Source organism: Canis lupus, chromosome 8 (assembly GCF_011100685.1).
Source record: "Canis lupus familiaris isolate Mischka breed German Shepherd chromosome 8, alternate assembly UU_Cfam_GSD_1.0, whole genome shotgun sequence".
Classification (NCBI taxonomy): domain Eukaryota; kingdom Metazoa; phylum Chordata; class Mammalia; order Carnivora; family Canidae; genus Canis; species Canis lupus.
Genome location: NC_049229.1, coordinates 39,327,874 through 39,443,755, shown reverse-complemented (window position 1 = coordinate 39,443,755; position 115,882 = coordinate 39,327,874). Strand labels below are relative to the sequence as shown.

The following is a 115,882-nucleotide window of genomic DNA, read 5'->3' as shown; positions in this document are numbered from 1 at the left end:
CTTGCCGGCCCCAGCCCCGTCCTCCCCAGGTGCGCGTGTCACACAGGGACTGCAGTGCCCTGCCACGGCAGGCTCTTCCTCAAGCACATCACTGTCCAATGCATTGCCTTCCTCACACCTTCCCACATTAGAGCATGTTCTGATAAAAAACAAAAACAACAACCACCACAAAAAAACAATCTATTCACACAGGTAAGTATGTAAGTATGTGAGAGGCCAAGCAGAAAAAACAAGATATCACAAAAGCCAAAACTTCTGGAGTGGAAGTCAGGACGTTGGGTTCTAGTCCTTAATTCTGCTGGAAGCTTCCTGCATGATTTTAAACAAACCACCTAATCCTCCTGGGGTTCCTCACCCTTATAAAGCCCCCTTTTAGGGATTACAGAAAGTCCAGAACTTTCCTGTATGTCAACAATGTACCTAAATAAAGGGAGAGGCTGGGAGAGGCGGCTTTCCCCCGCTTTCCTCTGGTCTCATCCTTAGTTTTAAGGAGCCTGTTCGCTTGTCAGGTACTAGTTGGTGTGAGACTGGAGATGGGAAAGAAGAGGTAAAGGGCTGAGGTGTTTGCCTTTGTCCTTGTTTGGGGAAGACCGGCAGGGTTGGGCCTTGGCTCCTGCCAGGGTCTGTACCCTGAAGATGGTTGGGCCCCGGGCACTGGATGGGGGCCTGGATGCTGGCTGAGCCATTCCTCTTCTTCTTTAGTGCCTGGTCCAGTGGCACCCTAATACTCCCTACAGGGGTTGAGGGTGTCCTTAAGCATTCTCACCTTCCAGGCCCAGAATCCCTGGTGTAACCTCTGTGGTGAGATGTTGTGAGTGCTTTCACAGAGGAAAAATGGTATTGCAGAGGATCCAAGTCACCCCAGGCATCAGGGTCCCTGGCCAACAGTGCTGGGATGTCTTCTGTGCACTGCATCTGTTTCTTGGCTTTGGGATGGGAATCGGGGCCCACTAAGGAGCTCTCCCAACAGGAGGCAGCTGGGTCAATGGGAGTGAAATCCCTGGAAAGGACTGGTGTTCCTAGGGGCCGTGGCAAGAGTCAGTCTTCAGGGTTGCCACTATGGGTAGTCCTGCCCTGCCTGCCTTGGGGATGTGAGGCTCCTCCAGAAAGCAGCTGCTGGGTGGTATTCATTATCAGGCCCACCTTCATCAGGGGGTCGGAGGAAACTCCTACCCAAGTACAGCCCACAGATGTCACTCTTCCCCGGGACCTTCCAAGACTGCCTGCAGCTGGCTGTCCCAGAGAGGACTGGGCATCTCAGGGAAGAAGGTGGAGAGTGAGGCGCCTAGGTGCCTTCCTTTCCTCGGTCTCAGAAGTTGCTGTGGCTTCAGGGAAGTCACCGGCACTTATAAATGTGAGGGACATGGCCCAGGCACCCAGCAGGCACTGGGTCACCGCCAGAATACCTTTCAGCCGGTGCCTGGCTGGCTCCAGCTGCTGTCCCCGGTCGGCAGCCTCCCTGGTAGGCAGCCTGAAGTTTTACGCGGCGACCAGAGGCCGGGCTCCGCGGTCCGACGGACGGGACGTGGGTGTGTGTGGAGCAGCTGTGTTGCTTCTTGCCCAGGCAAGCTTTCCCCGTCCTTCCTCCCCACCCCATGAGGCCCGACGGAGCTGCTGCTTCAGGCATTTTTCAACGGATGCGAATCATGTTTGTTCATAATGAGCAGAAGGGGCCTGGGAAGGACTCAGGTTTTCCCCTACACCTGGGTGTGGCCCTGTCTCCCCAGGATGCCTGAATCAGCGTTGGGGAGCGGGGCTCTGCCTGCAGCCTGGCACTGCACCCTGATGCACCAGGCAACTTCTGGACCCCTGTCCACTGCTGGATGTGCTCAGCCCTCTGTGCTGACCTTCCTGGCTCCAAAGGCTGCCCCTGAATTCTTTCTCCCCAGCTGTGTTTCAGAGCATCCCAAATAGACTCAGAACGGAACCCAATTAACATTGGAGGCATCTCATAAATGGGGTTTGAAGCTGCCAACTTAAGCACTGGGGGTCGGATCTCGATGGGGGAGGAGACATCTAACTCTTTTTAGCCTTTCTGAGCGGCTGGCTCAGAGTCACCACAGGATGAAGCAGCCACCAGCTTCTCCAGGGCAGGGATTGGAAGAGCCCACATTGGTGGCAGGAAGAGTGAAGACTGCTCCCAAGGAAGCCCCACTGTCCTCCCGCCTGTGATGGCAGTGAACCAGGTCTCCCCATCCTGGTCTGAGACCTTGCACACTCCTCTCACTTCACCTGGTTCCCACCCCCACCCCCCCGCCCCATCATCTTCCCTGGTGTCCCAGTTGTCATCTCAGATGGCTGTCCCCTGGGGTCCCATGTTGAGCCACTTTGCTCCCTCATGCCACCTTCTGTGAAAGCCCTCCACCCCAGCTGCTCCTGCCTGCCTTCTCTGGAGGTACTTGTCTCTGCTCACCCTAAGTTGCCATCTCTTCATTTCTCCGGCTGCTTTCAACCCAACAAAACTAACTCTTTTTCTTCTCTTGTAAACAACTGTCTTCTGAACTGTCTTCCCAAGCTGATGGTGCACAATCCGCCCCACCCCTCTTCCAGAGGACAAGCGCCCAGACAGCAGACACTGGGGGAGTTCCATACAGTTCTTTGCTGTGGAAGCGGCTGGCTCCCCACACTATCTGAGTGCCTGAGGCATCGGTGATAGGTCTTGTATGGCCCCAAGCCCCTCCTCTGGCCCCTTCAGGTTTTCTCTGCCTCATCTTGTCTCCTTTAAACTGAGAACTGCATTGGGTAAGTGCTTTCCTCTGGAGCAGTAAGTATCTGCAGCAGGATTTTGTAGGAAGAACACAGAGTTTGGGACCAAACAAATCTGCTTCCTCTCTGGATGTGTGGCTGAGCAAGCTGCTCAATCTTCCTAACCCTCACTTCCCTGAATCCATGAAAGTGGTGCTGAGACCTGCCTCACAGGTGTAAGTACTGAGAGAGAGACTATAGGTAGAACTTCTGGCATCTACTAGATAACTTGTCTTCATTTTTCCCTTCATTTTTGCTCTGTCCATCACTGCAGTCCTTCATCTCTTAAAAGAAGCATTCTCCATGTGAATTCTAGCATCGCCAAAGCCCTCCCAAACCAACCTTCCCGGAGCACCTCCCCCTTAGTCCCCTTGAATACACACTCTGAGCTCAGTCCTTGCTGTGAGATCAGTGGGCATGACTATCACATCACAGGTGGGATCGCTCTTCCTGAGGTGCATCCTCCTCCCCTTGTTCTCGCTTATCAACCTCTCCTTTAGAGAGAAGGCCCCTCACTTGTGTTTCCTTGCTTGGGCTCACTGAGCATCTTCTAGAACCTCCAAAACACCCCATGGTCCCAGGCCAGGTTATTTTTCTCCTGAGAGCTGGGAGAGTTGGTCATCTGTGTGCTGTCTTCTACGCCACCAGCTGGCTGGGGCTGGAAGTACACCTTCAACTCCTTTAGTCCAGAGCAGAAATGTACCCATCTTGTCCCCCCTTCTCTCCCCTTCTTGAACCTCCTTTGTGGAGAAGACCTCCGACCCTCTGCCTACTTCCCCTGCAAGCCAGCCTCCTAGCAAGCCAGGACCCTTAAAAGTCAAGCTTATAAGATTCTGAGAAGAGGTGGCCATGCTCTGTCCGTTAGGAACTGAGGCCTCTCCCCGTCTGACTACAATCCTGTGAGATCCCCAAAGCCTCTCCTCTCTGTGCCTCTTCCTCCCAATGTCCCCCAACTGGCAGCCAATGCTGCCTGTCCCCTGCCCTCCTCTGAAATCGTGATCCCAGCAGCCAGCTCACCCACCCTCCTCTCAGACGCCCCCACTTCACCCACCTGTTCCCCAAGCCAGAGAATCTGGCTCCACACTGCAGGCAGCCCCTCCCCTTATTCCAGCCCTCACCTCAGTCCATTCTCCCTCGTGCTGTCACTCCCATTTATAGTCTAGATTTCTCAACTGCTCCAGCCTGACCCCTAGAATTTCCTCCAGTCCCCCTCTTTCAGCCCCTCGCAGTGGTATCTGCAGGCGAGGTACTCTCAACAGTACAGGTGTGATCTGTGCACCGTCCTCATGAGCTAGGGACTGAAGCAGCCGACTACCTTACAACACGGAGGAGAGAAGGGAATCTTAGATCATCTCCCCTCTCCAGGGCCCTTTGGCAGGACGTGCCTGTCTCTACAGCACGCATGTAGCAGCTCTGGGCCCCAGCTCCTCACCTACCATCCCCTCTTGGTGCTCTTTTGTCCACAGATCCCTCCCTTGTAGGCCAAGGTGGTCTCTTCATATCCGAGCACAGCATAGTTCCAGGGGCAGCAGGAAAATGCTCACCTCCTCCTCGCCCTTCCCTAGCTTTAAGAAGACAGCACAAAGCTGTCTTCCCCCTGGGGCCTGGGAAAGAAGGTCCTTCTGGCCACCATGCCCCATCTTTCTCATCAGTGGCTCCTCCCTTGGCCCAGAAGAGCAGCTCTGCTGGCCCTAGACCTGGGAGGGGGGCATCAACTGCCAAACACTTCCACCTCTTGCCCTCATTCTTGGCTCCTCCTCAAGCCCTAGCCACGGAGGGGACAGACTGGCTTTTAAATGATCTCCACATGAACAGTCAAGAGCACAAAAAAAAAAAAAATCTTTGCATACATTGGAAAACCCTGTTTTCTCAAACCCATGACATGGCCATGCAACTTTTGATCATGCAGGCCATGGCCTCCAAATATCCCTGCTAGGGAATGTGGGTCAGGCGCTTATTAGGTGGAAGAAGAAGAAAGGTTAGGATTAAGTTGGGAGGCAGTACTGGAAAAAGCTGCCTTTATTTCAGAGAAAGGAAAGAGAACAGAAGCATGGGAAGAATATGTGGATACAGTCCCTAATAAAACCAGTCCCAGGAGGGCAGGAGCTGAGTGAGGAAAGGCAAACGTGGCAGTGACACCCCACAGCAGGTGCAGGGAAAGCTCTGGCCCATAACCAAGAGGAGCATGCAGCCAGATGGAGAGGCAGGGGATGAAAAGAGGCTCCACTTTCTGCATTCATGATCCACCCTCCACCCCCACCACCACCAAGCTTTATACCCAATCAGAGGGGTGGCCTGAATGAGGCCCCAGCAAAAGCCCAAACCCAGGCTCCCAGGCTCCCAGGATCATCCCTGCCAATCCTGCCCTCCCTTCCTGCTAGAGGATGATCCAGGCAGGGCTTTGGGGCCTCTAGATCCTTGTGGCCAATGCTAGCTCACTACAGACACTTGAAGATACAAGTATGCTACAGATACTTAAAGATGAGTATGAGCCAGCCACAGCTCTCATGGGGCTCTAAGACAGGAAAAGACAAAAGACCTAAAGACATAATTAAAAAGACAAAACAAAACAAATCCCTGGCCTAATTCTAGAGTGCATGCTGTCACTTCTGATACTTATTAGCTGTGTGGCCTTGGGTAGGTCACTTAACTTCTCTGAGCATAGATTTCCTCGTAGATTGAAGGTGTTAAACTAGGTTAGTGGTTTTCTAACTTTGCAGTCATATTATCCTTTCTTTAAAGGAGATCTTACTGGAATCCCAACTCAAAACTATATACTGGTCAGTCCTAATTCAATGGGATACTACCTTTCTTCCAACCACTGCGTCAGACATCTGCATTGAGTCCGTCCATTGCTTTACTACCATCTTAGGCAGTCTTTGGTCACTTCGAGCTGTTAAAAAGCATACCCAGTGTGTTTCGGTGTAAAGCTTCAATCTGCTATCCAATGTAGTGTCCACATTCTCCCATCCACTACTTCTCTATTTCAGGTGGGATACATGGTCTGAAGGACCCACAATGGGGAGCACAGGGTCCCTGCTCTACTCTGGCTCCTCCAGGCCTCCACCTTGTCAGGCAAGAAGCAAATAGCAAAGGGGATGGTCTCTCCTGCCTGGGGGTGGCTCTGGGCCTCCTCGGCTGAGGCCCTTGTTCTTTCACGGGTCTGGACGTAACTTGCTCAAGGACCTGATGCTTGATGCTGTAAGGTCTCTAGAAGTCAGGCCTTTGAGGCAGGTCTCTGACCAGATGGCTCAAGCTAGGCTGCCTTCACTCATGCTCACTTGGCACACAGAATCTACCCATAGGTGCCCTTCCTGGTTGCCCCCACTGCGGCCATCAGTCCTACCCTCTTCTTCTGAAGATCACAAAGGCCTCTGCATATGGGGAATGGGAGGTCTGCTCCCCTCCTTGTGGATGTCTGATGTACACCCCTCACTTGGCAGGGGGCAGAGCACCCCACCACCCACAGGGAAGTACAGGGAACTAAAAGCGACAGCTTTCCCCCAAAGCAATGACTTCTTCTGTGGTGACTCTCGACTTCAGCTGCTCTTTACAGAGTGTGAAGCTTATTCAGAAACACCAACGTGCTGACCCCACTCCAGGGTGTATTTTACTAAAGTTCCCAAGGTGATTGTAAAAGGCAGCCAGGGTTAGGAACCACTGCCCTACTCCAACAACTCCCTGTGCAAGGACGGGAGCAGGACCAGTTAGTCCAGCACTGTGACCAGGGAGGATCCAGGTTCTCCTTTATAAGGTGATAGGCAAGACTTACAGCTGGGTCTCCTTGGCTCCAGGGCCTTAGACACAAGCAGGTACCAGCGGTTTCTATTCAACATCCATGAACATGTTTTTCACACCTGTGTCAGCAGCGGAAGCCTTCATATGAAATCTTGCTGGTGCCTGCGTGTAACTCAGTTGCAGGAGCAGGGGTAGGGGCCTGGAGCCACGCAGTGATCCAGGGCTCTGCCAGTAGCACCGGAAAGCCCCAGCATTGAAGTCATCACCCAGGCCCCTCCGCTTACTCAAAGAATCTCCTGTCACTATGTTAGAGGCCAGGAAGGAGTGGGGATGGAGCCAGAGGCATGGGCAGAGTCTAGGGAAGCAGAACCAGAGAGGAACCAGGCTGGGGAGGGCGGGGGGGGGGGGGGGGGGGGGGGGGCTCATACTTCCCGGTCCTGCGGAGTAGCCGCCCCTGGGTCTGAACCCCTAGCAAGGTGTGCTCCTCCCATATGCCCCTGAGCAGGGGGAAGAAGAGAGGCAGTGGCCTCAGGACCTGCAGCCGCCCCTCCCTCCAGGGCCGCAGGAGAAATCCAGTGGGGATGAGAGGCCCGCCACAGAGCCTCTCTTTAAGGTCCTGGACACGCCTCTGAGCGAGGGTGATGAGCCTACAACGCTGCCAGCCCAGCGGGACCACGGGTACAGCGTGCAGATGGAGGGCTACCTGGGACGCAAGCATGACCTGGAGGGGCCCAACAAGAAGGCATCCAACAGGTGTGTGAGGGAGGGGCCCCCGGTGGGTGGGGCGGGCGGCTCCCAGGGGCTTCTCCACCTGCAGAGCCTGTGCAACACCACAGCCATGTGGTAGGGGAGAGAATGCTTTTTTTTTTTTTTTTTAAGATTTTATTTATTCATGAGACGCAAAGAGAGAGAGAGAGAGAGGCAGAGACACAGGCAGAGGGAGAAGCAGGCTCCATGCAGGGAGCCTGATGTGGGACTTGATCCCGAGACTCCAGGATCACACCCTGGGTTCAAGGCAGGTGCTAAATTGCTGAGCTACCCAGGGATCCCCGAGAGAATGGCTTCTGAGAACTCCCGGGCCCCCCTTTGGGCCAGCATGATGGGAAGAGCATATCTTCAGTTTGAATGATGAGTTCAAACCCTATGCCCCTGTAGAAGTTACTCCACCTTCGTTTCCCCATGATGAGGAGAACCTGCCACCTTGGTACAGATTCCCAAGCCTGGCACAGAGTAGGTTCTCAGTGAATACTAGCTACTATTCTTATCCCAGGGCTGGGTAACAGGTAAGGTCTTGACAGTAACAATAGATCCTTGACCAAGTCCCACTTTTTAACCAATCTGGGCCGGTTTCCCCAGCTGTCAAATAGGAGAATGGGGTTGGCATACATGGCTTCCAGAGGTCCCTCCCAGTGCTGTCATACAGCAACTCTGTGACCCTGAGGAACTCATTCGAAGGCTGTGTCCTTTCCTGGCTCTGAGGCAATTATGTCCTTGAGTTCAGTCTGTCCAGGGCTTTCTACCCAAGGTCCCTGGGGGCCTCTGTTTTCAGGCAGCATGCCAGGGCCTCATGGACACAGAGCAGCATCACGAGGTTGAAGCCAGCCATGTTCCCAGGGCCAAGTGGCAGCATACAGAGTCTGGGCAGGGCAGGGGGACATACTAAAGCTCAAATTCCAAAAATGAACCTGGGGACCCAACCACCCTGAAGTTTATTATTGATACAGAATCCACCAGAAATGGGGAAACCAGCATTTACTGAGCACCTACTATGTGCCAGGCTTTGTGAAGACCAATTACATCTTCACAACCACCTTGTGATATCAAGGTTTCTATTTTGCAGATAGAGAAACAATTTCAGAGAAGGCATTTGTTCAAGGCAGGATTTTACTCCAGGATACAGCTCCTCCTTAGCAACGGCCTTCCTTGGGCTACAAGCTCAAAGAAGGTAGTAAGAGCTACAGGAAAGATGTATCTTTCCTGGAGGATCTTCTCTGGGTGTCAGAATCCTGGGCTCCATGAAAGGGCTCTGCTGCCAGCTTGTCCAGTACAGGTCAAGTTCTCTCTTTGAACTTGCTATCCTTCCTCCCTCTGTGCCCTGCATGCCTCCACCTTCCTGCCCCCTATAGGGGGGGAGGGAGGAGGACGAAAAGCTTACTGTTGCTCTGTTCCCCAGCATTCATTCCTATGAAAAGTGAAGTCACCGCATGTCCCATTGGTCAGTGAAGGGGCTGAGGTTAGCCCACACATGAGCTTCTAAGCTTGTCACCAAACATCAGTTGAGTCTTGATTTGCACAAAAGTGTTTCTTTAAAAAATGCTAGGACAGGAATCCCTGGGTGGCGCAACGGTTTGGCGCCTGCCTTTGGCCCGGGGCGCGATCCTGGAGACCCGGGATCGAATCCCACGTCGGGCTCCCGGTGCATGGAGCCTGCTTCTCCCTCTGCCTGTGTCTCTGCCTCTCTCTATCATAAATAAATTTTTAAAAATTAAAAAGAAATAAAAATAAAAAATGCTAGGACAGTATACTGGGCATATCTCAATAAAGCAAAAACTAACAACCAGAACAAAATGCTACTCTATTCACAGTTCAGTGGTGAGAGTCACATATACTCATGGATGCAGAAAGGCTTTGAAAGTTAAGTTTACACAGTTGTTCTTAGATGCAATAATTCTACTTCTTAGAAATGTATTTCAAGGTAAGATCAGGGTTATAGCAAAGATTTATGCATGAATGTTTATCACAGTGCTGTTTAAATTGCACTGTTTAAATTTCCAGTAATTACAAGGCCCATCACTAAAGGGATTATTTATATACAGAATGGGGTACCATATAGCAACTCAAAATTATTTTTAGGAAAGATTTGAAGGATATGTAAAAATATTCATATGTTTTTTGTTTTAGATTTATTTTTAGAGACAGAGTAAGAGTGGGCATGAGTGGGAGGGGCAGAAGGAGAGGGGGAGAGAATTTCCAGCAGACTCCCTGCTAAGTAAGCATGGTGCCCAACTCCCTGATGAGCATGGATCATGACCTGAGCTGAAACCAAGAATTGGGAATTGGATGCTCAACTGACTGAGCCACCCGTTATATATATGTGAATAGAAGAAAATATATAAAATGTTGATAGCTAGTTTTTGGTAGTGGAATTACATGCAGATGATTTTTATTGCCTTTTTTAACTGTAAAATGTGTTATTACTTATTGGGGCAAAAATGGTATAATAAAGAAAAAATTGGTTAAGCTGTAAGAATGGATTCCAGAACTGTTGTACCCTGTATTTTCGCAGGTCCTGGAACAATCTGTACTGTGTGCTCCGGAACAGTGAGCTGACCTTCTACAAGGATGCCAAAAACCTGGCTCTGGGGGTCCCCTACCATGGGGAGGAGCCCCTGGCCCTGAGACACGCCATCTGTGAGATTGCTGCCAACTACAAGAAGAAGAAGCATGTCTTCAAGCTGAGGTGAGGCCCCTCCTGTCCCTGGCTGTCCCTGGCCACTTAGTTCAGCATTCGTGGCTGGATAGGAGCTCCCTGTATGAGACCAGCTCCACGCCTAAAGTTGCCCCTCAGGGATTTTTTGAGTCAAAGGTGCTGTGCTGCCTGGGAGGCTCCAGGTCATGGGGAGGCTCCAGGCTCCAGCAGGAAACCCTTTTTTGTCTTAGGCTGAGCAACGGCAGTGAGTGGCTCTTCCACGGCAAGGATGAGGTGAGTGCTCGGCGGCCTAGCCCAGGCCTAGCCCGGACCCCTGCCGACAAAGGAGCAGTCGTCTCCCTGACAACCTAAGTCCCAGGGGCACCCCCTCCCTTGTGGCCCATGACCCTCTCGGCCTGCAGGAGGAGATGCTGTCCTGGCTGCAGGGCGTGAGCACCGCCATCAACGAGTCCCAGAGCATCCGCGTCAAGGCACAGAGCTTGCCCCTGCCCTCCGTCGCGGGCCCGGACGCCAGCCTCGGCAAGAAAGACAAGGAGAAGAGATTCAGCTTCTTCCCCAAAAAGAAGTAGCCTCTCTGGCGCCCCACCGGCGGGCCGGGAGGGACTGGCGGGCGCGCGGCCTGGGCCTGGGCCTGGGCCTGGGTCTGGTCCTGGTCCCGGTCCCGGTCCCGGTCCCCCCGCGGCCCGCGCCGGCCGCCGCCTGCGCCTGCCTGCTCCGACTGCGATGACGGCGGCGGCCTGGCCCACTGCGCTGCCCTCCCTGCCTCCGCCCCGTGCAGCCCCGGCTCCCCGCCAAGGGCCAGGGCCCCTGGGGCGCAAAACGGTTTCCCGGGCACCCGCCCTCCTCAACCACCCTGCTGCCCCTGCCTCCCCACCCCCCGAGCCCCACAAAAGCTGGAGAAGATGAAGGAGGTTCCTCAGACGCTGCCCACTCCCAAAGCAGGTCTTGCTTGGGGCCACCTCCCACTTGGGGATGGGGGAAGGGGACACTGGAGATGCCTGACCTGCCCCTTAAGGGCATGAGGAAGGAGCTTCAGGTAGGCGCACAGGGCTCTAGCTCTAGCCAAGGGGCTGCTGGAACTCAAGGGGCCTCTTCTCCACTGGGCTTACTCAGAACTGGACTCTCACCTCAGGGGCCACCACATCCCTTCGCCGTCTTCCTCTCACCAAAAAAAAAAAAAAAAAAAAAAAGAAAAAAAGGTGGGGGGCACCTCCCAAGGTTGGTGGGTCCTAAATGCAAGGGCCTCCTGCTGCCTCCGGTGCCCTCTGCTACCAGCCCAGGTGGTAAAAGGGAGTAAAAGCTCTCAAGCTGGTCCTCTTAACACAGAGCTGCAGAGCGCTCAAGAGGCCAAGGCGGCCGACAGACCTTGACGCGGCCCACGGTTCTGCCCCTCCACGCTGGGATCCTCCCCGACTCCCGAACCAGCACTATCCAGCTCAGACCCAAGGTCCCTTAGGGATAGTACAGGTCCCCAGAGAGAGAAGACGGGTGCCCAGCACCTGCAGTAAAGCATCCCAAAGCCAAAGGCCCAAGGTGTCTTAGCCACAGCTGGCACCACCTGAGGGTCCTGGCTGGACAGACAGCAAATCTCATGACCTATCACTCTGGGGTGGCAAACAGAACCACATCTGGGTATTACCCATGTGACACAAGCCCCGGCCAACTGGAACAAATGCTGTATGGCACCCCTTGCTCAGCTTCTCCTGAAGGTCCTGGTCTTGTGGAAGTCACCAAAGGTCACCAAACATCTAACACCCCCTTCCTCAAGCACAGCCAAAACGAGCCCTGGACCCTATTTTCCCAGAGACAGCCTTCCCCATGCTGTTTGGATCAGACTTCTGGAGGGAAGAGGGCACTCGTTTCAACAAGTATCTCCCCCACCTCTCTGAAAGCAATACAGCTCCAGCCCAGCATCGTATCTGGGTTTAGGTTCAAAAGAGGGGTCAAATTGGGGGCAGCAGGTGTTTCCTGCTGAAGAGACCATAAACATCCCTGGGGCCTACAGCTGCTATTCCATCACCTTCCTTATGAGGAGCCTTAGACACACTGAGATGATTCCTCTGGAAGGGGGTGAGGTTCAGGTAGCAAATACAGAGGTACATATGCACTGTTACTAGGCCTTCCCAGGCAGGAGCCCCTAGTTCAGGCACAACTTAGAGATCAATACCTCCCTGTCAAGGGGAAGCTAAGTTCTTCAGTGGAGCTTGACACCCCCGGATCAGATGGTCCCACCTTTGTAGCCAGGGTCTTCATTTGGCCTCTATGCATCTAATCCTACAGCCCTCTTTGCTTCTACAGGGAAGCTAGTATATACCATTCACCAGCCTCCTCCTCCATCTGGGGAAACCAAGGCAGGAGGCAGTGAGGTGACTATAATCACCTGGCAAGGAAGGAGGCCTCTGATGCATCTGAGGGGATGTCCTGCTCCAGGGCAAATAGCACGTTCCTTACTGAAGAGCAGGTAGTGGCAAGAGTCTTCCTCAATTCTTTCCCCAGTCCAGTCTTTAGGGAGACAAGGGACCCCCTCCCCCACCCCTCCATTTGTGCCAAAGTAGCAACTGACGTGAGAAATTTCCCGCAAGTAACTCCATGGTCCAAAGAATGAAAGGGCCCCAAAGGATGAGGTAGGATTTCACCACCCCAGGTCCCCCAGACTGGGCAGTGGCAGCCAGCTGCATGTGACCCACCATCTATTGCCAGTGCCCCACACATCCCTCTCATATCACACAGGCCCCAAGACAACCCACAGGACTGAAGCTACAGGAGCCCAGCTTTGGGAGATTGTGCCACATGGGACTAAGCTCCTGGTGCCCTGGCAAGGGTTTTCCCCTCCTTACATTTTCTACTTTGCAGTCTCTTAACAGTATTCCCAAACTAGGTCAACACAGCTCCAGTCCACACCAGCATAATAGGCTTCCTCCCCAGGGCAGCTTAGAGGAAGCTCCTTCTGGGCATGGTCAGGTGGTCCTTCTTCCCTCTCTCCATCCCCTTCATCCCCTGGCCTCAACTGATTGGCTGAGGGGGTGTGTGGAGGGCCTTTAGGCTTCCCCTCCAGCCCCCACAACTAGCATCCATAACAGGAAACTTGTGGAAGGCTCAGTGTCCCCACCACATCACTTCTCTCTCCTGCCTATCGGAGGGCTACCAGGGTCCCCAAGGTTGCTCCTGGATCTCTCTCCCCTCCCTCTAGTGGGAGGGGGCAAGGATCCAGAGGACCATATGGCTTGGTCCCTTGGACAAGCAAGCTCAGGGAGGACATAAGGGAGGAGGCAGCTACACAAGACTGCACCCCTGTTGGGCACAGACCACACAATCTGGCGCCGACCCTGGGGCCAGCTGGGCCTTGTCCTCCACCTGCTCAAATGTGCTTCCACCAACCAGAGAAAACCCATTTACTAGTTTTTCTAATAAATCAATAATGCTCCATCTTTCTCTCAGTTACTTATTTGACTAGTTTTGTTTCCCTTTGAATTGGACCACAGAGAGGTAGCTGAGTGTGCAAAAGGGTGGGGCGGGGGGAACCACCATGGAGACAGAGGGAGAGCCAGAGTCTCTGGCTTGTCCCTGGGGACCTGGGGAGTCTTATGCCCATACGCAGCTGCTGTGCCTTGCCTGAGACCTTGCAAGAAGCTTGCTCATTCATGCATTCGACCATCTTGAGGGTCTGCTGCAAGCCCGTCCCCACAGAGCTCTGGACAGAGATCTTGGCTGTCACTGGACATCAGAATCACTAGAAGTGCCACGCCCGAGATTCATCTCCAGGGGGGTGATTTCTTTTGATCTACGTGGATGAAACTGGCATCACCATTTTTCAAAAGGCTCCACTGATGACGCTCATTGGTAGTGAGAACCAGTGAACTAGTTCAAGGTTCCAAGTCAAATCTAGATGGCTAAGGATCACCTGGGGAAAGTGTTCGCTACAACTGAAAAGGCTGAGTCAGGGAGTTCAAGAAGCAGTACATTATCCATTTTCTTCAATTCACAGATGAATTGGGTGACGTGGCTAGACTCTCACTCCAGTAGCTTTATGGCTACTGAGAGCATCATACCCCAAGCCTGGTAGGAGCTAACTATCCTCATCAACAGTGGAGGTGGCCACAGAACATTCAGGGTAGAAGGTAGGCTACTTCTGCCCTGTTTGCTTCTGCCTGGGAGAGGCCTCCCCTGGCCTCCACTCTTCTCTTAACCTCTTTAGGGACTCTGCACAACCGCCTTCAGGTTGAGTCTCTCCTCCAAGATCAGAAGCTCACACAGCCCTGATCCAGCAGACCTGTGGGAACACTTGCCTGTAGGAAAAGGATCAACAAGGCTGGTCCACCACAGAGATAGGGCAGAAAGCCCAATTAGAAATAGGCAGGTGGGACACTTGGGTGGCTCAACAGTTGAGCATCTTCCTTTGGCTCAGGGAGTGATCCTGGCATCTTGGGAGCAAGTCCTACATCGGGTTCCCCCACAGGGAGCCTGCTTCTCCCTGCCTTTCTCTGTGTGTCTCTCATGAATAAACAAAATCTAAAAAAAAAAAAAAAAAAAAGGAATAGGCAGGCATCCCAGCCCTTTTGAGGAAAGACACATTGAGAATAGAAAGAAAAAATGCATTTGCTCTCCTCACACCATGTTGCAAGCCACCTTAAGATATGTCTAGGCTCTAAGTTTAGAATCCTGGCCTCCTACAGTGTCTCCTGAGAAGTAGCGAGAGAGAAAACACAGAAGACGTTGGAAATTTCTGAATGTCCCATTCATTTTCCTCACCTGTTTTAGTCCAACTTTGGTCCTTGAGGAAGAGAGCTCAAGGCTAGCACAGTGCCTGCCCCTGCCAACAGGACACCAGGCAAGGGTGGACAGAGAACAAGTTCCCTCCTGCACATCCCACGGCCCCCACCTCCCCTGCAAGCACCCTAGTGCCTTAGGCTTCATGAGCATGGACGATGGAGGAGAAAATGTGGATGCAGCCACCACCATCCCTAGCCCGCCTCCCAAAGACACCCTGACCTCGGTCAGCTCTCCCCATCCCAGCAAGGCCCAATGAGGAGCCACACATGGGTGGTTGGTCAGCAGCGGTTATTGCACCATTGGCAAATAATGAAATGTATATACGTTAGCGACAACCACAGAGTCAGCAAGACAATCTACAAAAGTACCTGAACCAAGTCCATTACATTCTTCACAGGAGAGGAATCAACAACGGGAGAACACACACTCAGGAACACGTGTGCACACAAATACACCACAGAATGGAAAGCAATAAATTATGGGTCTTGTTCCTGCCTGGATCCTAAGAAAAGGCACAATTAAAGAGCAAAGCCTCCCCAGGCCACCTTCCCCCTTCTCCTCAGCCCGGCAGTGGTCAGCCCAGCCCTGGAGGCCTGAGCATGGCTTGCTCTCACCAGGAAGAGGAGAGCTTAAATATCTGGCTTCTTACCAGAGAAGAACTATATATGAGGGAAGTGCCCACACTGGCCCCGGTGGGAAGAAGGGCCTGCAGAAGTCGCCATGAGCCCAGGGAAGCGCCAGGGCATTCCCAGCAGGTGAAGACACTTGCTGAGTACCCCAGAGCATCCTCTCAGGGGCTCACGTGGGCAGGGGGAGCGCAGGCTTGTGGGCAAGCACTCCAAGGTTCCTCGGAGTTCCCCTGCCACACGGCTCCTCCCAGGACTCAGAGTCATCCTATGGAGTTCAAGGCCTGGAACTTCTCCCTCAAGTTTCTCACTCTGCCCTGCTGGCCTGGGTCCGCCGGGTCCCTGGGACCCTCTTCCTTTGGCCAATACTCCGGGCTCCTGGAAACTCCAGTCTCCTGGAAATCCAGGCCCCGTCTCATTGTGGCTGCTGGTGAGCTTGGTCCCTGCCCACTGCGCTCCTCCAGCCCCGCAGCGGGGCAGGGCAGGGGCCCCTTCTCCAGGACGATCACCCGCTGGTTGTTCTCCAGGGTGAGGTCTGCGGTGACATACAGGGCTTCGTCTTCCACCGGCCTGCTTTGGGGCAGCATCCCGGGCAGCTGGGGCTGGGCGGCCTCCGGGCCCGGCCGGCCCCTCCTGGCGCCCACACTGCAGCAGCGGCCCACCCTGCCCGCCGGAGGCGGCTCCACCATGTTCTCGGGCACCGAGCGGCTCCGGTTGACGGGCGGGCCGCGGGGCCGGCTGCCCTCAGCCTGGAAGGCCTCGTCGTGGGAGGCGTACTTGGAGCAGAGCTCTCGGACATCGGGCCAGCTGAAGGGCTCGGCGTCAAAGGGGCTGAGGGGGCTCCGAGAGGAGGGCCGGGGCGCCGCTGAGCTGGCCTTCGGGCTGGCAGCAGTGGGGCTGAAGGCGAAAAGCCGAGGCGAGCCGGGCCTGGGCGGGCTGTGCTCCTGGGCCGCCGTCTGCTCGTGGTTGAGGAGGGGCAGCACCGGCTTCCTCTTCCCTGTGAGGAGAGAGCGAGCGGACTGAATCCTGAGCAGGAGCGGGCAGGGCAAGTGAGGACGCTGCACGGCCTTGGGCTCACGTTCCAGGCACGGCTGCTCGCGGGGCTTTGGTTGGGAAGGGAGAAAGCACGTTCACCTTCCACAGCCCCTTTTGTTAAAGGGCAATGACGGGAGGTGCCCGGAAGGGCTCAGTTGGTTGAGCATCTGCCTTCGGCCCGGGTCATGATCCTGGGGTCCTGGGATAGAGCCCCGCATCAGGCTCCCTGCTCAGTGGAGAGACTGCTTCTCCCTCTGCCTCTACCCCTCCCCCTGCTTGTGCTCGCTCTCTCTCTGTCAGGTAATAAATATACTCTTTAGAAGGAGAGGGCAGGGATCCCTGGGTGGCTCAGCGGTTTAGTGCCTGCCTTCAGCCCAGGGCGTGATCCTGGAGTCCGGGGATCGAGTCTCACATTGGGCTCCCTGCATGGAGCCTGCTTCTCCCTCTGCCTGTGTCTCTGCTTCTCTCTCTCTCTGTGTCTCTCATGAATAAATAAACTCTTTAAAAAAAATTTTTTTAATAAAAAAATAAAAAAAAATAAAGAGAGAGAGCAATGGGAAGAATGAAGAAAAGGCAGTGAACAAGGAGGAGTCAAAGGAAAAGACGAGAGCCTCTGCTCTTCTGGTAGAGAGGGCCTATAGCCACATTCTTCCCAAGCCTCTGCTCTAGAGGAAGGGCTCAGGGGGGACAGGGATGGGGCTCAACCAAAGCCACACGCTTGGCCTTGGGCATCAGGCCAACCACCAGGGCTCATGCCACATGTGTGTGGAGACCGGCCCTCTCCTTGGTCATGGTTCTACATGGGTCTCTTTGCCCCAGGGGCCAACGTGTTCCTAAGAGGCTCTTCCACCCCAGATTTGCGGGAAGGGCCCACTCCCCATCCCCATCGTCATACCTGTGCCGCCCGAGGGTGCTCCAGCCTCCTCCTGAAGGCAGGGAACGGTAGGAGCCACCTTTCCCCACTGTAGGGGCGGCCTGGCCGTCACAGATTTGCTTTTGATCCGGAGGCTGTACTGGCGGGCCAGCTGGTAGACCTTATTCTTGACTCGCTCACTCACGTGGCCATCCATGACATGGGAGAGCTGTACGATGCGGGGGTGCAGCGGGGCCACCAGCTCCCCCTGGACCCCACTGCTCAGCTCCTTGACCAGCTCCTTCAGCTCCCGGGCCAGGTGGGCCGGGCTGGGCCGCTCCGTCGGGGAGGCACTCTCAGGGGAAGCAGTGGCCGACTCCTCAGTGATGGCCCCCAGCTCGTGCTCCTCCAGGATGAAGAGCGGCTCGTGTAGGTCGAAGCCATTGGCCTGGCCTTGGCCAGGCCCCTTCCTAGAGCTCTCCCCGGCAGACTCCATCCCCTCCCAGATCTTTACAATTTCTGAAGACGGCCGGAACTCAGCATCTGTGATAGGAGCTGGCTCCCCAGCACTCGCCTGGCTGGGTCCTGGGAGGTCAAACAGAGCCCATGAAGGCGGCCGGGAGCCCACTGGCCTCTTGTGCCCCAGCGGAGCCATGGGCTCCGGGTCTGGCCTGGGAAGGCTGTTGAATCTTGAAACAGAGTTTCTCACCAGCCCTTTAGGAATGTAGGAGAGGCTCTCCCGGCGTCGGATGCTAAAGCCCGCATCGTGGTGCTCTGCATTTTCATAGTAGCTCTTGATTTTATCCAACAATAGCCGGTCTCGGGTGGAGAGTGTCGATTCCTTCTTCTTGCAGGAAGACCTGTCGGGCTCTGCTAGACAGCCTGGGCTTGGGGGCTCTGTCCCGTTGACCGGAGGGCCACTTTCCATGGCCACGCCCACAGTGGCATCCACCTCTGGGGGCAGCTGCGAGCCAAGGGAATCCGTGGTGCTACCGTGCCAGGCTGGGCCCTTCTCGCTGCCCTCTAGGCTGAGCACACTGCTGCTCCGGCTTATCAGCCTCGGGCTCCCAAAGCCACTGGCCTTGCCGTCCTCTAGCGCCAGGCTGCTCCGCCGGGAGAAGCTGCTGACGAACCGCTCTGCAATGATGCTGGCCTGGTCCAGCACAGAGGGCGGCAGGAGGCTCTCGGTCTCCTGTGCAGCCCTCACATCCTCATCCTCCTCCTCACTGCTCAAAGCCTTAAGATCCTCGGTGCTCTCCACCACCACAAAGTCCCCCATGTCACCTGGGGGGGCCAGCCCCAGCAGGTCCTGGTGGGCATCAAGCTGTGTTTCCAGGACTTCTGGAGACTCTGTGTCTGAGGGCACCTCCTCGATGCTGGGACCTTCCATGGCAGCAAATACTTCCTGCTCCATCTCGGGGTCAGGAACTGGCTCAACCTGGGATAACAGAACTCCTGTGAGCCAAAGCCCTGCCTCATGAGACCCAAGGATGAGGAGACAGCATGACCTGCTCAAAGCCTAGTGGGAGGTCATGAAGTTTAGGACCAAAGGCAATCAGAATGTGCACAACTCAGAGTGGGGAAACAGGTCCTGAGGGAGAGGAATGTGGTGATGCCCCGCAGTCATCATGCAGCTAGGAAGATTCTAGGAACACAGATCGGGTACAGTGGTGGCACCTCTCAGTGACATCCTGCCTAGGAGCCCCAGGGACAAGGTGGGAGATACAACACAGGGTATGCCTGACGGAGAGGCAGCTTCCTACAGCCCTACAGGCCACACAGGCATTGTTCTGGTTTCAAACCCAACTTCCCCAAGCAGCCGGGACCTCCTGTTGTGGAGGAGGGTCCAGGAGGCAATAGGACCACATGCTAGAGTCCTGTCAGACTTGGTGAAGACAGGGATTTGGCTCCTACCAGCCAGCCTCTAGCCCTATGCACAACTCTGCACATGCCCAGCAGACAGGTAAGGAAGGAAGCAAATTAAAGAACCTCCCCCTGGCCAACTTGAAGGTCATCCAAACCATGAAACCAGCCAGTACAGGCAGCTTTCCAGAGGGACCTTTAGGAAGAAGAGCAAACAGGCAGCCCGGGTGGCTCAGCGGTTTAGCGCCGCCTTCAGCCCAGGGCCTGACCCTGGAGTCCTGGAATTGAGTCCCACATCAGGATCCCTGCATGGAGCCTGCTTCTCCCTCTGCCTCTCTCTCTCTGTGTGTCTCTCATGAATAAATAAAATCAATCTTAAAAAAAAAACTCACTAAAAAAAAAAAAAGAAAATACACACCAGACTGCAAAAACTCCATATAATGTATAAAATGTCATTAATAGCTCTTTCTATTGATTCCGTGCTACATAATAGCTGGTGTTAAATAATTTGTTAACGTGGTTGCTAGAAAATGTAAAGTTATCCGTGTAGCTTGCTTCCTATGATGGCTGGATAGCACCACTCCAGACTCCCACCCAATGTCACCGAGGTTCCTCAGGCCTGCGCTGGTGGTTGAGGCCCCCCCTGGAGTCTAGGCCTCATATGCTTTTTCTTGTAACTTTGGGAAAACAAAGGTTATAGGTTCTGCAAAACACACAGACCACATGAGGTGGCAGGAAGTGGAGTGTGGGCTTGAGTCACAGTCTCTGGTCTGACCTCAGCTCTGCCCCTCAGAAGCTGCCCAATGCCAGGCACGTCACTCACCTCCTCTGAACCTCTTTCTACCTGAGCTATTGCAGGGAATAGAAGAAAGGAATAAGACATTGGACCTATAGGAAGTGCCCAGCAGATGTCAGTACCCAGGCGGGTACAGGCGTAATTTCAATGTCTGGCAGGCTGGTGGGGACAGGGCCTTATGCCCTATACAATGAAGCCTGGCTGACGGGTCCTAAAATCTGGCCGCTTCTGCTAATATAGCCCTTGACAAAGAGACCGCATCTTGTCAAAAAGGAGCTTCTTTTTCTAATTCATAGAAAGGGGTTGCCTGTTCCCCCCACCATACACCTAGAGGCTAGACAGGCTTCCCAAAGGGCCGAGAATCTGGGAAGGGTGGAGGAGGATGGGGGCGGAATTCTTAGTCCCATGGGCCCAACGGGAGAGCCCCTGCCTGAAGGCCCCACCCGCTCTGGCCCCTTCTGCCCGCCGGCCACTCACCTCTGGCAGGGAAGAGGTGGACTCGAAGCTCATGCGCTTCTCAGCACTAGTCGGAGACCGGCCGCTGGACCTTCTGCGGCTCTTGGGGCCTTCTGACTCCTTGCGCCCCTTCTCCTACAGCAAGTGGAGGGGCCATGGTCAGCTCCTGAGATAACTGCGAGCTCATCCCTTCCACAGCCCAAAACAGGCAAACCTCCTGAGCCCCAGGGGGGCCGGGCTGTACTGAGAGCCAGCCTGAGACCTGATACTGAACTGCCAGGTCTGGGGATGCAGAAACCCCAGCCAGGTGTGCAGCCTCAGGACAGCCCATCCTGCTTGCCCCTTCCACCCCTGCTGGCTTCTCCCCTTTCCCCACCGCCCCCACCCTATTAGTCATGCTCACTGGGCAGTATACTAGCTCACGCCCCTTACTGGAACAGCACATGCCAAGGGCTCACCAGGGCGTGACAGCGGGCAAGGGGTTAGGTGCTGATGGCAGGAGTGAGGGAACAGGACAGAGGGGTGGGGGGGGCAGGGGAGAGAACTTCCAGATGGGCATGCACTCGCCAGGGAACATGCAAGGAGGAGGGGAGATCAAAGAGACACCTCACCATAGCGCCCCGGGAGAAAAGTAAAGCGTTGGCCCGATAGTGCCAGCAGTGGAGGGCGGCCAGCAGGGAGCTGGCAAAGTCGGCTACCTGCTCCGCCACTGCCAGGCTCTCCTCCTCCTCCTCCTCCTCCTCCGAGCCTGGGGGCTCCAGTCTGGCCCCCTTCTCGCTGCCTTCAGGCCCTGCCAAGTCCTCCAGAGACACCTGAAAGGCCTTCTCCTCCTCCTCCTCCACCACCACCTCCTCCTCCTCCTCCTCCTCCTCCTCTTCCTCCTCCTCCTCCTCCTCCTCCTCCTGTTCCTCCTGGGCAGCCCCTTCGGTCTCTGGCTGCACGCCCTGAGCACAAGGAGGCTGCCCAAAGTCCAGGAGAGCGCCGGCACTGCCTGCATGCTGTTCAGAGCATAAGACCCCCTCGTGACCAGCCTCTCTGCAAGCCCCCTCCTCCTGCCAGTGGCTGGGGGTAGGGAGGCTCTACACAGAGAAAGCCACACTGAAACACAACCCCTGATCTCCACCAGGGCCCAGGGAGGATGGGGTGGGGGCTCTCAAGGTGGGAAAGCTGGGACCTGGGAAGGCTGGGGCTGGAGCCTGGTCAGGAGCTCAAGACCCAGAGAGGCCTGCCTGCCCTAGACAGAGAAAATGGAGAAGATCCAGGCTAGGCCATCACCAGGGTACCATTCTAGGAAATGGGTACAGGAGGGTCCCCAGGGGAAGGACCATGGCTTATTCATCTCTGTGACTTTTGTGACAGAGCCTAGCACAGAGTAGGTACCTAACAGGTATTTGTCAAATGCATGAATGAATGCACAATGAGAGCCAAAGCCAGGCGTTGACCTGGCTGTCCCACCCCCTTGTCAAGCCAGTCCTCTCTACCCACTGGCCTTACCTTCATTCCTGCTGCTCTGGCTGCTATCACCATGGCCAGGTCCCAGCACACAGGCAAAGGGGGTTTGTGGGGAGAAGAGATCGGTAAGCAGGAGAAGGAGCCTCTTTACGGAGACCACGAGGCACCTGGGTAATAAGGCTTCACTGGGGCCCCTTATTCCCAGAACCCTTGCCCGGTCTCCTGGGCTTTCCAAGGAATGACCGATAGAGCAGAGGCTCTTGAGGCCACAGAGCAGCACAGGTTGGTGTGTGTCACTCACGGCAGCTGTTATCCGAGGACAGGGCAAGGGAGTGTGTGCGAGGGAGAGCTCAAGCCCCATCGCCAGACAGCCAAGGGGTGAGGCCCACCTCCAGAGAGGAAGAGAGGCAGAGTTCCCTCCAAACTGTCCTCAACACCCGGAAGGTTACCTCTGTCACCTCCCTGCCCCTACCCTAGAGCTGGCCAGGAATGGCAGGCCATGCTCACACTCACCTTTCTCACTGAGTTGCCTGAGCAGGTGTCTGGTTGGCTCTGAGAAAGAAAGTGAATGAACAGTCAGTGCAGGCCTGGAAACAGCTGTGTCTGGCCCTGGTTCCATGCTCACAGTGCCACTGCCACCACCAGCTCAAAGTCCACTCCAGCAAAAAAAAAAAAAGTCCACTCCAGCTTGGACCCCCTCAGTCTTAGGGCCTGAGGAAGGCTGCCCTCACACCTACCCCACAGGGAGGCAGGGCCTGGGTCACCTCCATCTAGCACCAGGGACCTCCAGGAACAGCTCTGCCCACAATCCCTGCATTGGTGCACCTCGCACCACACCTCCGGAGATCCTCAGCTCTACACCTCAAGCCCCTCCCTCCCTGCAATAAGCACATCAGCGCATTGGCTACACCCATGCCAAGCCCCCTTGCAGCACCCCAGCTGGGAAGCAGAGGTCGCACCCGACTTCCTACGGCCCTTAAGGCCTGACTCCGTGAAGCCTCGCTGCCTGCTGGGGAGTGTTGCCCGGAGGAACAGGGGCTGACCAGGCTCTGGGAACAAGATACAAAACACATCCATAAGGCTGATGGTGTCATCATCCTGGGGCCCAGCCTTTCTGGGAACAGACCTGAGATAGGCAGGTAGGGATAAGAGGACCATTGTCCACGGACTTCTCCACAGAGTCTTGACCTTCACCCACAATGTTCTTGCCCAACTGGTGGTAACTGGGAAGCCCACAATTAACTTGGAGGCAAGAAGAAAATCTCCTGAGGTCTCTTAGTTGTTCCCGAGCAGGGGAGCATACCAAAGGAGTTTCTCCTGAGATGCGTGTGCGCATATACATAATCTGCACATCATAAGTACGTTGTGAATCCAATTGTTTTTAAAATGAGAAATACAAAATGCCCTAGTCTTTCATCTTAAAACTATAATCAAGAGGGGCACCTGGGGGGCTCAGTCAGTTAAACATCTGCCTTCGGCTTGGGTCATGATCCCAGGGTTCTGGGATTGAGCCCTGCGTTGGGCTCCCTGCTCACCAGGGAGCCTACCTCTCTCTCTCCCCCTGCAGCTCCTCCTGCCTGTGCTCTCTCTCCCCCTCCAATAAATAAATAAAATCCTTAAAAAAAAAAAAAAAAAAAAAAAAAAACCTATAGTCAAGAATATTTAACAAGTGGCAGGTAGTGACAGCAGCACCTTACTTATCTAGAACATACCTCTCTGTGCGTCTCAGCTCCCTGGGAGGAGGCCCACAGGCAGCGTAGGTGACTCCAAGCCATCACTGTGGCACTTGCTTGCGGCCTCTATCTCCCTCTCAGCAACTTGCTGGCCCTTTATTTTTTTTACTTTTTTTTTTTTTTAAAGTAATCTTTACACCCAACGTGAAGCTTGAACTCATGACCCCAAGGTCAAGAGTCACAAGTTCAACCAAGTGAGCCAGCTAGGGTGCCTGCCTGTCTTTACCCACACTTCTCAGAAGTTCAATCAACCGATTTCAAACAACAGAAGCAGGGAGAAGAGCCGCTACAGGCAAGGACACTATGACAGAGGAGAACCAACCCTTCGGGGTAAGGGTGGACAGGACACCTCAGGTGGCAACCCACAGCTCCGAGCAGTTCACACGCCAAAGGGATGCTGTTACACTGACGTGAGAAAAGGAAAAGTCTAACGGCGGTCAGCATCCTCTTCCTTAAGAGTTAAGAGGCTCATGAGGACGAAGCAGGTTTTAAAAGAGGTTTGTTTCATAATGGTTAAAACTAAAGTACGAAAACAAGCAAACAGAACACCATTCTGTCAGGGTTCACAGGCTAACATCTCAGTCCTGTGGAAACTGAGCTCTGAAACGACTCACTGCCTGAGGGCTACAACAGCTACGGTTTGGAGGTTTGGACGCTGACATTATGACAGGCAGTGCTGCTGTCAGCACCATCGCTTCCATTGCCAGAAGCTTCCAATTCACAGCAATTGGCAGGTTAAAGGGGGAATGCTAAGAGGACAGGAAGAGTGTTACCGAAGAAAGGAAAACAGAGGGCCAGAAACTTATAAAGTAATACCCCCAATTTGGGGTTTTTAACATAGGGTGTCATAAAACTTTTGCAACCATCACAAATTTCCCTCGGGTTCAAGATCCACTGGGAGTAATACCAAACAAAACAAAATACGAAAGCTTTCCAGAGACCTCTTGGCTCCATCCTTCCAGAAGACCAAAGCCTACATGTCAATCACCACAGTTGTTCAGGGGAAAGGCTGTTGTCATAGCCAAAGCGCAGTGCACCATGGAGATCCGTGCCCGGATAATGCCCCCAGTCACTCCCGAATCTTCTCTCTAGGGGTCTCTGAGACACTTCTCACTCCCATTCTCTTCTCATCTATGTTTGGCAGATACCCAGTTGAAGCTAAATCTGTCCCTGGGCCTTGGACTAAAGAGCAGAGTACAAATGAACAGATGAACAGACAGAGAAACACCCTTATTACCCCCGGCGCTAAGAATAAAAGCAAGGTTTTCTCTTTTTCAACAGACGATTCATTCCAATATCCAAGTATACTGTAGCAAGCCCAGTCATGGAAGAAAACTTAGCAGAGGAGGGCAGCCCCAGTGGCGCAGCGGTTTAGCGCTGCCTGCAGCCCAGGGCATGATTCTGGAGACCCAGGATCGAGTCCCACATCGGGCTCCCTGCATGGGGCCTGCTTCTCCCTCTGCCTGTGTCTCTGCCTGCCTCTCTCTCTCTCTGAATGAATAAATAAATAAATCTTTAAAAAAAAAAAAGAAAGAAAAGAAAAGAAAAGAAAACCTAGCAGAGGAAAATGGAACTTTTTCCTGAGACCCAAAGTAAATATTTCCTGTCTGAATTTGGTGCCACTTGAGGTCTAACTCGTTTTCCCTAAGTCCTGCCTCTGCTCTGCTCTAGAACTGGGCTGGGCATCACCCATGATGTCTGAGCGTCACTCCTGGCTGAGTCCCAGGATTCTGAGTGGCAAAGGTGCGAGGTTTTGGTCACAGTAAAGCTAAGGAGCACCAAGCCCTAGTGACAAGCATTCTCAGGGCCCTGGAGAAGGTGGTCTGCCAAAAACCTGGTGGGCAAGAAGGGCCCGAAGGTGCCAAGCACTGGGAGGGCACCTGGTGACCCTCCCCCTGCCCCTTCCCAGCATGTCTGGAGAGGTGAGATCCGTCCCCAAATGCTGCTGCAGACAGTCTCCCTCCTCGGTCAAGAGCCCAATGAGGAAGGCTTTCTGCCCACACAGCCCTTCCCTTACCAGACTGCCGGCGCCCCTGGCGCACATGGGTGGACACCTCGTCCTGGGAGGACCAAGCTTTCTTCAGGCGCTCCGGGCTGCAGCGGTACCGACTGGGATCTGCACACAAGGTTGACAATCAGCCTGGGCCTGGACTCTGACCATACCTGACCACATCTCTGCTTCCTGCCCCAGCATCAGGGGCCAGAAGGCTCCAGAGGCTCCCTCCTCTTCCATCTTCCATCCAAAAATGTTAGGCACTGGGAATCCCACCTGCCAGCAGGACCAAGCCCCTGATCTTGCAATAGACCTCGAACCCCTGGCAGGTAGAGCATCCCCATTCTCCCTGCTCCTTGGAATATAAATATCAGCAGAGCTTCCCCAAGATGCAACATGACCTAGAGATGTGCCCAATTAGGGACAAAGCAGGCAGAAAGGGTACACTTACAGTAGGAGTCCATTTCCAAGATGGCTTCCTTGGCCTGGAAGGAAAGGAAATGCACCCAGTAACTACCTTTCTACGTACGTGGCTCCCTCAGCCCACCAACTTGCTCTTGCTGCACTGGGACACCCCACAGTCTGTGCCAAAGCCCATGGCATCTGCTGAACTGACGCCCGCTGTCAAGCGAAGCCAATGTCCAAAGGCACTGGTGGGACCCTGGAGCTGGCTGAAGAACACCCTTTCCTTGCGCCCCATCAAGGCATAGGTGGGGCACCTCAGGAACTCACCTTCTGGGGGATGGTGGTGTGGTGGTTCTCCAGGATAAGCCTCTTAATGTGGTGAGTCCAGCTCCGTTTCTCCTCCGCTGTTTTGGCCTGGAAGGACCCAAGGGAGAAGGAGCCAGGGTTATTATCACAAGGCTAAAGCCATCTGCTATGGGCCATGCTTCCGTCATGGGGGGCAGAGGCAAAAAGATGGCCTGTCCTGGGACCTCTGAGAGGTGACCACAATGATCCCTGCCTTCCAGGGGGAGACCGTGAGGCTGAGTACAGCTAAGCGAGCCGAAGGAGGTAAGTCCATCCCCAGCCCGAGCACCCGGACCCAACGCTCACCTGGATGTTGTACTGCTGCTTGCTGTGCTTGTAGTGGGTGACAGTGAAGCACAGAGAGTCTCTGGTGCTTTCAATCAGCATCAGGGAGGAGCACTAGGGCAGAAGAAGAGTGTAGTCAAGCATGGGAAGGGGCAGGGTGGGGGGTGGCTGACCTAGAGCCCAGTCCCTTGAGACCAACTAGGGAGGCAGGAAGAGTAACTCAGAAGGATGGAGCTGCAACCTCACCAACCTGGGGGCCCATGAAGAGGTCAAGAATTGGAGCTTGGGGCACCTGGCTGGCTCAGATGTTACAGCCTAAGACTCTTAATCTCAGGGTTTTAAGTTTGAGCCCCACATTGGGTGGAAAGATTACTTAAAAATAAAATCTTAAAAAGGGAGATGGGGAGAAGGGAATGGAGCCTGGCACACTGCAAGGCAGGGGAGAGGGCAAGGGGGCAAAGAGGCAGAGGACATGACAGCAGCCTGGTTACCGGGATGTGGCCCTTGTAGACAAAGTGATCGCCTCGCTTCTTGGTGATGAGTAGCGCTTTGTCAAATAGAAAGAAGGTCCTCTCGTTGCGTACACGGTGCACTCGGAACGTGCCCTCTAGGACGAGTTCTCCATAGATGGTCAGGTCTGGCCCTTTCCAGTTAATGAGCAGCGACTGAATCTCCTACAATAGAGAAGCCCCAACACCCAGAGTCAGGCTACTCGTGACCTTCTGGGGACTCCATGGAAGCCCAGAAACTCCTACAGACATAGCCACTGCCTGCATCCACCAGACACATACTGCCACAGAGAAGCCGCCCACAGGGAAACCAGCTCTCAGCTCACCCCAGCAGGGCAGCCACATGCCCTCTTCCAAGCACGGCCCCAGCCTGCCCACCATCCCTGCCTGTCCCTCCAACGACCAGCCCCGGAGCACCTGGAGCCGGACTGCATGCTCATGCCTCCTCTTCATGTCATTGATGTACCAGGCCACACAGGTCATGGTGTCAATAGCATCTTCCACCACCTCGAAGCCGTCCTCTTCTTCATCAAAATGTTTGGCAATTTCCTGTGTGGGAGACAGGCGCTTAGGCAGCCCAGACTCAGCCCTCCCCTGCCCCCAGCCCCCCACACCCCCAGGAAGACAGCTGGGTTACCTGGAGCAGCAGGTGGTACTTGAGGATGCGCTGGACAGGCTTTAGCAAGTAGGAGCCCAAGGGCAGAGAGTGCTGTAGTAGCTCCTGCCGGTCCCGAAAGAACTTGGCCTGTTGTTTGTCCCGCATGCACTCAGTCAGGGCGGCCACTGAGCTGGGAGGCAGGGAGAAGGAGCCGTCACCACCTGGGAAGGCCTAGATGGGGATGTGGGTGCTCCAGGCCCACAAAATAATTCTATCTCCCCTCTCCACCCCAATTACTCACTTAGGGTAGTTGTTGCAATACTGGGTGTAGATATCAAACTCTTGACTCTAAGAGGAGACCAAACAAAGATGGTGATTTCCGGGAGACTCCCATTTGACTATAAACCTGCCTATACCAAAGACATTGCCCTGACCCCCATAGCTCACTCTGCCCCTCTCTCCCTGAACACCTACAGATCCATCTTAGTACCCATCTGTCCGGGATATCCCATCCATCTAGCAGCCCCTGGCTCTATCCCAGAATGCCCTTCCCATTTAAGGCAGGGCACCTGGCACTTCCCCTGGACAGAAGCCTCCAGGACTCCCTCATCCTCTTAAGCTGGGCACGCCTGTGCCTCTGTGGCTCCAGCAAGGCGGGACAAGAGACAAGGACCCAGCAGCCCTACTTACCCTTTCCACGAAGCAGCTGGCCACAGCCACGGGGTCACTGTTGCAGCTGTCCAGGTCTCGGAGTAGCTGGCTGGGGGAGGGGAGAGTGGTCATCAGACCCCACCAGGCAGTGCACAGCCTCCACAGCTACCAACACGCCCCCTCCCCAGCCTCCTGGTACTCAGATACACAGCCTGCCCCCGTGTCATGCCAAAGAGTCGGGGCTTCCATCTTCAGAGTGAGTTCCACCCAGACCAGCAACCACAGAAAGTAATCAACACTGCCACAAAGAGGGGGAGCAAAGGACACCCACATGCTCAGCAAGCAAGAGAGAGAGGGGACACCAGTACCCACCTCGGGAGGGGAGACAGCTCCTCTGCAGGCAGAAGGAGTCAAACACACAAAGGCAGAGATTAAAGGGGGAAGATGAAGAGGATGGGGGGGACTCCCTAAGGAACCAAAAGCCTCCACTTCACAAGATTACAGGAAAGGGAGAGAAACAGGGTGAGTCCCAGTATACCCTTTGAACCTGATGGGGCCCTATGGGAAACCCTACAAACAGTGTTCCCTGGACCCCTCCTCCTGTGCACCTCTTTTCCCAACCCCACCACCACCCAGCCCAAGTCACCCTGTGTCTGCCCTCCCGGACTTCTGCAGCGTTCACAGCACAAAGTCCCTCTCGCCCGTGTTATAGGACCCACAGTAAGGATCCTCCTGTCCTAGTGATGCTGTCCCCTCAAACACTGCTCTTCCTAATCAGTGTCCCTTCCCTGAGGACTCTGGGGGACCAGGCAGCACATGCCAGCTCCTTGAGGAGCCCTTCTGCCCTCACCAGGCCTTGCTCAGCCTGCCGCATCACATTTTGCCTGGCCTGATCATTCTCTTAGTAGGTGAGATCACCTCCAGAGAGACCTGACTTCCCATGGGGTCAGTGGGAAGGTGACAAAGAAATTAAGAGAGGTGCAAGTAGGGGATGAAGATAGGAGAGACAAAGGGCCACAAAGGTACAGAGGGATGAGCATCACGGGCCAGAGTCGAGCGGTTCCCTGAGGCGGTTCTGGCCCAAGCTGGACCCAACATGCAGATGGCCTCAAATGATCTAGCACGTCCACCCTAGAGCACCTGGTGCCACATCCCCTCTCTCCTGCAGGGAGCTAACTACATCTGTACAGGGATGGGCCACCATTACCCACCCTCTGCAATCAGGCCCTGGGCCCACGTGTCACAGCCCAGGAGACTAGGGACATCCAGGGCTCCCCACCCAGGCCCTGAGATGGGTCTCACAGGCTGAACACGGTGTGTGTTAGGCCTGCTCCATACCTGTTCAGTGCATAGATGTTTTCTATGTTCCCAAAGAGGGCGCTGACTTGTTCTGGCTTCAGCAGCCCAGGCGTGTCGATGATCTTCAAGAGGTAGTCCTGTGTGGAGGGAGGCATCAGGACCCAGCCCCTCTTGGCCCCACTCCCTCCAGCCACATCTCTTCCTTTACTGCATTGACAGCTGCGATGGGACTTCACAGACCTCGCCTACTGTGTTGGGCTGGATAGCTGCCCCCTCAAAGTCAGTATCTGCTCAGAACCTCAGAAGGTGACCTGTTTTGGAAATAGGGTCTTTGCAGACGTAATCAGTCAAGGATCCCAGGACAATAGCATACTGGATCTAGGGTGGGCCCTAAGTCCCATGACTGGTGTCCTTATAAGAGGAAAGGACACAGAGTGACACAGAGAAGGCAGCCATGGAAGATGGAGGCCGGGGTCGGGATAGTACATGTACAGGCCAAGGACACCGAGAATTGCAGCAACCACCTCCCAGCAGAAGCTGGGAGAGACGCATGGAATGCATTCTCCCTCAGACCTTCCAGAAGGAGCCAATTCTACCAATATCTTGATTTCTGACTTCAGGCTTCCTAAATCAACACAAAAGAAATTTCTGCCTTTTAGCCACCAGCTCGTTGTAATTTGTTACAGCAGCCCCAGGAAACAAACAAGTCTGTCTCTGCGGCGAGCAGAGGGCTTCCTCGGTGGCAGCCATCCAGCCACCTCCCCGAGTGTCCTGCAGGGTGAAGCATTTCACACTGGCCCTGCAAGGGGGTGTGTCTTCATCTCCCAGAGAGGAACCTGAGGCTCAAGGACTCAGGCAGGCGCCTGAGATCTGCGGCCAGGAAACAACGGAGCAAGGATCTGGGCACTGACAGGCAACATCCAGGCCATTTCCTCACCGTGTTCAGCCTCTGCGGGCGCGGCAGTCCCCGGCCTCCCCACCAACCGTGCCTACTCCCCAAGGGTCTGCAGCCCCAGCGACTGCTCTGACCCAGAGTATGAGCGGTCTGGGGCTCCCCACCGCCCCTGGAAGCGGTGTTCTGTCAGGGAGGACGCTCCTTCCAGGGGTGGAGGGGAGTTTACGAGAGCAGGGCCACCCGGAGCCAGAGGCCAGCCCACGGCGGCCTCACCTCCACGATGCTGCGCAGGTCCTGCACGTACATCCGCTCCGTCTCCACGATCTCCCGCACCACGCGGCCCAGGTAGCTGAGCTTGAGCGCTGGGGCTGCAGGGGCCCGGCTGCTGAACGGGGACAGCGGCCCCCTCACGCTCAGCCAGCCGCTGGGGCCACTGTCGCCGTTGGCGGGGTGCCGGCCGCGCGGGGAGCCCGCCCCGTTCTCGGCCGAGGCCTCGGGGCCGCTGGGCTCCTCCATGGCACCGCGGCTGTCACGGGAGGAACCCGACGAGGATGTGGTCGACGTAAGGCTCACCGGCCGCTCCTGGCTGCCGTCCTGGCGGAGGGAGGCAGAGACGGGCATCCTGGCATCGCTGCCTGGCGAGGGCACTCCGGGGAGATTCTGCCCAGACAGACCAAGAATTAAATCTCAGAATCGTCACAGAAACAGAAAGTAAGAGGGAGGCTGCCGAGGGATGAGAGAATGAGGAGTCAGTATTTGATGGGCACAGAGTTTCCACTCTGCAAGATATAACAAGTCCTGGGGATGGTTGGTGGTGACAGATGAGCAACAACGTGAAGGTACGCAATGCCTCTGATCCATCATACACTTAGAAATGGTTAAAATGAGGGTGCCTGGGTGGCTCAGTTGGTGGTCTGCCTTCGGCTCAGATCATGATCCTGGAGTCCCTGCTCAGTGGGGAGTCAGCTTCTCTCTGTGCCCCTCACCCCACTCATGCTTGCTCTCTTGCTCTCTCAAATAAAATGTTTAAAAAATGTAAAAAAATTTTTAAAAAAGGTTAAAATGGAGATTTTACGCTTGTGTATTTCACCATAATTTTAAAAACAGTAACTCTGAATGTTGAGAAGATCCCTTCCTTCAGACTCCACAAGCACAAGGAAGCCCAACATCCCTTCCTAACTCCAACAGTGCCAGCTTTCCCAGGAGGAAAGGCTGATCACATCCAAGGGACAATAAAGTGCTCAGAAACCTGAGCCCCAAGAAAACAGAGAGAACATCTCCACCAGAGCAGCAGTCAAGTGTCTTCCAACGGAACCCCAAGCCCAGCCCTGCCACTCCAGCAAGGAACCCAGCCTCTCAGAACCTCCCCCAGGGCTGTGTCCTTGAGGATGCAGCGACCCCCTGCACGGACAGGTCTGAGTGTCATGCCTGGCACAGGGCAAGGGCTCCATAAACCATCAAAACAGTGATGATAATAGCAATTGCCAAAAAACCCTTCCCAAATGCCCACTTGTCGGGGCCTGTGCTGGGGTCACCAGCAAGCACAGGTGAGGATCTTGCTCTTACAATCTAAGACAACACACATGCCAAGAAGGTAAGATTACATCTCTGGGGGTACCAGCAGCGGAACCATGAACCATGAATGTGAAACTTTCTGGATACTGACAGGAGAGGCAGAGGAGATAGTACAACGGCTCCCCAACCCCCAGCACCTGGTACAGGCCCGGACTCACCTCAGCTCCCAGCACACAGGAAATGCCGCAGGGCTGAGCCACCCATGAGTCTCCCTACGCTACCTTTAGCACAGCTAGGTCAGGCAGCCCAGCAGACAGGAAACTACTCCCAGGTAAAGCAAACACAGCCTCAGGTGGACTTTATTCCCAGAGCAGGTGGTGCTGTTCACAGGTAGGCCCACCTGAAAAACCTGGGGCAATAACTGCCTCGGAGAGGCTACGGCCTCTGGGAAGGACAGGGACACTCCACCCCAACCCCAGAAGGCCACAGCTCACCAACAACCACTTTCCAAAATGTGCATCTCATTGCTGTTTGTACAGGAACAAAGTTCTAGAGTATCACTCTCACTTTCACTGACCCAGAGCCTTCCACCCCTAGTTTTAGGGCTCAGAAATCAGTAGAGCACAGGCTAGAACTCCAAGGAGGATCTAGTAGGTACCATCACTCTGGCAGCCTTGAGTTTCCCCCCTGCTTTTTTGTGCTTCTGCCCCAACCTGGAACATGTGCCTCTGGCTGTGCCAGCACCCCTGGACTCTGGCTTTTGCAAATGTTCTCTCTGCCTGGACATTATTTCTTACCTGTCTGCCCCAAGCCATATCATCCCCCAGCCGGTGTCACTTATACCCAATCCTCAATTTTCAGATTAAAATCTAGCCCCCTTCTAGAAACCTCCCCAGAAAACAAACCTGGATGCTCCCTTCCACATACTCTTACAGGACCCCAGGATTATCCCACCCACCCCCTGTGCGATTGTGACTAGTTGAAGATCTGCTTCCCTAAACTGTAAGGTGACCTAAGCTCAGGGGATTTGAGGGTGATCTGGCAAATGAATGATGGCGAATAAACTGGTGCCTCTACAGAGCTGATAGTCAAGAGCCCAGCAAGGACCCCCTCCAGCACAGCACTTGGCCACTGCAGGGCTCTGCTTGGGCAGAGGGAGGGGTGTCACCTCCTTGGTGATCTACAGGAGCCTCTTGCTTTGCAGATAAGGACACAGTGGCAGCGCTAAGGCCATTCCTGCCTTCTCCCTCCCTTCCAGGTGCAACAGAGGAGGATTAATTAACAAGCTCATCTTGGTGAAACTCTGAGCATCTCAGAGAGAGCCCCTTGGGAAATGCAGCACTGCCACTTTTTCCTCCTTCCTCAAAAGAGCCTTTAAAATTAACCAGCTAGGCCTTTCCACAGAACCAGTCCATGGGGTAATGCTGTGTCATTTGAGCACAAAGAAAGACAAAGATCCAAACTCCGCCCTAGTCCTTAACCCCCAGCCATAAGGGACTCGGGTGTCCTTCAAAGCCCACTGCACTCAGGCACAACCCTCCCACCCCCGCTGTCAGTCCCAGCTGGAACAATGGGGCAGAAACTTATGACCTAAGACCTTTCCCAGATCAGACCTGGGGTCAACCAGCCCCTGTGGGGATGCTAAATGGCAAAGGCCCAAGTCCCAGATGGATTTCACAGCTGGCCAGGTCAGTTTTAAAGTAGAAGATTAGCCACAGCTCCACTCCACCCCCACACACACTCCCTCAGGGGGGCCTTCCGAGGGTTACTCTTCGGGGACCCCTGGCCATATGAACCCAGAAATGAAAGCATCTTTTCTCCTCTGGTTGAACTGAACGCACCGGTCTCCCTGCAAAGCAAGTTCACGCTCTCAAGGTAGTAGCGCCCATGCCCCGCACCCCTCCTGAGGCTGAGATGAAGCATACCAGCCAACAGCTGAAGCGTTCTAAGTGCTGCAGACGCAGCAAGCCTCTTTGACCTAACACGGCTCTGAACACAGCACCATTATTACCCCGATTTTACAGACACAGAAACTTGAGGCCACAGAAATAGCATGTGGCAGAGCCTGGATGTGAACTTAGGCTCTAGTGTTGCCTCTCCCTTGCCCCTGCCCGCCCGCCGTCTCCCTAATGGATTTCACACAAGCCAGGCCCACAGGCAAGCGATTAGTCACACACCTGGATGCTACCCGTGGGGGACTTATTAAGGCTTGAAAGATCAGGGCTTTTAACAAGACACTTCATTTACCGTACAAAGGCCATGCAGGGGGAAAAAAAAAAAAAAGGCCATGCAGGTAAAGGAATGAAAGTTAAGATTCTTTACAGCTACTTCTAGACTTGCTACTCTGTGAGCTCTGGCCACTTACCCTCCTTTTGGAACAATATGGTAAAATACAAATTCCAAGTCAAAGGATGGCAGGTCACAGAAAAGGAAAAAAGCATGAGGTCATTGAGGTCCCCAGGATGTGACTATAATTCCTCGCATGAGACAAGCTCTGCAGGGACCAGGAGACCTAGGGTCAGAAAGCTCTCTAGGACAGGAGGCTTGCTGGAAAAGAACACAAAGACCCAGAAAAGGAGGGGGACAAGCATGTGGGGCAGTGAGAGCAAACAAGGCAGAGCACAGGAGTGGGTTTTAATAGAGTCATCACACCCAATCAGAATGCATTTTGGTTCTGAAAGCCTGATCCCAACCATTACTGTGTGTGTAGCTCAAACTCCCAGAAAGACAGCACAAGACCCTGCCCACATGTCCTGGGCCAGAGGCAAGTTTTCCTTCCTCTCTACTATCACCCGAGAGCCAAGATTAGAACTCAGGTCTTTAAATTCATCTGGGAGACACAGTCTGCTGGGGACGTGGGAGCCTAAAGGAGACAGGCAGAGCGGCCAAAGCCCCAAGCCACATGCCCACGCCCACCTCCTCCTACCACACCCAGTCTCCAAGTTCCCAAAGTCTCCCCTAACCATGACCTCTTCTATCTCTCAACATGAGTCAGTCCAATCATCAATCAGTGAATCAGTCTTCTAGAAAACGCTGTATCTCCAGTCCCACACCTGTGAAGGTCCCCTAAGCCTTTCTTTTTGATGGAGCCAAGAAGTGGCTCAGACACACATGGTGGGGTGGGGGTGGGCCAGGGGAGGTAGGGGAAGCAGGAGAGAAATGTTTCTTTTTTATATATATATAATCTCTCTAAATTTAAGCACAATTTGCACCCTTCCTCCACCTACACCTCCCCAGGTTATTGGCCCTCCCTTTTGAGGACCTTCCCTGAATGTCCCCAGACAGGGAGGCAGGCTGCAACATGTCCCTTGGGTTCCCAGCACAGCTGACTGGGGTCAAGTCCCAAGTCCTTCTCCTCCTCACTAAGCCTCAGCACCATGTCCCCATCTAACCCATACCCCTGCCTCCAACAGAAAAAAAAGACAAGACTCATAGTTAGCCCCCATGTTCTGTCCTCAGGCCTCTGGTCACTGATGCAAAAGGACCCTGCTCCCCCACCCCCAACTTCAGAAAAGATGGTCCCAGGGGCACTTTGGTGGCTCAGACAGTTAAGCAGCCAACTTTTTTTTTTAATATTTTATTTATTTATTCATGAGAGACAGAGAGAGAGAGAGAAAGAGAGAGAGAGAGAAAGAGAGAGAGAGAGAGGCAGAGACATAGGCAGAGAGAGAAGCAGGCTCCATGCAGGGAGCCCGACGTGGGACTTGATCCTAGGTCTCCAGGATCACGCCCTGGGTCAAAGGCAGGCGCTCAACCGCTGAGCCACTCCGGGGTCCCTAAGCAGCCAACTCTTGATCTCAGCTTAGGTCTTGATCTCAGGGTCTTGAGTTCAAGCCCCATGTTGAGCATGGGAAGGAAGGAAGAATGGAGGAGAGGAGAGGAGAGGAGGGGAGGGGAGGGGAGGGGAGGGGAGGGGAGGGAAGGGGAGGGGAAAAGAGAGGGGAGAAGAGAAGAGAGAGAAGAGAAGAGAAGAGAAGAGAAGAGAAGAGAAGAGAAGAGAAGAGAAGAGAAGAGAAGAGAAGAGAAGAGAAGAGAAGAGAAGAGAAAAAGAAAGAGATGGTCCCACAGGGGCACTCACCTAGAACCTTCTGGAGAACTTCTCCTTTTCTGGTCCTAGGGAATCCCAGGACTCAGTAACATTCCCTTCTGGCCCTCCCTCCCTGGCCAGTGGGCTGAGAAGGCAGGAGAAGGAGGGGGGCACTTGGATAACCCTCTGTGCAGGCCAGCCCTGGAGACGCCCCAGAAAACACTTTGCTTCAGAGAGGCTGGCTCCAGGTGCGGAGGAGGCTGATGTCATCCTTTCACCTTCCGCTCCTCACCCCACACCCAAGAAGCGGAAGCCCGACACACCTGTCTCAGAGGAGGCCAGGAGAGGAGCGGGGGCTCTCCCAAAGGCAACTGCGCCAACGTCTGCCAACCCGGCACGCCTCCCCAGGGGCTTCTTTCATCGCTCAACTACACCCCCTACCCGTTCCAAAGGCTCTCCAAACCCGGGCAGCCAGCCACCTTTGACCTTCCTCCTGAACGATCGCCCAAGTCCCCAGTCAGGAACTCCTCAGAGATGGTACCAGAAGGAAGCACCAGAGAAGAGCTACAGCTTCTCCAGAGAAGCACAACAGGAGCAAGGTGAACCGCCAGACAGATCTCAAACAGGGGTGCTGAGCTCACTCAGCTGTGCCGTCACCCACAGCCGCCCCACGCCCGGCTCTTTGCCTGTCTCTTCTTGCCACTCTCCCTGGGCCACACCAGCAGGACACCTTTCACCACAGCCCTGGAGGCTTTCCGGAGGACAGGAGGATCGCTGAGAGGGTCTGGCCCTTTGCCCCTTCCTGGAGCAGCTTCCTCACTCCGGCCCTTCCAGCCGTCCCCAGACACTTGGGGGCTCTAAGCATCCTAAGAAAGGACAAGGAAAGGCTCCCTAGGGAGTGACTGTGTTGGATGTGTTCAATGTGAGCAACGTGACTGTCACAGAGGCCGTGCAAATAGTGTGACCAGGGTTTCTGGGCCACAAAGCCAGGCCAGCTGGCTCAAACTCATTTCCCCTTCTGAATTTATTTTCCCTCGTGAATTCCTTTTCCCATCACCCCGGAACAGCAGGGGCCACCAAGTGCATCTGGGTCTTTGAAGCAGGATTTCAGCTGCCGAGAAGGAAAGGGCTTGTGGCTGCCAGTGGAGCCTTCCCACCTGAATTCTGAGAGGATGTCTGTGTCTACAGACTGAAGTCCAGAAAACTTCCTCAGCCTGGCCCTGGAAGGGAAGGAAAGCCCCTGGCATCTTGCCCCAATGGGAGGACCCCTCGTCTACACCTCACTGTTCCCACCACCCCACAGCCACAATATTTGCTCATGTGGTTTCCCATACCTGGGATGTGTCCCAGGCTCTCCCTCCCTACACAAATTTGGTCAAATCATCTTCTTCAGAAAGGCCTCCTCCACCACTTTCAGCGAATCCAACACACACACTACGTGTGACTTTGCCCCCCCTTCAAAGAATGAGCACATCCTAATCCCTGGATATAAGGAACCTATGGAGGCTGTTTTATCTGGCAAAAGAGACTTTGCAGATGTAACCAAGCTGAGGCTCTAGAGATGGGGAGATTACCCTAGTTACCTGGGGTGGGGGCTGATGTGATCACTAGGGTCCTGACAGGAGGGACGCGGTATTCAGGAGCTGATGTGACAGCAAAAGCAGAGGGACAGACAGAAAGGCTGCTGGTTGGGCTCCCTGGGTGGCTCAGCAGTTTGGTGCCTGCCTTTGGCCCAGGGCATGATCCTGGAGTCCTGGGATCGAGTCCCCCTGTGTCTCTCATGAATAAATAAATAAAATCTAAAAAAAAAAAGAAAGAAAGAAAAGAAAAAAGAAAGAAAGAAAGAAAGGCAGGCTGCTGGCTTTGCAGAGGAAAGGGATCAGCAGCCACAGGGTCTGGAGAGCCTCAGGAGGCTGGAATGGGTGAGGAAACCTATGCTCCCCCTGGAGCTTCCAGAAGGAACACGGTCCTGTGCTCTCACCTCCAGAACTGTAAGATAATATGTGTTGTTTCAAGCCACTAAGTTTGTGGGGTTTGTTACAGCAGCCATAGGACACTAATACACTTCTTTTCACTCTAGTGACCTTGAGTATCACTTACAGTGCTGATCCTTGGGGGATTGTACATGCATGCTTTTCTTCTGGACTAGACGGTAAAAGTCAATGGGACTGGACCTGCTTCCCTGTACCCTTCTTTCACCCCTCAGAGAGCAATGCACATACTAGGTGCTCAATAAACACCTATGGGAGGTCTGCAGAATTGTGCTGAAGGACCTCTCACTGGTCCCATAGTCAGGTGAAAGATAAATAGGGTCAAAATCAAGGGCTGAGCCAGTTTCCTCCTAGACTAATGAGTTTCCACATTAGTCACTTCCAGCAAGTTTCCAATCTGCTGAGATACCCAGGAGCAGTGACTGCTCATTCACCCAAGCAGTCCTGTCCTACTTGGCCCCAGACAATGGACTAGAGCAGAGCAGAGCTGCCTTGCCATCATGCCACCTATCAAGTGACCAGCCACAAAAAATTGAGAGGAAGGGAAAAGTGGCCAAGGAATCACTTTGGAATTCAGAGAAGAGACTACAGTAAGATCCCCCTACAAAAATCCCAGGAAAAGCTGTCTACCAGAAGTTTCATATACATACTGAAGGCAAATGACAGCAATTACTGTTGATTAGAAACTGCCATTGCTCACAGCCAGTGTAGGTGAACGCGGCTCCCAGCAGCTGGTCACTAAGCAGAGAAATGACACAATGTCCCCAGAAGATGGAGCAGCTAAAGCCAGTGCTAGAAATCACTGACAGATTCTGTGTTCCTAGAGGCCCCATTTCTCTCATCGCTAGGCCAAAAAGGCTCACAGGACCTCCACTCCTTACCAGAAAACTTCAGGAACCTCGCCCTGCAAATCAGCCATCTTGCTGTCCCTACCCCCAGGGCAGGGGCTGCTGGTTTTGAGGCCTCTAGGCTGGGGTGGGGGCAGGGAGGAAACGCAAGCCACATCTTTCACAGTTGCAGCGTTTACTGTTGCATCACATTTAAGGGCACTGGAGAGAATCTTAGCTTGAAGCAAGTGGGAGCAGAGGGGTCCCACTAGGTCCCTCTGAGTCCCCAGCAGAGGAGGAGAGACTATGCAGGCACATGTATGCACAGGAGTCCACGAAGCAGAGGTTACTGGCACTAAATGGATTCACAAGCTCTGGAGTCAGGTACACCTGGTCTGAAACCCAGCACCTCGGCTTTATGGGCCCGTGTGGCCTTGAGCAAGCCACTTGACCAGACTGAGCTTCAAGTTCCTCATCTGCAAAAGGAGAACAAAAGCACCAGCCTCCCTGGTCTTCAAGAGTGAGAAGAAAGAGCAATCCGTACCACATATGACGCACAGTAAACCCACCATGAGTGGTAGGATGACAAGTACGGATAGATTAATTACTATTTGTTCACGAGCACTGGGACAGATTTTTTTTTCTGATTTGTGCCTAAAATGTTTACCCACATCTCAAATTAATAATAAAGATAAAAGTACTAAACTTGGTGAACTAGCATGACCTAATCCTCCCCCACCATCTATAATCCCAACATCCATTCAAACCATGATCTTATATGGGAAAATATAAAGCAATTCAGCTGGAAAGGAACACAGTCTGATATCCATGCCCAAGAGAAAGGCAAACCAAAAGATGAAGTATAAGTGAGTCAGAGCCCTTTGCTGTAGCAGGCAAGGCACAGGCCTCAGGGTTCCGCAGGGAAAGAGAGCATGTACTGCCAGGAGCTAAAGAGGAGCAGAAGCATGGAAGACAACAGGCGTAAGCAGGAACAGAACTTAAGGAAATGCAAAGTGGCAAAAGCAAAAATAAGTGATCAGTAAAAACCACCCTTAACACTGGCTCTTTGGTTTGTTTTTGTTTTTGTTTAAAGATTTTCTTTATTTATTCATGAGAGACAGAGAGAGAGAGAGAGAGAGAGAGAGAGGCAGAGACAGGCAAAGGAAGAAGCAGGCTCCATGCAGGGAGCCCGATGTGGGACTCGATCCTGGGTCTCCAGGATCATGTGCTGGGCTGAAGGTGGTGCTAAACCGCTGAGCCACCCAGGCTGCCCTGGCTCTTCAGTTTTAAAGAAAAAATGAAATCCAGCTTCAAAGTGCACATGTGAAGATCTAGGACATACGACAAAAACACAAGGTACTAGGAAAAGCCTTGCTGTTCACCCATGTCCTAAATCACAGGGAAGGGCAGCCTGGTGGCTCAGTGGTTTAATGTCACCTTCACCCAGGGCCTGATCCTGGAGACCCAGGATCGAGTCCCGCATCAGGCTCCCTGCATGGGGCCTGCTTCTCCCTCTCCCTCTCTCTCTGTTTCTCATGAATAAATAAATAAAATCTTTTAATAAAAAATAAATAAATCGCAGGGATTATCAAAGAGGGAGAGAGCAACAAAATGTGTATGAATGAGCCCAGAGACTCCAGCCAGCACTGCTCAAAACCAGCCCCAGTTCTGCTCCCAAACAGCTGGATGATAAAGGAACAAGCCAGTGAGCAATTTGTGCCACAACGTCTACCCTCTCATTTAGGGATAACAGTCCCTGCCCTTCCTAAGTTGTGAGCTTCAGAATTCACTGGACAAGTATTTTCAAGCACTCACTTTGCACAGACACTGTGGCAGCCTTGTGGGAGACAGAGATGAATCACACACACAGCCAGCTCTCAAGAGCTGATCCTCTATCAGGAGAAGCAAGACAAGTGCCCCAATAACAAAAGGAGGTAAAGAATGGGGTCATGAACAGTATGGGAGTTCAAGACTGTCTCCAGTTCGGCAATTCATTCCACGCTTCTGAACACAATGCTAAAATGAATAAGACATTGTCTCTTGGTCTTTGAGGAACCGAATTCTAGAAGGAAAAACAGCCATATAAACACATCATGCATAAGGCAATGCCTTGAGTCCTGGTGTAGAAGGTACGAATACATCAACTGTGCTAACAGAAGGAGTAGCTGGTACAACCTGGGGGTCCTGGACAGCTTTAAAAGAGGCGATATTTCAGATGTGCCTTGAGGGATGAACAGGCTTTTACTTGCCAAGTGAAGAAGAGACGGAAGGCCCCTGATGCAAAGGCAGCAGCATGGGAGAGCTGAGTCCCAAAAGGACCTGGACCTTCAAAGGACTTAGGGCAGCTGGCAGCAAGAAGCCAGGCTGGAAGGAATCGGACAGACTGGAGGATGCATCGACAGTGGCTTTGTGGGAAAGGACATGCCCGAGCCACACCTACTGAGACTCTAGGAGATGAGGTGTAAGGATGGCCCTAAAAAGGCACACACAGCATGTGGGGCTATGGTAGCCTGTGTCCCTATGGCCAAAGAATGTTCAGGAAGAATCAACAGGCCCTAGAAGGCGCGGACTATTCACAGAGCGCATCAGGGAGGAGAAAGAGAATGACCCAGAGAAACATCTGCTAGAAAGAGGGAGACCTATTCCAACCCTTGTGTGGCGGGCGGGAGCAATGCGGACCCAAGAAAGGTGAAGAAACAAAGCTTTGTGTGAATTACATGCTTCTGAAAGCAGGGAGAGATCAGAGATTCTAGAAAACTTGAGACGTGGGGCTTCATTGGAACAAAATGTCCCATTTTGGCCTGGGATTCCAGGCCAAAGCTCTCTACTGGGCTGGGAGTTGGTCAGAGTACATCTCACCACCTGAGGGCTTTCTTCCCTCCCCAAATCCTTTCTCTCCCCAAGCAAATCAGAAACTAGTTGGCAAGGCTGCCAACAGGGTGGCTCCCCCAAATGCAACTTCCTCTCTAATTCTAAGCATGACCATCCAGACCATCCAGACCCAGAAAAGTACATTAACGTGAGCAGCCCCCTTCTGTGATCTGCTGCCATACTGCCATCCATCAATCCACCTGGGCCTTCCCCATTTCTTGGGCACTACAGCAAAAGTGCTCCGAAGGCCCCCACCCCTGGCCCCATATTTACCCTGGATGCTGATTCTTGGGCCTGATGCCTGAACCCAGAGAAGTTAGGAAAGTGGATTTTCCTTTAGAAGGCAGGCAATAGATTCCCACGTGTCAACTCTCAAAGACAGCCAGCCCTTCGGACAGCAAGGCCTCATTCGCTTCCTCTCCCAGAGCCCAGGACAGCCCCTCTCTCCACCCCATAGCACCTGCCCCCACCCCCCAGGTCCCTCACCTTCCCTACCAAGGGGCCTCAACCAGAGAGGCCCAAGAAACTCATCCAACCAGTTCCCAGGAGGGAGAAAAGGCACTTTGTCCCTTAATTGAGAGGTTAAGAGACCAGAATGCAGACAGGAGGGTCAGCTATCACCAAACCCCAGATTCTCGGGTGAGGGGATACACGTGGTGTAGAGCAGCACAGCCCAGGCAGCAGTTCCGCTCCTGGAAAACCTAGGCCTTGATTCAAGGTTAAAAAATATAGCCAAGTCAAGGTGGCAATCTGCCCCCTGGTCTCCCTGCTCCTGTGACCCTGAGCTCCGGAAGTGGTGGGCACAGCCCCTGCCTGGCAGCATCCATCCGGGGTGAAGGAGGGTGGGAGAGAGCTTCCTTTCGTTTGTTGACCTGCCACCACTTGATTTTATCGAAAATAACTACCCTCTGTGGATTCTGGGAAAAAAGAAACTTCAGGAAGAAGTAGGAGATTAACTCTGCTTTTCCCAGTGCGTATGCGCTTCTGTGCTGGGTCCCTCCAACAGCAGTCTCTTTTCTAAATCGCCCAACTCTGAATGTTCAGATACCAGGAGACCCTCTAAAACCCCCAACAGAACTGTCTACAGTCTCCTCCAAAAAAGAAACACAGGGTTGTCTTGTTCTTACTCATCCACAACTGACAGATCCACTAGAAGAAACCAGGGCAGGATAGGAGAAAAAGAAACCGCTCTCCTATACCTGCATCCATGGGGTTCCTCAGTTTCCGACCCCCAAGGGAGAAACCTACCTTGTGCCCCCAAACCTGGGGCTGGCCAGGTTTGGCAGGGGAGTTTATAAAGGCCTGGAGGCCCAGAGCTGAGAGTTCTGGGCAGGCCCCCTTGAGCCCCCTGGCCTGGCCTCAGCCGGGTACCTACCGCTTTCCTCAAAAGGGCTCCCATCGGAGCACTGACAGGGCCGCCTGGGGCCAGGGAGCTGCATCCTCCCAGCCCCGGCAGCCGAGCAGTTAACAGGCTTGGGGCGAGCAGCGAGCTGCCACCAACAGCCTCGGGAATTAAAGTGCCCGCCGCCTCCTGCAAAACCTCTCCAATAAATGTCCTATTCAGAACCAGTTCCGCGTGTGGGTCATACTTTCTGCATTTCTTTCATTCCTGATTCCTGGGGGGCCCTTGACGGAGGAAATGAGGCATCTCCCCCTAATTCAGCAGGTCCCCTCTGGGTGAGGACCCGGGTCACGGTCTGGCAGGTAAGCACAGCCCCACTGAGGACCTGCGCAGATCTGAGCAATTAACACAAGGCGACACTAACTGCAGGAAGTCAAATACTGAAGACACTTGAACAAAGCCAGATCATTCACCAGCACAACAATACTCCATTTATGTGGCTCCTCCCCCACCCCAGGCCCTCAAAGCCTGAGGATATTAACCCTTGTCCTTATAACAGCCAGGAGCACAGGGAAGGGGCAGGTGGGCAGCACGCATTATTATCCCTGTTTTAGGGATCAGGAAACTGAGGTACAAGTGGCTCCCCAAATGCCAAATTGGAATACCAACTAGCGTGTTATTAGGGTGCACCAGACATTGTGCCGAACACAATCTCTATGTAATCTCCTCACAACCCCAAGGTCCAGAGCCATGTGTTCACTTACCCAAGGGCCAAACAGGGAGGTAGGAGGGAGAGCTCTGTGGTTTTCTGGAATCCCTGCTTCCAGAGTTCACCATTCCTCAACACTGCCTCCCATGGTGGGGCTTGAGATGTATATGGCACTCCCTCAGCCCACCTTGTGCCCTCAGGCACTTCAAGATTTACAAGTAACACTTTGCTCGGACCAAGTTCTTACACTATGGGGCAACCTCAGAAAGAGGGCAAAATGGAGTCACCTGGAAATTCATAATTCCCTTCTAGAAGTTTCCAGGAATGGTTTATATTGCCCATTGAGGATGGCCCAAGGACCAGGACACAGGCTGCCTTTCTCTTATGTGACCTTATACCCTGTCACAGCAAGAGGAACTCACGGGAGAGCAGCTCAATGAGTGGCAAGTACCTAAAGTGTCTTCTGTGAAGGTTCTATCTTCTTAACTCAATTACAGCCTCCTACAGGTAAGAATCAGATGGGGGGTGGGGCGGTATACCCTTCTGCCTCCAGGTTTTCTGACACTCAAATGCCTACTGCGGATTTTGGAAGCTGTGCAAAACATGCCAGAAAAAGGCTGAAATGAAGCACATGAGGTAGATGGTATTTTCTGAGCTCTTAGAGGAAAAAAAAAGACATCCCCAGTGGAGGCTCAGAAAAAGGTTTGGGAATGGAGAGCCAAGCTGTTCACCTCTTCTTTACTGCCTGCTTAGACCCAGCCCAGCTAGCTGAAAGCTGCAGTCAAGGCTGAGATGACTTCCTTCTGAAGATAGGATTACTCAAACCCGCTAACATTTATCGGCAGTATAAACCATGTGCCAGGTGGTGAGAACACAACAATACATAAGACAAATCCTTGCCATTGAGGAGCTTACCTTCCAATAGAGAAGAAGGACACAAAAGGTAGACAAATGACTAATGTATTTCTAGATAGTGATAAATGTCATAAAGAAGATTAAAGCAGAGAAAAGAGAGTGGGGTACTCTCTCTTTAACAAATAAAATATTTTTAAAAGCCAGGGGAGTGCCTGGGTGGCTCAGTCAGTTAAGCATCTGCCTTCAGCTCAGGTCTTGATTCCAGGGCCCACATCTGGCTCCCTGCTCAGCAAGGAATCTGCTTATACCTCTCCTTTTGCCCCTCCTCCTGCTTGTGCTCTCTCTTTCCTCCAAATAAAAATAAAATCTTTAAAAAAAGAAAAAAGAGTGAGTGGGAGATGAGGATGTTATTTGGTGGAGAGGTTTAGAAAAAGACTATGAGAAGGTGAATCTTGAGCAGAGTCCTATGTAAGAATCAGGCAGACATGCAAAGTTCTAGGGGGAAGACCCTTCCAAAAGTCCTTTCCTCTACTCCACCTTGCCACCCACCCACACGTTTCATCGTATGTCCTAGACCTCATCATCACCAGTAAGTGCAAACTTCTAAAATATCTTACTTTTAAGCATCACACTCCCTGCAACCACTGAAGAGGAGCTGAGTATAAAATTACTAACTATACAACAAAAGAAACCATCCACAAGGGAGTAAAAAGATTGAACAAATTGGTACTTCAAGAACTAAATTTTTTTTTTTAACTTTCATGATCGTGCCCTTTGGAATGCTAAAGTTTTTAATTTTGATAAAATCTAGTTTATTGGGACACCTGGGTGGCTCACCAGTTGGGCACATGCCTTCGACCGAGGTCATGATCGCGGGGTCCTGGGATTGAGTACCGCATCGGGGTCCCTGCATGGAGCCTGCTTCTCTCTCTGCCTATGTCTCTGCCTCTCTCTCTGTGTGTCTCTCATGAATAAATAAAATCCTAAAAAAAAAAAAAAAAACATAAAATCTGGTTTATCTACTTGTTTTGGTGTATCTAATTTTGATATTTACGAAACCATTGCTCATCCAAATTGACCAAGGTTTACTCCTATGATTTCTTGTAAGAGTTTTATAGTTTTAGGGAACCCTGGGTGGCGCAGCGGTTTAGCGCCTGCCTTCGGCCCAGGGCGCGATCCTGGAGACCCGGGATCGAATCCCACGTCGGGCTCCCGGTGCATGGAGCCTGCTTCTCCCTCTGCCTCTCTCTCTCTCTCTGTGACTATCATAAATAAATAAAAATTTAAAAATTATTTTAAAAAGTTTTATAGTTTTAGGTCTTACATTTGGGTATATGATGCATTTTGCCTTAGCTTTTGCATAAAAAAAAAAGTGAAAGACCAATCACAAAATGGGAGAATATGGTTGGAAATCATATATCTATCAATGAACTTGTAACCAGAACATCTAAGGTACCCTTACAACAATAGTAACAAAACTCAACTTAAAAATGGGCAGATTGGGACGCCTGGGTGGCTCAGCGGTTGAGCATCTGTCTTCCGCTCAGGGCATGATCCCAAGGTCTGGGGATAGAGTCCTACATCGGGCTCCTGCGAGGAGCCTACTTCTCCCTCTGCCTGTGTCTCTGCCTCTCTCTTTCTCTCTCTCTCTCTCTCATGAATAAATAAAATCTTTAAAAAAAAAAAAGGCAAAGATTTGGATAGTTCTATAAAGAAGATATACAAATGGCCAATAAGCACATGAGAATATGCTCAACATCATAAGTCACTAGGGAATTGCAATCAAAACCACACTTAAAACACACACACACACACACACACACAAAATAAGGCAGCCCGGGGGGCTCAGCAGTTTAGCGCCGCCTTCAGTGCAGGGTCTGATCCTGGAGACCCAGAATCGAGTCCCACATCGGGCTCCCTGCATGAAGCCTGCTTCTCCCTCTGCCTGTGTCTCTGCCTCTCTCTCTGTCTCTCATGAATGAATAAATAAAATCTTAAACACACACACACACACACACACACACACACACACACACAACATCACTGCATACCACTAGGATGGCTAAAATCTAAACAGTGTTAAATAACAAGTGTTAGTGAGCATGTGGAGAAATTAGAATCTTTGCACACTTCTGGTAAGAATGTAAAATAGTGAGGCTTATTTGAAAAACAATTTAGCAGTTCCTCAAAAAGTAAAAGAGTTACCATGAAAAAAATAAATAAAATAAAATAAAAATTTAAAAAAAAGAGTTACCATGTGTCCAGGAAATTGTATGCCTAAGAAAATTAAAAATACATCTGTATAAAAAGCTGTACATAACTGTTCACAGCAGCATTATTCATAATAGCCAAAATGTGGAAAGAGTTCAAATGCCCATTAACTGATGAAAAGATAAAATGCAGTTTATCCATATGATGGATTTTTTGGCAATAAAAAGGAAGAATGAAGGTCTGATAACATTCCACAACATGCTTGACTCTTGAAAACATCACGCTAAGTGGAAGAAGCTAGTCATAATACATTACATACTTATGAACTCATTTATGTGAAATATCCAGAATAGGCAAATGCAGAGAAAGATTCATGGTTGCGTGGGGATGGGAGATGGGGAGAATGGGAAATGACTGCTAACGGATACAGGGTTTCTTTGTGGGAGGATAAAAATGTTTTAGGATTAGATAGCGGTAATGGTTGCACGACTCTGTAAATATACTAAAAACCACTGAACAGTTGACATGGATGAATTATAAGAGATGTGAAATATACCTCAAAGTTATAAATCAGTCAGTCAAATCTTAAAAGTAATACTTGGGAAAAATATAGACTAATCAATAACTAATACTGGAAAGTTTGGCTATTCCTCTGGAAAAAATAAAATCAGTTTGGTCTTAGACGGTTGAGTGGTTCTCCACCTTGGTTGGACATAAAAGTCACCTGCCCATTTCATAAACATGCCTGGGCCCCACCCCAAGATATTTTTATTTTATTGGTTTGAGCTGACATCAAACCAAGACTCTGACATCAGTACTTTCTTTTTTAAAGTTCCTCATAAGGCTTTAGTGGTGGAGCCAGAGTTGAGATCTAGTTTCATATAAAGAAAATACATTCCAGGTGAATTTAAAATGTAAGCATGGGGGATCCCTGGGTGGCGCAGCGGTTTGGCGCCTGCCTTTGGCCCGGGGCGCGATTCTGGAGACCCGGGATCGAATCCCACATCCGGCTCCCGGTGCATGGAGCCTGCTTCTCCCTCTGCCTGTGTCTCTGCCTCTCTCTCTCTCTCTGTGACTATCATAAATACATAAAAAAATAAATAAATAAATAAAATAAAATAAAATAAAATGTAAGCATGGGAAGCATAACTTATATTTACAAGAAAATATATAAAATATTTATAAAATCAGAGTAGGAGAGGATTTCTTGAACAAGAGAAAGTACAAACAAAAGATTTGTAAATCTGACATTAAATTAAAATTTCCTTATGAAAAAATGATGTTAGTAAAGACACCCCACAGTTCCATGTAATGAATATAACCTAAAAGATTATTTAACATACATATTTTAACTCCTAGAAATCAACAAGAAAAAGGCAATGGCAATTACATTTTTTAATCTGAGAAAGCGCAAAAGTGGTAGGGGGTGGGGGGTAGAAGGAGAGGAAGAGAATCTCAAGCAGACTCCCTGCTGACCATGGAGCCTGATGCAAGCCAAGCTCATGACCCATGAGAAGGCGACCTGAGCCAAAGTGAACTCAGACACTTAACTGAGGGACTCAGGCACGCCAAGGCAATGGCAATTAAAACTCTGGAAAAGTCCACAAGAAGCTATACCATGTGTGGGCAGTGTGGGCATGGAAGCTGGGGGCTGTAGAACACGGGTGGGAACCTTTTCACTCTGTTCTCTTTTGGAGTTTGAATCACGTGGATGTATTACCCAGTTAAAAAAAAATAAATTAATGTAAAGGGCAAAGACTCAGAATAACATGATTGGCCAATAAACAGGAAAAAAGTGCTTGTCCCTACCTACAATCAAAGTGTTAATGTTTAAAAACCCTTGTTTTAGGGCAGCCCGGGTGGCTCAGCGGTTTGGCGCCTGCCTTCGGCCCAGGGTGTGATCCTGGAAACCCAGGATCGAGTCCCACATCGGGCTCCCTGCGTGGAGCTTGCTTCTCCCTCTGCCTGTGTCTCTGCCTGTCTCTCTCTCTCTCTGTGACTATCATAAGTAAATTAAAAAAAAAAAAATTAAAAAAAATTAAAAAAAAAAAAACCCTTGTTTTAAATAATTTTTAAATACCATTTCATACCTACCAGATTGAAAGACACAATCTAAAGTTAGTGAAATAGGAGTTCTCCTATTTCTGCTAAGAACTTAAATTAGTTACAAATCATCTGGGGACCCTGTTTCATGGTATCTTGACTACTACCGCTGCTGAGTAGAAAAGACTGGCACACATTCAACACATTATTATTTATAGTGGCGAAAGAATTAGAAACAACCTAAATGTCCATTGATAAAGGAACTGTGATATAATTATACAATAGATACCACACAACAGTTGAAGGAATAAATGAAATTTAAATATATCGACATGGATAAATCTAGATAACAATGTTGGATAAAAATTCAAGAACACACTCAATATGATGTTATATATGTCAAAATTAAAACAACACGATTATAGACAACAGCAAAAAATATAAAAACATGCAAAGGTACAATAAACACTACTTTCAGGAGAATGTTACTTTGGGGGAGGGAGGGGAAGAGAAAAGTTTCCCCGAGAAAAAGGAGCTTCAATTGCATGTGTACCATTCTAGCTCTATGATAAATGAGAGAGGCAAGTATGATACAATGACCATTTGCCAGGTCTGGATGGTGGAACAGGGAGTCAGGTCCGAGTTCCTAGGCAGGGGTGGGCCCCAGCCTCCTAGAGACTGACTGGAGCAACCAGCACCAACACTGCACACCAGAGCACCTTCCAGCAGCATCCAAAACCAAAACAAAGGAACAAAGCTCTTGATGGAAAGAGGCCTGGGATGTTTGAAACTGCAGCTCCTCCCTGTCATTTTCTGGCCTCTGAAAGTGCTGTGTGGCACCCAGGCAGATGCTTAAAATGTAAATGTACTGAAAGCATTCTTGTGTCTACTAAGACAAGTACCCTTTGGGATAATTGGCAGTCTACCTGGGTGGAGCTGAATTAGGGTTGGACCTGTCTCTGCTGTACTAAATAAAAAACATTAAAACCTGGACTCACTCCTCGCCCCCCATGGCGACGGTTGTCCAAAAAGCCACATTTTTAAGAGAGTTTTTGAAATAGTATTGGGTAAAAAAAAAAGAAATAGCCCAGGGTAAAACTGAGTGAGCGCCTGTGCCCCAAGGTCATCCAAAAGTGCAAACCTCATTCCTGGCAAGTCTGGGTGAGTGATCCTGGATGAATTTCCAACCCTGTGTGGACTACATTTCCTTACCTGTGGTAACACCACTTATTTCACCTTGTTGAGAGGAGTAGTGATATTATTACCTAAGTATCCACACTTTTTAAACTTTAAGTCAATCTGGCCAGGAATCTTTTCAAAATACGTTACGGCTTCCTCGCATGCCTTCCTAAACAGTCAAGGGAGCATAATTTAACCTTTTCTGGATGACTCAAGGTCACAACTACAGCAAGGCATCAATTATCAAAATGATAATCCCTCCAATGGCCAAGGTGTACCTAGCCATTCTTCCTAAATCAGAGACCCTGGCTCTGACGCTAGGACTTGCTCTTCCTGCTATTTGACCTCTGTCCACTCTTATTGTCAACCCTCAGTTCCTTGGTGGTCATTTTTGCTCTCTACTGGTCTCTTCACAGTCTTTCTTTTGCTGCTCCCTTTCAGTTGCCAGCTTGGAAAGAGGACGGCACGACATATATATAAAAGTTAAATGGAGAGGGATCCCTGGGTGGCTCAGCGGTTTAGCGCCTGCCTTCAGACCAGGGGGTGATCCTGGAGTCCTGGGATCGAGTCCCACATCGGGCTCTCTGCATGGAGCCTGCTTCTCCCTCTGCCTGTGTCTCTGTCTCTCTGTATCTCTTGTGAATAAATAAATAAAATCTTTTAAAAAAATAAAAATAAATGTCAAACGCAGTCTGAGGGAGCTGGCATGAAAAAAATGTAGGAACTTGAGTCCTGGCTGATCTGAGGCCCCGTCAGCTATATGCAGATAAGCAAGGCTACAGGGAGGGCGAGTCCTGAAGAGCATAAAAGAGGTGAGCCCCACCACTGCCTTCTGTGGGATATTATGGGACCTGTTACGGGATGAATTATACTCAAAACTACAAGCACACCGCACTGTCCGCTTTGGGCCCAATCTGCGTGGGGGCAAGCCCTGCAGCAGGCCTGACGGGGCTGGTCCCAGTGACTCCAGCACCCTGGCACTTCTCTAGGCTGCAGACATACAGCTGCCTGCCCCTCTGCCCCAGCAGCTGACCACGGATTAACTTTCCTAACTATCCCAGGCATTTTTATATAAGAATAGAATATTTGTGAAGAGTGTGAAAATTTAATTCCTAAGGGTTTCATTACACAGTAGGGTTTCACTTATACAAAAAATATTTATTGGAGGTGCGCCTGCGTGGCTCAAGTCCTGATCCTGGGGTCCTGAGATCAAGCCCCACGACTCTCCCATCACCCCCCACACAATGGGCTCTCTGCTCAGCAGGGAGTCTGCTTCTCCCTCTCCCTTTGCCCCCCCTCCATGTGCTCTTTCTCTCAAATAAATTTTAAAAATCTTTAAAAAAATATTTATTGGATATGCAGCAAACACTGGGGATGTAGCAATGTGCAGGACAGATAGAGACTACATGAATACTGGTTCCCTTTTCCTGTCAACAAACACTGACCAACGATTGCTCAAGAACCTCCAATGTACACATACACACACAATCTTCAGCCTGGGGAATAAAGGATGTAGGAGTTTTTAGGAGTTTCCAGTACCTGTAGAACCCATCTCTCCTCCTGAGATCCTGTTACCACAGTAAGAACTAGACTTCATTCCTCTTGCACCTCCCTGCATTCTCAGCCAGACCCCAACAACTTCGAGGAATCCCAAACTGTGTTTCCCAAAAGGCTGCATACACAGCCACCAGTGAGCCCATTAGAACCTTGTGCGGGTCCTGTGTCTAGCCCCACAATGTGCTCAGCAGTTAACAGTTTAAGAGTCCTTTAAAAATCCATTCCCTGATGGGGATCCCTGGGTGGCTCAGCGGTTTGGCGCCTGCCTTTGGCCCAGGGCGCGATTCCTGGAGTCCCGGGATCGAGTCCCGCATCGAGTCCCGCATCGGGCTCCCGGCATGGAGCCTGCTTCTCCCTCTGCCTGTGTCTCTGCCTCTCTCTCTCTATGTCTATCATGAATAAATAAATAAAATCTTAAAAAAAAAAATCCATTCCCCAAGCTTAAACCAGGGCTCCCTCCCCATCCCCAAAGGCCAACCAGAGAACTATAAAAAGCCTGGCTCTCCCTTTGCCTGCGTTCCCAGGTGTCAACAGCCCACCCAGGTGGGCCCAAACCCCCACCACTGCCTTCTCCCCCACAACTCCCCTGGAATAAAAAGCTGGAGCAAGTGAGACCACCAAGCCCAGATTACTCCCAGGATGGGACCTCAGCACAGGCTCATCACACCCTGTTGATTACACTTGATACTGCTCTCTGTGCTGTACGGAAACAAAGATGAATCAAGCACAGTTCCTGCCCTCAGAGAGCTTCGAATCAAAATAAGGAGCACCAAGCAGAGACCCAGTTGAGGGGACTGGCCGTCATTCCAGACAGCTAACTCCCAGAGATGCTGCCAAGTGTCTCCAGATGCACCTTCCTTCTGATCACGGGATAGTGGACCCTACCCAGTTTTCCTTCTGATTTCAGATCACCCAAAACTCACAAAAATGCTGGAGCAGTTCAGGGCCATCTCTGCACTTCCTCTAAGGCCAGATTATAACTATGAAGTCTCTAGGCACCAATTGGCAGAAAGGTCCTTCACCACAGGGCCTGCCTGGCTGTACTGCATGTGCCACAGGGCCTTCAGGGGGTGTGGTCTAGTTGATGACCACTTCCCTGGGCCTCGCCCTCCACAGCACAGCCCATCCCTGCTTCCTGAGCCAGGGCAGGGCCCCCAGGAAACCACTCACCACAACTTTGACAGCAGTCTTAGATCAGGCCCCTCCCTTTGAGGTCTGCGGTTCCAGCTGAGAGAAGAGACTCTATAGACTGGGTGGATGCAGTGGAAGACTGAGCAGTTGAGTCCAGGCAGGACCTGAGATAAGGCTCCATCAGAATCCTCTCACCACCTATGCCATCTGCCCTGCCCTCCCCCCTCTCCCCCATCTTCCTCACCCCTTTCACTCCTCTGAACAAAACTTATCTACAGGAGGCTGGGAGAGGAGCAGATAGCCTTCCCAGCTGGGAGTCCGGGTAGAAATGCCAGGGACCATGGTGTGATTCATCAGGGTTGGTTAGAAGCTGGGGGAATTCCAAAGCAAGGGAGGGACAAGGCTGCCCCCAGTTCACCCTGTCATGGGGGAAGCAGCACACACCTGGGAGTCCTGCATCCTCACCCCCAACCGTTGGAAATCTAGGATAGGGCAGGAAAATCTAACTAGAAAGTCTGCCCTAACTAGGGTTTCTGTTTTTACCTCCTTCCAATTCCCCACCCAATCCCAACACCTGAAACACAAAGCCTTTCATCCAGAGTCCTTAGCAATGGCATTAAATATCGTGGGCTACCCCTGCACAATTTGGTTGGAGAAATAAGACTATCATTTACTGAACACCTCCGTGGGCTTTGCTGAGCATTCAACACACATTCTCCATTGTTCATTCTCACACAATACCGTATGTGGTAGGTAGGATGACTAACTCCATTTTACAGGTGGGAAACACAGGCTCAGGAGTTCAGCACCACGGGGCTAGCAAGCTGCAAAGCTGGGATCCTAACCCAGCTGCATCTGATTCCAAACCCTGCCCCCCAATCCCACAGTGGGTTGCTCCAACTGGGATTCAAGCAAAGGTGATAAGAGATGAAGGGAAATACTTCCCTCAGGCATTATCTTCAATATCTCTTGCTCAGGAGGCTTCCCAGGCCACCCCATCTAAAATGCCATCTCACTCCCTCCGTGGGGATGCGTGTCCACCTTCCCTATCACATGTTTCTACTTATCAGTGACATGCTTTCTATTTCACTTTCTATCTTGTTCGCTGTCAGCTTCCCCCACTACAAGTCAGTTCCAGGTCAATATCTGTAGATTCTGTTCACTGCTGTGTCCCCTGCATCTACATTCATATACAGTAGGTGCCAAATAAATGTTGAAGAACAAATACTTAAAAATAGAACTATGAAGCATAATTCTAGGAAGAAAAACAAAGGACTATCCAACCATTCATGGGAAGGAGAGATGAGAGAAGACAGTGAGAGTGTGGCCGGCCAGGAGCAAGTTAGAGGCCCTAAAGGAGCCCACAGGAGGAAAGGAAGGTCTGTCAAGTCCCCTGTGGACTCCAATACAGCCTTCCTGCACAGTAGTGATTTCCAGCTGCCAAGGCCCTAGCCTGAGGGCTCCTGCTGGGGAGGGTGGGCAGGCAGCCCTGGAACAAAGGCCTATGGACATGCAGCTGGCCAGAGAGGCAGAGGCCTGGGCCAGAGGAGCAGCCTGGGGCGGGGAGGGCGGAGGAAGCAAATGAGGAGCTGAAGAGGGCTTCAGTGCAGCTGCAAAGGCAACACCCTCCCAAGAGTCCCCTCAAACCCCAACACAACACAGAATAGCTAGTCGACACCACGATTAACCCTCCAAAGCCAGTGCCCCAGCTTGGGCTTGTGGCAACCCCTCCAGGCTTGGAGCCAGAGACTTCACAAGATTCTGAGAGAGGGTGGAGGTGAAGGGGCAAGCCACAGGTCTGGAACACAGTCCCTTTTCCCCTCCAGCCCTGGTCATCCCTCAGGCCATGGCCTTTGGCCTCCTCCAGTGTAAACACAGTGACCCTGGGTTAGCTGTGGATTTGGTAAGCCAAATGTTTACTCTGGGGCTGAGATATCGCAGGCCATGGATGTAAACGTTCACCCTGGGTCCTGGTATTTACCATCTCCTATGGCACACATGGGACATATCCAGTAAACTTTAAAGCTCTCACAAGCCGCCCCCCCCCCCCCAGCCACAGTGAGCGCCCCCCCTTTTTTTTGAGCCCTTTATTTTTAACAGTAGTTTATGGAGCACCTTCCACATGTCTGGCTTCATTTGATCCTTACTACAACCTCTATAAGGAAGAGAAGGCAAGTACCCTGCTTCTCTCAGTGGAAACTGAGTCTGAAAGGTCTAGGATTTGCCCAGGTCATGTTAGAGAAAGCATGGATTAGCCAGAGCAGAAAATCTGAGTTCTAGTCCCTGTTTGGCCAACAAGGACCAGGCTCAAGCCACCTCACATCTCTGGGCTCTGCTGCCTTCATGTGCAGAGTAGGCTAATCAGAGGTGGCGACTCCACCAATTTTGACGGTAGAACCAGGTGGTAGAACCAGGATTAAAATTCAAGGAAAATCCTGTGCTGGACTCATAGGCCAGTGCTCTTTCCACTCTTCCTGATAGGCCACATCTAATAAAATGTAGTGGAAAAGCCTCCGAAACAACTCCTAAACCACTCCCTCTGCTTTTAGGACTTGGTTTACCCCATGCTGACTCCCTGCCCCATCCCCAGAGCAAGATACCAGGGAGCCAAGGGGTTGTCCAGCCGCCAGGAATAGGTTCAGCAGAAGCAGCAAGAGTATGAACAGCAGGCTTAGAAGGTTGATGAGGCACCCAGGATCACTGGAAGGGGTGAATGACAGAAGGGGTACACCTTCCTTTGGTTCTGACTCTCTAGGTTTTCTGTTGGGGATGGTTGGAACGAAGTCATCCCCAGCTTAAGTCAATCAGGATTCCATTCCCAGTCAGCAAGGAAGGTGCTGGAAAGACACTTTCCTAAAAGGAAGTAGGCAATGTGCTCAGAAGGGAAGCCGGTCCTGGGCTGTCATTACTCTCCCCACTTATTACTTCTTAAGTAAGGTCGATGTGATTGGGCTACATGCAGAGGCAGGGCTGGGAAGACTCTGGGAACCCCCGGTCTGGGGTTCCATGTAGGATAATGCAGTGAGAGTCGCCTCCCTAGGGGCCCCGGCGCAGAAGCTGCCTCCCTCATGTGCAGACAGTTTAGAAAGTGGCGTCAAGGATCAAACTGCGACCGCGGCCACTAACACCGCCCCCCCCCCCAAGGCCACACCTCTCCAGCCTCCGACCATTACATTGCCCACTCCCTTCTTTGTTTTCAAAACCAGCTCCAAAGAGTCACAGTAGCTACCTAAAAATGTCTTGAAATTTCAAATTTGCACGTCTTACCCCAGTCTTTCCAAACCAAAGGGCTGAGGATGGGGAGGAAAATAACCAAACAGATTTCAGGAGTGGGCGAGGTCGAGGCAGACAGAGGCAAGGCAGTGGCCTCCATGCCTTCGGCTCCCAACATCCCAGCTCCATGGGACGCTCCGGGACCCACGCCAATCCCTCCCAAGAACCAGCACCATGTGGCAGCCCCCGGGCCCAGCTGCTGGCGCCCCTCGGGCTCCCTGGATCAGAGCCGGGTGCTTCCCCGCAAGGGTCCGCCCGGCCCGAGTCCCGCACTCCCAGGCAGGGGCAGCCCTCGGGCTACCGCGGGGGGGGGGGGGGGGGCGGGCGCAGCGCGCGGGCCTCCCGGAGCCACCTGGCGCGCGCTCCTCTGGTTTCCGGGGTGGGGGCTGCGGACAGACCGCGTCTCCGCGCACGAGCCCCGCGCGCTCCGACACCCCCGCCGCGGGGTCCGGGGAGCCATGGGGGGAGCCCTGGGGGGGCGCCCTGGAAGGCGCCGACGCAGCCCGGGCCCTCCTCGGGGGGCTGGGGCGAGGGCCCCGGGGCGTGGGGGCCTGGGGGGCTCCGGGCGCTGCCACGGGCCGAGGGGAGGGGGCCGAGGGCCACTCACCGCGCGGTCGCCGCCCGCCGGGTCCCGCACGCTCGGCGCGCGGGGCTGCCCAGGTGCGGCCGCGACGCAGGCGCGAGTTTGAAAGTCGCTCTCGGCGGGGACGGAGGCTGCGGCCGCTCCCGCCCACGGCCCGGCCCCCGGCGTTGGGGACGCGGCCAGCTGCCCGCGCGGCCCCCCGGGGACCCCGGCCCGCGCGCGCCTTCCCAGCGCCCGGCAGGAAGTCGGGGCCGGGCGGACCCAGCCGGAGCCGCCGCCGGAGGGAGGGGAGAGGGAGGGGCGGGCCAGGAATTTTTCCAGTGGGTGGAGACTCGCGCCGGCCGCGGGGATCCTGCGATCGGCGGCTCCGCGGGGATCCGGGGAGCCTCGGGGCCGGAGCCGGGCTGAAGGGGATCGCGCGCGTTAATGATTAACGCCCGCAGGTGGGGCGCGCGCCCCGCCCCGGCCCAGAGCCGCGCGCCGCGGGGTCACCCGGTGTCAGCCCTACGGCCCCCGCCGTGCGGATAGCAACGGGGGCTCTCTAGGAAGACGTTAGCCGGGGTCCGCCCTGGGGGTCTCGAGCCCAGCAGGGCAGGTCACCTCGGCCTTTCTGAATCGGAAAGGCACGTCTTGAAGCCCTCACCGCAACTCCGTCCCTGTGACCCTTGACAAACCTAAATCCAAGCCTCCGGGATGGAGGAAAGGGCACCTCGGCAGGAGGCCACCCGAAGGCTGCTGCTGGGTGGATGAAACGGGATGCGGAAACCCGTGCCAGAGAGAACCACGTTTCTGCAAAAACAAAGACGGAGAACCTGCCTCCGGTTTTCCCGTCTGTATGTAATCCCATGAGCAAGGAAAGGTCCACATCTGGAAGGGGGTCAGGGGCACTCACTGAGGCCAGGCTGGTTTCGAGCCAGATCATAAATTTTAAAACGCAGAAGTATTCGTCAATAAAGATGGAAAGAAGATGCTGTCCCAGCACGAGGCAGGGGAGAAGCCCAGGGCGAGGCCCCGGGAGAGATCCCGCTGGTTAGGCATTGTCACCAGTTTCCAGGGAGGAGGAATGGAGCCCTGATATCGAATCACTGGGTTCTGGGTAGACAAGTGTGTATAGTCAAAGGCATTAGAGTTCTTAAGAAGAAAACAAGCTTTAAAAAAAAAAAAAAAAAAAAAACCTGCTCCGGGCAAATGCAAACTGCAGGTGATTTACAGGGAGGGGAGGGGAGGAGAAGGACGGGCGCGGAAGGAAATGGCTTTCAGGTGACTTTGAAACTGGATCCCGGCAGAGGGTGGGGTGAAAACAGCGGGGCTCCCGGCTCCTGACTGCGGGGCGAGGGAAGCGCTGGGCCTGAGCGGCCCGGGACGCGGACCCACATTCCTCAGAGAGGAGGGTCGGCTCCCGCCTTGCCAGAGGCTCTGCTCCTGGGGAGGTGAAAGCCGAGATTGCCGAGCGAGTTTGGGGGTAAACAGCCGCCGAGGCTCCTCCACCAGATACTGCCGGCCGGGCCCGGCTGGAGAGAAAAGTGAGAAGCCCCAAGTCCCTTCCTGCCTTCCAGGGGTGCAGTCCTCCCTCGTGCTTCTGCCTTTCTTTGATCCTGCTTTCTTCTCTGATCACCTTCTCTGATCAATCTTGTCAATCCCGTTCAGTCCGCCTCAAATGCCAGGTTCCAAAGAAGGCCCTTGACTTAACCGAGGCTTTACTGAGTGCACCTCTCACTCCTGTGGCAGGGAGCAGTGTCAGTGACAGTAATAATAACTCATTAGTGGATGCTTACCCGTTTGTAGGGCCCAGTGCTACTCTTTACATTGTCGCCCTCCATCCTCACAGTTACCCTGTGAGCTAGTCAGTAGCCTTATCCCCATTTTGCAGATCCGATAACTGAGGATCAGAGGGTATCTAGCAATTTGACCAAGATTACATAACCAGCAAAAGCAGTGACTGACAAGATCCCAGATAGGTCTAACATTTGAGTGCTTACTATGTCCTAACCACTCTAAGCCTTTTAAACAGTTCCACTCAGAAGCAACAGAGGTAAGGTCATGCAGCAAGTGTGTGACAGACCTGGGCAAAGCGGATCTTCACCACCAACTATTCTGCTTTTTTGACACCTGTTATATTCAATTCAGCACTTCATCATAATGCCTTGCTTTGCTTCTAATTGTTTTCATGTACATAACTTATTTCCTAAAAAGATTGTAATCTTTCCTTATGGCAGAAGTCCTGTAGGAAGCACTCTGTAAAGCAATGTTTAATTCAGATTAAATAACCCAGTTTGTGAGAAATCATAGCTCACTTCTATGGATAAAAAGCTGTGTCTGGGCTCAGACTCCAGTGATCAGAGCCTGTCTCCTTCCTGCCCCTTCCGATTCTTGCTTTAGTGGCTGCACTCTCCCTCCTATTAAATCATTTATTATTATAATAATACCTTGTGCTCCAGAAATGCCTTTAATCCAAGATCTCAACGTGTTTTTAAAAATACAGATTAATTCATCTTCGCAGTACCCCCACTGAGATGGGCAGATGGAGGTGTTCTCCCCCATTTTATGGGTGAGAAAACCAAGACAGCACGGAGAATTTAAATGACTCACTATGGAAATCAGTGGAAGGGTTTCTTCTCCCCGCCCTTCCCCTCCTCCTTCCTCGCAGCTGCCAACATCTGCATCAAAGTTTCAAATCCCAGAGACAAAGACCATTGAGTTTTCACAATAAAGGACATTTCCAAACTCATTTCAGCTGCTCTATTGTGGTAGACCTCAGGAGAGGGAGGGGTGTAAAGACTGTGAAGGTCCTCTGAAGCTCTGTGCTTAGAAGGAACCCCAGGCTAGCTGGGATGGAGGAGGAAATTCTCCTCCAAAGTGACCTAAAAAGCCCAACCAAGCATTTCGAGTTGCATTTGAGTAATGTTTCTCAAAGTGTGCACCACAGGCAACAAGAGAAAAAACAAACTAAACATCATCAAGACCTAAAACTTATGCCTCAAGAGCATCAAGTAAAAAAGACAACCCCAAAAATGAGAGAAAATTGCTGCAAAGAGATCTTACGTAGAATATGTAAAGTATCCCTAAAACTCAATAAAAAAGGTAATAACCCAATTTAAAAATGGGCAAAAAATGTAAAAAGACATTTCTTCAAAGAAGATAGGCAGATGGCCAATAAGTATGTGAAAAGATGCTCAACATTAGCCACCCTGGAAAGGCAAATCAAAAAAAAAAAAAAAAGAGGGGCACCTGGATGGCTCAGTAGGCGGAGCACACAACTCTTGATCTCTGGGGTCATGCTTTCTAGCCCCACCCTGAGTGTGGAACCTACTTAAAAAATAATTAAGGGCAGCCCCGGGGGGAAGGGGGGGTGGCCTCAGCGGTTTAGCGCCGCCTTCAGCCCAGGGCAGGATCCTGGAGACCCGGAATCGAGTCCCACGTCAGGCTCCCTGCATGTGTCTCTGCCTTTCTCTCTCTCTTTCTCTGTGTCTCTCATGAATAAATACATAAAATCTTTTTAAAAAATCAAAAAAAAATTTTTTTAAATTTGGGATGCTTACGAGGCTCAGTCGGTTAAGCTCTAGGACTCTTGATTTCGGCTCAATTCAAGACCTCAAGATTGTGGAATTGAGCCCCACGTCAGGCTCCTCACTGACTATATAAGGTTTTCTCTCTCCTCTCTCTCCCTCTGCCCCTCCCCACCCCTTTTTCTCAAAAATAAGGTTTTTTAAAAATGAAATTTCATTAACTGTATGCTAAATTTAATGAAATTTCATATAACTGTATACCCGTTAGGACAGCTAAAATCAAAAACATAATTAGTGTTAACAAGGATGTGGAGAAATTAGAACTCTCATACATAAAAGGTTAAACCAAGTGAATGTATGACTCAGCAGCTCCACTCCCAGGTGTGTATGTGTGTATATGTATATATATATATATATATACACCCAAGAGAATTTCATAGCATCATTATTCATAATAGCCAGGAGGTAGGCACAATCCAAATGTCCATCAGTTAATGATGAATGTATATCTCTACAATGGAATATTTGTCATAAAAAAGGAGATACTGGTTGATGCTACAGCATAGATGAACTTTGAAATCATTACACTAAGAAGCCAGCCACAAAGGACCATATATGTATAATTCCATTTATATGAACTATCCAGAATAAGCAAATCTATACTGACAGGAAATAGATTCCTGGTTGCCTGAGTGCTGGACTAGGGGTGGAGAGGAGATGGGGAGTGACTCCTAAAGGGGGTTCAGGTTTCTTTTAGAGTGCTGTAAACACTAAAGACCAGTAAGGAACAGGCAGGGCTAGGGAGGGAGAGATAGGTAGGGGGCTACATGATCAGGCTGGCCAAAAATCCCAGAAATGCTGAGGCGTAACAAAACCAGAGATAAGGGAACATAACCAGACCACCTCTTTGTCTTAAACAAGAGAGGAGATGTTCAAAGGAGAAGTAATCATGGTGCTATCAGTGGTGACGTCAAGGAGATTAATGTTCCCTGGTCAGTTTTCTATAAAAGACAGCCATAAAAGCCCTCAGTGGTAACCCATTCGGGACCCCCTCTCGAGTTTTTTTCTTTCCTTCCTCTTCTCACCTTCACTTAATAAACTTTCACTTCACTCTTTTGTGTCCTCTAGATTCATTCTTCAACTCCATGAGAAAAGAACCCTGCAACAAAAATAGTGATTATACAGAAAACAAACACTGAATTGTATATTTTAAGTGGGTGAACTGTGTGGCATGTGCAATATAATCAATAAAGCTGTTTTTTTTTTAAGTGTGAACTACTACCACCTGTTCCAGAGTTACCAGGCTGCCTGTAATCAGAATCTATCAGAATCCCATCAGAATCTTTGGTAGGGGGACTCCTGGGTGGCTCAGCAGTTGAGCACCTGTCTTCGGCTCAGGGAGTGATCCTGGGGTCCTTAGATCGAGTCCCATGTCGGGCTCCCTGCATGGAGCCTGCTTCTCCCTCTGCCTGTGTCTCTGCCTCTCTCTGCATGTGTCTCTCATGAATAAATTTAAAAAAAAATCTTTGGTGGGCAGGCCCCCCGCTCTGCATTTCCCCAGAGCACACTGAATGAAGTTCTGCGCCTTACAAGACTGTGATTCAGAGCCTTGTGGCCCCAAGCTTCCTGAAATGAATAAAATGAAAGGTCTGTAACCCTGATGAGAGGGCAAAGGCCTGGGGAGAATAGAAATCCCCTTCCTGAAGTTCTTTATCAATTGCTTCTTTCCGCCAGTCTAAACTCCAGTGTCAGAAAAAATCTGACACCAAAAAGGGGAAGAAGGTGTGGGGGAAGGGAGAGGAAGCCTCCCCTCGCTCCTTACTACCTTCTGACTCCCAGCCCCTGCTGTGAGGAGCTCTTGAAGGAAATGAGCTGTTTGTTTGACTTTGTGTCTGCAATAGAAACATTTGCCAATCACTTGTGGTTTTTCAAGAACCTGGGAGCCGCGTGTGAACCATGTCTGGAGATCCACTTACGTTCACCTTCGTTATCGGCAGATAAAGGGGCTGTAAGTCAGCATTTACAACACCTGAGACCAGACGGACATCAGCCTTTCGTGGTCTAGGGATTGGTTAATGCACTGACCCTTCTTGGACTTCTGGCTTTTCGGCCAGACGTTTTTCTATTTGCAGCACCGCCTGTAGATAGATGAAGTACAAACATGGAACAGCCAGGCTTTCCCCAGCTTAATGCTAAAGTGAAAGATTTTCTGGGGTGGGTTCAGAAACTATTGGCTGGAATGGTGTGGTGAGTTGTCTGTACACTTCCTTTATCTATGTTGTTAATATTCCATAAGACTTTCTGCTTTTTTGTTGTTATTTATTTATTTATGATAGTCACACACAGAGAGAGAGAGGCAGAGACACAGGCAGAGGGAGAAACAGGCTCCATGCACGGAGAGCCTGACGTGGGATTCGATCCCAGGTCTCCAGGATCACGCCCTGGGCCAAAGGCAGGCGCCAAACCGCTGCGCCACCCAGGGATCCCGACTTTCTGCTTTTTTTAAAGGTTTTATTTATTTCTTTATGAGAGACAGAGCAGCAGAGACATAGGCAAAGGGAGAAGCAGGCTCCCCACAGGGAGCCTGATATGGGATCAGGACCTGAGCCAAAGGCAGACATTCAACCACTGAGCCACCCAGGTGCTCCAAGAGTTTCTGCCTCTGAGATTTTCAGATCTCAGTATTCCTAAGAAGCACCTGGGAAGTTTCTAACTCAGGCCTGAAGCTGATCCCCAAGAATCTGCATTTTAATAGTAAATGATTCAGATGCAAGAGAGACCCATTAGACCACACTTGAGAAAACGGTGGTCTGAGTTCTGTCTTTTGTCTTTTCCTCTCCTGGTGCTTCCTCTTCCTCCCCTGAGGCACAGGACTCAAAATAGAAACCCTGCAAACCCAGTGCTCCAAAGATGAAAGGGTACAGCTTTAAGACCTCATCATGTTGGAACAAATCGGATGAAAGAGTTCCACCTCGATTCATGTGAAATGCTTAATCTTCAACACCTTGGTGACAAGCGGGGTGGGGTGCACCTACTGAGTACTATACTGAAACGCTCAGAAAACAAACGAATAAGAGCTTAATTAGGAGGTAATTGCCCAGTTACTTGCAGATGGAGGCAGTTCTTCCCAGCTGTAATTTTGGTTGTTGATGTTTTTCTCCTAGACCAAGGTCTATAATAGGTAGACTCAGCCCTGGCTTCCCCAAGAATATCTTGCTCAAAGAGTACAGAGCAGTTGTTCCAAGAAACCAATGGGGCCCAGATTAGCCTACTCTTTCTTTGGTTTCTGTTTCCCAAAGGAAACATGAGTTGGTTAGAACTAGATTAGGGCACTTGGGACCCAATCCATTTTCCTAAGTCACCAGCATCTCCTCCAGGAGAAATGAGGAACTGACCCAGGTGGACAAGGAATAACTTTTCCTCCACCCGAACAGTGAGCAGGCTCACGGAGCCCTTCTATCCTATCCTTGGCTGCCAGGCACTCCCACGGAAACCTCGCCTCCCTTCACGGGTGGTGCTTTGTGGCAGTCACCCTGGCCCACTCTTTTCTTCACTCTCCTGCTACATGACTGCCTACTTCTCAGTCTTAGAAGATTGCCTTAGAGGATTGAAAATCTTGGATTCCATCATCTTAAGGAATCTCAAACTGGATCATTCAGGTACAAGCTCTCTTTTCTCTTCCCCTCCAAGCTTGACTAGGGAGATAGGTCTGGCTCCATAATCCAATCCTTATCTCAGGCCTGTGGTTGTCCTCAACCTGCTGGGAAGATTATGGGGATAGCACTGTGCCAGGAGCAGTGCTAAGTATTCCACGAGTGTTCTCATTCCATCCTCCAAACAGTCCTTTAAGGCAAGTAATAGTTCTCTCCCATTTTACAGGTGAGAACATCATGGCTTAGAGAGGTCAAATCACATGCCCCAGGTTATGTGCACTTCACAACAGACCCAGGACATGTTCCCAGGCCCCTCTGCAGTCCGAATTTGTGCTCTTAACTGGCAACCTGCCACCAAGAAACCTCACCCTGTTCCCAAGGAGCCACTAGACTCCAGCAGATGGAAGCAACTTAAATAAATTAAACCCAAGAAATGTCCCGTCCGTGTTCTGCTCAAACTGCTGTGAATTGCCTCATGACTGACTGGAAAGCCTACCAGGCTCACAAGTGAGTTACAGACTTGTTGAAGGGGCTGGTAAATCAAGTGATGGGGAGAAAAGGAGGAATGTGTTCAGGGTCATAAAGAAGAGGAGAAGGAGAAAAAAGCAAAAATCTCTAAAGACTTGTGACATCTCAAGCTAGCCGGCCATAAAAGGTAAAGCAGGACATTGGCCTGGCAAGCACAGTCTGTAGCCCTAACCATGGCTCTGCCGCCGGTTCCCTAGGAATAGTCTGGTTGCGAGAATTCCAAGAACATCCTGTTCTGCCTGCCCAGGGAGAGACAGGGAGCAAAGCTGAGGCTTACCAAGTGCTGCTGAAGGGCGTAGGGAGTCGGCTTCCTGCTGGGCTCAGAGACTCCTGCAGAACTGCCTCTAGAACCTTCCTCATCCCCAGCCTGCCCTGCCTGCTACCCGTCCTCATGGTGGAACTTGCTGTTCCTATGACAACACTCCTTCTACCCCTCCCTCCCCTAGCTCACCTCCATCCCGTGACCTGATGCAAAGGCAACTTCTCAGGCATCCAGATCAGATGTGGAGGGCTTTGCAGTCCCTCTGCAACTTAAGAGCACAAGCTTTGGAATCAACAGAACTGAACACTTGCTGTTAAGTCAAGCCATGAATCTCACAGTACCTCAGTTTCCTCATCTGAAAATAGGATGAGGAGTGATACCTATCACACAGGGTGTTCTTCAGGAATAAGTGAGAAAATGTTTGTAAGGAACACACAGTTCCTAGTCCACAGAAAGAGGTAGCTTATAACTCTCTTTGTACTTCTGCTTCTAAGTATCAGGTTCCCAAGCACCACCTCAACACCCTAGCTTCTCTAATCCCATATCAAGTCAAAGAATCTTACAACTGGAAGAGACTAGAAGTCACCTGGAATAAGTATTTTTTTTCTTTATGTAGTTTTCATACATCTAAGAAATATCAGTAAAGTACTTAGTAAAACCATGCCTGGGTTATAGTACATGCTTAATAAATATTAGGGTTTGTGATAGTTAATGCTTTATGTCAATTTGACTGGATCATATGATGCCCAGACATCTGGTTAAACGTTATTTCTGGGTGTGACTACAAGAGTTTCTGGAAGAGGCTAGGATTTGAATGACTCGACTGAGTAAAGTGGATTGCCCTTCCCAGTGTGGGTGAGTATCCTTCAAATCATTATAATGGCTTTAATATTGACAAATCCTGGGCCTCAAGTGTTGGGGTATGATGTGTGGCAAATAGCCAAATTCAAACCCAAGTCAAGTGGAAAATATAATCTCTTGCTGCATTACAATGGATCCAAAATGAAGACTGACTGGAGTGAGGATGCTAGTTTCTCCCATGTAGCCCCTGACCCAGTTCTTTTTTTTTTTTTTTTTTTAAGATTTTATTTGAGAGAGAGAGAGAGAGTGAGAGAGAGAGAGCACAAGCAGAGGGGAGGGGAAGGATAAGAAGAGGCAGGCTCCCAGGACCCTGGAATCATGACCTGAGCCGAAGGCAGACACTTAACCAACAGAGCCACCCAGGCACCCCACCTGAGCCAGTTCTGAAGGCACTTCCAGAGAGGAGTTGATTCTCTGTGCCTGTCCCCACCTACGCCCACCCTCCTTGTCTGCTCTCCCCTCTCATGACAGAGAAATTGAGGGAAGTCTGAGGCACAGAGTCACTTCTAGTCTCCACTAGCCCATGTGACTTAGGGACCCATCGCTGGGAGGTCTCAGCCATCAAGCAAAGATCTACATTCTCACTTCCTCTCCATTTCCTTCTTGTGCTCCTCCTCTCCCTCCATCCTCACCCCCCTGAAGTGAAAAAGAATTTTTTGGTAAACCACATAGCTCACTAGGGGAATGCAACACACAAACCCCCACCCCCTGGGCATTTAAGTGGAGTACTTATTTCCCCACTGAGGATAACAGGACACAGACCTGACTCCTATAGCTCTCACACTAGTTTCCACAAATTTCTAACCCACAGACATTCATTGCAGTTCTAGCATGTGCCAGCCATTATACTGGCTCCTGTCAAGCACACAAAAGCATCGGACCCCATCTCTGACCTCAACCAGGTAGAAGAGGGTGACAAACTGTAAACATATAACAGTAAAATCTCTAAATGCCATTCTAGACAGTGAAAGCAGACATGGTATAAGACAGTTTGCAATTTTTGATCATTCCAATTGGTACAAAAAGCCAGAGAGCAGAGAGCTTACTGTAGGCTACAGGCTAGAGTGGTCAAGAAAGACTTCTTGGGGGATCCCTGGGTGGCTCAGCGGTTTAGCATCTGCCTTTGGCCCGGCAGGTGGTCCTAGAGTCCAGGGATCGAGTCCTGCGTCAGGCTCCCTGCATGGAGCCTGCTTCTCCCTCTGCCTGTGTCTCTGCCTCTCTCTCCCTCTCTCTGTGTATCTCATGAATAAATAAATAAAATCTTAAAAAAAAAAAAAGATTGGTCTGTGTGTGATGCTAATATATGTGTGAGCTATCTCTGGTTCACTGGTGTTCTAATCTAGTCATTCTTTTCAAGTGTCTTGGCAAAGACCTGAACATGATCATCAAACAGAGGTTTCCTCTTTCCAAATATTCAGATCTAATGATTCTATTAGTTAGAGTTCTTTGGGTTGCAAGTGACAGACACTCAACATAAAACTAACTTAAGCAGAAAGGGCTTTGTCTCTTAGATGGGAAAATCCAGGTATGGAGGTCCATTAGTTGACAAGAGTGTTAAGGCACAGCTGCCTCTAGGAGCTCTAATATCTCAGGGCTCTGTTTTCTTTCCCATTTTATACTGTACTAAGAACCACCTTAAATGTTGGCTCTCACAATGAAGCAGGGAAAATGACTGCCAGTCACCTAAGATTCATATTCTCTGAACTTATCAACACCAGTGGAAAGAGTAGAAGTTTCCCTCCTGCTTCCTCTTCATAAGTCCCTTGTCAGCATCCCTGACAATGGAGATAAAAGAGGTTCACTGACAAGAATCCCAAAGTTAACTGTCCTGTGGGGAACACCTGTGCTGTGGGGTGGACCCAAAAAACTAAAAAAATAACACAGGGATGGCCTGGGGAAGAAGGCAAGACTGTGTTGCATTATTCTGGAAAACCCCATTCCCTTTTATGGACTTCCCAGATAGACACATTTCTCAATTATTCCCAGTCCTAATAGCCAGATTCATTTCTTAGGGAAACAAATGGTTAATTGCTAAGAGGGCTTGTGTAGGGACAACAGCTACCTATCACAGGATACCCGCAACAGAGTTAGTAACCGGGTACACATCCAAAGGGATGTAGGTGTCTTAGGAGTGGGATCTAGCTCAGAAGACCCGGTTAGGCTGGCCTACTTTTACACCATGGAAAATTCGTGAAATGGATTTGGTGGTGAGCAGAACAGAATCCTTGCTGCAGGCCAGACATCACTTAAAGGGCTTGGGTGGTAGTTTCAGGACTGTAGGTGTCATACTAGGAAGAGCAAGGACCCAGTAGGTGTCATACTCAGGAAGAGCAAGATTTCAGAGCCTAAGGCTGCCCTGGACTCACTATTGAGTGGAGACTAAAGACATTTCCACCCTGCTCATTCTCTGCTTTTGAATTCTCAGTAGGCAGCATGCTCTGGGGGCCCCAGTGTAAGGCAACAACAGCTATCAGTCACTCCAGATCAGAATTGTGGGGAGGAAAAGAGAGGAGGCTTAGGGCAGTCTGTCCAAAAGACCTTTCAGTGTTGATGCAAATGTTCTCTATCTTCAGTGTCCATTATGGGAGCCACATATGGCTACTGAGCACTTACAGTCTAGCTAGTGCAACTGAGAAACTGAATTTTCAATTTTATTTAATTGAAATGAATTTACATTTCAATGGCCACATGTGGCTAGTGGTTATGTATTAGATGCTAAGTCTTAGAGAACATCCTTCCTCCGTGACCCTCCAGGGCTTGGAAGGGAAAAAGGCAGGATAAATTGGAATGGAACATCCCAATCAACGATCTACGTCAGGAAAGGCAGATGGTACAGAACTGGGAAATGAAGAAGACCCTGGTGTCAACCTCCTTCCTAGACACAGACATCAGTTGCCTGAACTCTGGCAACTATCCCCCAGCCTCTCCCTCCGAGAGCCACTGCCTCTGAAAAGAACCTCACAAAAGGTCATCTGAGGCTACCAGGTGGCTCCAAAGCCAGTCCAGTGAGGAAGGAAATCACTTCCACACTACCCCCAGAGGGAACACCCTCCCTCCACAGTATGGGAGACCCCATATCCCACTCCTCTTCCCTCACTGTGGAAAGTATCTCACGCTATGCCTAAGGACCCCATTAATGGCCAGATCCCTAAGGGATCTCAGTTGCACATGTGTTGACTGAAAGCCTCCCAGATCATCAGAGGAAAAGCTGAACTTAAATAATTTCCTGTCCAAGAACAATCTGTCACCTAGCACAGTGGGAAACCATCCAAGCTAGCCAGCAGAGAGAACAGCCGGCCCCACCCACAGCCTCCAGCCTAGAAAGGGATTTGTGCTATCAAGATGGTCAGGGACTAGGGAAAGGGGTCCTGACAGCCCAGGAGAGACCTAAACTAGCCCTGCAAATTAACACCAAGGCACAGGCCCAAGACCAAAGGAAAAAAGTGAACTTGTAGGAAAGGCAGCCAGTTAATCAAGTGGAGACTTGTCTTCCCATTGAACTCAGATTGCAGCTGCACACACTACTAGAAGCCAGGCCAAGGCATTGGATAGATTTGAGCAGGGCTGCAAGAGCACCAGCAGAGGCAGATGGATGACAAAGTAGACTATGTGCCAGGCTTATGTCAAGTTGGATCCATTCTGTGCACTTTCCATGCTATTCCACGACTTTATCTCACACTTCCTCCAACTTGTAGACCATCCCAAGAGGTCAGGCCTTGACCAACTTCCCAGCTGTCAGGAGGGTGAAGGCAGGCAGTCCCTAGGCTTGTTCTGGCCCAGGAGGGACTTAAACAAATTCTGGGCTTTCTCTGACCATAGTTCCCACATCTATTTGGGGGGTCCTTTTTAAAAAAATAAGGTTGCATGCATGCTCATTGCAACATTATCTGCAATATCCAAGAGGTTGAAGTAACTCAAATGTTCATCCACATAGAAAAATGGATAAAGAAAACATGGTCTTTCTACACAATGGAATACTATTCGACCTTAAAAAAGAAGGAAATCATGTTACATGCTTACAACATGGATGGACCTTGAGGACATTAATGCTAAGTGAAATGAGACAAATATTGCATGATTCCACTTACACTAGGTATCTAAAGTCAAATTTGTAGAAACAGAAAGTAGCATGGTGGTTGCCAGGGGCTGTGGGGCAGGAGAAATGGGGAGTTGTTCAAAGGGTACAGAGTTAATTCTACAAGATGAAAAGTTCTAGAGATTTGTTCCACAACAGTGTCAATATGGTTAACACTGATGAATTGTACACATCACAGTGGTTAAGATGATAAATTTTGGTCATGTGTTTTTCACACAATTAAGATTTTTGAAATAAATTACTAATAAGTTAAGCTTTTCATGTATTATTATACATTATCATTGTCCTACATGTCCATCATGGAAAATATGGAAAATTGAGAAGATTTTTCTCGTAAGTTTTGTGAAAGTAAAACCTGCGCATAATCGAAATGTGATCTAACAGGGATTATAGAAAAAAGCAAGAGCTCCCTGCCCCACTCTGGTCCTCCTTTCCAGAGACAGCCAGTTTTAGACTTTTCTGCTTTTAGATGGTCATCAACCTAACACTAAGTAGTTTGCTGCAAAACTTTTATCTATCAACTTCAGCTATCTGTGACTCCCGCCTTAGAAACATGAGGATTTACCTCCCAACCCAAACCCCACCTTCATCTCCAGTCCTCTGGTGTTTAGTCATTGTCAGTTATTCTATCAGTTATCTTTGTAATTGTAAACAATGCACTTAAAGCTCACTGGATTTCTGATTGGGTCCATGTTCCATACTCTCCTTGCTCAGTTAAATGAGTTCATTTCCTGTCTTTCCAGAGTTGTCCCCTTCACCCCCAACTTCCGCCAGCTGTATTTCTACATTTATATTGTTATGGTTGATAGCACTGAAGTCCATCTTTCTCTTTCACAGTAGATTGATACTAGAAGTTGAAAACTAACCCACCATGCTTACATAATTATGACCTTGTGGGTGTAGTTCTCTCATTGTGGCAAGGCTACACTTCCCATTCCATGGGTCTGCTGTCAACAATGGAGATGACCTTTTTCTTTTCTTTTCTCTTTTTTTTTTTTTTTTTAAGATTTTATTCATGGGACACCTGGGTGGCTCAGGGATTGAGCATCTGCCTTTGGCTTAGGGTGTGATCCCAGAGTCCAGGATCCAGTCCCAGGATTGAGTCCTGCATCAGGCTCCCTGCATGGAGCCTGCTTCTCCCTCTGCCTGTGTCTCTGCCTCTGTGTGTGTGTGTGTGTGTCTGTCATTAATAAATAAATAAAATCTTTAAAAAATATATTTTACTCATTTATTTGACAGAGAGAGACCAAGCACAAGTAAGTAGAGTGGCAGGAAGAGGGAAAGGGCGAAGCAGGCTCCCCACCGAGCAGGGAGCCTGATGCAGATGCAGGTCTTGATCCCAGGATCCCAGGATCATGGCCTGAGCTGAAGACAGATGCTCAACCCACTGAGCCACCTAAGGCACCCTTGGAGATGGCTTTTGAAAAGGCGTGGAGAACAGTTGGTTAGGAAGATGTTCAGTATAGATGAGGGTTCAGAAGCAAATCTTTCATTTTTACAGATTCCTCACAATAAAAGCAGGGCAGAGATTATAGAGTATACCATCCTAAACGAAGTAAACTGTTGCCAATATGGGAAGGTCCCCATCCAAATAAAGTTTTCCCACCAGCCAGCCTTTATGGCCTGTATTATTAGCAATTCACTCCTTTGCATTAAGCAAAGGCCTCACCTGTGGTGTCATTTAATATGCAAATATTTCTGGGAGGGTTACCACATTAAGTGGCTGGCACTTCAGTGCAATCCAGTTTCATCAGATAGCCGCTTTCCTGTGTGTCAGGAAAGGCGAGCCTGCTTGGGCTCTGATAAGGACAGCCCCAAGCAGTTGCTGTGGCCTGAGCCAGCCCTCCTGGAAACAGGAGAGAGTAACAGCTTTCCTCAATTTATAGCCCCCACTTTCACCAGTGACCCAAGGCCACTCTCCCCCGCCTAGGAGGCTGATGTCAGGTGGCAGTGGAAAAGCCTGAGGCCCTAGAGTGGCTCCAGCTGTATATCTGGATGGCCGCATCGACCTCTCAACCCAGTCCACAGGCCTCCACCTGCCCAGAACCAGAGAGGGAAAGGAAGGGATGGATAGAAAGATAACCAGGAAAGAAGGCAGAGGCTCAGGGGTGGTTCCAGGGAAAACTTGAAAGGGCTTTAGAAAAGTAGTCAAGGGGTGCCCTTACCTGTCTCAGAATTCTGGGATGGCCTAAGCTGAGCAATGCTCTTTCCACTCCCTGTTTTTCTGTCACAGCTGGTGTGTGAATTATTTGCTTTGTATTTGTCTCCACCACAAGCTCCCTGAGGGCAGGGCCTGCCGGGACTTGTCTCCACTTGTCTTGTCATCCCCAGCCAACCTGGCGAGTGGCCGGTTGTGTGCGTGTCCAGTGGCTACGTGCTGACGGACTGAAGCTACAGGCAAATGCATGAGCACTATGCTCTTTGGTTTGCAAATGCCCTTCTCCTCAGCAGACCCATAACTTCTTTTTCACTTCGTTCCACATCCAGGCAGTGTTAGCTCACTGCCTCTGGATTGAATCCAATAGAAATGCTAAAACTTGAAAGGAAAGGATTGCCTCTTTAGCCAAAGCCAGGGTCTTTGGAGTTGGTTGAGGGTTGGTTTGGGGCACAGGTGTAGGGCTGCTGATCAGACTGCTTGCAGCTGGAAGTGGCCTATGTAAGAGGAGGAGTGACCCAGTGCCAGGACAGATGGCTTTTGGTGTCCGTTTAATGGTATTTACAGTATGAATGGATAGCCTCAGACCTGTAGGAAATGATGTCTGTTCAAGATTTTTGGCCGCAGCCTTGTTTGAAATACCAAAAGACTGGAAACCACCTAAATGTCTCATCCATTGGGAAGTGTTTTTTTTTTTTAAGATTTTATTTATTTATTCATGAAAGACACAGAAAGAGAGAGTCAGAGACACATGCAGAGGGAGAAGCAGGCTCCATGCAGGGAGACCCATGTGGGACTTGATCCCGTAACCCTAGGATCACGCCCTGAGCCAAAGGCAGATGCCCAACCACTGAGCCACCCAGGCATCCCGGGAAGTGGTTAAATAAATGATGGTACCTCCGTATGGTGGAATTCAGTGCAGCCATAAAACAGTGAGAAAGCCCTTTATATACTGACATGAAACATTCTCCTGGAGAGATGTTGAGTATGAAAAGGCACAGAAACAGTATGTATAGTATAAACCATTTGTGGAAAAAAAAGGAAGAACAATAATATATGCATATATAGTTACTTATTATATAAAAGTCTTTCTGGAAAGAAACATAAGAATCTGGTAACACTGGTTGGGGGAAAGGAAGCCAGGCGGCTTGGGGGCAGGGCGGAAGGGAAACTTCACTGTATACCTTTTCCTGCCTTTTGAATTTTAAAGCATGGCACTATTACTTATTTTTAATTGTAAATGCAATTAAGGTTTTGAATAAAAAAATAACAAATGCCTCTTTTATGCCAGGCTATTATCTTCCAAATGCATCTTTTAGTTTTAGCTCAACTCTGTGAAATGCAGAGCATAATCCCCATTTTCCAAATAAGAAAATTGAGACTTGGAAAAATAAAGCAAGAATCTCAGTTCCCACGGACATAAAATAGTGGACCTGGGATTTAATAGGAAAGTCAGCAGGCTTCTAGTCCCCTGTGCTTCCATCTCAGGGCCCAGCTGCTTCCTGCCTGTTTTCATTCTCCCAGCAATGGGTGCTGTTTTCATTCTCCCAGGGGGCCCATTTATAAGCCCTCTATGGAGCCAACTCAAGGAAGGCTCTGCTTAGCCAAGGCAGTCCTAAGCAGTAAGGTTCTGGGAGATTATATGAGTCTGTGTGTGTGTGTATGTGTGTGTGTGTATGAGTGTGTTGTATAAGAGAGTATGATTGGTATGTGTGGGCATGTATGCATATGTGTGAGCATGCAAGCCATGTGAGTGTATGAGCATGTGACTGTGTGTGACTCGTGTGTAGGGGGTGCTGTGAACATGTGTGTGAGTGATTAGGCTGAGGTCCGGGAGGCCTGACATGGGGGAAACCAGTCAGTGAGGTTGGCAGGAAATTGAGAGGACAGAAAATTGAACAGGAGCCTATGGGGGAGTGGGTAGGGTGGGGGTGTGGGCTGGGGCAGGCCTGGGTGGAGCTGAGGGGAGTGGTTGGAAGAGAAGGCCCCATAGCAACCAGCCAGAGGGTTACAGGAGCACTACCACTCCACTGCACCCCTCAAGCCAGGGACCCAGAGAAGCACCATCCTTACCTCAACATTCTGCGTCCCTGGCCCCACCTAACAGGACGACACCTAGCAGGGATGGTCACAAGGAAGCGGAATAACTTGGGTGTAGCTGGGAGATACAGATGGAAGAGTCCACGTCGCAGCTGGCAAACTGCCTCCCTCTGCCCTCCATGCCCCATAAACTCACTCCTGCACCAAATGCTAGAGCTACAGAGACAGGCCCCCTGCCTTCACCCTAATCAGACTGCGGGGAGGGCATGAGGCCAAGGTGGGGGGTGGCAAAGGGGAATGAGCCTGGGAAGGGTAGAAGGATTGACGGGGAAAAGGGGGATATTTTAGGAACCAGTTTGGTGTGGCTGTGTGCAAACTGCTGTGCTCAGAGGGCTGAGTGTCTGCTCTGCCAGCTGTTTCCTCTCCATCTTGCCAGAGCACCTGGCACCCTCCATGCCTCTCCTTGGCCAGATGTGGCACCAACTCCATCAGGTCCAGATGTTAATGTGGCAGGACAGCCTCTGTCCCCTCTGTCCTGACTATTGCTGCCACTGAATGTGTGTGTGTGTGTGTGTGTATGTGTGTGTGTGTGTACACCGTGTGAGCAAGTGAAAGGGGGTCCTGACAAGAGATTTTCCTGCCCTCGGAGCTGACGGAAACATCACCTCCTTTCAATGGTCATAAAAAAGCCTGGGTCACCAGGGAACTGAGCAGGGCAGGGCACCACTATGGGTAGAATTATGATCCTCAGAAGACGTTGAAGTCCTAACCCCTAGTCCCATTGGATGTGACTTTATTTGGAAATAAGGTCTTTGCAGATGATCACATTAAAATAAGGTCATTAGGATGGGCTCTAATCCAACACAACTGATATGCTAACAATCAGGGGAGATTTGGATACAGAGACAGACATGCACTCAGGGAGAACACCACGTGAAGGTTTGGCAGACACAGGATGATGTGTCTACAAGCCAAGGAGCACTAAAGATTGCCAGCAAACTACCAGAAGCTAGGCAAGAGGCATGAAACAGATTCTCCCTTAGAGCCCTCAAAAGGAACCAACCCTATCAACATCTTGATCTCAGACTTCTAGCCTCCAGAACCATGAGACAATAAATGTCTGTTGTTCTAGGCCACCTAGTTTTGGGTACTTTGTTACAGTAGCCCTGGGAAGCTAAGACCGGTGTAATAACACAAAGGCCAAACACATGTACTTAAACTCAGTCAGAACTGAGTTTGGCTCCCACCTGTACCATTTATAAGTTTTGCCACTTTGGTCAAAACACTCAAGTCCTAAAAACAAACAACAACAACAACAACAACAAAAAACACTCAAGTCCTCTGAGCCTTCGTTTCTTTCTCTTAATGTGGAACAGGAAAGAGCACAGCCCACCCAGGGCTGTCGTGAGGGTTTGGCCTTGGCCCCGTGCCTGGCACCAGCCAGGGCTGTTATTGCTATTAAGAACACACTTGTTTTTCAGGGTCTCTGTCAAAATTCCTGATGACAAAATTATCTCCAACTTGCATAAATTCCAAACATGAGAAGCCAGAAAAGGAAAACAGAAGAGAAAGTCACATTTGGGGAGAGCCTGTTGTACCAGGCTCCATCCAAGCACAGTGGTATGTGCTTTCCAGAATAATCTAAATTTGAGCACTCAAAGACTTGGAAGTGTGAGATATGGGTCCAGGGAAGGGTCTACCGGAGGGGATGGGGCATGAGGGGACAAGTCTGACAACACAGGCAAGGCAGGAGCCTCCAGAGGAAGGGACTCTCAGGCCCTGAGTGCTCCTCATCCCCTCCCTACCCAGCCTCTGGCCATTGCACTGGCTGGAGTGGGGAGGTATGGGGTGGGGGATGTGCGGACCACAGACATCACCCCGGCAGAGCCCGAGTCACCCGACCGCAATAATGAGCCTTTCTGCCCTGGTGGAGACAGAGGGCATTGTGTCCAGCGGCTGCAGCCTGAGATGCACCCCTCAGAAAGGCAAGATTGTCTTGGGCAAACTCTGTGGCCTGGGGCTGCCCTCCTGCACGTCACAACAAACCCAGAACAGGCAAAGGGGCAGCTGCTCTCCCAGGACAGGGTGCCTTTGAGACTCCAAGCTTCAAGACCCCAGGGAGCCAGGGTAGAGAAGGGGAGTAGGAGCTTTGGGACAAACTGGATAATTCAGAGCCTAGGGACCATTTCAAAGGCCCCAGGTTGGTGTCTCACAAAACATACATTCAGAAATTCTGTTGGGAAAATTGATGGTGAAGAGCAGGGGGTGTGGGGGTCAGAGAGTCTGGGTTCAAATCCCAAATGGAACATTTCCTGGCTAAGTGACATAGGGCAAAGCAAAATTACCGATGAGGCAATAGTTTCCTTCATCCCATAGACAGGGGGTTTGTGAGGAATAAATAAATGGATGTCTGTTACCTTGGTAGGCACCCAAGAATTAGTAGATATTACGATTATTATTCATCTGTATTGTTCCATGAGAAATCAGAAATGCAAAATGCTTAGGACAAAGCCTGGTACCTGGGGCGCCTGCATGGTTCAGTGGCTTGAGCATCTGCCTTCAACTCAGGTCATGATCCCAGGGTCCTGGATCCTCCACTTGCTATCTCTCTCTCTCTCTCTCTCTCTTTCTCTCTCTCTCAAATAAATAAAATCCTTTTAAAAAGCCTGGTACCTAATAGTCATTTAATAAATGTTGTCACCCCATGCTCTGCACCCCTGACTTCCGTCTGAGAAATTCCAGCTCTCTGCAACTAGCAGGGTACCTCTCACAAGGTCTCCTTTCTCCAGTAGAGAAAGGTGCTCAGTGAACCTGCCTAGCATGGCTCAAAGCAAATTCGCCTGTGGGGCTGGACCCTCACCAGCCTGCAGGGAGCTTCTGTTTTGCAGGTGGGAGCTGGTAGCCAAGTGCAGACAAGGAGGCTCTCCTTTGCCTGCCTCCACTTTGCCTCCCAGTGAATCCACATCCTGTGGTCTGCCTGAGTCTCAACTCAGCCCAGTTCTTGGGAGATTATCTTTCCTCTACCTCATCTCTAGGCGTCTGGAAGAGCCAACACCCTCACCCCAGTCAGCAACCAAAGGAGCTTCCAAAGGCTCAGGCCAGCCAGGCACAGCCCTCCCCGCATCACGGCTCAGGACCCCGCAGGAATCGGGAGGGAATGTGCCTCCTGGGCCCATGCCCAGTCCTGACTGAGGCTGGGCTGAGGGCCTCTCCTCATCCCTCCCCCACAGACACACAGGGCTTTATAGTCAGATTATGCCATGGAAACTATGCACACGGCCTGCCCCGTTCACATGGCCTCAGCAGAAAAAATAACAGAGCCTTCTCTCTCTGCCAAGACCCACAGTACTAGCAGGCCTGAACTACCAAAGCAGGCCTCTTCTGTGAAACAGGTCCGTGCAAAGATCTCAGGAGGACCTGTCTGGGGGTACCCTCAAGTCACCCACCCTCCCCCAGCCCACAGCCATCTGCCTCTCTCTCCTCAGAGATCCAGAGAGCTCCACTGGCTAGGAATATACAGCCTCATATGGCAGTTTCCTTTTGAGAACAAATCTCATTTCCCTCTTCAGTATCTTCCTGAGCCCTGAGAGCTCCGCTCTGATCCTCCTCCAGGCTGCTCCCCTTCCTCCATGGGATGAAGTCAACAGAGTCAACAGGACACGACCATTCAGAGCCACTCCCACCCGGCCACTTTCCAGACCCATGCTACCTAATATGGTAGCCCCAAGCTACATGTGAAATTTGGATTTAAGTGTTGCTTAACTAAAAATTTTTAATTAAAAATTCAGTTCCTCAGGTACACTAGCCACATCTCAAGGGCTTATTTGCCACCTGAGAATAGTGACTACCATATAGGACAGTGCAGATACGGAGCATCTCCAATACATAGAATGTTCTATTGGAGATCACTGCTCTGGACCATGCTCCAGAATTCCCTGGTTCAAAGGTCACAAGCCCACTCAAGCCTGTGATGATCAATGTCTTCCTTGGATCTGACTCCCCAAGAGCAGACCCGACTCCCCAAGAGCAGACCCCACCACCCTACTCATAAGGGTGGCCAAGTGGCAGGGGTGCTATGGAAGGCTCTGGAACTCAAGAACCAGAGTCTACTGGCATGCTTGGATCTCTCGAGGTACAGGTCAGAGTTGGGCATGGGAAGATGGAGAGGGCAGTGGGGAGGACCAGACTTTCCCTCTGCTTCCATTCTCCTGTGCAGAATTCCAGGGACTCTGAGAATGCCTCACTTCAAACTTGGCTTTCCAGATTATTCTGAAGGCATACTTTCATGAGAGGAAGATAGACTATACTTTCCTTAACTGTTAAACTTTGAACATTTTAAACAGCTTTGTTGAGATATAATTCACATACACATAGCACTCATCCATTTGAAGTCTAGAATTCAGTGGTTTTTAGTATGTTCACAGATGTGTACAACCTTCACTGCAATCATTTTTGAACACTTTCTCACCTCAAAATGAAACTTCATATCCTTTAGCTATCACATTCCCCATTAAAGTTTTATTTTTTTATTATTTTAAAAAGATTTTGTTTATTCATGAAAGACACACAGAGAGAGGCAGAGACACAGGCAGAGGGAGAAGCAGGCTTCTCGTAGGGAGCCCGATATAGGACTCGATCCCAGGACTCCAGGATCATGACCTGAGTCAAAGGCAGATGCTCAACTGCTGAGCCACCAGGTGCCCCCTTATTAAACTTTTAAAATTAGGTATATGGCAGGTGGCCCCCCATTGGCCTCCAAATGTGAGGGTAAGCTGTCTCCTTCTTACCTCTACAGTCAGCTCCCTGAGGACAGAGACTAGGTGTGATGCCTGTGCACTCCCCTGCCCCCCCTACCGCACTTGCTGAGATGCCCACCACACAACAGGTCCCTAAATATTTATTGGATCTGCTATTATTGTTACAGCTGTTTTTCTGTGGACATGAGGGAAGCCCAGTGATCATGGGCAGAATGGGGAAGGGTCTGGAAATTGTGTTATGTGAGGAACCATGAGGGTGTTTAGACTGAGAAATGGGGAGTGGTGGGAGGGTGGAGTACATAGGATAATTGCTCAAACCGACCATCACACGGGAAAGGGACTAGGAGCACTGGGTCAAAATTCCAGACGCCACATTTTCAGCTGGCAGAGGGGCTCAGCAATAGCATGGCCAGGGTGGAAAGGTAGTGAGCTCCCTGTTACAGAGCACATTCACACAGGGCCTGGAAGACCACCTGTCTGGGATGCCGTAATGCGGCCTCTTGTTCCAATGAGGCACGAGCAGGCCTAGAGGAGCTCTAACATGTCTTCTATTTCTGGAATCCTGGGCCTGGAACTGCCACTAGGCAAAGGAGCTTCCAAGAGACACAGAAGCAGGACCTGGAGATCTCAACTGTCTTTGTTTTCAACTTCTCAAGGGCAGCAGCTCTGGCCCCTGGCCCACCCACCTCCCTTCACAAGCTCCAGGGTTGCAGCAGGGGGTTGGGGCTGGCCTTCCCTCTCAGGGCCTGGGGTGTGTCCAAACGGAGAAGGCGGAGCCTATGACTGGGATTGGCATGCAGAGTTGAGAGGCTAGCAGGCGAGCTGAGACTAATAAACCCAAGAAACAACAGGTCCAAACAAGCTTCAGAGAGGTTTCAGGAGCCAGGGCCCAGGCCACAGGACCGAACAAAGCACCCTGAGTCAAGACAGATAGGAGGCCACACCGTCCTAGATTCTGGAAGCAAGGGCTAGACATGGACTGGGCTTGTACCTGTTATCCCTGCTAAGCAAACCAGAAGGTGGGGAGAGAGCAAGCTCTACCTCCAGGGCTGGGGGTGGTGGTGTCAACCTGTATGACTCCAGACACCAACAAAAAAGCTACATGTCACTGGCTCAACAGAGAAGTCTTGGTTTCTCCAGTTCTATTTTTATTTTATTTTTTAAAGTTTTATTTATTTATTCATGAGAGATAGAGAGAGGCAGAGACACAGGCAGAGGGAGAAGCCTTCCCATGGGGAGCCCGATGTGGGACTCAATCCCAAGGCTCCAGGATCATGCTCTGAGCCAAAGGCAGACACTCAACCTCTGAGCCAACCAGGCGTCCTGGTTTTTCCAGGTTGATCACAAACTGATACAGGATGGGTTGAGGGGCATCCATCAGATGGATGTACAAACAGCTCCCTCCGGGAGGGAAGAAGAAAGGGAATCATCACATATTACATGCCTGCACTGGGTTCAGCATTTTCACTAACTGGGCACCATCTGAGTGCCACATATACTCACTACCAAAGAGAGGAAACTGAGTGGCAGAGATGATAAGCAACATGTCTGAAGTCACATGCCTTGCAAGGCAAAAGCCAAAATTCAAGCCAGGGCACTATGGCTCCAGGACCAGGCTTCCCTAGTGCCTTCTTCTCACCCCCATGACAACCACAGGGAGCACCAGCAGGACCTCTACTTTTATAAACATAAAAGCTGAGGTGCAGAGTAGTTAAGTGACTTGCCCTAAATCACGCTGCAAGTAAGCCACCGATCCAAGATTCAGTATCAGTCTGTGTCCCCAGAGCTCTTCCTGTCATCCTATACTGAGTTCCCAGAAATAAACAAGGTGAGGTCTTAGTATGTATGGCTGCTTTTTTAAAATCATAAAATACAAATTTTGTTTTTAAAGAAATAAAGCAATAAAATCTCTGTGGTGATGGTAGCATAATCAGGCTAGCTACATTGGCAGGGCCTCAAACAAATCAGCAGTGAACAAGCGAGGCTTCTATTTAAATTTCTTCCACAACATTGTTATTGTAACTTCAGATGCCAGCTGCTCATGCTGACATTGTGTACATCACTCCAATTGCACAGGTGAGAGGGTTTTACAAAACCCCTTTGTGAAGTTGACCCATTTTCCTGCTTGAGAATAAGTTATACCAGGCTTTGAGTTATTTTGTCTCTGGTGTCTTCTCACTGACCCCTGCCTACCACCTGACCCCCACCATGCTCCGGTCCTGTGTCTAGAGACCCTGTAGAGAGGAGAAAGAACTCAATACTGGAGTCAAAAGACCAGACTCAGTTGTGTGTAAGTGTGTGTGTGTGTGTGTGTGTGTGTGTGTATGTTTAAGGTTTTATTTTGGGGCATCTGGTTGGCTCTGTCGGAACATGTAACTTTGGATCTTACGGTCAAGAGTCCAAACCCCATGTTGTGTGTAGAGATTACTAAGAAAAATAAACATAAAAAAAGATTTTATTTTTAAGTAATCTCTACACCCAACATGAGGCTTGAACTCACAACCCCGAGGTCAAGAGTTTCTCTGAAAAATGCGAACATTGAACCTAGGGACCTCTTCCCATTCTATGGCTGATACTCATTGTCATTCATTCATTCATTCATTCCACTGACTTGGACCAAGCGATGTGTTACATGCTGGGGAAACAGAGATTACTACAGCCCATCACTGGCCCCAAAGAGTTCACAGCCTAGCACTATGATACAACCCTTTGTGGTAAGTGTCCTAACAGAGGGAGGTTGGTATCACAATGACTCAAACCATAGAGTCCTGCTTGGAGGGACAAGTAAGGATTCAAGCGAAGGAGATCTTTGAGTTGAATGTTGCATGGTAAGAAGGTAAGGAGGGACATTCCAACCAGAGGGAGCAGCAGGTGCAGAGACACAGAAGTAGGGACCAGCACAACACAGCCCATCCACCGCAAGTGATTTGATGTGGGCAGAGTAGAGATTTTGTTCACAAGAAAAGGAGATGAATCTTGAGTGCTGGGCCTCTGCCCATCATAGAGGCATGGGGACCCAACTGAAAGGCCTTAGCTGAAGGAACAACACCATCTGACATATGTTTGGGAAGATCATGCCAGTGGCAATGATGGGTAGAGGAAAGCAGGTAATTGGGATCCCTGGGTGGTGCAGCGGTTTGGCGCCTGCCTTTGGCCCAGGGCGTGATCCTGGAGACCCGGGATCGAGTCCCACATCGGGCTCCCGGTGCATGGAGCCTGCTTCTCCCTCTGCCTGTGTCTCTACCTCTCTCTCTCTCTCTCTCTCTCTGTGACTATCATAAATAAAAATTAAAAAAAAAAAAAAGGGAAAGCAGGTAACAAGTCTGGGGGTAGAAAGATCCATCAGAAAACTGTTCCAACAATCCAGGTGAGAAAACCTAAGGAAGTAGCAGTGGGGATGGGAGATAGGACAGAGACAAAATTTCTTCCAGTTTAAGGAAAAAGAACACATAGCAATACACTGGGTGTGAAGCCAGTAGTCTAGGAGTCTCAAAGATGGTGATGAATGTGCCATATACCTAACTGGATGAGAATTCCACATTTTTAGAAAACTTGTATCATTTTAAAGACAGTTCCTTAAGAGGCCAGCAAAAACACCCCCTTGGAGATGGCTGCCTCCTTCCTAAGACCCTATAGTAGTGGAGAAACTATTTTTGAAACAGTTTTCAAGGCAATTTCATTATCATTGAGCTATATTTTCTCACTGCACCATGGGACTTAATGTCCTAAGGGAAGAGAAAGGTGGATACCATCTTGAATAAAATCCAAAGGACAAGAAAGGAGGAAGATATGATGAAAAAGAAGTCTCTGAAAAACATAAAGTAGTACAAACCCTTTTGGTATGTGGAGGGAGAGAGGGAGGGGATGGGAGACCAGAAGTCCATGCTCTCCCACTCATGTCAAACCTTGATGGCAGTGTGGAAAAAGAGTAGAAACCTCCCCAGAGGTTGAGAGTATGCTAGAAACAAAAACAACTTATGCCTTGCTCCTTTAATGGAGCCCTGGGGGAGTCACCCTTGCCATGTGTCCCTATGTCTATCTAGGGTGACTGGGGCAAAGTAGAGACAACTGCATGGTATGTTTAGTCTAAGAGAATCTTTAGATGGCCTCCCGCCACCCTGCCCCAAGCTAATTCCCTTTGGCTTGAGTGAGGCCCAGAAGTTTCTAGATCCCCTAAGGAATGTAGACAGGCATTGAGAGTTGAGAGCCTGTGGACCTGCTTTGGGAAAAGGAAAACATGCAGAGGCATGGAACAGGTGTAGATTTGTATGGACCGAACCAGCAGAGCTGAGACAGGACCAATAAACCAAGTGAACTGTCAGACAGACCCCACCAGCCAGGGCCTCACCATGGATGCCAGTAGACCGGGTGGGTGAAGGACGGCTTGGCAGAAGCCACTGAGGACCAGACGACAGCACCAGGTCCAGCATCCAGAGCAGCAAACCAGCTTCCCTCTGCCATTGCCCCAGATCTATCCCAAGGGTAGAGGAGCAGGGGTACACCTAGAGAGCAAGTAACAGTGCTGGCAGGACTGGACTGTATATGTATCCAAAAGGGGCTGAACTACTTTAATAAAACTACATTATCTTATTTTTAAGATTTTATTTATTTATTTGAGAAAGCGTGCATGAACAGGGAGGAGGAGCAAGGGGAGAGGGAGAAGCAGACTCCCGCTGAGCAGGGAGCCTGTCCCAGAGGGGTCACGATGGGGAGTTGTAGGGCTCCATCTCAGGACCCTGAGATCATGACCTGTGCCAACGGCAGATGCTCAGCCACTGAGCCACCCCAGTGCTCACAATAAAACTATTTTTAAAGTTTTTTTTTTAATTTTTATTTATTTATGATAGTCACAGAGAGAGAGAGAGAGAGAGAGGCAGAGACATGAGCAGAGGGAGAAGCAGGCCCCATGCACCAGGAGCCCGACGTGGGATTCGATCCCGGGTCTCCAGGATCGCGCCCTGGGCCAAAGGCAGGCGCCAAACCGCTGCGCCACCCAGGGATCCCTAAAACTATTTTAAAGAGAAAGATGCAGGGCACCTGGATGGCTCAGTCAGCTGAGCATCCAATTCTTGATTTTGGCTCAGATCAAGATCTCAGGGTTATGAGATCAAGCCCCATATCGGGCTCTGAATCTCTGCTGGAGATTCTCTCGCTCCCTTCCCTCTGCTTGCTTACTCTCTCTTATAAATAAGTAAATAAAATACTTTTTAAAATAAAGTAGAAGAGGCTAGTTTTCTTTTAGTTGCCAAGTTTAAATTCTCCCACATAATATTAATGGAAAGGAGAATTTGTGAAGTTTATGTGTGTTCTAAAAAATAAAGAGGCTAAATTTTTCTTTTTCTTAAGTGTGTAATTTTGACACCTCCTCAGTTTGTTTTTAAGTCAGATTTATGAGGCATAATTTATACACAGTAAAATCCATCCTTTCAAAGTGTACATACAAGGAGTTTTGACAAATGTATAGTTGTATAATCATCACTTCAATTAACATCCAGAACAGTTCCATCACCCCCCAAAAGTCTCTTGTAGCCTTTGCACAATCAGGCCCTCCCACCCTTAGCCTCTGGCAACCACTGATCTGTTTTCTGTCTCATAATCCTGCCTTTTCCAGAATGCTGTATAAATGGAACCGCACACTATGTAGCCTTTTGTCCTAAACTTTTAAACAGTGTCTACCTCTGCTTCCTCCTCTTCTTCCACTCTGTCTTCTCTGCCAACTGCTTTATATGGACAAACCCAGACCAGCAGCTGTGTCTGCAGCTTCCCCACCCACCACTGGATGCTTTGTGCAAACCCCAGCCCCCTAGGGGTCTCGGGTCTGGGTATTTACCATCCTAGACCTCTTGGTTCTCTTTTATTTTATTTTTTTAAGATTATATTTATTTATTCATAGACACACAGAGAGAGGGGCAGAGACACAGACTTCAGAGAAGTAGGCTCCATGCAGGGAGCCCGATGTGGGGCTCGATCCTGGGTCTCCAGGATCACACCCCAGGCTGCAGGCGGCGCCAAACCGCTGCGCCACCTGGGCTGCCCGTTTGCTACTCTTTTAAAGGTGGTTTGGTGTTCTTTGCCTCGTGGGACCCAGATGCCTCTCTTCAGGTGCCTCCTCACAGTTCCCAAAACTCCTCCCTCACTCCACTCCTACTGCCCTGAACCCTGGGTACCTGGGGAATCCACACACTCTGACCTCAACTCTCTGACCTTCAAGCATCCCTCTTCTCAGCCTTCCTCCTCTCCTTGTCCTCTGTCCTCTGTCACCTTGCTTTCTGGGCCTGGGCTACCTCATGACCTTTACTGACACACATGTATAGCTTGTTGCCCAGGAGCCTCCGAGCACCATTTGGCTCATTGGTTTGGGTTTGTTGACAGTGGGGTTTTTCTCAGTGAGGAAGAAGCAAGAAACCTCAACAGCGCAATTTCCTTCTCACCCCAGAGTGATGGTGACAGATTCTGAGTCTCCAGAGCAGAGACAGTGTCTTTACATGCCCTGTTGAGTGTTGCCTTCACAGTGATGAAGAAATAAGGAGGGGGTAGGGTAGGCAAGAGGACAGGGCATCTGTGCTTAGGGGTCAGACCCAATGTGTCTGATGAGAAGACTTCAAAGGTGTTCCTCTTTTCTCCTGTGCCAGACATTTGCAAGCTGATTGTGCCTCACAGGAGCTATACACCCCTTCTTCCTCTGCCACAAGCCTTTGCAAAGGGTCATGCCCAGGGAACTGAGCATCCTCCTGGGTCTTGAGCAGGGAGGAAGACGAGGGCAGAGGCATATGGAAAAGAGAAAGTGTCAGAATAGAGTGTGCTGTGGGAGGCTGGCTCTTTCCTTGTGTGACAATTCCTCCCTGATGTCACTGACCCCTTCACCTGACTCGGAGGCAGTCAGAGGGAGTCCAGGCTATAGCCAAGCCTTTTGCTAAAACTGGTATTAATACTGCTCCAGGGAACAGAAGGGGTAGGAAGGCAGGTTCCGTGTTCATTCAATTTCCTTCAAGGCCAAGTGATCTGGAACCCAACTCTGAAGTCAAAGTGCCAGGTCCTAGTCCTAAGCTCCTTCACAGACTACCCTTGGGCCTTGGAGCAAGGTACCCAACCTCCTGGTGCCTCGGTTTCTCCACGTGCAAAATGAGGGTGGTCACCAGAACTAACCCACTGGGCAGCAGTGGAGATGGAATGAGAGACTCCATATGCACTTGGCACATAAGAATGGCTCAAAAGAGGACAGCTGCTATGGGCATTATTAGTCTTTCCAGGTAGGAACCAAGGATCCTGAAATCTCAAGCTATTCCAGATGAAGCTAAAAAGAAGAGAATCACCAAGTCTCAGGCTAAAGAAACTTATTGACACCCTCAGTGAAATCGAACCCAGCTCCTCCAAGGCTGGTGGGGGTGGAGGTGAAATTCCCACAGTGGTGGGGAAGGGTTGCAGCTTTCCTTATCCATGGGGGCACCCCTTGAGATTAGGGAGAAATTTCCAGGGTAAGGCAAAAATTGGGAGACAGAGCCAAGAGATCCCACCATCCTTCCCATGGGGAGAATCTCCTGGCAGCCAGAGCCAACCTCGGAGGAAGCGGATTTTGATTTTATTAAGGAAGTCAACACGTTTCCTTCTGTCCAATGTGGACTCTGTGTTGTTCACATTATTGGTTTCCAGGATGTGAAATGTCATTGTAGGATAGAGCCTGGAGGAGAATGGGCCAAATGCCTCTTTAGAAAGCTTCAGCCAACTATTGAAGAAAGTCTGCCTTCCTGCTAGACTTCACAATCATATGCCATTCAGAAAGCAGCAGTAACCGTTGAAATGATAATAACAGTAAACTTTTTGTTTTTTAGCAATTGAGATAAAAGGCTTGAAACGATCCTGTTAAGCAAGTAGTATTATTATTTCCATTTTACAGAACAAGAACCTGAGGCTTGATGAATCTAAATAGCCTGCTGGGGTCACAAGGACAACAGATGACTGAGAAGATATTTTGTGTTTTGCTGCTGTTGTTTTTTCTCCTCCCGCCCCCAGCTCTATTGGGACAAAACTGACAAATAATAGTGTGAACAGTTAAGGTATACAATGTGATGATTTGATTCACACAGATATTGTGAAATGATTACCACAATATGGTTAGCTAATGCATTCATTACCTCGCATAGTTACCTTTTGTATGTGTGTCACTTAAGATCTATTCTTTTTTTTTTTTTTTAAGATTTTATTTATTTATTCACGAGAGACACAGAGAGAGAGAGAGAGGCAGAGACATGGGCAGAGGGAGAAGCAGGTTTCCTGCAAGGACTCGATCCCAGGACCCCGGGATCACAACCTGAGCCAAAGCCAGATGCTCAACTGCTGAACCAGCCAGGCGTCCCTAAGATTTATTCTCTTAGCAAATTTCAAAAATACAGTCCGGTACTGTGAACTATAGTTCCCATGCTGTACATTTGATCAGAAAATTTGGGTCTGCTTGAATTCAGAGCCTAGGTTCTCACCAGTATCGTGTCTCTTAGAGGACATTTCAACCTAGTGAGAAAAGCATGTGTACGATCTGCCCCCTTTCAACTACCTTCGGGTATTTATTTTCTCTTAAGTTTCTGGGAAGTCTGAAAGCTCAGCCCCGAAGAAAGAACAAGTAGCTCGTTTCTGCCCCCTAGAGGACACAACCTACATTACTGAGAATAGAGACAGGCAGGCAGTGTTTAAAAAGTGTGCTCCAAATCCCAACAGGTTCAGGCCTGCAAGAAACAAATCTAAAACGAACACCCTTTAGTTTATGAAAAGTTGGTGATAACCGGTTGGGGATTTTCTGGACCGGGAGTGAGAACACTATATCAAGGGCGGGACCTGCAGTAAGACTGGAGCATTCATTTTTAATACCGGCCCCCAGATGATTCTTATGCTCAGGCAAGTTTTTGGGAAACACAGATGCATATGATTCACTCATCTTACAAGAGTTGGAAGAGCGCCTCCCATCTACAGCCCATTATGACTTCAGCATGGGGCAGATGCCAAGGGGGTTGAGTAGGGTCTCTGCCTTCAGTCAATTACATCACCTCTCAGAGCCTTGGCTTCCTAATTTAGAAAATAACCCATTTTGTGACTGATATGGAAGCCAGGAGACCCAAGTTGTGCTTGCAGACAGGGTGTGCTTTACTTAATCTCCCAAACATCAGTTTCCCTGTCTGTAAATGAGGGGGTGAACACCCATCAAGTTTCCTTCCTGCTCCAAGATCCCTGAGTCTCTTTCTGTCTCTGTCCAGACCTCAACCCCCTGGCAAGAGGCTACAGGGAAGCCTTGGGTCACCTGCTTAGGAGGTTGGTCTCCACAAGGGTAGAGACCCACATCCTGCCACACTGCTCACAGCTCTTCTAGGAGCAGCTGGGGTCCAGAGCTTTGCATGCCCCTGTTGTTTGCATTCACAGCCACACTGTAGGATCCTTCTTTTCACTCCATGTGCCATGCAAAGCGGGACTTTTGCATGTTCACACAAAGATGCTGGGGAAAGTAAAGTTGATTTGGAAAAGGAAAGTTCTCTAGAAACCCAAAAATAAGGCTTCTGGAATCAGATTGACCAGTCTTCAGATCCTAGCTCTGCAACTCATTAGCGATGTGATTTTGGGCAAGTTAGCCATTCCATACTTGGTTTACTCAACTGTAATATGGGCATTAGAATAGTACCTATCTCATTGGGTTGTGTGAAAATGAAATGAGACGATGCTATGAAAAGTGGTTTTATTATATCTGGTACATAATGGGGATTCTGGAATGTTCCCTGACTGACACAACTGGGAAATAGCAAGGCAGTTCACAATCAGTACTCCACACAGACATTTAGCACCCAAGTGTCTCCTTCAGGGAACTCCAACTTGACCTCTGTAATGATCTGAAATGCCACTGTTCCCTTGCTCATGTTTAAAGGTGTTCCAATGAAGCCAAGCCTTCCTCCCCATATTTCTCAAGGTGAGTCTTTAGTGGGTCCTTGGTCTCATGGGGCCACTACATGCCACAGTGCCAAGTCCTTGGATGGTAGCCCATCTGGGTTTGAGGCTGCAGGAAAAGAGATGCATGAGGGGCCCAGAGCAGGCCAAGGCCTCACTGAGGTGCTCTGCAGGAGCCAGCCCAACAAGCAAGACCTAGAGAGGCGCTAAACCGCTGCACCACCCAGGGATCCCCTATTTATTTATTTTTAAAGTAAACTCTACAATAGCCAAACTGTGGAAAGAGCCCAGATGTTCATCGACAGATGAATGGACAAAGAAGGTATGGTATATATATGTATGTGTATATATATGCCAATATACTACTATATAGTATAGTATACTATATAGTATACTATATATAGTATAGTATATATATATATATATATACTATACTATATATATATATATATAGTGTATAATGGAATACAACTCAGCCATCAAAAAAAGAAAGAAAGAAATCTTGCCATTTGCAACAACATGGATGGAACTAGAGGATATTATACTGAGTGAAATAAGTCTCTCAGAGAAAGACAATTATCATATGATCGCATTCATATGTGAAATTTAAGAGACAAAACAGGGGATCCCTGGGTGGCGCAGCGGTTTGGCGCCTGCCTTTGGCCCAGGGCGCGATCCTGGAGACCCGGGATCGAATCCCACGTCGGGCTCCCGGTGCATGGAGCCTGCTTGTCCCTCTGCCTGTGTCTCTGCCTCTCTCTCTCTCTCTCTCTGTGTGACTATCATAAATAAAAAAATTAAAAAAAAGAGACAAAACAGAGGATCATAAGGGAAAAGAGGAAAAAATAAAACAAGATGAAATCAGAGGAAGACAAACCATAAGAGACAATCACAGGAAACAAACTGAGGGTCACTAGAGGGGAAGGGGATGGGGGGATGGAGTAACTGGGTGATGGACGTTAAGGATGGCATGTGAGATGGGTGTTATATAAGATTGATGAATCACTGACCTCTACCTCTGCAAGGACAAACCCCCCAAATGCTTTTTGTTCAGCCAAACTGATGAAGGCCCCTAAGTATATTCTCACAGGGAGTGTATGTCCCACTGTCCACACCAGGGTTTGAACCACAGACATTGCTCATTTTTCTGGATTCATAACAACTCTAAAGCCTGGCCCCAGATAGCACTAACTGTTTTGTTTTCCCCCACCTCTTATGTAAACTACCAAAGCCTACAGTAAAATACATCAAAATTCTAACTTGAGTATTTGCCACCTGTCCCTGTCTGATTAAGATGATGTAGTTGGCCTCCATATCTAGGATGTTTTTGTTAATCTGACATGCCTAAGAAATCAGTCCCAAGGAAATAGGGTGAAAGCCTCCCTCTCCAAACTTCCTTTCTTGAAGTTGATAAAAATGTCAGTGATGGACCACATCCAGCAAGAGTGCTGGCAGCCAACACACAATCTCATATGAATCACAGCCACGCCCTTTTCTCACACAGAGTGCCAGCAGCTCAGCTTTCAGAGCCCACTTTTCACACACACTATGGCTAACAGGAACATCTAGAAAGTCCTAGAGGTGAACCAGAGTGCCCTGAGTTTGCATCTTTCTCAGGGATGAATCGTTCACTCAATAAACACATATATAAATGCTTTTTAAAGGTAGTATCTTTAAAATTTGAGACATAATTCACAGAACATAAAATTTACCACTTACAGTTCACAACTCAGTGTTTTTTAGTATATTTTCTCCATTATACGATCATTGCTTTCTAATTCCAGAGCATTTCCGTCATGACATGAAACTTCATAAGTCACTCTCCCTTACCTCTTCCCCCAGCCCCTAGCAATCACGATCTACCGAGAGTCTTTATGATTTACCTATTCTGCACGTTTCTAAAGTGAAATCATACTTTCTGCAGCCTTTTGTGTCTGGTTTCTTTCACGTAGCCCAGTGTTTGCAAGGCTCCATGTTATACCCATGTTGCAATGTGTACTGTGTTGCTGAAACACATTCTGTTGTATGGATACACCACTTTTTATTCACACATGCATGAGTTGATGGACATTTGGGTTGTTTCCATTTTTTGGCTATTATGAATAATGTTGTTATGAACAGTCCTGTACAAGTGTGTATGTGGACCTATGTTTTCAGTTCTCTTGGGTGTACAGCTAGGAGTGGAATTGCTGGGTTATACGGCAACTCTATGTTTAACTGCTCGAGGAATTGCCAGACTATTCGCCCACTCAGTGCATATTAACCGAGCCCCACTATGCTGCTATGTCAGGAACCAACAGCACCTAGCCACCTGCCCCTATGGAGCATACAGTTCAGCAAGAGAAGGAGGCATTAAACAGATAATTAAAAATAGATTGTTGGGGCACCTGCATGGCTCAGTGGTTGAGTGTCTGCCTTCGACTCAGGTCATGACCCCCGGGTCCTGCATGGGGCTCTCTTCTCATTGGCGAGCTTGATTCTCCCTCTCCCTCTGCCTGCCACTCTGCCTACTGGTGCTCTCTCTCTCTCTGCCAAATAAATAAATAAAATATTAAAAAAAATTTTTTTAAATAGATTGTTTTTTAGCACAATTGTACAAATGCTCAGAGGGAAGTTCAGGCTCCTGTGAGATTATAATGCAGGGAGGCCTCACCTGAGGATTGAAAAAAGTCACAGGACAAGAATACAGACACTCTTGAACTATCAAATCCAGGGCCTGTGATACCAAAACAAAACAAACAAACATAAAAACCCCAAACTTCTCCTAAAAAACCAAAATGAAGTTCTTGTAACTCAGTGGATTCCTGAAAGTTCTCACCATCTGGGGGCAGAGAAACTCTACACAGTTGCTCCAGGAGCCTCTGAAGTGATTTATGAAGCTATTCAGACTTGGAAATGTAAGCAGCGAACAGGTTACAAAGTTGTTTTTTTTTTTTGTTTTTTGGGTTGTTGTTTTTTTTAAGGTTTTATTTATTTATTTATTCATGAGAGACAGAGAGAGAGAGAGAGAGGCAGAGACACAGGCAGAGGGAGAAGCAGGCTCCGCGCAGGGAGCCCTATGCGGGACTCGATCCTGGGTTTCCAGGACCACACCCTGAGCTGAAGGCAGACGCCCAACCGCTGAGCCACCCAGGTGTCCCCAGGTTACAAAGTTTGAGGATGATAATTCTCGACATCTCCCTTCAAGAAGCTGAAGGAACTCTCACTCTGACTTCCTCCTCCTCCAGAGGGGCTCGGGGACGTGCCTCCCTCAGGCCAAGGAGGATGGACCGCGTTAGGCACCTGCGCTCTGCCTTCCCGACTCAGACCCCTGCAGCTTTTCCCTTGCTGGCAGCTATGCCCAACATTCACTTAAACAACATCAATGCCCTCTTGTTTAAAGTAGCAGTTAATTATCCAGCCTCTCACAAGAAGAAGGGAAGCCCTGAAAATGTCAGCATTGTATTTCCAGTGATGTGAAAGTTTGCTTTGACTTCAGGAGGTCATAGTTGCCATATTTCAAGTGGCAGCAGAATCTACCAAGCTTTATTCCTGTTGAATTCACCCAAACTATTTGTACTTTGATCAAGATCCTGGGCTCGGTGCTATGGGAAGATACAAAACAACATAAGCATCCATATCAGTCACTGTCTTTAAGAGAGTATGTGGTGTGGGGCGCCTGGGTGGCTCAGTGGTTGAGTGTCTGCCTTCGGCTCAGGGCGTGATCTCAGGGTCCTGGGATCGAATCCAGCATCAGACTTCCCGTGGGGTGCCTGCTTCTCCCTCTGCCTATATCTCTGCCTCTCTCTGTGTCTCTCATAAATAAATAAAATAAAATCTTAAAAAAAAAAAAAAGAGTATGTGGTGAGAGAGAAGAGCTTAAGATAAGATACACATGGTACATAGGAATCCGAGAAGTGTCGGAGCCATAAAAGACATGGTCATGAGGGGGAGGAAGAGAGTTCCCTTTGGGTTAGGCTGGGAACCCCAGGCTTCGTGAAGCTGGTGGGACAGGCGACATGCAGATTTCCAGCAGGGGAGATGGCATCCCCGCAGGGCAGATGATGGGTGCAAAGGCACAGTGGTAGGAATTTAAAGGACGTGTTAGGTCTGACATAGAGGTTCCTGAATGAAGCCTAATTTTTTTTTTTAAATGAGGCCACTTTGAAATTTCCAGTTTTTATCAGATAGTCCCAGTAAGACCCAAGATTTTTCCTTCATCCCTAAACAAACAGAGGTCCAACTGCTGGGATGCAGGGATCTGAACGAGAACACCACTACGGCCCTTCTGTTTCTTTTTCCTATGCTTCACCCTCAGCAGGGGAAATGCCCTACAACCCTGGGGGCCCTTCATGCTGATGACAGTGGACACATGAGAAAGGGCTCTTCCCCGATCCTGGCTGGTGCTGGGTCCCTAAAGGAGCAGGGTGGGGCCTCCACTGGGGCTCTCTGGGATGGGCTGGATAGCCCCCTGCCACACACACACACACACACACACACACACACACACACACACAGGTCCCACCCATCCCATGAATAGGGCTTTTTGCTTTCCATCCTCTGTTTTAACACAGGTTGGTTCATTTCTATTCTACCCAGACTTTCCCCTCAGAGAAATCTTTGGAATTTCACTGTCCCCTTCCTTCACAGCACTGGTTCTCAATAAGGGAGCTACTTACGCTCCAGGAGGTGTTTTAGAAATTTGTGGAGGCTTTTCTTGGTTGTCTCAATGCTGGGAAGAGCACTATTGGCTTTTTGTAGGGAGAAATCAGGGAGACTGAATGTCCTCCTGCAATGTGCTGGAAAGTTCTGCAGGAATCAACTTATATCCCACACGATGTTTGAATATTCCATGAGACATTTCTAGAGGCAAAACCACCTACTTATAACACTTTGAGTCTTGAAACCTAAGTCCATCTTACACATAAATGCAGTGTATTTTTGCCTACTTTTATATGCCCAGTTTAACTGCCCACCCCCCTCCCAGGAATGCAATTACCATGCACTTTCTTTTGTGTAGAATTTTACAGTATTCGCCATTTTGGAAAATCACACTACCTACAGCAACTCTGTTGGTGGCAGCCAAAGATGCCACACCAATGTATGCCCCATTCCACATGCTCTTCTGACATGAACTTAATATTCTTCTACTGAGCTTGGAGCAGGGTGGGGGGTGCAGTGGATGAGGGGATGGAATACTTCCTTCCCCTTGCACTTGGCCAATGAATGTGGTAGAAGTAATGCTGTGTGGGATGTCTGAAACTAGGTATGATGGTTAATTTTGCATGTCAATTTGGCTGGACCACAGTGCCCAGATATCTGGTCAAGCATTATTCTTGATGTTTCTGTGAAAGTGTTTTTGGATGAGATAATATTTAGGACTGTAGACTTTGAGTAAAGGAGATTGCTCTTCATAATGTAGGTGAGCCTCATCCAATCTGGTGAAGACTCAAATAGAGCAAAAGGCTGATGTCCCCCAGGAAAGGGGAAATTCTGCAACCAATGGGCTTTGAACTTGAATTGCAGCAATGGCTCTTTGAGTCTCCAGCCTGCTGGCCCATTTTGCAGATTTTGAACTTGCATTTTAGAATTAGAAATTTGGACTTGTATATATATCTTACTGGTTCTGTTTCTCTTAAGAACTCTAATATACTAGGTCATAAAAGGCAATAAAGCCCTCACCTTGCTCTCTCTTTTCCTTTGAGTACTTGGAAAAAAGCCACTATATTGTGAGGAAGCCCAGGCAACATGGAGAAACCAAGTGTGGATATTCTTGACAATAGGTGCCTTGCTGGCAACCAGCCTCAATAACCAGCCATCTTGGGGATCCCTGGGTGGCGCAGCGGTTTGGCGCCTGCCTTTGGCCCAGGGCGCGATCCTGGAGACCCGGGATTGAATCCCACGTCGGGCTCCCGGTGCATGGAGCCTGCTTCTCCCTCTGCCTGTGTCTCTGCCTCTCTCTCTCTCTTTCTCTATCTATCATAAATAAATAAAATCTTTTTAAAAAATAAATAAATAACCAGCCATCTGAGTAAAAGAGCCTTTGAACAACTCCAGCCCCCAGCCTTCATCAACAACTGCAATCTGAAGCCCCAGACATCATAGAGCAGATATTAGCCATCCTCACTGTGTTTGCTCTGAATTACTAATCAATAGAAGCCTTGAGATAATAAATGATGAAAAAATTTTGCTTCAAGACTTAGTTCAAAAGTTTTTTTATCTAAATGATTTGATACTTGAAAGATAGGGTCCAGGGGCACCTGGGGTGCTCAGTCGGTTGTCAGACTCTTGATTTCGGCTCAGGTCATGATCTCAGGGTCATGAGATCAAGCCCCATCTTGGCTCCCCACTGATCATGGACCCTGCTTAAGATTTTCTCTCTCCCTCTCCCTCTGCCCCTCCCTACTCGCTCTCTCTTGCTCAAAGAAAGAAAGATAGGGTCCCTAAAGAGGATGAAGATTGAAATTTATTTTTTTAAAAGATTTTATTTATTTATTCATGAGAGACACAGAGAGAGAGGCAGAGACACAAGCAGAGAGAGAAGCAGGCTCCCTGTAGGGAGCCCGATGCAGTACTCAATCCCAGGACCCCGGGATCACAAGCTGAGCCAAAGGCAACCACTGAGCCACCCAGGGGTCCTGAAGATTAAAATTTAATAAAGCCTTTGCTATCAAACCTATGAAAAGTGAGCACACCCTACCTAATCTAGGAACACACCTGCCCTTGGTGATTACCTGAACAGGTGCTTTAAGTGATAAGGCAAAGTAAGGCCCAAACCACACACTCTGTAATATCTGGTCTGGAAAGATGCTACTGCCTGTCTCAGTGAGTACACACCCAGCCCCTCAGGGGTCTGGCTTCCCACATGCACCGCCAATCTGGGCCTGCCCACATTCAAGGGAAACTGATGGCTAGATTTGAGGAAGAAGCTGCTGGCCAGGAGTAACTAGCTGCTTTCCAGATCTTCTGAAACAAGGACATTTAGATGGTTCACCTTGGGATCCAGAGTCATGCCCTTTGGAGGCCTAGGGGAATTTCAATCAAGCCCCAGACTGTTCAGGAAGAGATAGAAGCTAGCCTCAGCAGGCCGCCACAAGCACAGGAAGCCCAGATTGTGAACCAAGCTGGAATGTCGGAGCTTTCCTTCAGACTTCAATGCTTAACTTGGGGAATCTGAATTCAGGCCAAAGAAAATAATTCTGACTAGTGGCTGGTCCCAAAGACAACAATGCCCATGATGACGGTGACATGTTCTCAAAGCAGAGCAGCAGGAGGGAGCCAGGGAAGGTCCCAGGCACAAAGCTGGAAAGCCAGTGTTCAGTACAATAAAAGTTGTTCATCCACGTGAAACACGTGCAGGCAATAAAGATAGTGAGAATTTATGGAGAGCTTGCTGTGTGCCAGGCACCAGGCTAAACCATTTACAAACACGATCTTATTGAATTCTTAAAATATCTTCTGAAGTAGGTACAGGATTTGCTCCACTTTATAGATGAGGACACAGACTTGGCCTGCAATGCAAGTCAGATAGGTTGCATTTCAAAGCCTGTCCTCTTACCCACTTTGCTGTTATCCTGCATTCAAAGGCAGAGAGAGACTGTTCCCCACTTAATACCTGACCGTGTATTCTCCAACTACAAGACAAGCTCCTACATAACCACCATACAGCCATGACCATCAGGAAATTGACACTGATTCAATGATACCATGTGATCCACAGGTCCCATTCAAATTTCACTGATTGTCCTAATTACGTCACTTACAAGTCCAGCATCCAAACTGGGATCCCACTTGCATTCATTGTCATGTTCCTGAGTCTATTCCAACCTAGAACAGTTCCTCAGACATTCCTCATCTTTCATGACCTTGACATGTTTGAAGAGTACAGGCCAATTACATTATGTCATGCCCCTCAATTTGAGTTTGTCTGATGCTTCTTCATGATTTATATATTTGGGGTGAGAATACCGCAAAAATGGTGCTGTGCTCTTTTCAAGGGTATCATATTAGGAGGCACATGACATCAAGTTGTCCCATTACTGATAAACACAGAGGGGCTTTTAACCAAGGACTTGGGGTTACATGCTGAGAAGAAAGACAGTGAGAGCCTAGAATTTTCGCCTCCACCCCCAGCTCAACAAATCCTCTTTTGAGGAAGAGGGGGACCAGCCGATCAGAGGCCAGACAGGGTCTAGAAGGGGAACGAGATTGCTGAAAGGTGTTAGGACAGAACAGACTGTGTTTATCAGAACTCATCCTGGGGAGAGAACTTTGGTAGGAAGTTCTTTCACAGCTACTTGGAGAGGAGGGAAAGACCCCACAGGGGCATTCCCAAACAGCTGGAAGAGCAAAGAGCTGGATGGCAGCTAAAGAAAACACGAAGCTGCTTCAGGACAGGGAAGGGAAACATGAGGCAAGAAAAAAATGAGCAGGACAGGAGAACAAGAGGAGACAACAGCATCCTCACAAAGGCTCAAAGTATTTGCTTCATGTTCCTGCCTAGGTGTTTAAAAAGTCAGCTTAAACTAATATACACCAAGCCTAAGGATATAAAACCTATGACCTCTACGTCTTAAATAAAAACCCACTTGAATGGAAACAAAACAAAGGGAAAAAAATAAAAAGTAAGTTTATTTTGACGTACCTCTTAGTCAGTAGACTCGTAGCCAAATCACCTGTGCTAACAATCCCAGATCTTTGGGTCAATTCCTCAGTCTTGCTGAGACTCAGGTTTCTCATCTGTGAAATGAGGAGAAAAAGCAGCTCACAGCATTGCCCAGAGGACTAAATAAGACACGCCCGGTCATATATTCAGGCAACATTGATTGTGTGTCTCCTATGTGGCATCACTGTTCCTGGGCTGGGAATTCAGCAGAACACAGAACAGTCCCCACAGAGCTGACATTCGGGGGGCACAGTCTACCAGACGGTTCTGCAAGCTGTCCGGCACTAGGCACAATGAAGGAGTCACTGCTATGGAAAGGCAGTAGTGAGTGTGAACTGGGGGAATTAAGTCACAGAGGTTACATAAGCCACAGTAGTGCTAAGCAGAGACACGAAGTCACTCCCAGTTCTCTCCGGAGTCTGTTGAAGGAATGTGCCTATTTGAAAACCTATCATGGATGACAGGAGCAGAAAAACTCTGGAAAATATTGACCAAACTTCTCTGGGGCAAGGATTAGAGACAAATTCTTACTCAGTCATGGCTGCTGAGTCAGGAGCAAACTGAAAGTAGTGTCATCTGAGGAGTCTGGAGACCTGCTGAGTGAAAAATTGCTCCCTGCACTAGGTCTTTGGCTTTCTCTTTGCCTTTGACTTTCTCTGCCTCTTTCTAAAATCCATGTTCTCACATCTTCCCAAACCCACACAAACACTAGCGTACACGTTTCGGTCATTATGATTTCCAGTCAGATTTCGTTATCCAGCAGCTACCTCTTTCCATTTTCTCACTCTATGGAGAGCCCATTTACATACAAAAAAATCAAGTTTTTAACAGAAGCACAAAATGCAACTCACTCTTTAAAAAATGCTTTGTGGGGGCCCTGGGTGGCTCAGTCAGTTAAGCATCTGCCTTCAGCTCAGGTCATGATCTCAGGGTCCTGGGATCGAGCCCCACATCCAGCTCCCTGCTCAGTGGGAAGTCTGCTTCTTCCTCTCCCTCTGCCACTCTCCTTGCTCCTGTGTGTGCTTGCTCTCTCTCTCTCTCTCTCTCTCTCTCTCACTTCCTCTCTCTCTCTCTCAAATAAAAAAAAAAAATCTTAAAATAAAAAAAAAAAGAAAAGGAAGACTGGTTAGTGCTTGGGCAGGGCGGATCTGCCCCTCAGACACTGGCTCCTGTCTTTTCCCCTCCTGGGCCGGGCTGCCACATTCCAAAGGCTGTTTCCTTTGCAGATGATCCGGCTGCCTGCCCCGCAGCGGCGGAGCGGCCTCTCCAAACGGAACACTTCACATGGGCTCCACTGCGCACATGAGCCATGTAGAAGTAGGCCACGTAGCCTTAACCACACCTCCGTGTCTTCTGGATTCAGACCTAGGCCTGGGTGGGTCCTTAAAGACCATCGAGGGCAACCCTCTCAGCTGCCAGATGAGGAAAGTAAGACGCAGAGAGGTTAAGTGCCCTGGGGAAAGGCGAAGAGTGCAAATAGCAGAACTGAAATTCAAAGCCATGGGTCCGGATGCCAGCCTAGATCCTCCCTCGTGCTGTGCGGCTTCTCATTTCCATAACCCCGCTTTCCTTTGCTCCAGCTCTGCAAATTCTTTACTTATATGGGAAATTAGTATGTTCTCATTCTTTTGTAAACTTCTCCAAAAATTATACAGTTGCAAAATTCTGAAAGCTAAAATGACTATCATGTGGTACTAAACAAGGTGGGCATTAACTGTGCACCACGGGAGAGACGCCACAAATCCCATTGCTGAAGCATAAGCTGTGTTACTTATTTTATAAAACTTTCCATTAGCTGGTTCCTCAATAGCAGTGTTGCTTCCTGGTTTCCATGGTGATTTTTAAAATTTCACTCAAACACTAATATCCAGATGAGACTGAACACAAATCCAATGCACCAGAGCTTTGTGATGACCAGAGCTATACCTTGTGATGGACCCAGGATCAGCCAAACAGTGCCCTAGCCCTGGGTCCCAGCAGGTGGGAAAGGGAGGGGGTGTGGAACTGGACAGATCCGTAAGGCTCCTACTCCAGCTGGGTTTCCATTTCGATGCTAATGTGAACACAGCTGCTTGGCTTTATTTGTGCTTACTGATTTCTTTTTCTGCTGGTAATTTTTTAAAACTTTAAAAACAGTTTTAGGTCACAGCAAAATCAAGAGGAAGGTATAGAGATTTCCAGTTACTCCCACCTCTACACAGGCACAACCTCCCCCATTATTAATATCACCCACAAGAGTGACCCTTTGTTACAAGTGACCAACCTACACTGACGCATCATAATCACCCAAAGCCTGTAGTTTACATTAGGTTTCACTCTTGTTGCTGTGCACTCTATGGGTTTAGACAAATGTATAACGACACGTATCCATCATTATAGTGTCATACAGAGCACTTTCACTGCCCTAAAAAATCCTTTGTGTATTTATTGATTTTTTGGGACATATTTCATCTTTCACTAAAACAATTGCCCTCAGAAGCATTGCAAATTCCTCTCTTCCCTCCGTGAGTCACCTTAAAGCACACTGGTGGTTTCAGGACTTCCTCAGTGTTTTTCTAGACGTGTCTTATATAAGTTTACAGACTTTCCCTGGAATAAGTCTAACAGATTCCTCATTTAACTTTAATTCAATTCCTCAAACCCATAGATGTGGTAGAGAGGGTGGTCACAGACTTTAGCACAAGATTGCCCTGGTCCAAATCCTAGCTCTTGTTTTGTGCCTTCCTGCAATCTACTTACTTTCCTTGCACCTTATTTTTTCATCTGAAAAATGGGAATGATAGTAATAAAACCCACCTCATTAGGTTACTACAAGAATTAAGTGAGTTTATTTTTTTTTATTTTTATTTATTTATTTATGATAGTCACAGAGAGAGAGAGAGAGGCAGAGACACAGGCAGAGGGAGAAGCAGGCTCCATGCACCGGGAGCCCGATGCGGGATTCGATCCCGGGTCTCCAGGATCGCGCCCTGGGCCAAAGGCAGGCGCCAAACCGCTGCGCCACCCAGGGATCCCATTAAGTGAGTTTATATGTATGTTGACCTTGGAGAAGTGTCTGGCACTTTAATAAATTATCAACAAAACTCTTGCCTACACAAGCCAGGCATTGCCAGGCTTTGGGGACATAATGATAAATAAAAGCACAGATCCTGGGGCACCTGGGTGGCTTAGTGGTTGAGCGTCTGCCTTTCGCTCAGGTTGTGATCCCGGGATCCAAAGTTCACATCCAAAAGCACAAGAATCTTGATGGAAGTTTCTAGAAGAGGTGAGGTAGAAGGAATTACATTGCAAGTGCCCAGGAGAAGTTCTAAAGTTCCTCTTCATGTGTCTACATCCCCAAAATCGCACTTATCACAGCAGCTACTCTCCAAAATCTCCCATCTTCCAACTTACTCAAATCTTTATATCTCTCCTGTCACCCCCACCTCAGTTATGTAGATCAAGCAAACCTCTCTCAATTCTCAGCTCTCCCCTCTTGAAGCTCAGGAACCAAGTAGACAGTCAGACACTCTTGAGTGGGGCATCGAAGGTGGAGGAAGAGGGTAGGCTGGGAAGAATGACATGTCAACATTTTTCGGTCATGTCACATTTATGTCCTAAGTGCCTAGTATGGTGCCAACAACATGGTAAGTGCTCAATCATGTTGATGAAATAGTGGATGGAGGCATTTAGCAAATTGTAGATGAAAATGTGCTTTTGGATGGTGCCTCTTTTGAATATAGTTCCATGCTGAGACTGGGTGTAGTAGTCAGTTTCCAAGAGGGCCCAGTGAGTCTTGCCTGCTGATATTCATGCCCTTGTGTGGTCCCCTCCCACACCGAATAGGGATAAACTGTGTAACAATAGGTTACTGCAGAAAGGAAAGAGTAGAACACCTGAAGCTATATCCTAAAAGACACCACAGCTTCTATCTCATTCTATTGGATCACTTGTTCTCAGGGAAGTCATCTGCCATCTTGTGAGGATACTCAAGCAGTCCTATGGTCAAGTCCATGTGGGAGAACCAAGGTCCCCCTCCAAATAGCCTATTTAATTTGCCAGCCATATGAGTGAGCCTTCTTAGAAGTGGATCCTAAGTCTCACTGAAATGGATCCTATATCCCTGGGCAATCGCTTGCTGCAACCTCATGAGTGATCCCCAACAGAACCACTCAACTAAGCCACTCTGAAATACCTGACCTATGTGAGATGATAAAATATTACTGTTATTTTTAAATCTCTAGATTTTGGGGTAAGTTATCGTACAGCTAAACACTGGCTATGAGTTGGCCTACCTTTACTGAGGTACCCAAAGACACCTGAGTTTCCCAACCACCTGAACACATAAATAGAAAAGAGGACAGCAAGAATAATGCTTGGATCTCACCACACTTGCATCTTCTGCTGAAGCGAGACATAAGATCTTCTTCTTCTTTTTTTTTTTTTTTTAATATTTACATTTTCTTTTTTTTTTTTTTAAGATTTTATTTATTCATTCAGAGAGACACAGAGAGAGAATGAGAGGCAGAGACACAGGCAGAGGGAGAAGCAGGCTCCATGCAGAGAGCCCGACGTGGGACTTGATCCAGGGTCTCCAGGATCACGCCCTGGGCTGCAGGCAGTGCTAAACCGCTGCGCCACCAGGGCTGCCCAACATAAGATCTTCTGAAAATTAACCATCCCCTTACCTTTCTAGAAAAATGAAAAGTATGCTTGTGAATTAGGAGGAGAGGGAACATTTCATGTGTGTTTATGAATCTCCCTGGGTGCAGTTTGCTATCTCTCGTAGGCATTGCTAATGGTTTCTGCCAGCACCATGTTGCCACCAGCAACCAGTACCCCTGGCCAAGCACCAAAGTCTCCCACCAGACATTGCCCATACCTTCCATGTGTTGCTTCTCAGGAACTCACTGGACCCAAATGAGGAGCTGTTCTGTGACAATGTGGCCGAAAGATGCTTCTCTCTGCAATGTGCTCCCCTCACCCTACAGTTTTATAGAGAGTTTATGGAAATAATTTGTTTTTACTCACAGTCCTCTCTTTCCTTAGGTCTCAGATGTGTCCATATGTTGGGCAGAGACAGAGCGAGGGACCTATATGTTGTTATCAGGATTCTCACTATGCTTTGTTGTCCCAGACTTTGTTTCTGGGCCAGACTCAACATGGCTGCAGGCGCTCTAGGCTTACATCACGCCAGTCTGGGAACTCTAAGGAAGAAAAGAATTCCCTGCTTTAGAAAACATAACTCCTAGGGAATGGCTCTGATTGACTGGGCTTGGGTCTCATGTGCACCTCTTGGGCTATAGAGAGGGGAAGGCAGGGGACTGTGCGAGGCAGCCCTACCAGGAGGATCCCACGGAGCTCCCCAAAGGAAGGAGGCATGCTCTTACCCTCCAAGAAGTGAGGAGGGAGGAGAAAGGATGATGGCAGATCAAAACAACAACTTCTCACTGTCCTTCAGTTTCCAGACCTGCCTAGGCATTCTAATCTGACCTTCAGCAGTGGACCCAGTGATCCCAGCCATTCAAGGTCATGGTCCCTGGCTGAGGGACCGCTTTCTTTTTTTTTTTTCTCCCCCCCCCCCCCCATTTTTCCTGAGGGACTGCTTTCTTTGACTGTACCACTGTCTTTGACTCATTCAATGCTCTCCTTCCTCAGACTCTAGTTCAAGGGTGAGAGGTCATGACTTTTGCACCTTCTTTATCATGTTCCTTCTAAACTTCCCTGAATGCTGTCCTTTGAGTTGCCTTTACTTGCCAAAAGTCACTCCTACATAACAAATAATAATTAAAAAATGCACAGACTTATAAGCTCTTGCCTATTCTCCAGCTTTGTAAGTCCAGCTGTGACAATTTTAGGGTAAGACACGTAGGGGTCCAGGTGCTATACCTTTACATAATGCAAGTATAGCAGCCTCTCTCCTTCCTATCTCCTGACCCTTGTAACTTTGAGGTGAGTAATCAGACAATTGCACTTTTTGGGACCAGAGGAATATCCTCTGCTGACAGTCCATGGGTCCTTCTTGCTACTGCCAATAATCCTTTATGATTGGTCTAGAAACTAACCCATCCTCATAGGATGTAGCATTTCACTAGTATCCTGGCAGAGTGTCTGATGCATTCTCTGCTTGTAAACTGCCTTGCCCTTCTTCCTCAGTCTGCCAAGGGGGCACATCTATCCTCTGCAGATGGTCAGGCAGTTCTTCGAAGAGCAGGAAACCACGGGCTTGGCAAAGGTTCTAACTATACAGAGCTGTTCACACCCTCAAAAAAAACACAAAGGAAAGTGTTGCTGTATTAACTTCCTAGAACTGTGATAACAAAAGTACCACAGACTGAGTGGCTTAGAACAACAGAAATGTACTGTGTACCAGTTCTGGAGGCTAGAAGTCCAAACTCAGGGTGTCAGCAGTGCCATGCTCTCTTGAAACCTCTAGGGAAGGATGTTCCAGGCCTCTGTCCTAGATGTTTGGCCTCTGGCAGCATAACTACGATTTCACCTCATGTTCTCCTTGTGTTCATGTCTCAAATCTCTCCATATTATAAGGATACCAATCATACTGGATTAGAGCTCTACTAATGACCTGATATTAACCTGATTACCTTTGTAAAGTCCCTATCTCCAAATAAGGTCATATTCTGAGGTCCTGGGGGTTAGGTCTCCATCTATCTCTTTTTGGGAGGAGGGACACAACTCAACCCAGACCATTTGCAGACCTAGGCCCTCAACAGGAGGTTGTCCTGTGGGGTTACTTTCTCTAAACTTCTTTCTATGTACTCCAAATTCCCCTCTTTATATGCAGCTGCCTTTCTGTGTCCCCTGGTCCAGGGCTTCTTATCTCTCCCACAGGAGGCTGTGCCCCTGCCCATTGCAGAAGTTTCCTTCTGGGACCTTGCCACCTGCTAGCAAAGGCCACTCTGCTGAGCCATTACAACCCTAGAGGAACAGGATGGCCCTACAGTGAAGGATTCCACATTAGTCCAGTCTCCTCACCAGCCAGAGGGATGACAGAGCATTCACCACTTTTCACAAAAAACCTGGCAAGTCACTCCAAAATGAGCATTGGCTTTTCTTGGCAACCTTACAGTCTAATCTCCGGTAAGGAAAAGAGTCCCTTGGGGTTTGTTTGTTTGTTTGTTTGGTGCAGAGCTGAATTATTCATTTTCTGCAGTTCAGGGCACCCCACCACCAAGTGTCAGTACACTCCCCACTCCTCTCTTGCTTGCTCTCTCTTCTTCCTAGTCAGTGGTCTCTCCCAGTCCTGCCTCCTTCCCATAGGCACCCACTCTAGGCTGCGCCATGGGTCCTGAAAGAGGCCTGGGTCCTCGTCAAGCAGGTAGGGTTGTTTTAATTTATTTTGTACTTTTAATTTTTAGAAATGACGTATTGCTCTGGATATCATTGTGCTTCTTACTTTTAGTAACTATTGATGTTCCTCACATTAATATGGTTTTATTCTCACCACTTGTGCAACATTAGCTCCAACAAAGTTAAGGAACACTTGATTCCTTCCCAGGTCTGGCTTATGTTACAAGAGCCCTAAATGTAACTATAATTGACACTCTCCTCTACATCCCAGAGGGGTAGAACCAGATCTGATTAGACTGATTTCTCATTCCACATCTCTCTGCATACCACCTGTGCAAAGGCAATGGAAGTTGCCCACGTCACCTCACATATAGCCAGACACAGACACAAAAATGCACTCTGATCATGCTCAATGATACAGCAAGGATGAAACGACCATATTCAGAATGTAGGGAATCCATAGGACAAATGACCTGGTTTCTTCAACAAATAAATGTAATTAAAAGAAGGTGGGATGAAGAATGGCAAGAAAGAAATGAAAATGTATTAAGAGATACTTAAGAGACATATTAACCAAGTGCAGCGTGAGAACCTTATTTAGATCATCATTTGAAAAAGCCAATTGTAAAAACACATTTTCAAGATAATAAAATAATTTTTTCAAGATTTTATTTATTTATTTGTTTGTTTGTTTATTAATTAATTTATTTATTTGAGAGAGAGAGAAAGATAGGGAGAGAGCATGAGCAGGGAAGAGAGGGAGAAGCAGACTCCCCACTGAAGCAGGAAGCTTGATGAGAGGCTCAATCCCAGAACCTGGGGATCATGACCTGAGCTGAAGGTAGCCACTTCATCAACTGAGCTACCTAGGCACCCTGATAATAAAGGAATTTTAAACATAAATCAGGTATTAGATGAAATTGAGGTATTAACTTTTTAGATACAATGATTCTATTATTAATATAGCTTTAATAAGGCTCTTATTTTTAGATACTCATATTGAAGCATTTACAGATGAAATGATATGATGTCTAGGATTTGTTTCAAAATACTCCAGTGTGAAGGTTGGCAAATTTTTTCTGTAAAAAGTTCAATAGCAATATTTTAGACTTCCCAGGCCACATGATCTCAGCCACAACTACTCAGCCTTGCTGTGATGGGAAAACAAGTACAGATAATGCATGCATGAATAGGTGAGGCTGTGTTCCAATAAAACTTTATTTTCATAAACAGGAGACAAGTCAGATTTGGCCAAGGGTCACAGTTTGCCAATTTCAGCTGTACTGCAAAAAAAAAAAAAAAAAAAAAAAAAAAAAGGAGAAGAGCAGACAAGTGAAAAAGATTGACAAATGTTGATACTGTTGAAGTCAGATGACAGGTACATAGTGGTTCATTACACTATTTCTTTTTTTGTGTATGTTTGGATATTTCCATAATAAAAAATGAAGTAGAGGTCTTTTGGCAAAGAAGAAAACTATTTGCCTTTGACCTCTCTCCTTATCTCCCCCACTTCCCTTACTTTTGCCTTTTTCTCAGATTTGTTTCACACACCCACTCACACACACATTTTCACTTCAATATATTTTTTAATCAAAACGAACTTCCTAGACAGCCCCATACTGCTGAGGAATGCAGCAGAATCCTGATGGTGGGTTCTCATATTCTTTCCCAGAAGACTCACAGGCCCATTTCCTTTCAGTGCTTACACCCTTGGAAACTTTTCCTAAAATGGAGATTCCAGGCCTGAGGGCTGAGGCCTACCACCCTTTGGGAAGCATTGTTGTTTTCTTATTTCTCAGCAGGAAATAGGAATGTCCCAGGGAGGATTAGAACATTACCAGATAGCTCTGATGCAGGGGTGGGAACACTGACTTGAAGTTGGAATCCGGTCGGAACATCTGGGAGTTCAAAGAAAGAAATGTTTAGCTATTCATCAGGCTCCATAAATTCTCTTAAAAGTAGATGATTATGAAACAGAAGACAATGGGTGGGGCATGTTGTCAGAGGAAAGGAATTATATACATCTCACTTGAAACTGCCCTGAATGTGTAGGCTGAATATGTCCTTTCAAACCATGGGTCATAGATCCACTGAGGAAAGAATAGCCACTGACCCTTCTCTTCCAAGATCCTTCAGTGGATGACAGGGACATCTGCAAAAGCTGCCCCTAGCCAGCTTCTGCCTGCAGGATGGGGATGCTCTCCATCCACCCTCTATCAGCATCAGCCCCCAAGCCTCTGCCCCTATCTGGAAGGATTTCTCCCTTGACTTACCCAATTCCCACCCTCCATCTGTAAAGGGGAAGAGGTCTTTCCTGACAACTCTAGCTCCTGGTGGCCTCTCTATCTTATGAGCTTCCTGGGCACATTCTGGTGGTATCACCTGTTGCCATTTAGTTCCAAAGTGCACTACCTACTACCAAAGATAAGTAATGCTGGCTGCTGAAACAGATTAACCCCCAATTCTCAATGACTTAACACAAAAAGTTATGTTCATTCATGTCACTCAATACAAAGTGGGTGTTCCTGGCCAGCTAAGCATTCACACGATCATTTGTGATTCCGTAAGCTCTGTTTTACAGCTCCACCCTCTTAGAGATCTTTGGAATCCTTGTTATTTAATTGGCAGATGAGGAAAGAGAACATAGGCAAGGTACACTCACTTCTTTTGTACAATAGTGTGTCTGTGATTCAGCCATATTGTGCCTTGAAACAGTAGTTCATTCTCTTTTGCTGCTGTATAATATGCTATTACATGAATACACCACAATTTATCCACTCTACTGCTGATGGGCATTTGCACTGTTTTAAGTGTGGAATTATTATCAACAAATCTATGATGAGTGTATCTTTAGGTGCATTTATCAATATATTTCTGTTGGGTATGCACCTAGAGGCAGAAATGTTGAGTCGGAGACCATGCATACGTAAAATTTCAGTGGATGTTGCCAAATACTTTTCCAAAGTGGTTACGCAAAGGTATATGTCCACCAGCATTGCATGAGACTTTCAGTGGCTCCATTTCCCTGCAAACATTTGGCGTTGTCCTCTTTCTCATTTAGTCATTCTGGTGTGAGGGCAGTGGTATCCCCACATGGATTGATTGATTGATTTTCTCATCGTGGTTTTAATTTACATTTTTCTTTTTTTAAAGATTTTATTTATTTATTCATGAGAGACATACACACACGGAGGCAGAGACACAGGCAGAGGGAGAAGCAGGCTCCACACAGGGAGCCTGATGTGGGACTCCATCCAGGGACTCCAGGATCACTCCCTGAGCCAAAGGCAGACTCAACCTCTGAGCCACCCAGGCATCCCTAATTTGCATTTTTCTAATGACTAATATTATTTGAGCAAGTTTTAATAGGCTCATTGGCCACTTCAGTGTTCTCTTTTGAGAATTTTTCATGCAAGTCTTTGGCCTACTTTTCTTTTCGGTAGTCTTTTTCTTATTCAGGATATGAATTTTTTGTCACTTTATGAATTGCAATTATATTCTCATACTCTGTGGCTTGCAGTTTTTGCTCCCTTTTTTTTTATAAACAAAATTTTAAAATTTTAACGAGATATGGAATATTGATCTTTCCTTTTATGGGTAATATTTTGTGTCCAGTTAAAGACATCTTTGCTTTTCCCAAGATCATGAAAATATTATTCTGTGGTCCCTTTGTTATCTTTTGGAAGCTTTATTTTTTACCTTTCACATTTAGGTCCATCAGTTAGCCGTAATTTACTTTTGTGTTTAGTATGATGTAGGAGTTAAGGTTTTCCCATTTGAATAGTTCATAATTTGCTTATTAGTTTGTGGAGATTTTGCTTGGGATTGAATTGGATCTACAGATAACTTGGGGAGAGTTAATAGCTGCACAGATTTTTTTAAATCCATGAACATGGTATGTAACTCCTCTTCTTGTTTTTCTCCTTTCTTGAATTTCTTTTGGTAATGTTTTGTAGTTTACTGTACATAGGTCTTGTACATCTTTTGTTACATTTATTCTCAGGTGGTGTTTTTGGTATTATTGATAATAGAACTGTTTTTTTGACATTTCACATTCAAATTGTCTGTTGCTAGTATAAAGAAATACAACTGATTTTTAGGGCAGCCCAGGTGGCTCAGCAGTTTAGTGCTGCCTTCGGCCCAGGGCGTGATCCTGGAGACCCGGGATCGAGTCCCACGTTGGGCTCTCTGCATAGAGCCTGCTTCTCCCTCTGCCTGTGTCTCTGCCCCTCTCTCTCTCTCTCTCTCTGCGTCTGTCATGAATAAATAAAATCTTAAAAAAAAAAAAAAAAGAAATACAACTGACTTTTGTATACTGACTATTCAGTGATATTGACCCATTGCTTATCTATTTTGGCCTTTCTCACTTGCAGTTTATTGGCCAAAAGCCAGTTATATGGCCACACCGAAGGGTAAGGCAGTGCCCGGGATGAAAAAGAAAGTAATTCTAGGGAACACAGTGGATTCCTCCATACATTACCTTGCGATTTTAACATTCATGGATTTACCCTGTCACTTCACTATACCACAAAGAACTCTAAAGTTCTCCATCTTAAGACAGTGTTTAGCTAATTTATAACTTGAGGAGTCCTTCAGAATGCCCTAGTTGGAAAAAAGACTGCATTATAACTACACTCTGTTACTTGGATAATCACATGGCCCCACGGTGATCATAAAACACATGCAAAATATCACCTTGAAATTGCCTAGTGGAATCCTGCTCTACAGTGGACATAAAGATCATCCAGACTGTGCTTATGTCTGTAAAACTATAGAGTTTTACATTGGCATAGAAATAAAGCACACACCACATACCTCCTAATGAACTTGCAGACAATATGACCCACTCCACTCCTCATTTTTATTATAACTATGTGAGGCTGAAGTCACACATCAGCAAGTTGCTTTGTCTTTGAATGACCTGATTCAATATTTTCACTCTCATAATGTTGTAATCTCATGTTTTGTTTAATTACTGTTACCTGACACAAATGATTTGCTTTCTCAATTAAGCTACTTTGCTTATAAAATGGCAATGGCTAAGCCCACAATTCAGTCACTGAACTCTGATGGCTGGGGCTGGACATGGCTGAGTCCTAACTGGTTGAATTTGAGGGGAGGGGTGTCTTGAATCTGTCCACAATGAATGTAAGACACAGTTAACTGCTTCTGTGGTGATCGGATATGCTCTTATTTTATATTTTACACAGAACATAATTTCATTTGTTCTTGAGTACACATCTGACAATGTTTAGGTTAAAGGATTCTGAAACTGGGATGCTCCAAAACACGATACCTCCCCCTCAATAGCAGTTGGGGACACGTGTACATTTCCACTGCATGTTTTGTACAGATTGTACTGCTGTGAACAAATGAGAAACTTGAATATGAGCGGAGTTCTGTCCACTGTCACATATGCCAGGAGGATGTTTGATGAAGCCCATCAAAGTCAGGGGCTCAGGTACAATGCTACAAGGCTTTGAACTCCAAGGAGCAGTCACAAGCCCTGAGTTTCCCTTCCAGAGGAGTGTCATTTGACTCTGCTTTCCATTTCACCCCATGTCTAACACAGAGAAAGCATCTGTGGAAGAAAGAACGATTCAAGAGGTCATTTCCTAGCTCCACAGAACTTTGTTCTCACTTCTCTGCTTCCCTCTTTCTCTCCTCCTCTGCTCTTCCTTTCTCCCTCTCTCTCTCTCTCTTTCTCTCTCTTTCTCCTTAGCAGATGTTTGGCTAAGAGTTTCCTAACAGAAGCTCTCAGCAGCTCTCAAAGCCCCCGCTCCACTCCTACCGCAGCCCCTGCATGCAAGGGCTTTTCCCTTAGACAGCCTTTAGAATTTTTTGTTTTGTTTCAATATATTCCTAAAGTTTTTTTCCCCATATGCTGTTAAATCCCATCCGAGGGTGCCTGGGGGGGTTCAGTCGGTTAAGCATCTGCTTTCCGCTCAGGTCATGATCCTGAGGTCCTGGGATGGAGCCCCGCATCAGGCTCCCTGTTCATGGGGGGAGTCTGCTTTTCCCTCTGCCCCTGCTCATGCTCTTGCTCTCTCTCAAGTAAATAAATAAAATATTTAAAAACACACAAATAAATCACATCTGAGCTTCAATCAACGGCTTAAATTAAAATTCAAAGGCCAGGGGATCCCTGGGTGGCTCAGCGGTTTGGCGCCTGCCTTTGGCCCAGGGCGTGATCCTGGAGTCCCGGGATCAAGTCCCACGTTGGGCAACTTGCATGGAGCCTGCTTCTCCCTCTGCCTGTGTCTCTGCCTCTCTCTCCGTGTCTCTCATGAATAAATAAATAAAATCTTAAAAAAAAAAAATTCAAAGGCCAGAAATAGGGGATAGAGGTGCCAAAGACAAAGTGGTTCTAAGGGCCCAAGAAAAAAAATCCTTATAGCCTTTCTCCTCCGCTGTGTCAACTCTAGTTCTCCTGGACACACTCTGGTCAGAATTCTTGGTGTGTATGTGTGTTGGGTGTTTGTTTTGTTTTGTTTTTCAGGAGAACCAACACAGCGGAGCAGGTGCTGACACCCAGGGCCCTGGGAAAGTGGAGACGAGTCTTGACGGACAGGGTCAGCTGACATTCTCAAAAGGCCCAGCAGGTGGCAGTGTTTTCCACACCGGCGGAGCCCACCAGGGTCTGCCCTGAGAGCCTGGGAAAGGGACCTGAAGACAAATTTTGGGGGGCAGAAAGACCATTCCACCCGCCTGTGTCACACTTTTTTTTTTTTTTAAGATTTTATTTATTTATTCATGAGACAGAGAGAGAGAGGCAGAGACACAGGCAGGAGAAGCAGGCTCCATGCAGGAAGCCTGATGTGGGACTCGATCCCTGGTCTCCAGGATCACGCCCTGGGCTGAAGGCAGGCGCTAAACTGCTGAGCCACCCTGGCTTCCCCCCTTACTTTTTTTTTTTTTTTTTTTTTTTAACAGTTTATGTTTGAAACATTTTGGTAAAAATAAGCAGGAGTAGGCTTTGGTGAAAACGGTAGAAGAGAACCTGCCTTCCGTTCTCATGTCACCAGCTGTCCTTGGCTGCCCAAGGCCCTCGCTGTGATGCTCCCCAGGGATCTGTTGTGTTTCCAACGATTTCCGATCCTCAACTTCACCCACCTGTCCCGCCAGGCCACCACCCGAGTGCCGCCCCACTTCTGTAATGACCTGCTCTGCGACCCGCCGAGCCAGCCCCGCATCCACCTCCTGGGAGAACCAAAGACACCTCCAAGGGGGGAGATTGTGAGGGAGACCGTCTGAGCAAAACCCTGGTGGCCAAGGAGGAACTAAAGGTGGGAGGCCTTTTGCTGTGAGGAAGACATTTCAGAGCTGATGGAGGTTTTTGCCAGGTTTGTGCTGCGTGTCCAGCTGGCAGCTACTGCAAGTTCAACAGCAAGAAGCATCTCCTCTCCCTCCCACAGCCTTCATATAAATATTTCCTTCTACCATCTGTCACACGGCTGAAGCCTCACTACTGAAAATATACTTCTTTTGATTTTGAGAATGGCCAGGTTTTCCTGAGCTTCCTACTGAAAATGTACACTTGGTGGGGGGAGGCATCAAACCACGGCGGAAGTGGGGACAGGCTGCTGCAGGGGAATTGGTGATCTGACAGGACACGTAAACATGTTAAGAAACTCTCTGGTGATTTCCCCAAGGATGATGTAAAACATTTTTACATGTACAAACTGTATGAATATAAAAGTTAATCAGAAAGCCAAACATTGGGGTGCCTGGCTGGCTCCGTTGGCAGGACAGGCGACTCTTGATCTTGGGGTCATGAGTTCGAGCCTCATGTTGGGAGTTAGCTTGGACTTAAAATTTAAAAATATATATTAAAAAAAAAAGAGGGCAGCCCGGGTGGCTCAGCAGTTCAGCGCCGCCTTCAGCCCAGGGCCTGATCCTGGAGACCCGGGATCCAGTCCCACATCGGGCTCCCTGCGTGGAGCCTGCTTCTCCCTCTGCCTGTGTCTCTGCCTCTCTCTCTCTCTGTGTCTGCCATGAATAAATGGTAAATAAAATCTATAAATCAATCAATCAATCAATCAATCAGAGAGACAGAGAAAGGTAAAATTTCTAGAAATTTTGTTTTTAAAACAGGCCACTATAACACTTGAGGGTTTTGGTTGGAGGGACGGGCCTGAGGCAGGCAGGAGGTGCTAGGAAATTTGGGGGGAAACCTTTAATAAGTCTAGCCTTTAGCTGTTATCAGCTAACTTTGATCAGGACTGTTAAATGCCCGCTGTGTGCCATGTGGTGCAACAGACGCTTTGTATACATCATTTTGTTTAGAGATGGATAGTTTTATAAACAGGAACCAGGGCTTCACAAAGTTCACTTGCCGAAGGTCCCCAAACTTATAGGCACTAGCCAGGAGTCAAACCAGAATGCAAGCCCAGATTCCAGAATTTCCTGCCCTTTTTACTTGACCGCACTTATAGTTATGCCAGAGTAAACCAACATCACAAATCATGGAGAGATGACAAGCTACTGGAAATCTCCAAATGTCCCCATGATATTTATTGAAGGTCTTTATCACAATAAGAGCACAGAATTCTCACACAGGTTTCCCTCACTTTTGAAAATCTGTTTTCTGTTACTTCACTTTTATAAAATACTGACATTAGTATCTGTTTTCGCTAACTGAAAGAAATCTGAAGATTATTTTTGCTTTTACAACAAAAAGCAAAAATAACAATCAGCATTTGTTTTGCAGTGAGACACCCCATCATGCTCAGCCTCTCAATCTCAAGCCACCACAGCTTTGAACTGTATCTGTGAGCATCTGGGCTTTATCCCAATTTAATTTGTGCATCCATTGGCAAGATGTGTCCTAAGGTGTCAGAAAAGCCTAGAAGAGGTTATTTTTTCTGTCTGGGAACACTCAGAACTTTTGCCATATAAACTCCTGGTTATTGCTTCTTCACTTTTGGCCATTTCTGGCCCGATGTGGGACTTGATACTGGGACTCCAGGATCATGCCCTGATCCCAAGGCAGATGCTTAACTGCTGAGCCACCCAGGTGTCCCGCAAGACACTATTCAAAAGGTAGATCTGGTTGGCCTCTGGGACACACGGTCACCACAGCTAAGCACTGATTCTACATCTTTTTAAATTACCAGGACAGGAACGCCTGGGTGGCTCAGTGGTTGAGTGTCTGCCACTGGCTCAGGTCATGATCCTAGGGTCATGGGTTGGAGTCTGGCATCAAGGTCCCCACAGGGAGCCTGCTTCTCCCTCTGCCTATGTCTCTGTCTCTTTCTGTGTGTCTCTCACGAAAAAATAATATCTTTTAAAATTCCCAGCACTCAGAACTTAGCATTCCTTGCCTTCCTCCATATCCAGTTCCCGCTGGCTCCCACCCCCATCACAATGTGTATATATATATATATATATATATATATATATATATATATACACACACACAGACTTTTGTGCCCACATGCTTCTCATGCTGATAGATACCCTAGCTATCCTGTAGCTCCAGAAAGCATAGGGGACAACAAGCATTAACCCATCCGTCTTCAAGTGATGACAAAGGGAATGTTGTGTGCCCCACAGAGGCAGCTTGTTTTGCTCTCAGGCCTTGGTGATCAGGGCCAGCCCATGGCATGGTTCCCATGTAATGGGGATGATACTTCTGAATATATATTAAACTGGTGTGTTTTCTTTCCGATTAAATCATGGTGCTCTGTGGTTCTCCACCCATTTAATCAACAGGTTTCCATGCTTCAGGGAAAAGGAGATGCCAAAGAGAACAACCCGGTCATTGCTCAGCTTTGGCTGCCAAATTCTTTTTTTTTGTTGTTTTTTTAATCCCTTGCAAGACAACAGTAGTGAACAGCAGCCTCCAAAGTGGGCTGTGCCAAGACAACACACCGGTGCAAGAAAAAAATATTAGCACTTCTATTTTCATTTTTATCTTATCCTTTAAAATGCCTATTTGGGGTTACATGTTTTGTAAGGCACATAATACATTAGTACAGTATTAAAGATATAAAATTCTAAACATATATGATATACATATTCAAAAAAAAGTATTGCTGGGCAGTCCCGGTGGCCCAGCAGTTTAGCACTGTCTTCAGTCCAGGGCCTGATCCTGGAGACCCGGATCAAGTCCCACGTTGGTTTGTTTTTTAAAAGATTTTCTTTATTTATTCATGAGAGACACAGAGAGAGAGAGAGAGAGGCAGAGACACAGGCAGAGGGAGAAGCAGGCTCCATGCAGGGAGCCCGATGTGGGACTCGATCCCGGGTCTCCAGGATCATGTGCTGGGCTGAAGGTGGTGCTAAACCGCTGAGCCACCCAGGCTGCCCTGGCTCTTCAGTTTTAAAGAAAAAATGAAATCCAGCTTCAAAGTGCACATGTGAAGATCTAGGACATACGAGAAAAACACAAGGAACTAGGAAAAGCCTTGCTGTCCACCCATGTCCTAAATCACAGGGAAGGGCAGCCTGGTGTCTCAGCAGTTTAGTGTTGCCTTCAGCCTGGGGCCTGATCCTGGAGACCCGGAATCGAGTCCTGCGTCAGGCTCCCTGCATGGAGCCTGCTTCTCCCTCTGCCTGTGTCTCTGCCTCTCTCTCTCTCTCTCTCTCTGTCTGCCATGAATAAATAATAAATAAAATCTTAAAAAACAAAACAAAACAAAGTACTGCTTAGAGTTCTACATGTTGACTTTAACTACAAGCTGTAGGGAGACTGCCTTCCCTCCTTTACTTCAAATGCTGATTGTAGGGTCAGTCATCACCTGTGCTTCTGATTGGAGGGTCCCAAGACCCCTCTTTGGATTCAATTAATTTGCTAGAGGAGCTTACAGAACTCAGGGAAACATTTTATTTATGGAAAACATGCATCGGGTGAGGTGTGAGCAAAAAGCACAGAGCTTCCGTGCCCTCTCTGAGCATGCCACTGTCCTTGAGTCTCACCAGCCCGAAAGCTCTCTGAACACCATGCTTTTGGGTTTTTACCGAGGCTTCATTACATAGGCAGGAAGGATTTAATCACTGACCATTGGCAGTTGACTCAATCTCTAGCTCCTCTCCATTCACCAGAGATGCGGGTGGGAAGGTTGCAGACTGAAATTTCCAGTCCTCTAATCACATGGTTGGCTCCGCAGGCAACCAGCCCCCATCCTTAGGTGTGGTCCGAAAGTTAACCTCATTAATACAATGGAGGACACATTTATTGCTCTCATTACTCGGGAAATTCCCAGAGTTTTAGGAGTTCTGTGCCAGAAATAGGACAAAGGCCAAATATATACTTCTTACTATAAATCACAGCACCACTGTATCATACCCCTAGTACTTCAGAATGTGGCCTTATTTGGAAATTGGATTATTGCCAATATAATTAGTTAAGATGAGGTCATAATGAATAGGATGAGCCCCTACTTCATTACTTATATCCTTATATAAATTAGGAAACTTGGGAGACAGAACTAACCCCACGACCTCTTGACCTTGGGTTCCAGCCTCCAGAACTGTGAGACAATCAATTTCTGTTCTTTCAGGCACCCAGTCTGTGTTAGCAAATTAATACACCATTTTTGCTAAAGGCATAAGATGCATGGGGAGAAATCTGAAAGAC

General features: G+C 49.1%; 1 protein-coding gene across 11 annotated transcripts; it reads right to left on the bottom strand.

Annotated features, from left to right (window-relative positions):
* Positions 1 to 14,631: 14,631 nt before the first annotated feature.
* On the bottom strand, positions 14,632 to 56,668 carry PLEKHG3 (pleckstrin homology and RhoGEF domain containing G3). 11 transcript variants are annotated; one of them, XM_038544938.1, is made up of 19 exons: positions 56,616 to 56,668; positions 30,751 to 31,137; positions 29,622 to 29,719; positions 28,323 to 28,392; positions 27,934 to 27,980; positions 27,672 to 27,822; positions 27,452 to 27,583; positions 27,017 to 27,199; positions 26,547 to 26,639; positions 26,223 to 26,309; positions 25,942 to 25,975; positions 25,515 to 25,613; positions 22,724 to 22,813; positions 22,278 to 22,316; positions 21,807 to 21,829; positions 20,924 to 21,310; positions 20,334 to 20,447; positions 17,240 to 18,635; positions 14,632 to 16,306 (listed from the first exon to the last, which is right to left on the bottom strand). In XM_038544938.1, the coding sequence occupies exons 2-19, from the start codon at positions 31,096 to 31,098 to the stop codon at positions 15,573 to 15,575; spliced, it is 4,125 nt and encodes a 1,374-aa protein (XP_038400866.1). In that variant the 5' UTR covers positions 31,099 to 31,137; positions 56,616 to 56,668; the 3' UTR covers positions 14,632 to 15,572. The 11 variants fall into 11 exon arrangements, with proteins under 11 accessions (XP_038400866.1, XP_038400867.1, XP_038400865.1 ...); XM_038544939.1 differs by lacking the exon at positions 56,616 to 56,668 and having other exon boundaries at positions 21,011 to 21,310; XM_038544937.1 differs by lacking the exon at positions 56,616 to 56,668 and having other exon boundaries at positions 21,807 to 21,826.
* Between the last annotated feature and the right edge of the window lie 59,214 nt (positions 56,669 to 115,882).

What these genes read in the sequence shown, in the direction of transcription:
- PLEKHG3 (XM_038544938.1), bottom strand. Translation starts at nt 31,098, where the DNA reads ATGCCCGTCTCTGCCTCCCTCCGCCAGGACGGCAGCCAGGAGCGGCCG. An exon ending in CCAGCTGCTTCGTGGAAAGG is followed by an intron (nt 27,981 to 28,322) that starts GTAAGTAGGGCT and finishes GTCTCCTCTTAG; the next exon opens with AGTCAAGAGTTTGATATCTA. An exon ending in AGCACCCTCGGGCGGCACAG is followed by an intron (nt 16,307 to 17,239) that starts GTATGACGATGG and finishes CTCTCCTCACAG; the next exon opens with GGAAGAGGAAGCCGGTGCTG.